General features: G+C 46.6%; 1 protein-coding gene across 1 annotated transcript; it reads right to left on the bottom strand.

The window, feature by feature from the left end:
- Positions 1 to 45,716: 45,716 nt before the first annotated feature.
- On the bottom strand, positions 45,717 to 137,104 carry LOC122540195 (protein cornichon homolog 3-like). Its single transcript, XM_087984699.1, has 6 exons — positions 136,556 to 137,104; positions 68,308 to 68,376; positions 67,112 to 67,159; positions 52,576 to 52,688; positions 48,032 to 48,175; positions 45,717 to 47,360 (listed from the first exon to the last, which is right to left on the bottom strand). Exons 1-6 carry the CDS (start codon positions 136,682 to 136,684, stop codon positions 47,333 to 47,335), a joined length of 531 nt encoding a protein of 176 aa, XP_087840825.1. The 5' UTR covers positions 136,685 to 137,104; the 3' UTR covers positions 45,717 to 47,332.
- Positions 137,105 to 144,179: the final 7,075 nt, after the last annotated feature.

Genomic DNA, 144,179 nt, shown 5'->3' with positions numbered 1-144,179 from the left:
GAGATTTCCCAACACCACACTGGCCCCCTCATTCCCAAAATCAGGGAGACTGTAGAGATCTCCCAACACCACACTGGCCCATTCATTCTTAACATCAGGGATACATGGAGATCTCCCAACACCACACTGGCCCACTCATTCCTCACATCAGGGAGACAGTGGAGATCTCCCAACACCACACTGGCCCACTCATTCGCAACATCAGGGAGACTGTGGGGATCTTCAAACACCACACTGGCCCACTCATTCCCAAAATCAGGGAGACTGTGGAGATCTCCCAACACCACACTGGCCCATTCATTCCTAACATCAGGGATACAGTGGAGATCTCCCAACACCACACTGGCCCACTCATTACTAACATCAGGGAGACTGTGGATATCTCCCAACACCACACTGGCCCACTCATTCCCAACATCAGGGAGACTGTGGAGATCTCCCAACACCACAGTGGCCCCCTCATTCCCAACATCAGGGAGACAGTGACGATCTCCCAACACCACACTGGCCCACTTATTTCTAACATCAGGGAGACTGTGGAGATCTCCAAACACTACACTGGCCCACTCATTCCTAACATCAGGGAGACTGTGGACATCTCCCAACACCACACTGGCCCATTCATTCCTAACATCAGGGAGACTGTGGAGATCTCCCAACACTACACTGGCCCACTCATTACTAACATCAGGGAGACTGTGGAGATCTCCGAACACCACACTGGAACACTCATTCCTAACATTAGGGAGACTGTGGAGATCTCCCAACACCACACTGGCACAATTATTTCTAACATCAGGGAACTGCGGAGATTTCCCAACACCACACTGGCCCCTCATTCGCAAAATCAGGGAGACAGTGGAGATCTCCCAATACCACACTGGCCCATTCATTCCTAACATCAGGGAGACTGTGGAGATCTCCTAACACCACACTGGCCCACTCATTTGCAACATCAGGGAGACAGTGGCAATCTCCCAAAACCACACTGGCCCACTCATTCGCAACATCAGGGAGACTGTGGAGATCTCCCAACACCACACTGGCCCACTCATTCCCAACATCAGGGAGACAGTGGCAATCTCCCAACAGCACACTGGCCCATTCATTCCTAACATCAGGGAGACTGTGGAGATCTCCCAACAGCACACTGGCCCACTCATTTCTGACATTAAGGAGACTGTGGAGATATCCCACCAGTACACTGGTCCACTCATTCCCAGCATCAGGGAGACTGTGGAGATCTCCCAACACCACACTGGCCCATTCATTCCTAACATCAGGGAGACTGTGGTGATCTCCCAACATTACACTTGCCCACTCATTCCCAACATCAGGGAGACTGTGGAGATCTCCCAACACCACACTGGCCCACTCATTCCTAACATCAGGGAGACTGTGGAGATCTCCCAACATCACACTGGCCCACTCATTCCCAACATCAGGGAGACTGTGGAGATCTCTCATCACCACAATGGCGCACTCATTCCCAACATCAGGGAGACTATGGAGATCTCCCAACACCACACTAGCCCATTGATTCCCAACATCAGGGAGACTGTGGAGATCTCCCAACACTACACTGGCGCACACATTCCTAACATCAGTGTGAATGTGAATATCTCCCAACACGACACTCGCCCTCTCATTCCTAACATTAAGGAGACTGTAGAGAATTCCCAACACTATACTGGCCCATTCATTCCTAACATCAAGGAGACTGTGGAAATCTCCCAATACGACACAGGCACACTCATTCCTGACATCAGGGAGACTGTGGAGATCTCCCAACACCACACTGGCCCATTCATTCCTAACATCAGGAAGACTGTGGAGATCTCCGAACACCACACTGGCCCACTCATTCCTAACATCAGGGAGACTGTGGAGATCTCCCAACACTACACTGGCGTGCTCATTCCTAACGTCAGGGAGACTGTGGAGAGCAGCCAACACCACACTGGCCCACTAATTCCTTACATCAGGGAGACTGTGGAGATTTCCCAGCACCACACTGGCCCACTCATGACTAACATCAGGATGACTGTGGAGATCTCCCAACACTACACTGGCCCACTCATTCCTAACATCAGGGAGACTGTGGAGATCTCGAACACCACACTGGACCACTCATTCCTAACATCAGGGAGACTGTGTAGATCTCCCAACACCACACTGGCCCAATTATTTCTAACATCAGGGAGACTGTGGAGATTTCCCAACACCACACTGGCCCCTGCATTCCCAAAATCAGGGAGACTGTGGAGATCTCCCAACACCACACTGGCCCATTCATTACTAACATCAGGGAGATAGTGGAGATCTCCCAACACCACATTGGCCCACTCATTCCCAACATCAGGGAGACAGTGGCAATCTCCCAACACCACACTGGCCCACTCATTTCGAACATCAGGGAGACTGTGGAGATCTCCCAACACCACACTGGCCCACTCATTCCCAATACCAGTGAGACTGTGGAGATCTCCCAACACCACACTGGCCCCCTCATTCCCAACATCAGGGAGACAGTGACGATGTCCCAACACCACACTGGCCCACTTATTTCTAACATCAGGGAGACTGTGGAGAACTCCCAACACCACACTGGCCCACTCATTCCTAACATCAGGGAGACAGTGACGATCTCCCAACACCACACTGGCCCACTTATTTCTAACATCAGGGAGACTGTGGAGATCTCCCAACACTACAAAGGCCCACTCATTACTAACATCAGGGTGACAATGGAGATATCCCAACACTGCACTGGCCCCTTCATTCCCAAAATCAGGGAGACTGTGGAGATCTCCTAACACCACACTGGCCCATTCATTACTAACATCAGGGAGACTGTGGAGATCTCCCAACACAACACTGGCCCACTCATTCCCAACATCAGGGAGACAGTGGCAATCTCCCAACACCACACTGGCCCATTCATTCGCAACATCAGGGAGACTGTGGAGATCTCCCAACACCACACTGGCCCACTCATTCCCAACATCAGGGAGACAGTGGCAATCTCCCAACACCACACTGGCCCATTCATTCCTAACATCAGGGAGACTGTGGAGATCTCCAACATTACACTTGCCCATTCATTCCTAACATCAGGGAGACTGTGGAGATCTCCGAACACCACACTGGACCACTCATTCCTAACATCACGGAGACTGTGGAGATCTCCCAGCACCACACTGGCCCACTCATTCCCAAAATCAGGGTGACTGTGGAGATCTCCCAACACCACACTGGTCCATTCTTTCCTAACATCAGGGAGACTGTGGAGATCTTCCAACACCACACTGGCCCACTCATTCCCAAAATCAGGGAGACAGTGGCAATCTCCCAACACCACACTGGCCCACTCATTCCTAACATCAGGGAGACTGTGGAGATCTCCCAACACCACACAGGCCCACTCATTCCCAACATCAGGAAGACTGGAGATCTCCCAACACTACACTGGCGCACTCATTCCTATCATCAGGGAGACTGTGGAGATCTCCCAACTTCACACTGGCCCATTCATTCCTAACATCAGGGAGACTGTGGAGATCTCCCAACACCACACTGGCCCAATTATTTCTAACATCAGGAAGACTGTGGAGATTTCCCAACACAACACTGGCCCCCTCATTCCCAAAATCAGGGAGACTGTGGAGATCTCCCAACACCACACTGGCCCATTCATTCTTAACATCAGGGATACAGTGGAGATCTCCCAACACCACACTGGCCCACTCATTCCTCACATCAGGGAGACAGTGGAGATCTCCCAACACCACACTGGCCCACTCATTCGCAACATCAGGGAGACTGTGGAGATCTTCAAACACCACACTGGCCCACTCATTCCCAAAATCAGGGAGACTGTGGAGATCTCCGAACACCACACTGGACCACTCATTCCTAACATCACGGAGACTGTGGAGATCTCCCAGCACCACACTGGCCCACTCATTCCCAAAATCAGGGTGACTGTGGAGATCTCCCAACACCACACTGGTCCATTCTTTCCTAACATCAGGGAGACTGTGGAGATCTTCCAACACCACACTGGCCCACTCATTCCCAAAATCAGGGAGACAGTGGCAATCTCCCAACACCACACTGGCCCACTCATTCCTATCATCAGGGAGACTGTGGAGATCTCCCAACACCACACAGGCCCACTCATTCCCAACATCAGGGAGACTGGAGATCTCCCAACACTACACTGGCGCACTCATTCCTATCATCAGGGAGACTGTGGAGATCTCCCAACTTCACACTGGCCCATTCATTCCTAACATCAGGGAGACTGTGGAGATCTCCCAACACCACACTGGCCCAATTATTTCTAACATCAGGAAGACTGTGGAGATTTCCCAACACCACACTGGCCCCTCATTCCCAAAATCAGGGAGACAGTGACGATCTCCCAACACCACACTGGCCCACTTATTTCTAACATCAGGGAGACTGTGGAGAACTCCCAACACCACACTGGCCCACTCATTCCTAACATCAGGGAGACAGTGACGATCTCCCAACACCACACTGGCCCACTTATTTCTAACATCAGGGAGACTGTGGAGATCTCCCAACACTACACAGGCCCACTCATTACTAACATCAGGGTGACTGTGGAGATATCCCAACACTGCACTGGCCCCTTCATTCCCAAAATCAGGGAGACTGTGGAGATCTCCCAACACCACACTGGCCCATTCATTACTAACATCAGGGAGACTGTGGAGATCTCCCAACACAACACTGGCCCACTCATTCCCAACATCAGGGAGACAGTGGCAATCTCCCAACACCACACTGGCCCATTCATTCGCAACATCAGGGAGACTGTGGAGATCTCCCAACACCACACTGGCCCACTCATTCCCAACATCAGGGAGACAGTGGCAATCTCCCAACACCACACTGGCCCATTCATTCCTAACATCAGGGAGACTGTGGAGATCTCCAACATTACACTTGCCCATTCATTCCTAACATCAGGGAGACTGTGGAGATCTCCGAACACCACACTGGACCACTCATTCCTAACATCACGGAGACTGTGGAGATCTCCCAGCACCACACTGGCCCACTCATTCCCAAAATCAGGGTGACTGTGGAGATCTCCCAACATCACACTGGTCCATTCTTTCCTAACATCAGGGAGACTGTGGAGATCTTCCAACACCACACTGGCCCACTCATTCCCAAAATCAGGGAGACAGTGGCAATCTCCCAACACCACACTGGCCCACTCATTCCTAACATCAGGGAGACTGTGGAGATCTCCCAACACCACACAGGCCCACTCATTCCCAACATCAGGGAGACTGGAGATCTCCCAACACTACACTGGCGCACTCATTCCTATCATCAGGGAGACTGTGGTGATCTCCCAACTTCACACTGGCCCATTCATTCCTAACATCAGGGAGACTGTGGAGATCTCCCAACACCACACTGGCCCAATTATTTCTAACATCAGGAAGACTGTGGAGATTTCCCAACACCACACTGGCCCCCTCATTCCCAAAATCAGGGAGACTGTAGAGATCTCCCAACACCACACTGGCCCATTCATTCTTAACATCAGGGATACATGGAGATCTCCCAACACCACACTGGCCCACTCATTCCTCACATCAGGGAGACAGTGGAGATCTCCCAACACCACACTGGCCCACTCATTCGCAACATCAGGGAGACTGTGGGGATCTTCAAACACCACACTGGCCCACTCATTCCCAAAATCAGGGAGACTGTGGAGATCTCCCAACATCACACTGGCCCATTCATTCCTAACATCAGGGATACAGTGGAGATCTCCCAACACCACACTGGCCCACTCATTACTAACATCAGGGAGACTGTGGATATCTCCCAACACCACACTGGCCCACTCATTCCCAACATCAGGGAGACTGTGGAGATCTCCCAACACCACAGTGGCCCCCTCATTCCCAACATCAGGGAGACAGTGACGATCTCCCAACACCACACTGGCCCAGTTATTTCAAACATCAGGGAGACTGTGGAGATCTCCAAACACTACACTGGCCCACTCATTACTAACATCAGGAAGACTGTGGAGATCTCCCAACACTACACTGGCGCACTCATTCCGAACATCAAGGAGACTGTGGAGATCTCCCAACACTACACTGGCCCATTCATTCCTAACATCAGGGAGACTGTAGAGATCAGCAAACACCACACTGGCCCATTCATTTCTATCATCAGGGAGACTGGAGATCTTTGAACACCACACTGGACCACTCATTCCTAACATCAAGGAGACTGTGGAGATCTCCCAACACCACACTGGCCCACTTATTTCTAACATCAGGGAGACTGTGGAGATCTCCCAACACCATACTGGCCCACTCATTCCTAACATCAGGGAGACTGTGGACATCTCCCAACACCACACTTGCCCATTCATTCCTAACATCAGGGAGACTGTGGAGATCTCCCAACACCACACTGGCCCATTCATTACTAACATCAGGGAGACTGTGGAGATCTCCCAACACCACACTGGCTCACTCATTACCAACATCAGGTAGACTGTGGAGATCTCCCAACACCACACTGGCCCCCTCATTCCTAACATCAGGGAGACGGTGGACATCTGCCAACACCACACTGGCCCACTCATTCCTAACATCAGGGAGACTGTGGAGATCTCCCACCACCACAATGGCCCACTCATTCCCAACATCAAGGAGACAGTGACGATCTCCCAACACCACACTGGCCCACTTATTTCAAACATCAGGGAGACTGTGGAGTGCTCCCAACACCACACTGGACCATTCATTCCTAACATCAGGGAGACTGTGGAGATTTCCCAACACCACACTGGCCCCTTCATTCCCAAAATCAGGGAGACTGTGGAGATCTCCCAACACCACACTGGCCCATTCATTACTAACATCAGGGAGATAGTTGAGATCTCCCAACACCACATTGGCCCACTCATTCCCAACATCAGGGAGACAGTGGCAATCTCCCAACACCACACTGGCCCACTCATTTCGAACATCAGGGAGACTGTGGAGATCTCCCAACACCACACTGGCCCACTCATTCCCAATACCAGTGAGACTGTGGAGATCTCCCAACACCACACTGGCCCCCTCATTCCCAACATCAGGGAGACAGTGACGATCTCCCAACACCACACTGGCCCACTTATTTCTAACATCAGGGAGACTGTGGAGAACTCCCAACACCACACTGGCCCACTCATTCCTAACATCAGGGAGACAGTGACGATCTCCCAACACCACACTGGCCCACTTATTTCTAACATCAGGGAGACTGTGGAGATCTCCCAACACTACACAGGTCCACTCATTACTAACATCAGGGTGACTGTGGAGATCTCCCAACACTGCACTGGCCCCTTCAATCCCAAAATCAGGGAGACTGTGGAGATCTCCCAACACCACACTGGCCCATTCATTACTAACATCAGGGAGACTGTGGAGATCTCCCAACACAACACTGGCCCACTCATTCCCAACATCAGGGAGACAGTGGCAATCTCCCAACACCACACTGGCCCATTCATTCGCAACAATAGGGAGACTGTGGAGATCTCCCAACACCACACTGGCCCACTCATTCCCAACATCAGGGAGACAGTGGCAATCTCCCAACATTACACTTGCCCATTCATTCCTAACATCAGGGAGACTGTGGATATCTCCCAACACCACACTGGCCCATTCATTACTAACATCAGGGAGACTGTGGAGATCTCCCAACACCACACTGGCTCACTCAATACCAACATCAGGGAGACTGTGGAGATCTCCCAACACCACACTGGCCCCCTCATTCCTAACATCAGGGAGACGGTGGAGATCTGCCAACACCACACTGGCCCACTCATTCCTAACATCAGGGAGACTGTGGAGATCTCCCACCACCACAATGGCCCACTCATTCCCAACATCAAGGAGACAGTGACGATCTCCCAACACCACACTGGCCCACTTATTTCAAACATCAGGGAGACTGTGGAGTGCTCCCAACACCACACTGGACCATTCATTCCTAACAACAGGGAGACTGTGGAGATCTCCCAACACCAGACTGGCCCACTCATTCCCGAAATCAGGGAGACTGTGGAGATCTCCTAACACCACACTGGTCCCCTCATGCCTTACATCAGGGAGACTGTGGAGTTCTCCCAACACCACACTGGCCCATTCATTCCTAACATCAGGGAGACTGTGGAGATCTCTCAACACCACACTGGCCAAATCATTTGCAACATCAGGGAGACAGTGGATATCTCCCAACACTACACTGGCCCACTCATTCCTAACATTAAGGAGACTGTGGAGATCTCCCAACACCACACTGGCCCCCTCATGCCTTACATCAGGGAGACTGTGGAGATCTCCCAACACCACACTGGCCCATTCATTCCTAACATCAGGGAGACTGTGGAGATCTCTCAATACCACACTGCCCCAATCATTTGCAACATCAGGGAGACAGTGGAGATCTCCCAACACTACACTGGCGCACTCATTCCCAACATCAGGGAGATTGTGAATATCTCCCAACACTACACTGGCCCACTCATTCCTAACATCAGGGAGTCTGTGGAGATCTCCCAACACCACACTGGCCCACTCATTCCTAACATTAAGGAGACTGTGGAGATATCCCAACAGTACACTGGCCCACTCATCCCCACACCAGGGAGACTGTGGCGATCTCTCAACTCTACACTGGTCCATTCATTCCTAACATCAGGGAGGCTGTGGAGATCTCCATTCATTACACTGGCCTACTATTCCTAACATCAGGAAGACTGTGGAGATCAGCCAACACCACACTGGCCCACTCATTCCCAACATCAGGGAGACTGTGGAGATCTCCCAACACCACACTGGCCCACTCATTCCTAACATCAGGTAGACTGTGGAGATCGCCCAACACCACACTGGCCCACTCATTACTAACATCAGGGCAACTGTAGATCTCCCAACACGACACTGGCGCACTCATTCCGAACATCAAGGAGACTGTGGAGATCTCCCAACACAACACTGGCCCATTCATTCCTAACATCAGGGAGACTGTGGAGATCTCCCAACACCACACTGGCCCACTCATTCCTAACATCAGGGAGACTGTGGAGATCTCCCAACACCACACTGGCCCACTCATTCCTCACATCAGGGAGACAGTGGAGATCTCCCAACTTCACACTGGCCCATTCATTCCTAACATCAGGGAGACTGTGGAGATCTCCCAACATTACATTGGCCACTCATTCCTAACATCAAGGAGACTGTGGATATCTCACAACACTACACTGGTGCACTCATTCCTAACATCAGGGTGACAGTGACGATCTCCCAACACCACACTGGCCCACTTATTTCAAACATCAGGGAGACTGTGGAGATCTCCCAACACTACACTGGCCCACTCATTACTAACATCAGGGAGACTGTGGAGATCTCCCAACACCACACTGGCCCATTCATTCCTAACATCAGGGAGACTGTGAAATTTTCCCAACACTCCATTGCCCCACTCATTCCCAACATCAGGGAGACTGGAGATCTCCGAACACCACACTGGACCACTCATTCCTAACATCACGGAGACTGTGGAGATCTCCCAACACCACACTGGCCCACTTATTTCTAACATCAGGGAGACTGTGGAGATCTCCCAACACCACACTGGCCCACTCAGTCCCAACATCAGGGAGACTGTGGAGATCTCCCAGCACCACACTGGCCCACTCATTCCTAACATCAGGGAGACTGTGGAGATCTCCGAACACCACACTGGACCACTCATTCCTAACATCAGGGAGACTGGAGATCTCCCAACACTACACTGGCCCACTCATTACTAACATCAGGGAGACTGTGGAGATCTCCCAACACTACACTGGCCCATTCATTCCTAACATCAGGGAGACTGTGAAATTTTCCCAACACTCCATTGCCCCACTCATTCCCAACATCAGGGAGACTGGAGATCTCCGAACACCACACTGGACCACTCATTCCTAACATCACGGAGACTGTGGAGATCTCCCAACACCACACTGGCCCACTTATTTCTAACATCAGGGAGACTGTGGAGATCTCCCAACACCACACTGTCCCACTCATTCCCAACATCAGGGAGACTGTGGAGATCTCCCAACACCACACTGGCCCACTTATTTCTAACATCAGGGAGACTGTGGAGATCTCCCAACACCACACTGTCCCACTCATTCCCAACATCAGGGAGACTGTGGAGACCTCCCAACACCACACTGGCCCACTCATTCCTAACCCCACTCATTCCTAACATCAGGGAGACTGTGGAGATCTCCGAACACCACACTGGACCACACATTCCTAACATCAGGGAGACTGGAGATCTCCGAACACCACACTGGACCACTCATTCCTAACATCACGGAGACTGTGGAGATCTCCCAACACCACGCTGGCCCACTTATTTCTAACATCAGGGAGATTGTGGAGATCTCCCAACACCATACTGCTCACTCATTCCCAACATCAGGGAGACTGTGGAGATCTCCCAACACCAGACTGGCCCCCTCATTCCTAACATCAGGGAGACTGTGGAGACCTCCCAACACCACACTGGCCCACTCATTCCCAACATCAGGGAGACTGTGGAGATCTCCGAACACCATACTGGACCACTCATTCCTAACATCAGGGAGACTGTGGAGATCTCCCAACACCACACTGGCCCCCTCATTCCTAACATCAGGGAGACTGTGGAGATCTCCCAACACCACACTGGCCCACTCATTCCCAACATCAGGGAGACTGTGGAGATCTCCGAACACCACACTGGCCCACTTATTTCTATCATCAGGGAGACTGTGGAGATTTCCCAACACCACACTGGCCCACTCATTCCCAAAATCAGGGAGACTGTGGAGATCTCCCAACACCACACTGGCCCATTCATTCCCAACATCAGGGAGACTGTGGAGATCTCCCAACACCACACTGGACCACTCATTCCTAACATCAGGGAGACTGTGGAGATCTCCCAACACCACACTGGCCCAATTATTTCTAACATCAGGGAGACTGTGGAGATTTCCCAACACCACACTGGCCCACTCATTCCCAAAATCAGGGAGACTGTGGAGATCTCCCAACACCACACTGGCCCATTCATTCCTAACATCAGGGAGACTGTGGAGATCTCCCAACACCACACTGGCCCACTCATTCCCAAAATCAGGGAGACTGTGGAGATCTCTCAAAGCCACACTGGCCCCATCATGCCTTACATCAGGGAGACTGTGGAGATCTCCCAACACCACACTGGCCCACTCATTCCTAACATCAGGGAGACTGTGGAAATATCACAACACTACACTGGCGCACTCATTCCCAACATCAAGGAGACTGTGTAGATCTCCCAACACTACACTGTCCCACTCATTCCTAACATCAGGGAGACTGTGGAGATCTCCCAACATTACACTGGCCCACTATTCCTTACATCAGGGAGACTGTGGAGATCTCCCAACACCACACTGGCCCACTCATTCCCAACATCAGGGAGACTGTGGAGATCTCCCAACACCACACTGGCCCTCTCATTCCTTACATCAGGGAGACTGTGACTATCTCCCAACACTACACTAACGCACTCATTCCTCATTTCAGGGAGACTGTGGAGGTCTCTCAACTCTACACTGGCCCACTCATTCCTAACATCAAGGAGACAGTGGAGATCTCCCAACACCATACTGGCCCATTCATTCCTAACATCAAGGACACTGTGGTGATCTCCCAACACCACACTGTCCCACTCATTCCCAACATCAGGGAGACTGTGGAGATCTCCCAACAGTACACTGGCCCACTCATGTCTCCGTTCAGGGAGACTGTGGAGATCTCCCAACACTACACTGGCCCATTCATTCCTTACATCAGGGAGACTGTGACTATCTCCCAACACTACACTAGCGCACTCATTCCTCATTTCAGGGAGACTGTGGAGGTCTCTCAACTCTACACTGGTCCATTCACTCCTAAAATTAGGGAGACTGTGGAGATCACCCAACACTACACTGGCCCACTCATTCCCAACATCCGGGAGACTGTGACGATCTCCTAACACCACACTGGCCCATTCATTCCTACCATCAGGGAGACATTAGGGCGGCATTGTGACTCAGTGATTAGCAATGCTCCCTCACAGTTTCCTCCAGGTGCTCCGGTTTCCTTCCAGCATCCAAAGATGGGCAGGTTAGGTGAATTGGCCAAATTGCCCATAGTTTTCAGGGATGTGTAGGTTTGGTGCATTAGTCAGGAGTAAATGAATGATAATCGGGCCGGGGAATCGGTCTGGGTTGGTTACTCTTCGGAGGGTCGGTGTGGACTTGTTGGGTCAAAGGGCCTGTTTCCATACTGTAGGGATTCTATGATTCCTTCTCCCAACACAACATTGGCTCACTCATTCCTAACATCAGGGAGACTGGAGATCTCGCAACATCACACTTCCCCTTTCATTTCTAACATTTGGCTACTGTTATTCAAGAAACACACTACTGTTCAGTCTTCACTGTCAAATAATCCACAGCAAGAATGTTCACGTTCTAATCTATTCGGTTATGAACTCAAGGGCATAGCTAATCAATAGTAAGATCCCAACCATTTTCCACCCTCCACGATATCCAACTTCACTTTCACCCACACCAGTCAATGTACCTAAGATGGGCAGAGAGGATATTTTTAATCAACCTGAGGGTTGCTGTTCTCTATAATGGTAACAGTGGAGTAGGCAGCATCTGGGCTCCTGTGCCCAGACTTGTCTCCTTCATCCTTTTTTTAATTTTTGTTTTTCCTTCTTCACCTTCTTTTTTCTCAAATGTTCCTGATAAAGAGAACGGTTCAGCAGGACACAGCTTCAGTAGGTTCCGGAGCGGCGGTGGGGTTTTCAGAGGCAGCGTGACTACATAGTCAGTTGTTCAGCCTGAGAAGCCTAGAGTGGGACTTTCACTTCCATGTGGAGTGGGCCACTGGCAATGGCATGGCATGGAATGGCCTCGTGTAGCCTGGAGCGGCACATGGCAGAGCCATGCATGGCCTGTGAACCCTAGTGGGGCCCTGGCAAAGTCATGGCGGAAGCTGGTGCAGACCTGAGTGGGGCCCTGGCAGCAGCATGATGTGGGCTGGTGTAACCCAGAGTGGGGCCCTGGCAGCAGCATGGTGTGGGCTGGTGTATCCCTAAATGGGGGCCCTGGCAGTGCCATGGTGTGGGCTGGTGTAACCCAGAGTGCGGACCCTGGCAGCAGCATGGTGTGTGCTGGTTTTACCCAGAGTGGGGGCCCTGGCAGTGCCATGGTGTGGGCTGGTTTTACCCAGAGTGGGGCCCTGGCAGCAGCATGGTGTGGGCTGGTGTAACCCAGAATGGGAACCCTGGCAGTGCCATGGTGTGGGCTGGTGTAATCCAGAGTGGGGGCCCTGGCAGTGCCATGGTGTGGGCTGCTGTAACCCGGAGTTGGGACCCTGGCAGTGTCATGGTGTGGGCTGGTGTAACCCAGAATGGGGGTCCTGGCAGTGCCACGGTGTGGGCTGGTGTAACCCAGAGTGGGGACCCTGGCAGTGCCATGGTGTGGGCTGGTTTTACCCAGAGTTCTGCCCTGGCAGTGCCATGGTGTGGGCTGCTGTAACCCAGAGTGGGGCCCTGGCAGTGCCATGGTGTGGGCTGGTGTAACCCAGAGTGGGGGCCCTGGCAGTGCCATGGTGTGGGCTGGTGTAACCCAGAATGGGGGTCCTGGCAGTTCCATGGTGTGGGCTGGTTTTACCCAGAGTGGGGCCCTGGCAGCAGCATGGTGTGGACTGGTGTAACCCAGAATGGGGGCCCTGGCAGTGCCATGGTGTGGGCTGGTGTAACCCAGAGTGGGGCCCTGGCAGTGCCATGGTGTGGGCTGGTGTAACCCAGAATGGGGGCCCTGGCAGTGTCATGGTGTGGGCTGGTGTAACCCAGAATGGCGGTCCTGGCAGTGCCATGGTGTGGGCTGGTGTAATCCAGAGTGGGAGCCCTGGCAGTGCCATGGTGTGGGCTGGTGTAATCCAGAGTGGGAGCCCTGGCAGTGCCATGGTGTGGGCTGGTGTAACCCAGAGTGGGGGCCCTGGCAGTGGAAAAGGAAAAGTTGAACTCTTAAGTTTTTCTTCAATTGATTAGATTAGATTAGATTAGATTAGATTAGATTAGATTAGATTACTTACAGTATGGAAACAGGCCCTTCGGCCCAACAAGTCCACACCGACCCGCCGAAGCGTAACCCACCCAGACCCCTTCTCCTACATTTACCCCTTCACCTAACACTACGGGCAATTTAGCATGGCCAATTCACTTAACCTATACTTTTTGTTTTGGATTGTGGGAGGAAACCGGAGCACCCGGAGGAAACCCACGCAGACACGGGGAGAATGTGCAAACTCCACACAGAGAGTTGCCTGAGGCGGGAATTGAACCCGGGTCTCAGGCGCTGTGAGGCAGCAGTGCTAACCACTGTGCCACCGTGCCGCCCAAAATTGTATTCAAAGTGAATGTGAACAGTGCCTATGTACAGCGACAGTACACACTTTTCACTGTATTTTATACTGAATACACATGACAATAAATTATTCAATTTAATTCAATCTGTTCAGACATGTTATGATGTACCTTTGGAGCATGTGGGACCTAAGCTCAGGTTTTCTAGCCCAGTGATCAGGACATTACGACCATACCACAACAGCCCTAAAACGCAGAGTATACCATCAGAAAAAAAAAACAAGGCCTATCAATTCTTACAAGAAAATCTGTTAAAATAATAACTGCTCTTTTCCAAGCAAAATGTCAGATGTAACCATAAATGTTTCAAAGCCAAGTACTAAAATTTTAAAAAGGGGCTTAGAATGTTGCAAAGAATAATAGCCAGTCTGAGCACGAGGATTAAAGGCACTCATTAGAACATAGAACATAACAGCACAGTACAGGCCCTTGATGTTGCGTCAACCTGTGAAACCAATCTGAAGCCCATCTAACCTACACTATTCCATTCTCATCCTTATGTTTATCCAAAGACCATTTAAACACCTTTAAAGTTGACGAGTCTACTATGTTGCAGACAATGCGTCCCACGCCCCTGCTACACGAAGTAAAGAAACATACCTCTGACATTTGTCCTATATCTATCACCCCTCAATTTTGTCCCCTTGTGTTAGCCATCTCCATCTGAGGAACAAGGCTCTCACTGTCCACTCTATCTAACCCTCTGATTATCTTGAATGTCTCAATTAAATCACCTCTCAACCATCTCCTAATGAAACAGCCTCAAGTCCCTCAGCCTTTCCTGATAAGACCAGGTAACATCCTAGTAAATCTCTGAACCCTTTCCAAAGCTTCCACATCCTTCCTATAATACAGGGACCAGAACTGTATGCAATACTCCAAGTGCAGCCACACCACAGTTTTGTACAGCTGCAGAGTGACCTCATGGCTCCATAACTCAATCCCTCTATCAACAAAAGCTGACACACCATATGCCTTCTTAACAACCCTATCAAACTGGGTGGCAACTTTCAGGGATCTATGTACTTGGACACTGAGATCTCTTTGCTTGTCCATACTACCAAGAATCTTACATTAGTCCAGTACTCTATATTCCTGTTGCTTTCTCCAAAGTGAATAACTTCACACTTTTCTGCATTAAACTCCATTTGCCATCTCTCAGCCCAGCTCTGCAGCTTACCTATGTCCCTCTGTAACCTACAACATCCTTCAGCACAATCCACAACTCCACTGACCTTTGTGTCATCCACGAATGTACTAACCCATCCTTCTCTGCCTTCATCCAGGTCATTTATAAAAATGACAACAGTAGTGGACCTAAAACAGATCTTTGCGGTACACCACTAATAACTGTACTCCAGGATGAATATTTCCCATCAACCACCACCCTCTGTCTTCTTTCAGCCAGCCGATTTCTGATCCAAACCGCTAAATCACCCTCAATCCCATGCCTCTGTATTTTGTGCAATAGCCTACCATGGGGAACCTTATCGAATCCTGACTGAAATCCATATGCACCACATCAACCACTTTACCCTCATCCACCTGTTTGGTCACCATCTCAAAGAAATAGAGTGGGACTTTTTCGGTGGAGCATAGCAGGCTAACAGAGATTTGTAAAAATCATGAGGGGCATAGATAAGGGGAATAGCAAAGGTTCTTTCTCCAGGTTAGGGGAGTCCAAAACTAGAGGGTACAGGTTTAAGGTGAGGGGGAAAGATTTAAAAGGGACCTGAGGGGCAACTTTTTCATACAGAAGATGGTGTATACATAGAACAAACTGCAGGATCATCTTGGATCCCCTACAGTATAGACAAAGGCCATTCAGTCCATCAAGTCCGCATTCCCTTCCGAAGAGCATCCCAAGTAATTACTGTAGTTCTGCATTCCCCATGGCCAATCCACCCAGCCTGCACATCACTGGACACCATGGGCAACCCACCATGGGAGGAAACCAGAGCACCCAGAAGAATTCTGAAGAAGTTCTGAAGATGCCATACTGGACTCAAAAGGTTAACTCTGTTTTTCTCTCCACAGATGTTGCCTGACCTGCTAAATTTCTACAGCACTTTTTGTATTTTCTTTTTAATAGGGTTAACGTTAAGTTTAGGATCATAAAAAGATCACCAAAGGTTGACACAAAGTGAAAAGAACAAAATCACAATAAAATAGCCAGGACTATAAAAATAGACTTAAACTCAGCTCCTGACCTCATGGTCATGGTTCAAACATGGACAAAAGAGTTGAACTCCAGAAGTGAGGTGACAGTGACTCTCCTTGACATCAAGGCTTCATTTGACTGAGTGCGGGCTCAAGGGGCTCAAGCAAAATTAAAGTCAATGGGAAGCAGGGAAAACTCTCTGTAGGTTGGAGCCATACTTGGCACAAAGCAAGATGGTCATGGTTGTTGGAGGTCAGTCACCTCAGCTTTGGACATCCTTGAAAGTGCAGTCACAGGTCGATAAGATAATGAAGAAGGATTTTGCTGTACTTTCCTTTATTTGTCGGAGTATTGAGTAAAGGAGTTGGGAGGTCATGTCGTGGCTGTACAGGACGTTGATTAGGCCACTTTAGGAATATTATGTTTAATTCTAGTCTCCTTCATATTGGAAGAATGTTGTGAAACTTGAATGGGTTCAGAAAACATTTACAAGGATGTTGCCAGGATGGGACGATTTGAGCTACAGGGAGAGGCTGAATAGGCCGGGGCTGTTTTCCCTGGAGCAGAGGCTGAGGGGGTCACCTTATAGAGATCTATAAAAGCATAAGGGGCATGGATAGGGTAAATAGACAAGGTCTTTTGCCTGGTTTAAGGTGAGAGGGGCAAAATGTAAAAAGGACCTAAGGGGCAACATTTTCACACAGCAAGTGAGACATGCATGGAATGAGGTGTCAGAGGAAGTGGTGGAGGCTGGTACAATTAAAACATTGCACAGGTCTCTCAGCAATGAGTCTACTTAATAACAGACTAAAATCTTAAGGCTGTAGTCGAGCTAAGCAGCCCATAGTTTCCCACTTTCTACCTCTCCCCCACCTTCTTAAACATTTGCAATTTTCCAGTCCCCTGGGACTCTCCCGTGTTCTTGAAAGATCAGCACCAATCACCAATGCTTCTAAAATCTCCTCCATACTCTCCTTCAGTGATAGCTCTCCCATAAATATGATCATGGGTGATCATCTATTTCACTGTTGTATCCCTGCTTTCTTCCCATAATCCTAACTGCCTTTAAAATCTTCACACCAAAGTGTACAACTTTACATTTCGCCACATTGTACCGCATCAGCCCACTCATTCAACTTGTTTAAATCACCTTGAAGCCTCCATGAACCAAAGTTGTAATGAAGTCAGGAGCTGAGTGGCCCTGGTGGAACCCAAACTGGGCGTCACTGAGCGGGTTATTGGTGAGCAGGTGCTACTTGATAGCGCTGTTGATGGCACCTTCCATCACTTTATTGATGATCGAGAGTAGACTGATTGGACAACAATTGGCTGGATTAGATTTGTCTTTTTTTTGTGTCGACAACATACCTGGTCAATCTTCCATATTATTACATAGTTGTCAGTGTTGTAACTGTAATTGGACAGCTCGGTCAAGAGTGCAGTAAGTTCTGGAGCGTGTGTATTCAGCACTAGTGCTAGAATCTTATTAAAGCCTATAGCCTTTGCAGTATCCAATCCCTCCAAATGTTTCTTGAAATCTCATGGATTGAATTGAATCAGCTGAAGACTGGTATCTGTGATGATGGGGAGCTCTGGAGGAGGTTGAGATGGATCTCCACTCGAAACATCTGGCTGAAGGATGTTGTGTAAGCTTCAGCCCTATCTTCTGCACTGATGTACTGGGCTCCTACATTACTGAGGATCATAGAATCCGAGAATCATCATAGAATCTCTACAGTGTGGAAACAGACCACTCGGGCCAACAAGTCCACACCAACTCTCCAAGGAACATCCATCCTAGACCCACCTCACTACCCTATCCCTGTAACCCTGCATTTCCCACAGCTAACCCATCTAACCTACACATTCCTGAACACTATGGGCAATTTAGAATGGCCAATTCACCTAAGCTGCACACCTTTGGACTGTCAGAGAAAACTAGAGCACCCAGAGGGAACCCACGCAGACACGAGGAGAATGTGCAAACTCCACATAGGCAGTCGGCCAAGGTTGGAATCGAACCCGGGTCCCAGGTATGTGAGGTAGCAGTGCTAACCACTAAGCTACCATGCCATCTCTGAGCCACCGTGAAGTAGTGAGAGAGCAGCCCTCTAGTTCATTAGGGGTGTGGCAACTTTACTTTTAGAGAATCCACCCCCACAACACTTTCTGCCTCTTAGTGTTTCTTATTTGCACCCATAGAGCCATACAGCACAGAAACAGACCCTTTGGTTCAGCTTGTCCAAGCCAATAAAGTTTCCCAAACTAAATAGTTCCACTTGTTTGAATGTGGCCCATTTCCCTCTAAACCCTTCCTCTTCTATATTATATTTGCACCTATCCAAATGTATTTTACATGTTGTAACTGTACCTGTATCTACTACTTGCTCTGGCAGTTCATTCCACATATGAACCACCCTTTGCAATGAAAATGTTGCTCCTCAGGTCCCTTTTAAATCTTTCTCCTCTTACCTTAAAAATATGCCCCCATAGTTTTGAACTCCTCTGCCAAGGGAAAAGACGTTTGCTATTCACCTTATCTATGCCCCTCATGACTTTATAAACTTCTCTAAGATCACCCCTCAACCTCCTACACGACAGTGAAAAAAAGTCCGGCCTGTCCTTATACCTCAAATCCTGCAGTCCCAGCAACATCCCGGTAACTCTTTTCTGAACCTTCTCCAAGTTAATAATATCTTTCCGATAGCAAGGTAACCAGAACTGCACGCAGTACTCCAAAAACAGCCTCACCAACGTCCTGTACAATCTAAACATGACATCTCAACTCCTATGGTCTGAGCAATGAAGGCAAGTGTGCTAAAATGTGGAGGTGCCAGTGTTGGACTGGGTTAGGCAAGGTCAAAAATCAACAAAACCAGGTTATAGTCCAACAGCATGCTAAAAACCACCTTAACCACCCTGTCTAGCTGTGATGCAACTTTCAAAGAAGTATGTACCTGAACCATGAGGTTTCTCTATTTGACAACACTACCCAGGGCCCGACAGTTTGTTTTACAAGTCCTGCCCTTGTTTGTTTTACCAAAGTACTGTACCTTATATTTACCCAAATTAAACTCCATTTGCCACTCTTCAGCCCATTGTCCCAATTGATCCCAGATTCATTTGTAATCTTAGATAACGTCCTTCACTGTTGACTACAGCACCAATTCTGGTGTCATCTGCAACTTTGCTAACCATGCTCCTAAATTGTCATCCAAATTATTTCTATAAATAAAAGTGGGCCCAGACTGATCCTTGTGGCACACCGCTGGTCACAGGCCCCCCCTGTCTGAAAAACAACCCTCCAACATCAGCCTCTGTCTCCTACCATCAAACCAATTTTGTATCCAATTAACAAGCTCACTCTGAAGCCCATGTGATCTAACTTTACTAATTAGTCCCATGCAGAACCTTATAAAAGGTTTCACTAAAGTCCACATAGACAACGTCTACCTCTCTGCCCTTATCTATCTTTTTGGTTGTGTCCTCAAAAAACTCAATCAAGTCTGTGAGACACGATTTCCCACGCACAAAGCCATTCTGACTATCCCTAATCAGTTCCTGTCTCTCCAGATGCGTGTAAATCCCACAGAATCCCCTCCAACAACTTTTCCACCACTGACATCAGATCACTGATCTACAGTTCCTAAACTTTTTCTTACAGCCTTTCTTAAATAAAGGCACAACATTAGCCGCCCTCCTAGACCTACCACACTACCGAATCATTGTAACCCTGCATTTCCCATGGCTAACCCACCTAAACTAGACATCCCTGGACACTATGGTTAATTTAGCATGGCTAATCCACTCTAACCTGCACATCTTTGGACTGTGGAAGAAAACCGGAGCACCCAGAGGAAACCCACGCAGACACAGGGAGAATATGCAAACTCCACACACACGCCTAAGGCTGGAACTGAACCCAGGTCCCTAGCACTGTGAGGCAGCAGTGCTAACCACCGAGCCACCATGCTGCCCTCATTGTTTCTGGTTGTTTCATTGTTCCTTGCTCTTACAAGACTTACCCCTCATTCTGACAGGAACATACTGCCTCTGACTCTTGTTATCTCACTTCTGTAGGCCTCCCACTTGCCAAATCGTCTCTTTACTTGCAAACAGTCCACTCCAAACAACTCAAAAGTTCCTGTCTCATACTGTCAAAAGTTGCCTTACTCCAATTAAGAACTTTAATTTTTACACAAGGCCTATCCTTTTCCGTAACTATTTTAAAGCAAATAGAATTATGATCACTGATCCCTAAGTACTCCACCACTAACACTTCAGTCTCTTGCCCTGCCTTATTTCCCAAGAGAAGGTCAAGTTTTGCTCCTTGTCTGGGAGGTACATCTAGGCGAAAATGAGGACTGCAGATGCTGGAGATCAGAGTCAAGATTAGAGTGGTGCTGGAAAAGCACAGCAGGTCAGGCAGCATCAGAGGAGCAAGAAAATCGACGTTTCAGGCAAAAGCCCTTCATCAGATACCCAGGCTGTTTCACTATGATAGTGACTGTAGAACCCTCTTCCCAGCCTGTTTCACTGTGATAGTGACTGTAGAACCCTCTTCCCAGGCTGTTTCACTGTGATAGTGACTGTAGGACACTCTTCCCAGCCTGTTTCGCTGTGATAGTGACTGTAGGACACTCTTCCCAGCCTGTTTCACTGTGATAGTGACTGTAGAACCCTCTTCCCAGCCTGTTTCACTGTGATAGCGACTGTAGGACCCAGTTCCCAGCCTGTTTCACTGTGATAGTGACTGTAGGACACTCTTCCCAGCCTGTTTCACTGTGATAGTGACTGTAGAACCCTGTTCCCAGGCTGTTACGCTGTGATAGTGACTGTAGGACACTTTTCCCAGCCTGTTTCACTGTGATAGTGACTGTAGGACCCAGTTCCCAGGCTGTTTCACTGTGATAGTGACTGAAGGACACTCTTCACAGCCTGTTTCACTGTAATAGTGACTGTAGAACCCTCTTCCCAGCCTGTTTCACTGTGATAGTGACTGTAGGACCCAGTCCTCAGGATGTTTCACTGTGATAGTGACTGTAGGACACTCTTCACAGCCTGTTTCACTATGATTGTGACTGTAGGACCCAGTTACCAGCCTGTTTCACTGTGATTGTGACTGTAGGACCCTGTTCCCAGGCTGTTTCACTGTGATAGTGACTGTAGGACACTTTTCCCAGCCTGTTTCACTGTGATAGTGACTGTAGGACACAGTTCCCAGGATGTTTCACTGCGATAGTGACTGTAGGACACTCTTCCCAGGCTATTTCACTGTGATAGTGACTGTCGGACTCTCTTCCCAGGATGTTTCACTGTGATAGTGACTGTAGGACCCTTTTCCCAGGCTGTTTCACTGTGATGGTGACTGTAGGACCCTTTTCCCAGCCTGTTTCACTGTGATAGTGACTGTACAACTCTCTTCCCAGGCTGTTTCACTGTGATAGTGACTGTAGAACACTCTTCCCAGGCTGTTTCACTGTGATAGTGACTGTACAACTCTCTTCCCAGCCTGTTTCACTGCGATTGTGACTGTAGAACCCTCTACCCAGGCTGTTTCACTGTGGTAGTGACTGTAGAACCCTCTTCACAGGCTGGTTCGCTGTGATAGTGACTGTAGGACACTCTTCCCAGCCTGTTTCACTGTGATAGTGACTGTAGGACCCAGTTCCCAGCCTATTTCACTGTGATTGTGACTGTAGGACCCTGTTCCCAGGCTGTTTCACTGTGATAGTGACAGTAGGACACTTTTCCCAGCCTCTTTCACTGTGATAGTGACTGTAGGACCCAGTTCCCAGGATGTTTCACTGTGATAGTGACTGTAGGACCCTCTTCCCAGCCTGTTTCACTGTGATAGTGACTGTCGAACCCTCTTCCCAGCCTGTTTCACTATGATGGTAACTGTAGGACACTCCTCCCAGGATGTTTCACTGTGATAGTGACTGTAGGACCCTCTTCCCAGGCTGTTTTACTGTGATGATGACTGTAGGATCCTCTTCCCAGGCTGTTTCACTGTGATGGTGACTGTAGGACCCTTTTCCCAGGCTGTTTCACTGTGATAGTGACTGTAGGACCCTTTTCCCAGACTGTTTCACTGTGATAGTGACTGTAGAACCCGCTTCCCAGGCTGTTTCACTGTGATAGTGACTGTACAACTCTCTTCCCAGCCTGTTTCACTGTGATTGTGACTGTAGAACCCTCTTCCCAGGCTGTTTCACTGTGGTAGTGACTGTAGAACCCCCTTCCCAGCCTGTTTCACTGTGATAGTGACTGTAGGACACTCTTCCCAGGCTGTTTCACTGTGATACTGACTGTAGGATCCTCTTCCCAGGATGTTTCACTGTGATAGTGACTGCAGGACACTCTTCCCAGGCTGTTTCACTGTGATAGTGACTGTACAACTCTCTTCCCAGGCTGTTTCACTGTGATAGTGACTGTAGAACACTCTTCCCAGGCTGTTTCACTGTGATAGTGACTGTACAACTCTCTTCCCAGCCTGTTTCACTGCGATTGTGACTGTAGAACCCTCTAACCAGGCTGTTTCACTGTGGTAGTGACTGTAGAACCCTCTTCACAGGCTGGTTCGCTGTGATAGTGACTGTAGGACACTCTTCCCAGCCTGTTTCACTGTGATAGTGACTGTAGGACCCAGTTCCCAGCCTATTTCACTGTGATTGTGACTGTAGGACCCTGTTCCCAGGCTGTTTCACTGTGATAGTGACAGTAGGACACTTTTCCCAGCCTCTTTCACTGTGATAGTGACTGTAGGACCCAGTTCCCAGGATGTTTCACTGTGATAGTGACTGTAGGACCCTCTTCCCAGCCTGTTTCACTGTGATAGTGACTGTAGAACCCTCTTCCCAGCCTGTTTCACTATGATGGTAACTGTAGGACACTCCTCCCAGGATGTTTCACTGTGATAGTGACTGTAGGACCCTCTTCCCAGGCTGTTTTACTGTGATGATGACTGTAGGATCCTCTTCCCAGGCTGTTTCACTGTGATGGTGACTGTAGGACCCTTTTCCCAGGCTGTTTCACTGTGATAGTGACTGTAGGACCCTTTTCCCAGACTGTTTCACTGTGATAGTGACTGTAGAACCCGCTTCCCAGGCTGTTTCACTGTGATAGTGACTGTACAACTCTCTTCCCAGCCTGTTTCACTGTGATTGTGACTGTAGAACCCTCTTCCCAGGCTGTTTCACTGTGGTAGTGACTGTAGAACCCTCTTCCCAGCCTGTTTCACTGTGATAGTGACTGTAGGACACTCTTCCCAGGCTGTTTCACTGTGATACTGACTGTAGGATCCTCTTCCCAGGATGTTTCACTGTGATAGTGACTGCAGGACACTCTTCCCAGGCTGTTTCACTGTGTTAGTGACTGTCGGACTCTCTTCCCAGGATGTTTCACTGTGATAGTGACTGTAGGACCCTGTTCCCGGGCTGTTTCACTGTGATGATGACTGTAGGATCCTCTTCCCAGGCTGGTTCACTGTGATAGTGACTGTAGGACCCTTTTCCCAAGCTGTTTCACTGTGATGGTGACTGCAGAACCCTCTTCCCAGGGTGTTTCACTGTGATAGTGACTGTAGGACCTCTTCCCAGCCTGTTTCACTGTGATGGTGATTGTAGGACACTCCTCCCAGGCTGTTTCACTGTGATAGTGACTGTAGAACCCTCTTCCCAGCCTGTTTCACTGTGATAGTGACTGTAGGACACTCTTCACAGCCTGTTTCACTGTGATAGTGACTGTAGGACACTCTTCCCAGCCTGTTTCACTGTGATAGTGACTGTAGAACCCTCTTCCCAACCTGTTTCGCTGTGATAGTGACTGTAGGACACTCTTCCCAGCCTGTTTCACTGTGATAGTGACTGTAGGACCCAGTTCTCAGGATGTTTCACTGTGATAGTGACTGTAGGACACTCTTCCCAGCCTGTTTCACTATGATTGTGACTGTAGGACCCAGTTCCCAGCCTATTTCACTGTGATTGTGACTGTAGGACCCTGTTCCCAGGCTGGTTCACTGTGATAGTGACTGTAGGACCCTTTTCCCAAGCTGTTTCACTGTGATGGTGACTGCAGAACCCTCTTCCCAGGGTGTTTCACTGTGATAGTGACTGTAGGACCTCTTCCCAGCCTGTTTCACTGTGATGGTGATTGTAGGACACTCCTCCCAGGCTGTTTCACTGTGATTGTGACTGTAGAACCCTCTTCCCAGGCTGTTTCACTGTGGTAGTGACTGTAGAACCCTCTTCCCAGCCTGTTTCACTGTGATAGTGACTGTAGGACACTCTTCCCAGGCTGTTTCACTGTGATACTGACTGTAGGATCCTCTTCCCAGGATGTTTCACTGTGATAGTGACTGCAGGACACTCTTCCCAGGCTGTTTCACTGTGTTAGTGACTGTCGGACTCTCTTCCCAGGATGTTTCACTGTGATAGTGACTGTAGGACCCTGTTCCCGGGCTGTTTCACTGTGATGATGACTGTAGGATCCTCTTCCCAGGCTGGTTCACTGTGATAGTGACTGTAGGACCCTTTTCCCAAGCTGTTTCACTGTGATGGTGACTGCAGAACCCTCTTCCCAGGGTGTTTCACTGTGATAGTGACTGTAGGACCTCTTCCCAGCCTGTTTCACTGTGATGGTGATTGTAGGACACTCCTCCCAGGCTGTTTCACTGTGATAGTGACTGTAGAACCCTCTTCCCAGCCTGTTTCACTGTGATAGTGACTGTAGGACACTCTTCACAGCCTGTTCCACTGTGATAGTGACTGTAGGACACTCTTCCCAGCCTGTTTCACTGTGATAGTGACTGTAGAACCCTCTTCCCAAGCTGTTTCGCTGTGATAGTGACTGTAGGACACTCTTCCCAGCCTGTTTCACTGTGATAGTGACTGTAGGACCCAGTTCTCAGGATGTTTCACTGTGATAGTGACTGTAGGACACTCTTCCCAGCCTGTTTCACTATGATTGTGACTGTAGGACCCAGTTCCCAGCCTATTTCACTGTGATTGTGACTGTAGGACCCTGTTCCCAGGCTGTTTCACTGTGATAGTGACTGTAGGACACTTTTCCCAGCCTGTTTCACTGTGATAATGACTGTAGGACCCTGTTCCCAGGCTGTTTCACTGTGATAGTGACTGTAGGACTCTCTTCCCAGCCTGTTTCACTGTGATAGTGACTGTAGGACCCTTTTCCCAGGCTGTTTCACTGTGATGGTGACTGTAGGACCCTTTTCCCAGGCTGTTTCACTGTGATAGGAACTGTAGGACCCTTTTCCCAGGCTGTTTCACTGTGATAGTGACTGTAGGACCCTTTTCTCAGGCTGTTTCACTGTGATGGTGACTGTAGGACCCTTTTCCCAGCCTGTTTCACTGTGATAGGAACTGTAGGACCCTTTTTCCAGACTGTTTCACTGTGATAGTGACTGTAGGACCCAGGTCCCAGGCTGTTTCACTGTGATAGTGACTGTAGGACACTCTTCCCAGCCTGTTTCACTGTGATAGTGACTGTAGGACCTCTTCCCAGCCTGTTTCACTGTGATGGTGACTGTAGGACACTCCTCCCAGGCTGTTTCACTGTGATAGTGACTGTAGAACCCTCTTCCCAGCCTGTTTCACTGTGATAGTGACTGTAGGACCCAGTCCTCAGGATGTTTCACTGTGATAGTGACTGTAGGACACTCTTCCCAGCCTGTTTAACTATGATTGTGACTGTAGGACCCAATTCCCAGCCTGTTTCACTGTGATTGTGACTGTAGGACCCTGTTCCCAGGCTGTTTCACTGTGATAGTGACTGTAGGACACTTTTCCCAGCCTGTTTCACTGTGATAGTGACTGTAGGACACAGTTCCCAGGATGTTTCACTGCGATAGTGACTGTAGGACACTCTTCCCAGGCTGTTTCACTGTGATAGTGACTGTCGGACTCTCTTCCCAGGATGTTTCACTGTGATAGTGACTGTAGGACCCTTTTCCCAGGCTGTTTCACTGTGATGGTGACTGTAGGACCCTTTTCCCAGCCTGTTTCACTGTGATAGTGACTGTACAACTCTCTTCCCAGGCTGTTTCACTGTGATAGTGACTGTAGAACACTCTTCCCAGGCTGTTTCACTGTGATAGTGACTGTACAACTCTCTTCCCAGCCTGTTTCACTGCGATTGTGACTGTAGAACCCTCTACCCAGGCTGTTTCACTGTGGTAGTGACTGTAGAACCCTCTTCACAGGCTGGTTCGCTGTGATAGTGACTGTAGGACACTCTTCCCAGCCTGTTTCACTGTGATAGTGACTGTAGGACCCAGTTCCCAGCCTATTTCACTGTGATTGTGACTGTAGGACCCTGTTCCCAGGCTGTTTCACTGTGATAGTGACAGTAGGACACTTTTCCCAGCCTCTTTCACTGTGATAGTGACTGTAGGACCCAGTTCCCAGGATGTTTCACTGTGATAGTGACTGTAGGACCCTCTTCCCAGCCTGTTTCACTGTGATAGTGACTGTAGAACCCTCTTCCCAGCCTGTTTCACTATGATGGTAACTGTAGGACACTCCTCCCAGGATGTTTCACTGTGATAGTGACTGTAGGACCCTCTTCCCAGGCTGTTTTACTGTGATGATGACTGTAGGATCCTCTTCCCAGGCTGTTTCACTGTGATGGTGACTGTAGGACCCTTTTCCCAGGCTGTTTCACTGTGATAGTGACTGTAGGACCCTTTTCCCAGACTGTTTCACTGTGATACTGACTGTAGAACCCGCTTCCCAGGCTGTTTCACTGTGATAGTGACTGTACAACTCTCTTCCCAGCCTGTTTCACTGTGATTGTGACTGTAGAACCCTCTTCCCAGGCTGTTTCACTGTGGTAGTGACTGTAGAACCCTCTTCCCAGCCTGTTTCACTGTGATAGTGACTGTAGGACACTCTTCCCAGGCTGTTTCACTGTGATACTGACTGTAGGATCCTCTTCCCAGGATGTTTCACTGTGATAGTGACTGCAGGACACTCTTCCCAGGCTGTTTCACTGTGATAGTGACTGTCGGACTCTCTTCCCAGGATGTTTCACTGTGATAGTGACTGTAGGACCCTGTTCCCGGGCTGTTTCACTGTGATGATGACTGTAGGATCCTCTTCCCAGGCTGGTTCACTGTGATAGTGACTGTAGGACCCTTTTCCCAAGCTGTTTCACTGTGATGGTGACTGCAGAACCCTCTTCCCAGGGTGTTTCACTGTGATAGTGACTGTAGGACCTCTTCCCAGCCTGTTTCACTGTGATGGTGATTGTAGGACACTCCTCCCAGGCTGTTTCACTGTGATAGTGACTGTAGAACCCTCTTCCCAGCCTGTTTCACTGTGATAGTGACTGTAGGACACTCTTCACAGCCTGTTTCACTGTGATAGTGACTGTAGGACACTCTTCCCAGCCTGTTTCACTGTGATAGTGACTGTAGAACCCTCTTCCCAACCTGTTTCGCTGTGATAGTGACTGTAGGACACTCTTCCCAGCCTGTTTCACTGTGATAGTGACTGTAGGACCCAGTTCTCAGGATGTTTCACCGTGATAGTGACTGTAGGACACTCTTCCCAGCCTGTTTCACTATGATTATGACTGTAGGACCCAGTTCCCAGCCTATTTCACTGTGATTGTGACTGTAGGACCCTGTTCCCAGGCTGTTTCACTGTGATAGTGACTGTAGGACACTTTTCCCAGCCTGTTTCACTGTGATAGTGACTGTAGGACCCAGTTCCCAGGATGTTTCACTGTGATAGTGACTGTAGGACCCTTTTCCCAGGCTGTTTCACTGTGATGGTGACTGTAGGACCCTTTTCCCAGGCTGTTTCACTGTGATAGGAACTGTAGGACCCTTTTCCCAGGCTGTTTCACTGTGATAGTGACTGTAGGACCCTTTTCTCAGGCTGTTTCACTGTGATGGTGACTGTAGGACCCTTTTCCCAGCCTGTTTCACTGTGATAGGAACTGTAGGACCCTTTTTCCAGACTGTTTCACTGTGATAGTGACTGTAGGACCCAGGTCCCAGGCTGTTTCACTGTGATAGTGACTGTAGGACACTCTTCCCAGCCTGTTTCACTGTGATAGTGACTGTAGGACCTCTTCCCAGCCTGTTTCACTGTGATGGTGACTGTAGGACACTCCTCCCAGCCTGTTTCACTGTGATAGTGACTGTAGGACCCAGTTCTCAGGATGTTTCACTGTGATAGTGACTGTAGGACCCTCTTCCCAGCCTGTTTCACTGTGATAGTGACTGTAGGACACTCTTCACAGCCTGTTTCACTGTGATAGTGACTGTAGGACACTCTTCCCAGCCTGTTTCACTGTGATAGTGACTGTAGAACCCTCTTCCCAAGCTGTTTCGCTGTGATTGTGACTGTAGGACACTCTTCCCAGCCTGTTTCACTGTGATAGTGACTGTAGGACCCAGTTCTCAGGATGTTTCACTGTGATAGTGACTGTAGAACCCTCTTCCCAGCCTGTTTCACTGTGATAGTGACTGTAGGACACTCTTCACAGCCTGTTTCACTGTGATAGTGACTGTAGGACACTCTTCCCAGCCTGTTTCACTGTGATAGTGACTGTAGAACCCTCTTCCCAAGCTGTTTCGCTGTGATAGTGACTGTAGGACACTCTTCCCAGCCTGTTTCACTGTGATAGTGACTGTAGGACCCAGTTCTCAGGATGTTTCACTGTGATAGTGACTGTAGGACCCAGTTCCCAGCCTATTTCACTGTGATTGTGACTGTAGGACCCTATTCCCAGGCTGTTTCACTGTGATAGTGACTGTAGGACACTTTTCCCAGCCTGTTTCACTGTGATAGTGACTGTAGGACCCAGTTCCCAGGATGTTTCACTGTGATAGTGACTGTAGGACTCTCTTCCCAGCCTGTTTCACTGTGATAGTGACTGTAGGACCCTTTTCCCAGGCTGTTTCACTGTGATGGTGACTGTAGGACCCTTTTCCCAGCCTGTTTCACTGTGATAGGAACTGTAGGACCCTTTTCCCAGGCTGTTTCACTGTGATAGTGACTGTAGAACTCTCTTCCCAGGCTGTTTCACTGTGATAGTGACTGTACAACTCTCTTCCCAGCCTGTTTCACTGCGATTGTGACTGTAGAACCCTCTTCCCAGGCTGTTTCACTGTGGTAGTGACTGTAGAACCCTCTTCCCAGCCTGTTTCATTGTGATAGTGACTGTAGGACACTCTTCCCAGCCTGTTTCACTGTGATAGTGACTGTAGGACACTCTTCCCAGCCTGTTTCACTGTGATAGTGACTGTAGAACCCTCTTCCCAGGCTGTTTCGCTGTGATAGTGACTGTAGGACACTCTTCCCAGCCTGTTTCACTGTGACAGTGACTGTAGGACCCAGTTCTCAGGATGTTTCACTGTGATAGTGACTGTAGGACACTCTTCCCAGCCTGTTTCACTATGATTGTGACTGTCGGACCCAGTTCCCAGCCTATTTCACTGTGATTGTGACTGTAGGACCCTGTTCCCAGGCTGTTTCACTGTGATAGTGACTATAGGACACTTTTCCCAGCCTGTTTCACTGTGATAGTGACTGTAGGACCCAGTTCCCAGGATGTTTCACTGTGATAGTGACTGTAGGACGCTCTTCCCAGCCTCTTTCACTGTGATAGTGACTGTAGAACCCTCTTCCCAGCCTGTTTCACTGTGATGGTAACTGTAGGACACTCCTCCCAGGATGTTTCACTGTGATAGTGACTGTAGGACCCTCTTCTCAGCCTGTTTCACTGTGATGATGACTGTAGGATCCTCTTCCCAGGCTGTTTCACTGTGATGGTGACTGTAGGACCCTTTTCCCAGGCTGTTTCACTGTGATAGTGACTGTAGGACCCTTTTCCCAGACTGTTTCACTGTGATAGTGACTGTAGAACCCTCTTCCCAGGCTGTTTCACTGTGATAGTGACTGTACAACTCTCTTCCCAGCCTGTTTCACTGTGATTGTGACTGTAGAACCCTCTTCCCAGGCTGTTTCACTGTGGTAGTGACTGTAGAACCCTCTTCCCAGCCTGTTTCACTGTGATAGTGACTGTACAACTCTCTTCCCAGCCTGTTTCACTGTGATACTGACTGTAGGATCCTCTTCCCAGGCTGTTTCACTGTGATAGTGACTGTCGGACTCTCATCCCAGGATGTTTCACTGTGATAGTGACTGTAGGACCCTGTTCCCGGGCTGTTTCACTGTGATGATGACTGTAGGATCCTCTTCCCAGGCTGTTTCACTGTGATAGTAACTGTAGGACCCTTTTCCCAAGCTGTTTCACTGTGATGGTGACTGCAGAACCCTCTTCCCAGGGTGTTTCACTGTGATAGTGACTGTAGGACCTCTTCCCAGCCTGTTTCACTGTGATGGTGACTGTAGGACACTCCTCCCAGGCTGTTTCACTGTGATAGTGACTGTAGAACACTCCTCCCAGGCTGTTTCACTGTGATAGTGACTGTTGGACCCTCTTCCCAGCCTGTTTCACTGTGATGGTGACTGTAGGACACTCTTCCCAGGCTGCTTCACTGTGATGGTGACTGTAGGACCCTCTTCCCAGCCTGTTTCACTGTGATAGTGACTGTTGGACCCTCTACCCAGGCTGTTTCACTGTGATAGTGACTGTAGGACCTCTTCCCAGCCTGTTTCACTGTGATGGTGACTGTAGGACCCTGTTCCCAGGCTGTTTCACTGTGATAGTGACTGTAGGACACTTTTCCCAGCCTGTTTCACTGTGATAGTGATTGTAGGACCCAGTTCCCAGGATGTTTCACTGTGATAGTGACTGTAGGACTCTCTTCCCAGCCTGTTTCACTGTGATAGTGACTGTAGGACCCTTTTCCCAGGCTGTTTCACTGTGATTGTGACTGTAGGACCCTTTTCCCAGCCTGTTTCACTGTGATAGGAACTGTAGGACCCTTTTCCCAAGCTGTTTCACTGTGATAGTGACTGTAGAACTCTCTTCCCAGGCTGTTTCACTGTGATAGTGACTGTACAACTCTCTTCCCAGCCTGTTTCACTGCGATTGTGACTGTAGAACCCTCTTCCCAGGCTGTTTCACTGTGGTAGTGACTGTAGAACCCTCTTCCCAGCCTGTTTCATTGTGATAGTGACTGTAGGACACTCTTCCCAGCCTGTTTCACTGTGATAGTGACTGTAGGACACTCTTCCCAGCCTGTTTCACTGTGATAGTGACTGTAGAACCCTCTTCCCAGGCTGTTTCGCTGTGATAGTGACTGTAGGACACTCTTCCCAGCCTGTTTCACTGTGATAGTGACTGTAGGGCCCAGTTCTCAGGATGTTTCACTGTGATAGTGACTGTAGGACACTCTTCCCAGCCTGTTTCACTATGATTGTGACTGTCGGACCCAGTTCCCAGCCTATTTCACTGTGATTGTGACTGTAGGACCCTGTTCCCAGGCTGTTTCACTGTGATAGTGACTATAGGACACTTTTCCCAGCCTGTTTCACTGTGATAGTGACTGTAGGACCCAGTTCCCAGGATGTTTCACTGTGATAGTGACTGTAGGACGCTCTTCCCAGCCTCTTTCACTGTGATAGTGACTGTAGAACCCTCTTCCCAGCCTGTTTCACTGTGATGGTAACTGTAGGACACTCCTCCCAGGATGTTTCACTGTGATAGTGACTGTAGGACCCTCTTCTCAGCCTGTTTCACTGTGATGATGACTGTAGGATCCTCTTCCCAGGCTGTTTCACTGTGATGGTGACTGTAGGACCCTTTTCCCAGGCTGTTTCACTGTGATAGTGACTGTAGGACCCTTTTCCCAGACTGTTTCACTGTGATAGTGACTGTAGAACCCGCTTCCCAGGCTGTTTCACTGTGATAGTGACTGTACAGCTCTCTTCCCAGCCTGTTTCACTGTGATTGTGACTGTAGAACCCTCTTCCCAGGCTGTTTCACTGTGGTAGTGACTGTAGAACCCTCTTCCCAGCCTGTTTCACTGTGATAGTGACTGTACAACTCTCTTCCCAGCCTGTTTCACTGTGATACTGACTGTAGGATCCTCTTCCCAGGATGTTTCACTGTGATAGTGACTGCAGGACACTCTTCCCAGGCTGTTTCACTGTGATAGTGACTGTCGGACTCTCTTCCCAGGATGTTTCACTGTGATAGTGACTGTAGGACCCTGTTCCCGGGCTGTTTCACTGTGATGATGACTGTAGGATCCTCTTCCCAGGCTGTTTCACTGTGATAGTAACTGTAGGACCCTTTTCCCAAGCTGTTTCACTGTGATGGTGACTGCAGAACCCTCTTCCCAGGGTGTTTCACTGTGATAGTGACTGTAGGACCTCTTCCCAGCCTGTTTCACTGTGATGGTGACTGTAGGACACTCCTCCCAGGCTGTTTCACTGTGATAGTGACTGTAGAACCCTCTTCCCAGCCTGTTTCACTGTGATAGTGACTGTAGGACCTCTTCCCAGCCTGTTTCACTGTGATAGTGACTGTAGAACACTCCTCCCAGGCTGTTTCACTGTGATAGTGACTGTTGGACCCTCTTCCCAGCCTGTTTCACTGTGATGGTGACTGTAGGACACTCTTCCCAGGCTGCTTCACTGTGATGGTGACTGTAGGACCCTCTTCCCAGCCTGTTTCACTGTGAGAGTGACTGTTGGACCCTCTACCCAGGCTGTTTCACTGTGATAGTGACTGTAGGACCTCTTCCCAGCCTGTTTCACTGTGATGGTGACTGTAGGACCCTGTTCCCAGGCTGTTTCACTGTGATAGTGACTGTAGGACACTTTTCCCAGCCTGTTTCACTGTGATGGTGACTGTAGGACACTCCTCCCAGGCTGTTTCACTGTGATAGTGACTGTAGAACCCTCTTCCCAGCCTGTTTCACTGTGATAGTGACTGTAGGACCTCTTTCCAGCCTGTTTCACTGTGATAGTGACTGTAGAACACTCCTCCCAGGCTGTTTCACTGTGATAGTGACTGTTGGACCCTCTACCCAGGCTGTTTCACTGTGATAGTGACTGTAGGACACTCTTCCCAGGCTGCTTCACTGTGATGGTGACTGTAGGACCCTCTTCTCAGGCTGTTTCACTGTGATAGTGACTGTTGGACCCTCTACCCAGGCTGTTTCACTGTGTTAGTGACTGTAGGACCTCTTCCCAGCCTGTTTCACTGTGATAGTGACTGTAGAACCCTCTTCCCAGCCTGTTTCACTGTGATAGTGACTGTAGAACCCTCTTCCCAGCCTGTTTCACTGTAATGGTGACTGTAGGACACTCTTCCTAGGCTGTTTCACTGTGATAGTGACTGTAGGACCCTCTTCCCAGGCTGTTTCACTGTGATAGTGACTGTAGAACCCTCTTCCCAGCCTGTTTCACTGTGATAGTGACTGTAGGACCCAGTTCCCAGCCTGTTTCACTGTGATAGTGACTGTAGAACCCTCCTCCCAGCCTGTTTCACTGTGATAGTGACTGTAGGACCCAGTTCCCACCCTGTTTCACTGTGATAGTGACTGTAGGATCCTCTTCCCAGGCTGTTTCACTGTGATAGTGACTGTAGAACCCTCTTCCCAGGCTGTTTCGCTGTGATAGTGACTGTAGGACACTCTTCCCAGGCTGTTTCACTGTGATAGTGACTGTAGGACCCAGTTCCCAGGCTGTTTCACTGTGATAGTGACTGTAGGACATTCTTCCCAGCCTGTTTCACTGTAATAGTGACTGTAGAACCCTCTTCCCAGCCTGTTTCACTGTGATAGTGACTGTAGGACCCAGTTCTCAGGATGTTTCACTGTGATAGTGACTGTAGGACACTCTTCACAGCCTGTTTCACTATGATTGTGACTGTAGGACCCAGTTCCCAGCCTGTTTCACTGTGATAGTGACTGTAGGACCATGTTCCCAGGCTGCTTCACTGTGATAGTGACTGTAGGACACTTTTCCCAGCCTGTTTTACTGTGATAGTGACTGTAGGACCCAGTTCCCAGGATGTTTCACTGTGATAGTGACTGTAGGACACTCTTCCCAGGCTATTTCACTGTGATAGTGACTGTCGGACTCTCTTCCCAGGATGTTTCACTGTGATACTGACTGTAGGACCCTCTTCCCAGGCTGTTTCACTGTGATGATGACTGTAGGACCCTTTTCCCAGGCTGTTTCACTGTGATGGTGACTGTTGGAACCTCTTCCCAGGCTGTTTCACTGTGATAGTGACTGCAGAACCCTGTTACTGTGTGCTGCAGTGTGACACACACCACAGGACACTACATCCAGGACATATAGAAATGAGAAGAAATTGCTTTACTCAAAGGGTTGTGAATCATTGGAGTCTCTATCCAAGAGCTCTGTGGCGCCTTCCTTGTTGAAATCATTTAAGGATGATGGGATAGACTGATTTATGATCTTTCTGGGAGTCATGGAATCTGGGGAATCAGTGGTAAAATGGAGATCAGCCACGATCATCTTGAATGGTGGAAAAGTTGTGACAGGCTGAATCATCTACTCCTGCTCTTTTTTTCTTGTGTGTTCCCTGAGGCTGGGGATCTCGTGGGTCAAATGGAGGTTTCAAGACTGAGATGGGTCTTTGTCAGGTTAGTGTATTGAGGGCTATGGAGTAAAGGTGGTCCCTGGTGTTGAGGTGAAGATCCGTAATGATCTCATTATTTAGAAGTGGCCAGACTGGCCTTCTCCTGAACACCACAGGAGATCTGAGCTATTGTGAAATTGAGTTTTAGGAACGCAGTAGAATGACCACTTAAGAAAGCTTCAAAAACGAACCTGTCATATCTGACAAAATATCTGAATGACAGATTGCCACCAGGCAAAATACAATTCCTGTACAAACTGTCACAGTTGAACTAAAACAGCCAAGGCACAAATCATTCAGAAGAAACAATGTCAACCAAGTCGCGACTGAAACAAAATGTAATGTAATTAGGTCATCACCTTCAGAAGTGCTGTCACGCACATTTTAACAGAAATTCTCGACACTGAAACATACAATTAGACGACTAAATTCCTATTTCAAGTCTGAACATCACAACAGAAGAAGCTATAAGAAGTTTTTTTTAAATATAATGGTCAGTTGATCCTTTTGGTTAGTAGTGGCTATGTTTACATGCAATAGTCAAGAGACAGATTAATAATCTAGCAAACATGCTAAACCTCATGTGGCAGTTTTGAGATTTTTAAATTCTGTTCTGTTCATATAAAAATTAGGTCAGTAGATACCTGTCCATAGTTGCAACTGAGAAGATGGTGGTGAGCTGCCTTTTGAACCGTTACAGTCTGTGTGCTGGAGGTAGACCCATAGTGCCCTTTAGGAGGGAATTCCAGGAGTTTGACCCAGTGACAGTGAAGGAACAGCAATATATTTCCAAGTTAGGATGGTAAGTGGCTTGGAGGGGAATTTGTAGGTGTGGTGTTCCCATGTATCTGCTGACCACACCCTTCCAGATGGAAGTGATCGTGAGTTTGGAAGGTGCGGTCTGAGGATCTTTGCTGAATTTCTGCAGTGTATCACGTAGGTAGTACACACTGCTGCTACTGATTGGTAGTGGTGGAGGGAGTGGATGCTTGTGGATGCAGTGTCAATGAAGCAGCTGCTTTGTCCTGGAGATGTTGAACTTCTTGGTGTTGTTGGAGCTGCCCCCATCCATGCAAGTGGGGAGTATTCCATCACACTCCTGACCTGTGCCTTGTAGATGATGCTTTGGGGAGTCAGGAGGTGAGTTACTCACTGCAGTTATCCTCACTTCTGACCTGCTCTTGTAGACATTGTGTTTATCTAGCGAGTCCAGTTGAATTTCTGGTCAATGGTAACCCCCAGGATGTTGACATTGAGGGTTCAGTGATGGTAATACCGTTGAATGTCAAGGCTGGTGGTTAGATTGTCTCTTATTGGAGATGGCCATTATCTGGTGCTTGTGTGGTGCGAATGCTCCTTACCACTTGACAGTCCAAGCCTGGATATTGTCCAGATCTTCTTGTATTTGAACATGGACTGCTTCAGTGTCTGAGGAGTTGTGAATGGTGCTGAACATTGTTTAAGCATTGGTGAACAACCTCACTTCTGACCTTATGATGGAGGGAAGGTTATTGATGAAGCAGCTGAAGATGGTTGGGCCTCAGACACTACCCTGAGGAACTTCTGTAGAGATGTCCTGGAGCTGAGATGACTGACCTCCAGCAATCACAGCCATCTTACTCTGCCCCAGGTATGACTCTAACCAGCGGAGAGTTTGGCCCCTGATAGCCATTGATTCCAGTTTTGCCTGGGCTCCTTGATGCCACACTCAGTTGAATGTAGCCTTGATGTCAAGCGCTGTCCCTCTCCCCTCACCTCTGGAATTCAGCTCTTTAGTCCATGTTTGAACCAAGGCTGTAATGAGGTCAGGAACTGGGTGGCTCTGGCAGAACCCAAATTGGGTTATTGTTGAGCAGGTGCTGCTTGATAGCATTGCTGGTAACATCTTCCATTAATTTACTGAAGATCAAGAATAGCGATAAGGCAGTAACTGGCCGGGTTGGATTAGGTTTTTGTGTACAAGACAAACCTGGGCAATGTTCCACACTGTCATATAGATACAAGTGTTATGACTGTACTGGAAGAGCTTGGCTAGGGGAATAACAAGTTCTGGAGCATAATTCTTCAGTACTATTGCCAGAATGTTGTCAGGGCATACAGCCTTTGTGGTTTCCAGTGTCTCCAACAGTCTCTTGTTATGACGTGGAGTGAATCAAATTGACTGAAGACTGGTGGGTACAGCTGGAGGAGGCCGAGATGGATCATCCACTCGGCACTTTTGGCTAAAGATTGCTGCGAATGATTCAGCCTAATATGTTGGGCTCTTCTATCATTGAGGATGGGGATATTTATGGAGTCTCCTCCTCCAGTGAATTATTTAATTATCTACCACCACAACTGATCCATTGAGGAATCACTTAGCTCTATCACCTGCTGCTTATGCTGTTTGGTACACAAGTAATCCTGTTTGGTAGCCTCACCAGGTTGACACCTCATTTTCAGGTCTGCCTGGTGCTGCTCCTGGCATGCCCTCTTGCACTCTCCATTGAACCAGGGTTGATCCCCTGGCTTGATGGTAATGGTTGAGTGGGGCATATGGCCAGGCCATGAGGTTACAGATTGTGCTGGAGTACAATTCTGCTGCTGTTGATGGCCCACAGTGTGTCATGGATGCCCAGTCTTGAGTGTTTGAAATCTGTCCCATTTAGCACAGAAATAATGCTACACAACATGATGGCGGTACTCTCAATGTGAAGGTGGTACTTTGTCTCCACAAGGACCGTGTGGTAGTCACTCTTTCTGATCCTGTCATGGATAGACACATCCACAGCTGGCAGATTGGTAAGGATGAGGTCAGGTATGCTTTTCTCTCTTGTTGGTTCCCTCACCACCTGCTCTACACCCAATCTAGCAGCTATGTCCTTGAGGACCTGACCAGCTCAATCAGTAGCGCTGCTGCTGAGCCAGTCATGGTGGTGGGACACTGAAATCCCACACCCAGAGTACATTTTACACCCTCAGCACCAAGAGTTGTTCAACATGGAGGAGGTCTGATACATCAACTGAAGATGTGACTGGTGTCAATGTTGAGGACTCCCACAGCAACTCCATCCACTGTTTAATACAGGTTTATAATCCCGGTTTCTCAGCACCACCGCCCCACCGCCCCCGGGTGAAGGGGGGGTATTTAATCCCGGTTACACCCGCCGGGTGAAGGGGGTATTTAATCCCCGGTTACACCCCCGGGTGAAGGGGGTATTTAATCCTGGTTACCCCCCCCCCGGGTGAAGGGGGTATTTAATCCCCGGTTACCCCCCTGGGTGAAGGGGGTATTTAATCCTGGTTACCCCCGGGTGAAGGGGGTATTTAATCCCGGTTACCCCCCAGGTGAAGGGGGTATTTAATCCCCGATTATCCCCCCGGGTGAAAGGGGTATTTAATCCTGGTTTCTCCCCCCCGTGTTAAGGGGGTATTTATTCCCGGTTACCCTCCCCGGGTGAATGGGGTATTTAATCCCGGTTACCCCCTGGGTGAAGGGGGTATATAATCCCCGGTTTCTCCCCCCCCCCCCGTGTTAAGGGGGTATTTAATCTTGGTTACCCCCCACCCCCCAGGTGAATGGGATATTTAACCCCGGTTATCCGCCCGGGTGAAGGGGATATTTAATCCCCGGTTACCCCCACCCTCCCGCCCCCCCGGGTGAAGGGGGTATTTAATCTCGGTTCCCCCTCCCCCGGGAGAAGGGGGTATTTAATCCCCGGTTACCCCCCTGGGTGAAGGGGGTATTTAATCCTGGTTACCCCCGGGTGAAGGGGGTATTTAATCCCGGTTACCCCCACCCCCCATCCCACCCGGTGAAGGGGGTATTTAATCCCCGGTTAACCCCCCGGGTGAAGGGGGTATTTAATCCCCGGTTACCCCCTGGGAGAAGGGGGTATTTAATCCCCGGTTACCCCCCCCCAGGTGAAGGGGGTATTTAATCCCCGGGTGAAGGGGGTATTTAATCCCGGTAACCCACACCCCCCCTGGTGAAAGGGGTATTTAATCCCTGGTTACCCCCCCGGTGAAGGGGGTATTTAATCCCCGGTTACCCCCCCCAGGTGAAGGGGGTATTTAATCCTGGTTCCCCCCGGGTGAAGGGGGTATTTAATCCCAGTTACCCCCTGGGTGAAGGGGTATTTAATCCCGGTTCCTCCCCCCCGGGTGAAGGAGGTGTTTAATCCCGGTTACCCCCCCCCCCGGGTGAAGGGGGTATTTAATCCCGGTTTCCCCCCCCCCGGGTGAAGGGGGTATTTATTCCCCGGTTACCCCCCCGCGTGAAGGGGGTATTTAATCCCGATTACCCCCCCCGGGTGTAGGGGGTATTTAATCCCCGGTTACGCCCCCCCTGGGTGAAGGGGGTATTTAATCCCCGGTTACCCCCCCCCGGGTGAAGGGGGTATTTAATCCCGGTTCCCCCCCGGGTGAGGGGGGTATTTAATCCCCGGTAACCCCCCCCCCGGGGGGTATTTAATCCCCGGTTCCCTCCCCCTGGGTGAAGGGGGTATTTAATCCCGGTTACCCCCCTGGGTGAAGGGGTATTTAATCCCGGTTACCCCCCCCCCCGGGTGAAGGGGGTATTTAATCCCCGGTTACCCCCCCCCGGGTGAAGGGGGTATTTAATCCCCGGTTACGCCCCCCCCGGGTGAAGGGGGTATTTAATCCCGGTTACCCCCCCCGGGTGAAGGGGGTATTTAATCCCCGGTTACCCCCCCGGGTGAAGGGGGTATTTAATCCCGGTTACCCCCCCCCCCCGGGTGAAGGGGGTATTTAATCCCCGGTTACCCCCCCGGGTGAAGGGGGTATTTAATCCCCGGTTACCCCCCCGGGTGAAGGGGGTACTTAATCCCCGGTTACCCCCCCCGTGTGAAGGGGGTATTTAATCCCCGGTTACCCCCCCCCCGGGTGAAGGGGGTATTTAATCCCCGGTTACCCCCCCCCCCGGGTGAAAGGGGTATTTAATCCCGGTTACCCCCCCGGGTGAAGGGGGTATTTAATCCCCGGTTACCCCCCCCCGGGTGAAGGGGGTATTTAATCCCCGGTTACCCCCGGGTGAAGGGGATATTTAATCCCGGTTACCCCCCCCCCCCGGGTGAAGGGGTATTTAATCCCCGGTTACCCCCCCCCCCGGGTGAAGGGGGTATTTAATCCCCGGTTACCCCCCCGGGTGAAGGGGGTATTTAATCCCCGGTTACCCCCCCACCCCGGGTGAAGGGGGTATTTAATCCCCGGTTACCCCCCCCGGGTGAAGGGGGTATTTAATCCCCGGTTACCCCCCCCGGGTGAAGGGGGTATTTAATCCCCGGTTACCCCCCCCCCCGGGTGAAGGGGGTATTTAATCCCCGGTTACCCCCCGGGTGAAGGGGTATTTAATCCCCGGTTACCCCCCCCACCCCGGGTGAAGGGGGTATTTAATCCCCGGTTACCCCCCCCCGGGTGAAGTGGGTATTTAATCCCCGGTTACCCCCCGGGTGAAGGGGGTATTTAATCCCCGGTTACCCCCCCCCCCCCCGGGTGAAGGGGGTATTTAATCCCCGGTTACCCCCCCCCGGGTGAAGTGGGTATTTAATCCCCGGTTACCCCCCCCACCCCGGGTGAAGGGGGTATTTAATCCCCGGTTACCCCCCCGGGTGAAGGGGGTATTTAATCCCCGGTTACCCCCCCCCCCGGGTGAAGGGGGTATTTAATCCCCGGTTACCCCCCCGGGTGAAGGGGGTATTTAATCCCCGGTTACCCCCCCCCCCCCGGGTGAAGGGGGTATTTAATCCCCGGTTACCCCCCCCCCCGGGTGAAGGGGGTATTTAATCCCCGGTTACCCCCCCGGGTGAAGGGGGTATTTAATCCCCGGTTACCCCCCCCCCCCCGGGTGAAGGGGGTATTTAATCCCCGGTTACCCCCCCGGGTGAAGGGGGTATTTAATCCCCGGTTACCCCCCCCCCCCGGGTGAAGGGGGTATTTAATCCCCGGTTACCCCCCCACCCCGGGTGAAGGGGGTATTTAATCCCCGGTTACCCCCCCGGTGAAGGGGGTATTTAATCCCCGGTTACCCCCCCCGGGGGGGTATTTAACACTCACCATGTCCGGTCTGGTCCGGGTCCTGAGGTAAACCCGCCGCCCGCTCCCGAAATGTCGGTTAGAGCCCGAGCGGCGTCCCGTCTCCATGGCGACGGAGCGCGTCCCCGGGAAGGAGGCAGGAGCGCGACCCCGCGGGGAAGGAAGGCGAAGCGCGGCCCCGCGGGGAAGGAGGGAGAAGCGCGACCCCGCGGGGAAGGAGGGAGGAGTGCGTCCCCGCCGCAGGAAGAGGGAAAATGAGAATGAGAGTGATGGGGGTGGGGGGAAGGGAGGAGGAATGAAGGGAGTAGAGGAAGAGGGGAGGGGAGTGGGGAGGGAGAGAGGGCGTGGTGGGGAAGTGGGGAGGGGGAGTGGGAGGGGGTGTGGGAGTGGGGAGGGGGAGTGGTAGTGGGAGTTGGGAGGGGAGTGGGAGGGGGAGTGGAGTTGGGAGGGGAGTGGGAGGGGGAGTGGAGTGGGAGGGGAGTGGGTGTGGGGAGTGGAGGGGGAGGGGGAGTGGGGAGTTGAGGGGAGGGGGAGGGTAGGGGGAGTGGGGAGTGGAGGGGGAGTGGTGAGGGAGGTGGGATGGGGAGTGGGAAGGGGGAGTGGGGAGGGGGAATGGGATGGGGAGTGACGAGGATGAGTGGGGAGGGAGAGGAGGAGTGCGGGGGAGTGGGGAGGGGTGTGGGAAGGGCGAGTGGAGGGAGAGTGGGGAGGGGAAGTGGGAGTGGGGAGTGCAGGGGGAGTGGGGAGGTAGAGGGGGAGTGGAGGGGTGGGGAGGGAGAGTGGGGAGTAGAAGGGTGTGGGGAGGGAGAGTGGGGAGTGCAGGGGAAGTGTGAGAGAGAGAGTGGGGAGGGAGTGGGGAGGTGGAGCGGGTAGTTGAGGGGGAGTGGGATGGGGAGTGGGGAGTGGAGGGGAAGTGGGGAGGGGGAGTGGGGAGGGGAGTGGAGGGGGAGTGGGGAGTACAGGGGGAGGGGGAGTGGGGAGGTAGTGGGAGGGGGAGTGGAGGGTGAGTGGAAGGGGAGTGGGGAGTGCAGGGGGAGTGGGGAGGTAATGGGAAGGGGGAGCGGAGGATGAGTGGGAGGGGGAGTGGGGAGTGGAGGGGGAGTGGAGGGGGAGTGAGGTGTAGAGGGTAGTGGAGTATAGAGGGAGAGTGGGGGTGGGGAGTGGGAGGAGAGTGGGGAGTGGAGGGAGAGTGGGGAGTGCAGGGGGAGTGGGGAGTAGAGGGAGAGTGGGAGTGGGAGGGAGAGTGGGGAGTGCAGGGGGAGTGGGGAGTAGAGAGACAGTGGGGAAAGGGAGGGAGAGTGGGTAGTCGAAGGGAAGTGGGGAGTGGGAGGGAGAGTGGGGAGTGGAGGGGGAATGGGGGAGTGAGGAGGGAGAATGTGGAGTGGGAGGGAGAGTGGGGAGTGCAGGGAGAGTGTGGGAAGTAGGAGGGAGAGTGGGGAGTGGTGGGGGGAATGGGGAGTAGAGAGACAGTGGGGAAAGGGAGGGTGAGTGGGAGTGGAGGGGGAGTGGGAGGGAGAGTGGGGGAGTGGGAGGAAGAGTGGGGAGTGGAGGGAGAGTGGGATTGGCGGGGGGTGGGGAGTGGGAGGGAGAGTCGGGAGTGGAGGGAGAATGGGGTGGGGAGTGGGAGGGAGAGTGGGGAGTGGAGGGAGAGTGAGAGGGGGAGTGGGGAATGGAGGGAGAGTGGGGAGTGGGAGGGAGAGTGGGGAGTGGAGGGAGAGTGGGGCGGGGAGGGGGAGTGGGAAGTGGGAGGGAGAGTGGGGAGTGGAGGGAGAGTGGGGAGGGGGGTGGGGAGTGGAGGGAGAGTGGGAGGGAGACTGGGGAGTGGAGGGGGAGTGGGGAAAAGGAGGGGGAGGGAGGACTAAGATTTGAGTCAGGGATACGGGAGGGTGTGGAGGCCGCACAAATACCCAGGGGACCCTGTTAAGATAATGGGGAGGGGTGTGATTGTATCTATGCCCACTCTCTGTGTGTTGAGGCTATTGTGTGCCAATGTATCTGTCTGCAACTGCACATCTGTGTAGACACGTCTGTCCGTGTGAGTGTCTGTATATGTTGCTGTCCATCTACACTTGTCTGTCTGAATGACTATCTCTTCATGTGTGTTCATCTATCCATGTGCACATCTGTGTGGGTGTGTCTGTCCATCTGCACATATGTGTAGGTATGTCTGCCTCTGTGAATATCTGTACATGAGAGCATGTGTCCTTGTATGTGAGACTGTCTAATTGTACATGTTAATGGGTGCCTCTGTCCACATGTACATCTATCATGTGGCTGTATGCATGTGTGTTTCTAAACAACCATGTGCATGACTATGTGCCTCTCCATCTGAGCATTGGAATGTGTATTTGTACATGTGCCACTGTGTTTGTGTGTGTCTGTCAGCATGTGTATTGATCATGGGCAATGTTTGACCTTTGTATGAGCATGAAAGCTCTCATATGTTAATAATTTATTCTCTAAAATGCTGACAGGGCATGGTACATGTTGCTGGATTTTTCCCATTTTGGTGCTTAAATGTGTCACCATCAGCACACTCCATGATCAGCAACCAACCCCAAACTACAATCTTCCACTTCCCTGTTGCCCAGGCCTTCCAGATCCCTCCCTCCTATTTTTCAAATTACCTCACATCATTCCCTGCTACCTTCAATGATTTGTGCGCCTATGCACTCAAATCCCTCTGCCACACTGCCTTTAGAATTATAAAAGCAAGTTACCTGCGGATGCCTGGAATTCTGAAACCAAAAGAGAAATTGCTGGAAAATCTCAGCAGGTCTGGCAGCATCTGTAGGGAGAGAAAAGAGCTGACGTTTCGAGTCTAATGTCAGCTCTTTTCTCTCCTTACAGATGCATGCCAGACCTGCTGAGATTTTCCAGCAATTTTCCCTTCTGCCTTTAGAATTGTATGATTTATTTTAAATTGTCTCTCATCGTTCTTCACACTTCTCTCCCTAACTTTAATCTGTCACTTGTCTACCCATTCCACAAGTCCTTTGACAAATGGTCAGTTAGACTCGAAATGTCAGCTCTCTTCTCTCCTTACAGATGCTGCAAGACTTGCTGAGATTTTCCAGCATTTTCTCTTTTTTGGTTCCACAAGTCCTTTTCTGGTTCTCTGTCCCCACAGCATTTTCAGTGTATATCTCTGTCTGAGAAGGTTATACTTCTACGTGTCAGGAATAAACTCTTAAGGTTTTTTTTGGAATGTGTGGACAGTTTATTTAAACACGCTATTTCAAATACTTTGTCATCTATATACATGTGATAACTTTAAGGCGCCAACTCGTGTGCAGCTCGTGGAGAACTCAGAATGCTGTGCAGACATGTCATTTAGGCAGGGCATTGTTCAGGAGGTGAGCTATTCACTGCAACATTCCCAGCCTCTGACCTTCTTTGTATTCACAGGACCTTTATGGCTCATTCAGTTCATTTTTGGTCAATAGTGACCCCCAGAATATTGATGATGAGGATTTTAGCAACTGTAATCCCATCAACTGTCACAGGGAAATGGTTAAGTTCTTTCTTGTTGGACATTCTACAATGAGACCATAGGATATAGGAGCAGAATTAAGCCATTCTCTGTCTTAAATGCAGTCAATAAACATGCCCTACAGCCTAAGTTCCACAGATTCACCACCCTCTGGCTGAAGAAATTCCTCCTCATCTCATTTCTAAACTTTGAGGCCCTTCACTTTGTAGCTGTGCCCTCAGGTCCTAGTCTCTCCTACTAGTGGAAACATCTTCTCCACATCCACTCAATCCAAGCGCCTCAGTATTCTGCGAGTTTCAGTCAGATCCCCGTTATCCATCTAAAGTCCATCGAGTACAGACTCAGAGTTCTCATCTGTTCCTCATATGACAAGCCTTTCATCCCCATGGTTATTCTTTTAGGTTAGTGAACAGTCCCACTTCTGACCTTAGGAGGAAGGGGAAGCCATTGAAAATCAAACGATTCAAAGAGCTGCCAGTTTCTTAACACCCATGCTGTGCTTTGGAACCAATCAATACGAGTTATTTTAGTTTTGCAGTATGTGCATGTTTTTGGTTTCCATTCCTAATTGCGCCTTGAGAGCATTTAGTAATCACCGTATGGCTGGAGGTCTGGAGTCACGTATAGACCAGACTGAGAAAGGATGGCAGATTCCCTTCCTGAAGCAGATTTTGTTTCTCTAAACAATTGTTGATGGTTTCATGGTCACAATCACTACAACTGGGACTAAATTTGAGTTAATTAATTGAATTTAACATTCCCTAGCTGCTGTGGTGGAATTTGAACCCACGTTTTCCAAAGCATTAGCCTGGGCCTCAGGATTTATCAGTCCAGTGACATTACCATTATACCACCACTCCCTGTAGTCACATATAGGTTTATCTGTCTGCAAACTTTATTGTCAGGATATATTACAAGGCTCCCGTACAAGAATGAATACACAATTTGTGAGTGGACTCGTTAAGACAGAACCATCACAGGTGAATCTGTCCCTTAAAGGTATCAAGATGATGTACATCAGCGACACTCCCAAAGAGCATCACAATGTTATTAAGATTGTCTTATTGGTGTGAACCTGAATGAACCACTAGTATTGAAAACAGTATCAAAAAAAGGTCTGGTTTTCAGTGGGCTGTAAAGTGTTGAGCATAAATTTCATTGTTCTTTCACCAACTTCAGAAAGGAGGCACTGGAAGCTTTGCATGTACTGTTTTGATAGATCTGAGTGTTTTGAGAATGGGAAAGGACTGGAGGATCCACTTCAATGGAGGCTTCCACTATAAATTCTTGTTCTCAGCTTCAAATCAACTTGCCTGGAGCCACATAATGGGTTTCTCCTGATGGGGGTGGAGGCTAGCATGAGATGTTTCTGCAGTTTTCAACCTCTTATAGCCTTGAATCCCACTAGTCATCACTGGGCCGATATTACTGTGGACAACACTACTGTGATAGTTCTGTATTGTGGTTGGGAGTAAATATCTCATTTAAGCTCAGTGCAGAAACCTTATATCACTAGTTAAAGGGAGCATACCCACTTCCTGCAAGTATTAAGTGTCACCAATGGATATCTTCCCATTTCAATCCAGTTGAATGGCCAAACTTAAAGCAGAAGTCATTCTGATGGACCCTTCTGATAGTTGGGCTCCATTTCATCTCTATGCACCTTATAACAACCTATTCTGTTTGGATTACAATGATGTCGTCAATCAAATTCTTTCAAACAGAAATATACATCAAACATTTTCCAATTGATTGGAGCTGTGAACTCCATCATGTAAGGGATAATTCTCACTGAGAAATTATCCCTTACATGAGAAATCCCCAATGCCTGGAGGGGGTTATGATAGAAAGATTACCCCACCCCCACCCTGCCATAAGGAGAGATTTCCCTCACTGTAAAGGGTCCAATGAAGATACCTCATTCAACTGATCCTGAACAAAGATCTCCCTGACAGTAATAGGTTGCTGTGGATACATCAGCATCACTGTAAGGTTCACGGAGAAATCTCCTTTATTCTAAGAGAACCTGATGGAGGGATATTGCTTACTTTAGGGGCTTCTGAAGGAGGAGGATCCTATATAAAGGGATCTTGATGGGGAGATCTCCTTCACTGTAAATGGTCCAGCTGGAGAGATCTCCTTTACTTAGAAGGGGACTGATGGAGACACCTCTGTACACAACTAGATAAATAAAACAATTATACAGACATCACAGCTGGTTTCAGAGTTGTAAACTTTAAGACTGTACATCCATGAACAAGGCAGACATGTTGAGTGAGGCAGGAATCAACTCCCTTCCATACTTTCCCTTCATCCTCCATAGCTGTTGAGATCGTAAAGGACTGACTCTTCCCTGCTGCTTCATTGTTTCAAGGGGAATGTAGTAAAGGATGGTTCAAGGTTAGAATTCAATAACTCGGATGCAGCAGTCTCTCTCTGCCTCTGCTTTTTGCTGGATTTGATGTGCACTCTGCCTCTGAGTCCTCTGATTAGATGCTGACCAATGTATCGATCATACTGTAGAAGGAAACAGAAATTCCACAGGCTGAAACTTAGTTTAATGGCCAGATTTACATTGAATTACATATAATTTTACAGACCAGAGAAAGAAATTACACATGACTAGACTGCTGTTTATAACCGAGCCTTCTATAACAGTCTATTCCTTTCTCCCTCGTGTACCTTTCTAACTTCACCTTGAGTGCCATTACAAGTCACACAATTCCCAATCTCAATGAATAGCATTTGACTCCTGACCTCATTGCAGTTTTGGTTCAAACATTGACAAAAGAGCTGAATTCCAGAAGTGAAGTGAGAGTCACAGCCCGTGATATCAAGGCTGTACTTGACTGAGTGTCACATCCTAGTCAATAGGAATCATATGAAAAACTCATTGCCAGCTGGAGACTATTCTAACACACAGGAAGATGGTTGTGGCTGTTAGAGGTCAGTCATTTCAGTTTCAGGACATCTCTGTAGGGATTCCTGAGTTCTAGGCCCAACCATCTTCAGCTGTGTTATCAATGACCTTCCGAAAATCCAAAATTTATTGGAAACTTGTGGCATAATTTCTAATCTCCTCTCATCCATAACTAGCTCATTCCGGGAACCTGGGCCTCACCCCGTTTAGTAGTCCCAAAGTTTAGCTCCTTTCAGTCAATGTGTGGTTCACTGAAATGCTTCCTTACCAATATAGGTAGTAGAAAAATGACATCAGGTAGAAGGACATCTTGCACCAAGCTTCCTTCTGGCAGTAGTTCAGTGTCTCATCATTCATCACTGTCACAGGATCGTACATTAACTCATTACTGTCTGTGGGGTTGTGAAAATATCTGCAATACACAAAGGGCACAGCCACCTGCTGGGATTTATCTCCTTGCAATTCCCACTCCATACCCTTCCCTGTCTCCAACCTCTTTCCTCCCTAACACCCAATTCTTTGGTCACTCCCACACTTCCTTTCTTTGGCTCAGCAGTCAATTGAAATGGTACTGAGTCTGTAATAAGGGAAATGGGAGGAGATTAAATGAATAGGATGAAATTCCTGGTGATGGGGATGAAAAGCTGGAATTCCCAGAATCCCTCTTCCCACAGCCATGACCCCCAGGAAACCTAACCCTGGGATCGCCCTCCCCTATTTCTCTTCTGACAATCTCCCTGTCTCCCTGCAATTTTTCTCCTGGTGGTTTCCCCTCTCCTTGCAGTCTCTCTCTCTCACTGTCACTGTCACTGTCACTGTCACTGTCACTGTCACTGTCACTGTCACTGTCACTGTCACTGTCACTGTCACTGTCACCCTGCATGATTTGGAGGTGCCGGTGTTGGTCTGGGGTATACAAAGTTAAAAATCACACAACACCCGGTTATAATCCAACGGGTTTATTTGGAGTACTAGCTTTCAGAGCCCTGCTTCTTTGTCAGATGGTTGTGAAATATAAAATTGTAGGACACAGAATTTACAGCAAAAGTTTACAGTGTGATGTAACTGAAATTATATATGGAAAAGATCTGGATTGTTTGTTAAGTCTCTCATCTTTTCAAATGAACAAGTTGGTTTCAGTTCTTTCATATGTAAATTCCAGAACTTTCTTAAAGTTACATTCTCAAGTGATCTTTAACAATAGACAATAGGTGCAGGAGTAGGCCATTCTGCTCTTCGAGCCTGCACCACCATTCAATATGATCATGGCTGATCATCCTTAATCAGTATCCTGTTCCTGCCTTATCTCCATAACCCTTGATTCCACAGTCCTTGAGAGCTCTATCCAACTCTTTCTTAAATGAATCGAGAGACTAGGCCTCCACTGCCCTCTGGGGCAGAGCATTCCACACAGCCATCACTCTCTGGGTGAAGAAGTTTCTCCTCATCTCTGTCCTAAATGGTCTACCCCGTATTTTTAAGCTGGGTCCTCTGGTTCGGCACTCACCCATCAGCGGAAACGTTTCCTGCCTCCAAAGTGTCCAATCCTTTAATAAGCTTATATGTCTCAATCAGATCCCCTCTCAGTCTTCTAAACTCAAGGGCATACAAGCCCAGTCGCTCCAGTCTTTCAGTGTAAGGTAATCCCACCATTCCAGGAATTGACCTCGTGAACCTACGCTGCACTCCCTCAATAGCCAGAATGTCTTTCCTCAAAATTGGAGACCAGAACTGCACACAGTACTCCAGGTGTGGTCTCACCAGGGCCCTGTACAGCTGCAGAAGAACCTCTTTGCTTCAAAATAGGTGCTATGTTGGCCCAGATAATGCATTGAAGATGTGAGGTGTCCTGTGTGAGACTGTGTCTCAATGCTCAGGCTGATTCTAAAAAAGGGGTTTACAGAATCTTACATAGATTTATCAGTTTTTGAGCAAAATAAAATAATGTAATTCTGCAAGTACAAATTCACCCCACAACCATATATGTGTTTATGTGCATGTGGGTGTGTGTGCGGGGGGGTATGAGTGTCTGTGAGAGAGTGTGTGTATATGTATGAGTGTAAGTGTAAAGGGATATATGTCTGTGAGTGGGTGCTTGTGAGAGTGTTGGAGTATATGTGTGACCGTATGAGAGACATCTTGTGTATGAGAGAGGGTCTTCGTAAGTGTATGGGTCTGTAGGAGTGTTTGTGTGTGTGTCTGCCTGTGAGTGTCTGTCTGTCTGATGACTCTGTATGTGTGCAATGCAGTGTAGTGGGGTCACCTGTAGTGTGACATGAACCCAAGGTCCCGGTTGAGGCCATCCCCACGGGTACCAAACTTGGCTATCATCCTCTGCTTGGCCACTTTGCGTTATTGAGGAGAAATTGCGTTATTGCCTGTCCCAATGTCCGCCTAGGAGGATGGTCACCGGAAGGTCCGAGGTCGAAAGTCCCGGACGGCTAAAGTATTCTCCAACTGGGAGGGAACACTCCTGTCTGTTGATTGTTGTGTGGGCCCATTCATCTGTTGTCATAGCCTCTGCTTGGTCTCACCAATGTACCATGCCTCAGGGCATCCTTGCCTGCAGCGTATGAGATAGACAACATTAGCCAAGTCACAGGAGTACCTGCCACGTACATGATGGTTGGTGTCCCCACGTGTAGTGGTGGTATCCTTGTCCACACTCTGCAGCGTCTACCATGACACAGTTATATGAAGTTGTCCTGAAAGCCAAGTAGTTTGCTGCAAATGATGATCTGTTTGAGGTTTGGTTGTTTAAAAGTGAGAAGTGGAGGCGTGGGGAAGGTCTTGGCGAGGTGCTTATCCTCATTGATCTGCGAAGAACATGGCGTAATTTTTCAGCTCCTGGGAAGTACTGGACAACGAAGTGTACCTTGTCAGTTGCGTGCCTGTCTCCTGAGGAGGTCATTACAGTTCCTTGCTGTGGCACATCAGAACTGGCGGTCAATGAGTTGAGAATTGTACCCTGAACAGTGGGGCACAGACAGCCTCACACAGGACACCTCACACCTTCAATGGATTATCTGGACCAATGTGGCACCTATTGTTAAAGTTCACTTGAGAATGTAGCTTTAAGAAAGTTCTGGAATTTACAAATGAGAGAACTGAAACCAACATGACCATTGTAAAAGATGAGAGACTTAACAAACAATCCAGGTCTTTTTCAATATATAGTTTCAATTACATTCCATTGTAAACTTCTGCTATAAAATCTGTGCCTACAATCTTATACTCCACAACCACCTGATGAAGGAGCAGCGCTCCGAAAGCTAGTGCTTCCACATAAACCTGTTGGACTATAACCTGGTGTGGTGGGATTTTTAACTTTGTCTCTCCCTGCAGTCTCTGTCCTGATGGCTTCTCCCTCTCTCTCCCCCTCTCCCTGCAGTGTCTCTCAGTGATCTCTCTCCCTGCAGTGTCTCTCTGATGATCACTCTCTCTCTCTTTCTCTGTTTGCAATCTCTCTTGAGATCTCTAACTTATTTACAGTACAAATGAGGATCCTTACAACAACCCCTGGGGACTCTCGTACAAACCTTCCTCCAGCTTGGTATTTCATTAATCATTAATCTCTGCTTCCTATCACTCAACCAAATTCATATCTATGTTGCTACTTGTCCATTTTATTCCATGACAGATCACTTTCTTCACAGTCAGTTAGGTCATCATTAATCCATGCCAGGACAGTATTCCACGTGCTTTAATCTTTCTAACCAGCCTCCTGTGGGGGTTCTTTATAAAAAGCCTTCTGAAAATCCAAGTATGCTGTGTCACTGACTCTCCTTTATCAATCTTGTTATGACAGCTTCAAAAAACCCCATCAAGTTCATCAAACACAATTTCCATTCACAAATTTCTCTCTCGCCCCAAGATTTCTCTTTTTCCCCAAGATCTCGCTCTCCCCCAACGATCTCTCTCCCCAAGAACTCTCCCTATGATCTCTCTGCCTGTATGGTCTCTCTCTCTCTCTCTCTCTCTCTCCCACACTCCCCGGTGATCTCAATTCTCTCTCCCTGGTTCTTGCTGTCTCTGCCTGTGATATTTCTGTCACTCTGTCTCTCCCTGTTGATCTTGCTCTTTCTCTCTCTCTCCCTCCCCCAGGTAATCTCTCCCCAGTAATTTCTCTCCTATGATTCAACCTGGTTGGCTGACAATTGGGCAATGGAGTTCTCCTGTTGACTGTGTTTTAGGAAATAAATAAGTTCTTTCAAAGAGAAACAGTGTCTGTGAGAAGGACAGCATTTGTTGCACATCCTGAATTACTCTTGAGAAGCCGATGACAAGCTAACCTTCTAACCACATAATAAAGATCCCTGCTATGTTGGTGAATCAATCAAGAGTACTTTTTCATTCATTCATTGGATGAGGGTGTCACTGGCTAGACCACCATTTATTGCCCATCTCTAATTACCCCAGAGGGCAATTAAGAGTCAACCACATTGCTGTGGGTCTGGAATCACATTTAGGCTTGACCAGGTAAGTAGATCAGATGAAGGACTTTTGCCCGAAATGTTAATTCTTCTGTTCCTCAGATGTTGCATGACCAGCGACCTGCTATGCTTTCCCACCACCACACTCTTGACTCTGATCTCCAGCATCTGCAGTCCCCGGGGACTCATTGGTCTTTAGTTTCCTTCCCTAAAGACCAATGAGTTTTCTTTCCTGACAAATCAATTGCTTCATGATCATCATTAAATCTTTAAATCCAAATTTTTATTGAATTCAAAATCTATGGCAGGACTTAAACCCAGATCATTAGCTGTGTCTCTGGATTAACAATCTAGGCCATCACCTTCCCTTCTGACTCACCTCCAAAGGTTATAGAAGAGCAGAGGGATATTGAGACCAAGTGTCAGCCATTCTTGTGCACACAGGAACATGATACAGAACAATCCATGGATGGAATATTCTGGAAGCACCAACTACATCAGGATGGAAAAGGAATGTTAACACAAAATGTGACAACAATGTGACAAACCAACTAAAATCAACACATTCAAACATTAACCAGCAGGAAAGAGATAATTAGAATAAAAGATAAATTCACTTTTAATAGTAAATACAATAAAGAGATGCCTCACATAGAAATGTTTGTATCACTTCCCACACAAATGTGGCATCATATGTTCTGTTATGAATTGGAGGTTCTGAGACTAGATGTAATTCAATCTCTTTACTTACTTTTTTCTTTTCAGGTCACATGGGCAATTGTTAGAACTAAAGTTTTGTCAAGAAATCCAATGACACCATTTCAGAATATTGTCTGACTAATATACAAATGCAGTAATTGACCATCCTGTGCCTTCAGCCTGCTCCATCATTGAATACTATCATGGCTGATTGGATTACTCTACAGTCCTGCATTTCACTGAAAATCTTTTACCCACTTCTTCATCAAGAATCTTTCCACCTCTACCTTAAAAGTATTCAAAGACTCAGCTTTCATTGCATTTTGAGGAAGAGTGGTCCAAAAGCTCACAATGTTTTAAATGGGCAACATTTTTTTAACTGAACCCTAGTTCTAGATTCTCCCACAAGAGTAAGTATTCTTTCCACCTACCTTCTCAAGACCCCTCCAGATCTTATATGTTTGAATCCAATCGGCGGGTCGGTGTGGACTTGAGGGGCTAAAGGGCTTGTTTCCACACTGGAAGTAATCTAATCTAATCTAATAGATTTCTCACCTTTCTGAACTCCGAGTGAATACAAATCTAATCTGCCCAACCTTTCCTCACAAACAACCAGCACTTTCTGAATATTCATCAAGAAAACCTTTTACGAACTGCTTCCAATGCTTTTTACATTTTGTGTAAAAAAGGTAACCAATCCTGTGCACGGTACTCCAAGTGTGGTCTCACCAATGTCCTAAATAACTGGAGCAGATTTTCCTGACTAACATGCTACTCACAATCAAAGACAACATTCCAATAGATTTATTTGCTGCACGTGCATTCTAACCTTTTCCGTTGCATGTAGGAGGCTGCCCAGATCCTTCTGCATCTCAGAGCTCTGCAATCTCTCACCATTTAAATAAAATGCTTCTTTATTATCATTCCTGCCAAAATGGACAATTTCACATTTTCCAAGTTATACTGTTTGCCTCATTGCCCAAGCACCTGGCTTCAACAGCCATGCTCCCCAGACTCACTGACCACGCCTCCCAGACTTGGGAGACACTGACATTTTTTACAAACCCACCGACACCAACAGCTACCTGGATTACACCTCTTCCCACCCGACCTCCTGCACAAATGCCATCCCGTATTCCCAATTCCTCCGCCTCCGCCATATCTGCTTCCAGGAGGACCAGTTCCACCACAGAACACACCAGATGGCCTCCTTCTTTAGAGATCGCAATTTCTCTTCTCACGTGGTCCAACGCATCTCATCCACATCCCGTACCTCTGCCCTCAAACCCCACCCATCCAACTGTAACAAGGACAGAATCCCCCTGGTGCTCACCTTCCACCCTACCAACCTTCACATTGACCATATCACCCGCCGATATTTCCGCCACTTCCAAACAGACCCCACCACCAGGGACATATTTCCCTCCTCACCCCGTTCTGCTTTCCGCAAAGACCGTTCCCTCCGTGACTACCTGGTCAGGTCCATGCCCCACAACAACCCACCCTCCCCTCCTGGCACCTTCCCCTGTCACCGCAGGAATTGCAAAACCTGCACCCACACCTCCTCCCTCACCTCCATCCAAGGCCCCAAAGGAGCCTTCCACATCCATCAAAGTTTCACCTTCACATCCACCAATGTCATTTATTGTAACCGTTGCTCCCGATGCAGTCTCCTCTACATTGGGGAGACTGGATGCTTCCTCGCATAGCGCTTCAGGGAACATCTCTGGGATACCCGCAACAATCAACCACACCACCCCGTGGCCCAACATTACAACTCCCCCTCCCACTCTGCCGAGGGCATGGAGGTCCTGGGCCTCCTTCACCGCTGCTCCCTCACCACCCGATGCCTGGAGGAAGAACGCCTCATCTTCCACCTCGGGACACTTCAACCCCAGGGCATCAATGTGGAATTCACCAGTTTCCTCATTTTCCCTCCCCCACCTTACCGCAGTTCCAAACTTCCAGCTCATCACTGCCCTCATGACCTGTCCTACCTGCCTATCTCCCTTCCCACCTATCCACTCCACACCACCCTCCCCTCTGACCTATCACCTCCATCCCCATCCCCATTCACCTATTGTACTCTTTGCTACCTTCCCCACCCTCCTCTGTGACCTGTCACCTCCATCCCCATCCCCATTCACCTATTGTACTCTTTGCTACCTTCCCCACCCTCCTCTCTGACCTATCACCTCCATCCCCACCCCATTCACCTATTGTATTCTTTGCTACCTTCTCCCCAGCCCCACCCCACTCCATTTATCTTTCTACCCTGGAAGCTTCCTGCCTCTATTCCTGATGAAGGGCTTTTGCCCGAAACATCGATTTTCCTGCTCCACGGATGCTGCCTGACCTGCTCTGCTTTTACAGCACTACTCTGATCTAAACTGTGATCCAAAATAATCCTTTTAATAACTTATCTCAATGCTGATCCAAGCTTCTACCTCCAGCATGTTAAAGCTAGCAGCTTGGAGATTTACTGAAACAAGAAAGAAGTAAAGGTAAAGTCTCTACATTATTGGACTGTGAGAGAGAACCAGAGCTCCTAGCAGAAACCCATGCAAACACGATAAGAATGAGTAAACTCCACGCTTACACTCACCCAGGTCCCTGGCACTGTGAGGCAGCACTGTTAATCACTGAGGCATTTGCAAATGCAATTATTAATTTTCTTTTGCATATGTTATTAACTTCATTACTAGTTCATATAATCTTGTTAAAAGCATCCTAAATATTGACCAAATACGAACCAAACAGCTTTCTTCTTCCTTATAGTACAGTAAGTACCAATTCTAATTGGGTCAAACTGTTAGAAAAAGCAAATAAACATCTCTTCCCCGCAGTCTGTTGCTCAGCCAATTCTCAGCCCTCCTGTTGAAAGTCACACTCAATGCTAAGTCACAACACAATGCATCAATTTATATGCTCTGAAATTTAAAAAAAGTTCGCTCAGTCCCAGTTAGAGATAAAAGATGTTCATCTGGTTTCCTTTATGACCTAACCTCAGCTGCTATCAAACAGACAGCAATCTCGCAGCAGTCCCGTCAAAATCTGAAGAAGCCACTGAGTTAAAGGCTGTTAGGGGTGGGAAACAAATACTGCTCTTGCAAGGAACACTCACAACTTATCAAAGAATTTTTTAAAACCAGGCATTTGGAGAGTGAACCCCAGGTGACAAATACCCCTTTACTTCCAGATGGACCCCGAATCTCGTGACCATAGATCAATTCAAATGGACTAATTTCAGGAGATTCATTTGAGGAATAATAAGAAATGTAATACTTTGTCTCAATCTTGATATTCATGACAAGGCCTGAATTATAATTCTGACAGTCTGAGAGTATCTCTCTAAAGCTCCCTGTGTTTGTAGATTATATGCAGTTGACTTCAACTGTTTTCTATGCAAACTGATAATAGAACACAGAACACAGAACATTACATCGCAGTACAGGCCCTTTGGCCCTCGATGTTGTGCCGACCTGTGAAACCAATCTGAAGCCCAACTAATCTACACTATTCCATTTTCATCTATATGTTTATCCAATGACCATATAAATGCCCTTAAAGTTGGCGAGTTTACTACTGTTGCAGTCAGTGCATCCTACACCCCCAACTACCTCTGACTAAAGAAATTACCTCTGACATCTGTCCTATATCTATCACCCCTCAATTTAAAGCTATGTCCCCTTGTGCTAGCCATCACCATCCGAGGGAAAAGGCTCTCACTGTTTACCCTATCTAACCCCGATTATCTTAAATGTCTCAATGAAGTCACCTCTCAACCTTTTCTCTAACAAAAACAGCCTGAAGTCCCTCAGCCTTTCCTGATAAGACCTTCCCTCCATTCCAGGCAACATTCTAGTAAATCTCCTCTGAACTCTTTCCAAAGCTTCCACATCCTTCCTATAATGTGGTGACCAGAACTGTACGCAATACTCCAAATGCGGCCGTACCAGAATTTTGTACTGCAGCATGACCTCGTGGCTCCAAAGCTCAATCCCTCTACCAATAAAAGCTAACACACTGTATGCCTTCTTAACAACCCTATCAAACTGGGTGGCAACTTTTAGGCATCAACGTACATGGACACTGAGATCTCTCTGCTCATCTACACTACCAAGAACCTTACCATTAGCCCGGTACTCTTATTCCTGTTGCTCCTTCCAAATTGAATCACTTCACATTTTTCTGCATTAATCTTCATTTGCCACCTCTCAGCCCAGCTCTGCAGTTTATCTATGTCCCTCTGTAACTTCCAATATCCATCAACACTATCCATAACTCCACCGACCTTAGTGAATCCACAAATTTACCAACACATCCTTCTCTGCCCTCATCCAGGTCATTTATAAAAATGACAAACAGCAGTGACCCCAAAACAGATCCTTGCGGTACACCACTAGTAACTGAACTCCAGGATGAACATTTCCCATCAACCACCACCTTCTGTCTTCTTTCAGCTAGCCAATTTCTGATCCAAACCACTAAATCACCCTCAATCCTATGCCTCTGTATTTTGTACAATAGCCTACCATGAGGAATCTTATCAAATGCCTTACTGAAATCCATATACACCACATCAACCACTTTACCCTCATCCACCTGTTTGGTCACCTTCTCAAAGAACTCAATAAGGTTTGTGAGGCACGACTTACCCTTCAGAGCTGAAAATGTGTTGCTGGAAAAGCGCAGCAGGTCAGGCAGCATCCAAGGAACAGGAGAATCGACGTTTCGGGCATAAGCCCTTCTTCAGGAGGGCTTACCCTTCACAAAACCATGTTGACTATTCCCAATCGATTTATTCCTTTCTGAATGATTATAAATCCTATCTCTTATAACTTTTCCAACACTCTAGCCACAACTGAAATAAGGCTCACTGGTCTATAATTACCAGAGTTGTCTCTACTCCCCTTCCTGAGTAAGGGAACAACATTTGTTATCCTCCAGTGTTCGGGCACTATTCCTGTAGACAATGACAACATAAAGATCAAAGCCAAAGGTTCAGCAATCTCCTCTCTGGCTTCACAGAGAATCTGAGATTAAATCCCATCCAGCCCAGGGGACTTAGCTATTTTCACACTTTCCAGAATTGCTAACACCTCCTCCTTGTGAACCTCAATCCCGTCTAGTCTAGTAGCCTGTATCTCAGTATTTTCCTCAACATTCTCCTTTGACTTTGATAATGATCTTGTGGAAACCTTTGGACATAAAGTTGAGGCCTGATCAGATTATATCCCAAATAGAAGTCTATAATGAGTAAATAAAACAGAGCGAACATTTCCTCTACTACTTTAGGTGCACTGTCCTCAAAAGAATAGCTTCTGGGAATCGAGTTCTTTTCCACAATTGTTTGGATTTATTGATGTCCTACTTACATTTTTCCAATAGTCCTACACAGTGTACAAATGCTCAATGGAATAATTCTTCAAAAGTTGATATGGAAATCAAAGGTTTTGGTCTGATTACATGTCTAACTACACTACATCTTTATGAAGTCTTGACCATGTATATACTTGTTTATCAATGCTTGCGTGTTCTGTATTCCTATATGTTCTACCATAGGAATTTCATGTCTTATTTGTAATAGATACCCCCATACATATGTGAGCCGTACCACTATTTGATGAACATATGCCTGTCTACTGTGTATTACAAACCAGCCATCCAAACCCCTGAGCCCAAATTCAGTTCTTGTACTTCAATTATGTCTGCCGATGTAGCATTCGCAAGCAATTATCCCCTAATTTAATGGTTAACATAATTAACATGACATTTGGAAGTTCTCTAAAGACTGTCAGAGACAATTCTGCCATCAGTAGGAAATCATTTGCAATTTCCAGGACCATTTCATATTTGCAGTACCGAACCTGGTGCTTTCTCAGTTAGTAATGCCACACCCAAATCCTCGTTGTCTCTATTTCAAAATAATCCCAACCAAGGGTCCGCAATCTCCTATCACAAACACTTGGAAAGTGCACTGATGCTCCTATTCCTGGAATCATCACAAAAGTTAATGATTTAATCAAAGTATGTAAAGTCGCCGATCTACTTGTCTGATAGTCTCAGGTTAACTGAAATCACTGACAGTCTTTCGGTGCATCCATGACCTTCTGTCCTCCAATCTCCTTCTTTCCAGATTCTCAGTGCTTTGCCAGGGATCCAGGGCATATACGCATTAAAACATTTAATTTTACAATCACTGGTCAATGACAACAGCATCCAGCAAATGGTGGAGGAAAATTACTGGCTGTCTCCAGACCAAGTTATTTGCTGTAAGGATAGAAACAGAACCTCCTTCTTCTTGTCTGGAAAATATCTGCTACTGTATTGTTCAAACAAACAAGCTGCCCAGGACGCAATCAAAGAGTTATTGCCAGACTGATGATCTCTCACATCCACAATTGGTCACAACTGCATAAAGCAATCAGCAATCTGTTACTGGCCAAAACTCACGGAACACACACTCAGTATCTTGCACCTTGTCTCTCCTCCGCAATGACTTGCAAAGCAAGACTGCAATGAAATCTCAAAAACTTCCAGTATGATGCTTTTAAAATTGCAACAATTCCAACCCCGATCTTAGATTTAAAACAATTCTTCCCTCATTTTAGACCATAATCAAAAACAACAAAAAATTTAAAAAGTCACAGTCTTTAAACCCTCCACACTGAACCCATCAAACGTTCCCAGGACATGTACATTACAGTGTTAGATAGAGAGTAAAGTTCCTTCCACTCTCTAAAATGGAAAGGTAGGCTTTTACTACACTAAGGAGAAAGTGAGGACTGCAGATGCTGGAGATCAAAGTCGAGAGTGTAGCGCTGGAAAAGCACAGCCAGTCAGGCAGCATCCGAGGAACAGGAGAATCGACATTTCGGGCTTAAGCCCTTCATTAGGAATGAGGCTTGTGGGCCAGGGGGCTGAAAGATAAATGGGACAGGGTGGGGCTGGGGGGAAGGTAGTTGGGAATGCGATAAGTAGGTGAAGGTGGGGGAAAAGGTGATAGGTTGGAGAAGGAGCCAGAGCTGATAGGTGGGAAAGACAATGGTCAGGGAGAAAGTGAGGTCTGCAGACGCTGGAGATCAAAGCTGAAACTTTATTGCTGGAACAGCACAGCAGGTCAGGCAGCATCTAGGGAACAGAAGATTCGACGTTTCGGGCACATGCCCTTCTTCAGGAAGGGCACATTCCTGAAGAAGGGCATGTGCCCGAAACGTCGAATCTTCTGTTCCCAAGACAATGGTCAGGTCAAGGGGATGGTGCCAAGTTGGAGGCTTGGAACTGGGATATGGTGTGGGGAGGGGAAATGAGGAAGCTGGTGAAATCCACATTAATTCCCTTTGGTTACAGGGTCCCAGGGCGGAAGATGAGGCGTTCTTCCTCCAGGCATTGGATGGTAAGGGTTTGTCGATGCAGGAGGCCCAGGACCTGCATGTCCTTGGCGGAGTGGGAGGAGGAATTGAAGTGTTCAGCCACAGGGTGGTGGGGTTGGTGGGTGTGGGTGTTCCAGAGATGTTCTCTGAAATGATCCACAAGTAGGTGTCCTGTCTCCCCGATGTAGAGGAGACCACATCGGGTGCAACAGATACAGCAGATGACATTTGTGGAGATGCAGGTAAATTTCTGTCAGATGTGGAAGGGTCCTTTGGGGCCTTGGGTGGAGGTGAGGGGAGTGGTGTGACTGCAGGTTTGCACTTACTGCGGTGGCAAGGGAAGGTGCCAAGAGTGGGGTGAGGGTTGGTGGGGGTGCCTGGATCTGACAAAGGAGTCTCAGAGGGAATGGTCTCTCCAGAACACAGATAGGGGTGGGGAGGGAAATATATCCCTAGTAGTGTGGTCTGTTTGTAGGTGGAAGAAGTGGCAGAGGATAATGCGATTTATGCAGAGGTTGGTGGGGTGGAGGTGAGGACGGGGGGTTCTGACCTTGTTGCGATTGGAGAGGTGGGGTTCAAAGGCAGAGGAGCCGGAAGTGGAGGAGGTGCACTGGAGGACATCATTGACCACATGGAAAGGGAAATTGCAGCCTTTGAAAAAGGAGGCCATCTGGGATTTTCTATGGTGGAATTGGTCACCCTGGGAACAGAGACGGTGGAGGTGGAGAAATTGGGAATAAGGGATGGCATTTTTACAGGAGGCAGAGTAGAAGGAGGTGTAGTCCAGGTAGCTGTGGGAGTCAGTGGGCTTGTAGTCAGACGTCTGTGGTTAATCGGTCACCAGAAATGGAGATGGAGAGGTCCAGGAAGAGGAGGGAGGTAGCCGAGATGGTCCAGGTGAATTTGAGGTCAGGGTGAAAGGTGTTAGTGAAGTTGATGAACTGTTCAACCTCCTCGTGGGAGCACATGCTGGCCCGATACTGTCATCGATGTAGCGGAGGAAAAGGTGAGATGGTACCGGTATAGCTGCGGGAGATGGACTGTTCCACATACCGGAGAAAGAAGCAGGCATCAAACACTCTACGGTGTGGCATGGCATTAGTTACAGAGTAAAGCTCCATCTAGTCTTTTTTTTAAACTGAAAGTAAATCTGCCTTTACACTATCCCCATGAAACACCTCCAGAAAAGGTAAACACAGGGTTAGTTACAGAGTAAAGCTCCCTCTACTTTTTGTTAAAATTGAAGATAATGTTCCCTCTGCACTATCCCCATCAAACACTCCAAGGACTGGTTCAGCAAGGGGTCAGCTATAGAGTCACCTTCGGGAAAGAGTCAGTTCTGAACCTGGGAGGAACAGCTTCTCTTCAAACAGCGCAGAGTGATGAAACAGGAAAGCAGTAAGCTGATTGGTTGGTGAGTAATTTACATTAGGGGCAATGTTTAAATGGCTGAAGCTAAAACAAACATTATTTATTGGAATAAATATTATTTATTACCTGTATCTAGATTTGTTTTAGTCTAAGGCATTAATTGTAAATTTAAGACCCGTCAGGAGAGTATATCCGAGCAGAACATACTGCTTGTCACATGTGAGGACACCTGGATGCTGCCAGTCTCCTGGTTATCTACGTGTGCAGGAAGTGCTCCCAGCTGCAGAAGCTGGAACTCTGGGTCTCGGAGAGTGAGCAATAGCTGGAGACATTATGGCACATCCATGAGACTGACAGTTATGTGGATAGCACATTTCAAGAGGTGGTCACATTGCAGCCCAAGGGACTAGAGGAAAGAAGGGAATGGGTGACTGTTATGAAGTTGCAGACGGGTACTGTACCTTTAAGGGAGCTGAAACTTCTGGCTGGTACAGAGTGTGCTAAGCAATTTGAAAAGGAAACATTTGGTTGTAAGACAAGTAGCTACAGCTGCGTTGCCATGGTACACAACAAATTCAAATTCAACCAATCAGTTTAAATTATGCCCCAGATACCAAAATCCAATCGAATTTGAATTTTCCATTTTGCATGACATCAAACCAATGAGCCGGTCCGAAGTTTTGGGGTGTATAAAGTCGGGAATTTTGAACAGCTGGGGAGAACAGCAAAGAGCAGCCAAGCACCAACAGACAACCAGCAGATAGCTCTCTGAAAGGCACCTGTCCATGAGAAAGTTGTGCAGCAGAAGACCCAAGACGATCTCGCGGAATCTACAGAGGATGTTCGATATCGAAACATGACAACCGGTTTTGAAAATTGATCTGCTGTAAATTTAAGAGGGAATTTATCGGACCAGTATCGTAGAGTGGGAGGTAAAAATATGTTTAAGAGAAAGGAGTTGTAAACACCTGTTGTTTAATGTTCTTTTTTGGACTTAAACAATAAAATTGTTAAAATGTTTTCTTTAAATAGTGATATTTGGGATAGTTCTTTGTCATTTATACTTTAACAGATTATGAGGCGAGGTGAGCTTCTCTGTCTGGTTTAAATTAGCAGAAGGGTTTCCCTGATGTTGTATCAGTGACCACCAGGCAGTTAGTGCAGGAGTTCCCTGAGATCCCTCTCACTAACTTTTGGAAGCTGATAAGGGTGTTAGTACATCGGAAAAGCGCAGAGAGAGCCACAAGCAGCTTGCACAGTGGGGATTCTTTAGTCAGGGGAGCCAACAGGATACTAGGGATAGTATTTGGTGACTAGTTGGTGTTTGTGTATCCTGGTGACTATTTTCTGCCTCTGTGTCCGATGTAGTGTTTGTTATGTAACTCGACACCAAAAGACATGATCCACGATCATTGGTATCCTTACATACAGATGAAGAAGGACACCACTTTGATTGGGACAATACATCCATCCCAGGACAGGCTAAACAGAGACACGCATAGGAATTCCTAGAGGCCTGGCATTCAAACCGGAACTCCATCAATAAGCACATCTATTTGGACCCATTTACCAACCTCTTAAAAAAAGAACTGCAAATGATGTCACCCACCTTAACAGACCAAGACACATCAATAGAAAGTGGTACAGAACACCAGCGCTTCACTGGGGGCTCACTGATGTTACCAAGCATTGTGACGAAACACCTGAGAACAACCCTGCCAGCTCAGCGAGCAAACTTACAACCTACAACACAACAGTGTGTTCGCTCCTTTGTGTTTTCTATCCATATGATTTGACGTTCCTTTCAAGATATCATCCCCAATCACTGCAATAATTGATTGCTTGATCAATATTGCAAACCTCACTGTCCTCATCTCCATTTCACACTATCTCATCTGAATACCCTATAACGAGGATTGTTGAGCTGCTAATCCTGCCAAACTTTTAGGCAAGTCTCTGTCATAGCTTTGATATCATCTTTCCACTTGCCTATCTGTGCCTTCAGTACATGTGATTTATTCCTGGCTCCGTGTATTAAGATATATTCCATTTAGCTTCTTTTTTTTATCTATCCTATGTTTTGTTTGCCTTCCAGACTCACTTACTTGCATTTTAACTTTTAATCCACATCAGCTTCTGTTCCCACTGAATGACCTTACAGAATTCCCCTACCAATCTAGTTTAAATCCACCCCAAAAGCATTCACAATCTACTTCATCTGGATACTGATCCCACTCACAGTACCATAGAGTTATACAGACCATTTAGTCCAACTCATCCACACCAACTAGAGATCCCAATCTGACTCAATCCCATTTGTCAGCATTTGGCCCATATCCCTCTAAACCCTTGCTATTCACATACCCATCCAGATGCCTTTTAAATGTTGTAAATGTATGCACCTTCACCACATCTCTAGCAGCTCATTCCATACATGTACCACCCTTTGAATGAAAAGGTTAGCCCTAGGTCCCTTTTAAACCTTTCCCCTCTTATGTTAAACCTGTGGTCTCTAGTTTTGGGCTCCCCTACCCTGGGAAAAAGACCTTGGCTATTCACCCTTTCCGTGACCCTCATGATTTTATAAACCGTTATAAGGTCACACCTCAGTCTCTGATGGTCCAGGGAAAAAAGTCCCAGCCTATTCAGACTCTCCCTATAGCTCAAACCTTCCAGTCCTGGCAACATTCATGTAAATCTTTTCTGCACCCTCTAAAGTTTCACAACATCCTTCGTGTAGAGGTGTGGGAAAATATCTGCCACCCTGCCTAACCATAGTAGGCCCACACAGAACATAGAAGAGCAAACTTGGCCAAACTATACCAGAAACACCCAGAATGCCTCAGCAGTGACCAAGCAGGCTGACAAGTGAAACCAGACCGCATGCAGACAAGGGAATACACTTCCCAAAACACACTAACAATACCAGATCAACACAGCTGTCCCAAAGCCCCGAGGGCAGTCTCATAACACAGCAATACCAAAGCCACACAAAGGACAGGTCAAATGGAGAGACACCACCAAGGACCTCACTCCCAGGACTGGAACAATGGAAGCTCCTTACTGTTTCAAAAGAGACATTCTCACCTACCTGCAAAGTGAGCTGGAATCTCCTGATCCCATTGATACTGTCAGGATGTTACAATCCTGTTGACAATCAGGACATTCTTCCAATAACTGTTTTTCAATTATCATCATTGTAACTGGATTACTCAATTCCAAGTGCATTGTATCTTTCCCTATTTTAATTAACCTCATTGTACAAAATTCCTATAAAACCTGGCTTCGTCCTCAACTTGAGGAAGAGAATTCTCGGCTATCTGGACAGACTGTCTGTGCTGTTTCAGCTTAGTCAATTTCTCTTGCACGATATTGCGTACTAATAAACTGTTTGTCAATTTCACTTCGAACTATGTTTTGTGATCTCTAATTTATTGGGCTAATTTCTTCAACAAGAAGGGTGACCACAATTGTATGTAATATTCTAAAAGTGGCCTCATCAATATCCTAGTCTGCTGGAACATGGCGTCACTTCTATACTCAGTGCTCTGACCAATGAAGCCAAGCATGCCAAATGCCTTCCTCACCATCCTGTCTACTTATGACTCCACTTTCACTCCTGTTCAGATGTAATACATTCAACTAGTACAGGTCCCATAACATCCCCTCCCCAGAAACAGTTCCAATGCCCCAGGAATCTAAAGACCACCCACATGCACCAACTCTCCAGCTACACATTCACCTGCTCTATCCTTCTGTGTGGCACTGGGAGTAATCTGGAGATTACTACCTTTAAAGTTCTGCTTTTCAATTTCTGACTGAACTCCATAAAATCTGCTTGCGGGACCTCATTTCTATTTCTTCCTGTGTCATTTGTCCCAATATGTTCTATAACCTCTGGCTTTTACCTTCAGAACACCCCACAGCCACTCTGTGATATCCTTGAGTCTGACACCTGGGTGGCATTGCACCATTCTGAAATAACAACTATGGCTGCAGAAATGTACATGCCTACTCTTCCCACTAACACATCCCCTCCCACTACAGTCCTGCCATTCTTCTTCCTCCCTCACTGAGCAGTTGGCCCTTGGTTCTGACTGGCCTCCAAAGAGCAACCATCACTCTTTGACTGTTTTCTAAGGGCAAAAAATGGCAGGTATGATGCAGGTTATGGAGATTCCCTCGCTACCTACTGGGTCCCCTTCTCCAGCCACGAGATCACACATTCCCTCTCTGTCTGGATATCCTTAATGTATGGGTGACCACGTTCTGAAACATCCCGTCCACAAGCCTCTTGGCATTATGAGTTTCCCCAGTTGCTGATCAAGCTCCAAAGCTCAGAACTTGAATTGTTCTGTGGATATCCAGGGACGCCTGGGATCTCCCACATAGTGCAGGACCTGCAAATCACAGGCCTAAACTCTCCTGAGATGTTGCACTTTGGTTTTGTTGAAGCGGTTCCACTGCTGGTCTCTCTACACTGCCTGTCCGCACTCTTGCGCATTTCTCCTTTGAAATGCTCCTGAGTCCCTCACAGGGTAGGTGTGGAGAGGATGGTTCCCTTTATGAGAGATTCCCAAAATAAGGGTTGCTATTTAAAAATCAGGGGTCTGCCATTTAAAACATGATTTTGTTTTTAACTGACAGAAGGTTGTGAGTCTTTGGAACGCTCTTCCTGAAAAGGCAGTGGAAACAGAGTCACTGAATATTTTTAAGGCAGCGGTGGATCGATTCTGGGTAAGAAGTGAAAGGTTATCAGGGATAAGCATTAAATGGCAGAGCAGGGCCCAGGGGCTGAATCGTCTGTTTCTACTCCATCTTCATGTGTTCTTTTGTTTGACGAGTTAGTTATGTTTCTCTCTCCACGGAGACTACTAGATCTGCTGAGTACATGCAACATTTTCTGTTTTTGTTATAACATTGGTACTCTGATGTGGAAACAGTTTGATGCACCTGTGCCTGCACTGTAAGCCCTTTGCATTGTTAAAGGAAAGAATGAATGAAATATTTGCATTTATATAGTGCCATTCATGATCTCTGAGATCATGAATAAAGCACTTTACAGCCAATGTTTTACCTTTTGAAGTGCAGTCACTTCTGTAAGAATAAAAATATTACCACATTGCTCATGATTTCTGCATTCTTTGTTGGCCCGTCAGGTCACAATCAAGTCAATAAGTGTGGCGCTGAAAAAGCACAGTAGGTCAGGCAGCATCCGAGGAGTAGGAGGTTTGATGTTTCACTCCTGAAGAAGGGCTTATGCCCAAAACGTGACTCTCCTGCTCCTTGGATGCTGCCTGACCTACTGTGCTTTTCCACCACCACACTTATCGATTCTGATCCACAACATCTGCAGTCCTCATTTTCTCCCATCAGGTCACATTGTTCGGTCACAAATCAAAGATCTTTTACTGACCTACATTGAGCAGGGAACCCATAAATATCACATTCTTTCACTGATTTACTTACCCTCCGCAGCAAGTAGCAGATCCGTTCAATGTTCCTCAGCCTCTCTCGCTAGGTAAGGAATAAAGAATAAAATTGAGGCAAAATCACTGACAAACAAGGTAGTCAATATTAAGGACAGACTAGGGACTGAAAGGTCAGTGACTGAGGGACCCCAGAAACTGAGAGGATATCTGAAACTGAGCAACACTAAGAGACTGAGAGAGCAGGGTTCTAGGGGATCTCCAGGAACTGAAGATCATTAGGAACTGAAAGGACTATAAAGACTGAGACAATATGGGCTGAGAGACAAGGACTGAGAGGATTGAGACCTGCGATAGAGAGGTAGAGGCCTAGAGACTCCAGGAGCTAAAGGAACTGGCTGAGGGAAACTAGGATCTGAAAGGATGTTGGAGACTGTGGAAACAGGGAGTTTCTTGGGCTAAGGCACAGGACCTGAGGGAAAGGAATTAAGGACAAAAGAATGACCAATAAGAATAAAGCAACACCAGGGAATTATGGTGGAGGAGCAGAGATTATGAGACATCAAGGACTGGGGCTGAGACACAGGTTCTGACGGACAGGGATTGAGGAACAGAGACGAAGCAAAACTGGAGACAGAGGGACAGGGACTGCATGTAAGGTTCAGGGATTCAGTCTCAGGTACAGAAAAAGTGGAACACCTGACAAGGAAATGGACTATAGAGCAGAGACTGGCAGACAGGGATTGAGGGACTGGGACTGAGGAATAGGGATTTAGAGACAAGGACTAATGGAGAAAGACTGAGGGACACTGATTGACTGACTCAGGGACATGTACAAAAGACCCTGAGTGAGGAAATGAAGGGCACCAGGGAAGAAGGACATTTGAATGAGGGACTGAGAAACAGGAACGAAGGACACTGAGTGAGTGTCTGAGGGACACCAGGGTCTGAGGATTAGGGATGAAGGACACTGAGTGAGTGTCTGAGGGACAAACACAAATGGTGTTTTATAAGTGACTGAGGAACAGAGATGAAGGACACTATGTGAGGAAAGAGTGAAACCAGGGACTGAATAACAAGGAATAGAGAGACAGAGAGTTGGATAGAGTAGAGATTACAGATGGCAACCTATTCAGAGCTAACACTTGGTACCATCGCCCCATTCCTCAGGCAATGAATATGATATAGAACACTTTACCATCCTCTTGTGGTGTAAGGAGTCTTCGATGTACTTACTGCATGGAGAGGGTTGCATTGATCAATGGGGCTCCTAAGATCTTTACGTAATTCATCAAATGCAATTATCTGTAACACAATCAACAGAAACAGCTATTAACCTCATATATTCACATTACTGATTTTTAAATGTTCAAATATGGGGTATGTGCACCCCATAGCATCACCAATTAGGACAGCATTTTGCCCTGGAGAAGGTGATGCCTTGCTTAACGACTGCAGTCCTTGAGGTGGAAGGACACTAACAGTGCTTATAGAAAACAATTCCAGAATTTTGATCCAGCATCAGTGAAGGAACAGCAAATATTTCTAAGTTAAACAGTAAGTTGGTTGGAGGGAAGCTTACAGGCATGATCTGTTAAGGTTTACAACTAACTTTAAACCTTAACAGTTTCAAATAACCCTTCTGGTCCAAAACATTTGGCTTGATTTGATTTGATTTATAACTGTCACATGTACCGAGGTACAGTGAAAGGTGTATTTTACAGGCTTTACAGACAGATCATACTATACAAATGCATCAGGGTAACAGAACAGAGTGCAGGATGCAGTATTACAGCTACTGAGAAGGTGCAGAGAGAGAGATCAACGTTAACAGTTAAACAGGTCTAAACTCCTTTGCTAAACTCCTTATACAGAAGTAACCTGCTTTGAATTATTCTAAAGTGTTTTCTCTTTTTAGAATCATCGAGTCATACAGCGTGTAAACAGAAACATCGGTCCAACTTGACCATGCTGACCATAATCTCAAACTAAACTAGTTCCACCTACCTGCGTTTGGCCCCTATCCCTCCAAATATTTCTTATTTATCCAAATGTTTTTTAACATTAAAACTGTACCGCATCCATCACTTCCTCTGGAAGTTCATTCCATACATGAACCATTCTCTGTTGAAAAAAATTGCCCTTCATGTCACTGTAAAATTTTTCTTCGCTCACCTTAAAAATATGCCCCTTATCTTGAAATCCCCCAGCCTAAGGAAAAGACACCTGCCATTCATATTATCTATATTCCTCATGATTTTATAAACCTCTATAAGGTCATCCCTCAACCTCCTATGCTCTAGTGAAAAAACTATCCAGCCTCCCCTAATAACTGAAACCCTCCATTCCAGATAACATCCTGGTAACTATTTCCTGTACCTTCTCCAGCTTAATAATATCCTTCCTGTAACAGGGCGACGAGAACTGGACACAATACTCCAGAAGAAGCCTCACCAATGTCCTTTACAATGCCCCAACTCCTATACTCAAAGGTCTGAGCAATAAAAACAAGCATGCTAAGTGCCATCTTAACCACCCTGTCTACATCTGACACAAACTTTAAAAAGCGCCTGAATTCCTCAGTCTCTCTGTTCTACAACACGACACAAGGTCCTACTTTTAATTGTATAAGTCCTATCTTTGTTTTACTAAAATGCAATACCTCGCATTTATCCAAATTAAACTCCATTTGCCACTCCTCAGCCCATTCGTCCAATTGATCGAGATTCCTTTTGTAATCTTCTTCACTGTCCTCTATACCTCCAATCTTTGATGCCATCTGCAAACTTACTAACCATGACTTTTATATTCTCATCTAATTCATTGATATAAATGACCAACTAAAGTGGATCCAGCACTGATCCCTGTGGAAAACTGCTAGTAACACGCCACCACACTCTCTGTCTCCTGCCCTTAAGCCAGTTTTGTATCCAATTGGAAAGTTCACCCTGAATCCCATGTGATCTAACTTTATTAATTAGTCTACTGTGCGGAAACTTGTCAACAGCTTCTCAGGAGCAGCTGCTTTACAAATCCAACTTCAGCCAAGAAACTTGCAGAACTGTCTTTGCTAAAACTGAAAACAAAATCTTTTCTTTCCCAAGCTAGGTGGTTCCACTATTCAAAAAGTGAACAAAAAAAACAATCTCTGACTTTCAAAACCAGAGCTTAATGTACAACTGTTCTTCACTCAAGTTCTTCTAATGTAAATAAAAAGTATTAGTCTCTAGGAAGTATATTTCTCTCATACTGTGTTTTAAAAGAAATGACCATGGTTACAGAAATACTTGTACGTTCATCATTGATCAGACGTAGAAAACCCATATGCCACTAGTTCAAATTCAGAACCCCAACCCAAACATAAATGATGTTAAACTATCTACAAATCACACACTTCAAATCACAAAAGCACACTTTCAGATTGATGTACATACACACAGATATGTATGATAATAAACACTCAGACAAGTGTATCCACATATATTTATTTATTATATAGATAAGTACATACACATTGCATTTGGATAATCCCATTAACAGAAAAAAAAATAAGGGTGTTTTAAGTAAGACCTTGTTAGAAAAGCGAATGGTGAGGGCCCATGGTGTTCGAGGTGAGCTGCTGGGATGGATTGAGGATTGGCTGTCTAACAGAAGGCAGAGAGTTGGGATAAAAGGTTCTTTTTCAGAATGGCAGCCGGTGACGAGCGGTGTCCCGCAGGGTTCGGTGCTGGGGCCACAGCTGTTCGCATTATATATTAATGATCTGGATGAGGGAACCGGGGGCATTCTAGCGAAGTTTGCCGATGATACGAAGTTAGGTGGACAGGCAGGTAGTACTGAGGAAATGGGGAGGCTACAGAAGGATCTAGACAGGTTGGGAGAGTGGTCCAGGAAATGGCTGATGGAATTTAACGTGAGCAAGTGCGAGGTCTTGCACTTTGGCAAAAAGAATAAGAGCATAGACTACTTTCTAAATGGTGAGAAAATTAATAAAGCCAAAGCACAAAGGGATCTGGGAGTGCTAGTCGAGGATTCTCTAAATGCAGGTTGAGTCCGTGATTAAGAAAGCGAATGCAATGTTGTCTCTTATCTCAAGAGGGTTGGAATATAAAAGCAGAGATGTACTACTAAGACTTTATAAAGCTCTGGTTAGGCCCCATTTGGAGTACTGTGTCCAGTTTTGGTCCCCACACCTCAGGAAGGACATACTGGCACTGGAGCGTGTCCAGCGGAGAATCACACGGATGATCCCTGGAATCTAACATATGAGGAACGGCTGAGGATACTGGGATTGTATTCGTTGGAGTTTAGAAGATTAAGGGGAGACTTAATAGAGACGTACAAAATAATACATGGCTTGGAAAAGGTGGATGCTAGGAAATTGTTTCAGTTAAACGAGGAGACTAGGACCCGTGGACACAGCCTTAGAATTAGAGGGGGTCATTTCAGAACAGAAATGTGGAGACATTTCTTCAGCCAGAGAGTGGTGGGCCTGTGGAATTCATTGCCACGGAGTGCAGTGGAAGCCGGGACGCTAAATGTCTTCAAGGCCGAGATTGATAAATGTTTGTTGTCTAGAGGAATTAAGGGCTACGGGGAGAACGCTGGTAAGTGGAGCTGAAATGCGCATCAGCCATGATTGAATGGCGGAGTGGACTCGATGGGCCGAATGGCCTTACTTCCACTCCTATGTCTTATGGTCTTATGGTCTTATGGTCTTATGGAATGCCTGTCCAAGAAGGAGATATTAGCACAAAACACAGATTCAAGAAAATAAACACATACAAACTATCTACTCCTTCATTAAATCCACAACTTCACATTCACACAAGTATTTTTTTCATGGATAGCTTCACCTGAGCTGATGCCAGTTTTCTATTACTTCCAGATTTTAAAAATTGAAAGCAAATTCACAAGCTGCTCTGGTTGGTCTTGAACTCTCCTCCTCTAGATTATTAGCTGACTAACATACCCATCATACTACCATTTACATGATAACTTGACTCCTGTTGTCTGTGTTTCATCTAGAAGTAACCAGCTCGGCTGTTGAAGTAGGAATATTGGAAACCATGCCACAGGGTTGAACTGTTACTGGCTCATACATGCTTTGACACATCTCTGTAGCAGCTGAGACTTGAACCCAAAACTTCTGGTAGGGGACATGAACACTGAGTTTAGATCAGGGTGGTGCTGGAAAAGCACAGCAGGTCAGGCAGCATCCAAGGAGCAGAAAAATCGACGTTTCATATCGTTCCAGGGTGGAGGCTCCCTGCCTCCATTCCTGATGAAGGGCTTTTGCCTGAAACGTCGATTTTCCTGCTCCTCAGATATTGCCTGACCTGCTGTGCTTTTCCAGCACCACTCTGATCTAAACTCTGGTTTCCAGCATCTGCAGTCCTCACTTTTGCCTTGCCAAATTGAACACTGAGCCAAAAGACCCCCTTCTGTTATTGGTATTCTCTGTCAGATTTAAAACACAAATTATCTACGTTTCTCTCATCCTAAATATATAAATCCCCCCTCAGTATGGTATTTAGAGACACACACATTCTCCCTCTTTAATTACATGCCAATCAGTTCTGAGGAACACAGAGAAGCAAGAGTACTTCTACATTGTATATGTCACATAGTTTACCATATAAATAAAATCTTATGTGGACAACTTCACTCACTCTACTGATGCTTCAATACATTACAATCTTGATTAAAACATGGACAAAAGTACACCCTCTGGCTCACATGAGAACTCACTGGAAGGTTAAAAACGGTGATGTGCACACATACACATATTACAACCATGCTTTCTACTACATTCTAACACATTGGGTGAGGTGATGGTATTATTGACGATTATTAATCCAGAGACCCAGGAATGTTCTGGGGACCAGGATTTGAATTTTGCCACTACAGATGGTGGAATTTGAGATATTAAAAATCTGGAATTAAGAAACTAATGATGACCACTGTTAATTGGTACAAAAATTGTCAGAAACCCTTTGGTTAACTAACATCCTGAAGGGAAAGCAAGTTGCCATCCTCACCTAGTCTGGGCCTAAGCATGACTCCAGACTCACAGGAAGGTGGTTGAAACTTAACTGACCTCTGAGCAATTAGGGATGGGTAATAAATATTGGTCTAGCCAGCAATATCCATATCTCCTGAACAATTAAAATCAAATAGGAACAGAAGGAGGCCATTCCCATTCAGAACAATCCAGCAAAAGATGCTGTTCAAGATAGAAATTAGAAAGCAAACTAAATGTAAAGTAAAATTCTGGGAGTTGGATTAGAGCTCTGATTGGTGCAGGACATTAGGCAAGTGCCTTCCACTTCTGTGCTGTGAACTGTCCATTTAAAAGGCATCTGGATGGGCCTATGAATAGGAAGGGTTAAGAGGGAAAAAATCAACGAGGTAAAAACAATGACTGCAGATGCTGGAAACCAGATTCTGGATTAGTGGTGCTGGAAGAGCACAGCAGTTCAGGCAGCATCCAAGGAGCTTCGAAATCGACGTTTCGGGCAAAGGCCCTTCATCAGGAATAAAGGCAGTGAGCCTGAAGCGTGGAGAGATAAGCTAGAGGAGGGTGGGGGTGGGGACAAAGTAGCATAGAGTACAATGGGTGAGTGGGGGAGGGGATGAAGGTGATAGGTCAGGGAGGAGAGGGTGGAGTGGATAGGTGGAAAAGGAGATAGGCAGGTAGGACAAGTCCGGACAAGTCATGGGGACAGTGCTGAGCTGGAAGTTTAGAACTAGGGTGAGGTGGGGGAAGAGGAAATGAAGAAACTGGTGAAGTCCACATTGATGCCCTGGGGTTGAAGTGTTCCGAGGTGGAAGATGAGGCGTTCTTCCTCCAGGCGTCTGGTGCTGAGGGAGCGGCGGTGAAGGAGGCCCAGGACCTCCATGTCCTCGGCAGAGTGGGAGGGGGAGTTGAAATGTTGGGCCAAGGGGCGGTGTGGTTGATTGTGCGGGTGTCCCGGAGATGTTCCCTAAAGCGCTCTGCTAGGAGGCGCCCAGTCTCCTCAATGTAGAGGAGACCGCATCGGGAGCAACGGATACAATAAATGATATTAGTGGATGTGCAGGTAAAACTTTGATGGATGTGGAAGGCTCCTTTAGGGCCTTGGATAGAGGTGAGGGAGGAGGTGTGGGCGCAGGTTTTACAGTTCCTGCGGTGGCAGGGGAAAGTGCCAGGATGAGAGGGTGGGTTGTAGGGGGGCGTGGACCTGACCAGGTAGTCACGGAGGGAACGGTCTTTGCAGAAGGTGGAAAGGGGTGGGGAGGGAAATATATCCCTGGTGGTGGGGTCTGTTTGGAGGTGGCGGAAATGTCGGTGGATGATTTGGTTTATGCGAAGGTTGGTAGGGTGGAAGGTGAGCACCAGGGGCGTTCTGTCCTTGTTACAGTTGGAGGGGTGGGGTCTGAGGGCGGAGATGCGGGATGTAGACGAGATGCATTGGAGGGCATCTTTAACCACGTGGGAGGGGGAATTGTGGTCTCTAAAGAAGGAGGCCATCTGGTGTGTTCTGTGGTGGAACTGGTCCTCCTGGGAACAGATACGGCGGAGGCGGAGGAATTGGGAATACGGGATGGCATTTTTGCAAGAGGTAGGGTGGGTAGAGGTGTAATCCAGGTAGCTGTGGGAGTCGGTGGGCTTGTAAAAAATGTCAGTGTCAAGTCGGTCGTCATTAATGGAGATGGAGAGGTCCAGGAAGGGGAGGGAGGTGTCAGAGATGGTCCAGGTAAATTTAAGGTCAGGGTGGAATGTGTTGGTGAAGTTGATGAATTGCTCAACCTCCTCGCGGGAGCACGAGGTGGCGCCAATGCAGTCATCAATGTAGCGGAGGAAGAGGTGGGGAGTGGTGCCGGTGTAATTACGGAAGATCAACTGCTCTACATAGCCAACAAAGAGACAGGCATAGCTGGGGCCCATACGTGTGCCCATGGCTACACCTTTGGTCTGGAGGAAGTGGGAGGATTCAAAGGAGAAATTGTTAAGGGTGAGGACCAGTTCGGCCAAACGAATGAGAGTGTCGGTGGAGGGGTACTGTTGGGAACGTCTAGAGAGGAAAAAACGGAGGGCTTGGAAGCCATGGTCATGGCGGATGGAGGTGTAGAGGGATTGGGTATCCATGGTGAAGATGAGGCGTTGGGGGCCGGGGAAACGGAAGTCTTGGAGGAGGTGGAGGGCGTGGGTGGTGTCTCGAACGTATGTGGGGAGTTCCTGGACTCAGGGGGATAGGACAGTGTCGAGGTAGGTAGAGATGAGTTCAGTGGGGCAGGAGCATGCTGAGACAATGGGTCAGCCTGGGTGGTCAGGCTTGTGGATCTTGGGAAGGAGGTAGAACCGGGCAGTGTGGGGTTCCCGGACTATGAGGTTGGAAGCTGTGGGTGGGAGATCTCCTGAGGTGATGAGGTTTTGTATGGTCTGGGAGATGATGGTTTGGTGATGGGGGGTGGGGCCATATTCGAGGGGGCAGTAGGAAGAGGTGTCCTCGAGTTGACGTTTGGCTTCAGCAGTGTAGAGGTCAGTGCGGCAGACTACCACTGCGCCCCCTTTATCCGCTGGCTTGATGGTGAGGTTGGGATTGGAGCAGAGGGATTGGAGGGCTGCGCGTTGTGAGGGTGAGAGGTTGGAGTGGGGGAGGGAGGTAGACAGGTTGAGGTGGTTAATGTCCCGGCAGCAGTTGGAAATGAAGAGGTCGAGGGCAGGTAATAGGCCAGCGCGGGGTGTCCAGGTGGATGCAGTGTGTTTAGAGGGATATGGGTCAAGATTAGAGTGGTGCTGGAAAAGCACAGCAGGTCAGGCAGCATCCGAAGAGCAAGAAGGCCCTTTGCCCAAAACGTCAATGTTCCTGCTCCTCGGATGCTGCCTGACCTGCTGTGCTTTTCCAGCACCACACTCTCAACTCTGATCTCCAGCATCTGCGGTACTCACTTTTGCCTGAGAGGGATATGGACCAAGTGCTGGTAAATGGGACTAGATTATTTTAGGATATCTAGTCAGCATGGGTGAGTTGGACCGAAGGGTCTGTGTCCATGTTAGACAGTTCAATGACTCTATAACCCTCTGTGAGCTGGGATTCCATGTGAAAGATCCATTTGAGAAAAGTGCTGGTCAAATTAAACTGTCTCCCAGTGAGAAATCAGGCTTTCAGCAAAGGAATGATGAACAGAAATTCTTTAAAACTAGTACAACAAACTGCCTCATCCACATAAATGAATTAATTATGAAGTGTGAATAAACTGACTGACTTGCACACAGGAAGATCTCACAAGTCCCTTGTGAGTGTATTACTCCCTTAATACTGGCCACTTCCTCAGTGCTGCTGTTGGTCCAGGATGCCAACTTGCGGAATGCTTCAGAAAACATCTCCGGGACACATGCAGGAAGCAACCCCACTGCCCTGTGGCCAAACACTTTAACTCCCCCTCCCACTCCACCAACGATATGCAGGTCCTGGGCCTCCTCCACCACCAAACCCTTACCACCTGACACCTGGAAGAAGAACGCCTTATGTGGGACCCTCCAACCACATGGGATTAATGTGGATTTCACCAGGTTCCTCATTTCCCCTCCACCCACCTTATCCCAGTTCCAACCTTCCAATTCAGCACCACCCTCTTGACCTGTCCTACCTGTCCATCTTCTTTCCCACCTATTTGCTCCACCTTCCTCTCCGACCTATCATCTTCACACCCAACTTCATCTACCGATCATATTCCCAGCTACCGTTCCCTGGCCTCACAACCCTCCCATTTAACTCTCAGCCCCTTTAGGCCAACCCCTCAATTCCTGATGAAGGTCTTATGCTCGAAACGTTGATTCTCCTGCTCCTCGGGTGCTGTCTGACTGGCTGTATGTATTCAGCACCATACTGTTCGACTCTAACCTCCAGTGCTCACTTTCTCCCATTACAAATGTTAAGGACATGCAGAGGGACTAGGCATGGGAAGGGGAGGATCCAGTTCTTGTGGTCCATGTGGATACCAATGACATTGGTAGGACAAAGGAAGAGAGTCTACTGAGGAAAAAGGCAGGCAAATTGGGGAACTTTTCATTCTTATATAAAACAACTTTTGTGATGACCTCGGGAATAGCAAGGCTTAACTTCTAGCGTCCTACCCCAGTGAGGTGTAACAAGGGTATTATATTAACATGGGTAGAGGATTGGCTAACTACATGGAAATTAAGAGTCAGGATAAAGGGGTTGTTTTCAGGTTGCCAAACTAACTGGTGAAGCACCACAAGGGGCAGTGCCTCAACTTTTTGTGATCTATAGGGATAGCCCATATTGAAGTCAAATGTGCTAATGATATAAATATAAGTAGGAAAACAAGCATTAGGAGGATGCAAACTGCTGGCAAAGTGATAGATATAGATAAGTGAATTGCAAAACTTTGGCAGTTGGAGTATAATGTTGGATCATGTGAACTTATCCATTTGGCTGGAAGAATAGAAAAGCACCATATTATTTACATGGAAATTAAAACCTTGATTTAAACATGGACAAAAGAGCTGAACTGCAGAAGAGGGCTGGGGTTCCATTGATATCAAGACTGCATGTGGCTGAGTGTGACATCAAGGAACCATAACAAAACTGAAGGCAGTGGGAATCAGGGAAAACTCTCTGCTGTTTGGTGACATACCTGGCATGAAGGAAGATGATTATGGTTTGAAGTCTCTGTTCCAGTACATCTCTGCAAGAGTTACACAGCCTAACCAGCTTCAATTAATTCACTGATGATCTTCATAAAATATCTACTGCACAGAAGAGGATATTTGGCCCATTGCACCTATACTGACACTTTGAAGAGCGTTCACCCCACTATATCCCCATAACCTCGTATTTCCAATGGCTAATTCACCTAGCCTACACATCCCTGAATGCTACAGGGCAATTTAGCATTGCCAAAACACTCTAACCTGCATATCTTTGGATTATGGGAGGAAACCGGAGCACCCGGAGGAAACCCACACAGGACACAGGGAGAATGTGCAAACTCCATGTAGACACGGGAAAAACCTGACAGTCACCCAAGAATGGGATCAAACCCAGGCCCCTGGTGCTGTGAGGTGACAGTGCTAATCATCAGTCTATCAAGAGGCCTGAAGTGGGGATGATCACCAATGTTTAGCACCATTCATGACCTGTCAGATGCTGACATTGTCCAAGTTCAAATGCAACAAGATTTCTGGTTAATATCTATGTTTGAGCTGACAAGTAGCAACAGTAAAAGGGCAACTAGGATGAAAATAGAGCCCCTTAAAAATCAACGAAGTTGTCTATGTGTGGAATGACAGGAGATGAGAGAGATACCAAATGAACATTTCGCATCAGTTTTTACTGTAGACAAAGACATGTAGGCTAGAGAACTTGGGGAAATAAATATCGATGTCTTGAAGAGGAAGTGCTGGAGGTCTTAAAAAATGTAAACGTGGTTAAATCTTTGGCACCTGATTAAGTGTATCCCAGGATGTTGTGGGAAGTTAGGGGAGAAATTGTGGAACCTCTAGCAGAGATATTTCTATCATCTACTGCCACAGGTGAAGTTCCGGAGGACTGGAGTTGTGTCTTTATTGAAGAAAGGCTGTAAGGAGTAAGCTGGGGACGATGAACCGATGAGTCTGACATCAGTGGTGGGTAAATTGTTGGAGGGGATTCTGAAAGATAAGATTTGCATGTTTTTGGAGAGGTGAGGAATGATTAGGGATAGTCAACTTGTCTTTGTGCATGGCAAATCATGTCTCAGAAACTTGATTGAATTTTTTGAGGGCATAGCAAAAATGTTTGATGAGGCAGAGTAGTAGACATAATCTACATGGATTTAAGTAAATTTTTCGACAAGGTTCCACATGGTAGACTGGTTAGTAAAATTAGATCACATGGGATTCAGGCAGAGTTTGCCATTGGATACAAAATTGGTTTGATGGTGGGAGACAGAGGTTGGTGGTGGAGGGTTGGTTTTTGGACCGGAGGCCTGTGACCAATAGTGTTCCGCAGGGATCATTGGGTCTAGTGTTGTTTGTTACTTATGTAAATGATTTGCATCAGAATTTAGGAGTATGGTTTGTAACTTTGCAGATGACATCAAAATTGGTGATATAGTCAACAGAGAAGAAGGTTATCTAAGATTACAAAGGGATCTTGATCAACTGGGCTAATGGGCTAAGAAATGGCAGATGGAGTTTAATTTGGATAAATATGAGGTATTTCATTTTGGTAAGATGAACAAGGACATGACTTATACGATCAATGGTAGGGTCCTGGGTGGTACTGTAGAACAGAGACATCTAGGGTTCTAGTCAATACATTCTTAGCGATTTATATCACAGGTAGATAGGGTGGTTAAGAAGTAATTTAGCATATTTGCCTTCATTGCTCAGACCTTTGAGTATAGGATTTGGGACATCATGTTGAGGTTGTACAGGCAGGTGGGACTAATTTAGTTTGGGAACATGGTCAGCATGGACTGGTTGGACTGAAAGGTCTGTTTCTGTGCTCTATGACTCTAAAACTCTAATAATCATGGGGGACTTCAATATGCAAAGTGGAATGGAAAATTCAGATCAGTAGCAAATCTTAAGAAAAACAATTTGTGGAATGTCTACAAGACAACATTTTTTTGGAGCAGCTTATGGGCCCACTAGACAACAGCCACTTCTGGATTTAGTGATGTGTAATGAAGCAGACTTGATGACAGAGCTGAGGTGAAGGAACCCCTTGGGAGCTGTGACCATAACATGATAAAATTCATCCTGCAGTTCGAGAGGGAGAAGATTTAATCAGATGTAATGGAATAGAATTGATAGAATTGAGTAAAAGAAACCTCAAAGACATGAGGGAGGAACTGGCCAGAATTAGAAGGGAACACTGGCAGGGATGAGAGTGGAGCAGCAAGTGTGGCAGGAGTTTCAGGAGGTAATTTGGGAGGCATGACATAAATTCATCGCAAGGAGAAAGAAATATGTATTAAGGGGAAGATGAGGCAACCATGACTGATGAGGGAAGTCAGGGACAGCATAAAAGCAAAAGGAAAAAGCATACAATGTGGGAAGCCTTTAAAAACCAGCAGAGGATAACCAAAAAGCAATAAGGGAGGGACAATGAAATATGAGAGTAAGCTAGCTAGAAATAGAAAATATTTCAATAATTTTTTTTAAATAAAAGGTAAGAGAGAGGTAAACATGGACATTGAACTGCTTGAAAATGACACTGGAGAAGTATTAACAGTAAAGAAATGGCAAAGGAACTGAATAGGTACTTTGCATTAATTTTCACAGTGGAAGACACCAGCAATATACCAGACTTCAAGAAAGTCGGGGGCAGAGGTGAGTGCAGTGGCATCACTAAGGAGAAGGTACTGGGGAAGCTGAAAAGTTTGAGAGCAAATAAATCACCTGGACCAGATGAACTACACTTGAGATAGCTCAGGAGATTGCAGAGGCATTGGTGATGATCTCTCAAGAAGCATTGGAGTCAGGGAGGGTCCCAGAGGATTGGAAAATGACTAATGTAACACCCTGTTTAAGAAGCAAGGGAGGCAGAAGACAGGAAATGATAGGCCGGTTAGCCTGACCTCTGTCATCAGTGAGAATTTAGAGTCCATTATTAAGGATGAGATTGCGGAGTACTTGGAAGGGCATGGTAAAGTAGGGCAGAGTCAGCAAAAAAAAGGCCATGATGGGAGTTGTGTACAAGCTGCCTAGGAGTAGTCACAATACAGGGAAGAAAATAAATCAGGAGTAGCAGATGGAGTTTAATTTGGTTCAATGTGAGGTATTGCATTTTGGTAAGATGAACAAGGGCGGAACTTATAACAGTTAACTGTAGGGCCCTGGGTAGTGTTGTTAAACAGAGGGACCTTGTGGTTCAAGTACATAGTTCTTCAAAAGTTGCATCACAGGTGGACAAGGTAGTTCAGAAGGCAGTTAGCACACTGGCCTTCATTACTCAGACCATTGAGTATGGGAGTTAGGATATCGTGTTGAGGTCATATAGGACCTTGATGAGGCCACTTTTGAAGTGCTGTGCATATTTTTGGTCACCCTGCTATAGGACTGATATTATTAAATTGGGAGAGGGTACAAAAAAGATTTACAAGGATATTGCCAGGACTGGACGTTTTGAGTTATAAAAATAGGCTGAATAGGCTGGGACTTTTGTCACTGGAGGGTAGGAGGTTGAGGGGTGACCGGGGCATTGATAAAGATGGGGGAGTTCAAAAACTAGAGGACATATTTTTAAGGTGAGAGGAGATAGATTTAAAAGGGATCTGGGAGACAACTTTTTCTCACAGAGGGTTGTTCATTTGTGGAATGAACTGCCAGTGGAAATGGTAGATGCAGGTACAATACAACATTTCAAAGGCATTAGGATAGGTACATGAATAGGAAAGGTTAAGAGGTGGTTTGTTGCCCGTGCCACGTGCTAGTGAGGCAAGGAATAGGGAGAGAGAGGAGTTGAACACGTGGCTACAGGGATGGTGCAGGAGGGAGGGTTTTGGATTCTTGGATAATTGGGGGTCTTTCTGGGATAGGTGGGACCTCTATAAGCAGGATGGTCTTCATCTGAACCAGAGGGGTACCATTATCCTGGGGGGGGGAAATTCGCGAAGGCTATTGGGGTGGGTTTGAACTAATCCAGCAGGGGGATGGGAACCAAAATTGTAGTTCAAGTATAGAAAAGGTTGAGAGTAGGGAGGTCCAAAATCAAGTTTCAGGGACGCAAGATGTCACCGGCAAGCAAGAAGTTGGTTTGAAGTGTGTCTACTTCAACGCCAGGAGCATCCGGAATAAGGTGGGTGAACTTGCAGCATGGGTTGGTACCTGGGACTTCGATGTTGTGGCCTTTTGGAGACATGGTTAGAGCAGGTTCAGGAATGGTTGTTGCAGGTTCCAGGATTTAGATGTTTCAGTAAGAAAAGAGAAGATGGTAAAAAAGTGGGAGGTGTGGCACTGTTGGTCAAGGACAGTATTACAGTTGCAGAGGTGAGATTCATCAACTGAGGTAGTATGGGCAGGAAAAGGTCACCCTGATGGGAGTTTTCTATAGGCCTCCGAATAGTTCCAGAGATGTAGAGGAAAGGATAGCAAAGATGATTTTCGATAGGAGTGAGAGAGACAGGGTAGTTGTCATGGGTGACTTCAACTTTCCAAATATTGACTGGGATCACGACAGTACAAGTACTATAGATGGGTCAGTTTTTGTCCAGTGTGTGCAGGAGGGCTTCCTGACACGGTATGTAAACAGGCCAACAAGGGGCGAAGCCACATTAGATTTGGTACTGGGTAATGAGCCCGGCCAGGTGTTAGACTTGGAAGTAGGTGAGAACTTTGGTGATAGCGATCATAATTTTGTTATGTTTACTTTAGTGATAGAAAGGGATAGGTGTATAGCACTGGCAAGAGTTACAGCTGGGGGAAAGGCAATTACGATGTAATTAGGCATGATTTCGGAAGCATAGGATGGGGAAGGAAACTGCAGGGGATAGACACATTAGAAATGTGGAGCTTATTCAAGGGAAAGCTACTGTGTGTCCTAGATAAGTATGTACCTGTCGGGCAGGGAGGAAGCTGTAGAGCGCGGGAGCCGTGGTTTACGAAGGAAGTGGAATCTCTGGTCAAGAGGAAGAAGAAGGTTTATGTTTGGATGAGATGTGAAGGCTCGGGGTGCTTGAGGGTTACAAGGTAGCCAGAAAAGACCTAAAGATAGAGCTCAGTCAGAAGAGCCAGGAGGAGACATGAGAAGTTGTTGGCGGATAGGATCAGGGTAAACCCTAAGGCTTTCTATCGGTATTTAAGGAATAAAAGAATGACGAGTAAGATTCGGGCCAATCAAGGATAGTAGTGGGAAGTTGTGTGTGGAGTCAGAGGAGATAGGGGAAGCACTAAATGAATATTTTTCGACAGTATTCATTCTAGAAAACGACAATGTTGTCGAGGAGATTACTGAGATACAGGCTACTAGACTAGGTGTGATTGAGGTTCACACGGAAGAGGTATTAGAAATCCTGCAGAGTGTGAAAATAGATAAGTCCCCTGGGCCGGATGGGATTTATCCTCGGATCCCCTGGGAAGCCAGGGAGGAGATTGCTGAGCCTTTGGCTTTGTTCTTTAAATCGTCATTGTCTACAGGAATAGTGCCAGAAGACTGGATGATAGCAAATGTGGTTCCCCTGTTCAAGAAGGGAAGTAGCGACAATCCTGTTAATTATAGGCCAGTGAGTCTTTCTTCAGTTGTTGGTAAAGTGTTGGAAAAGGTTATAAGAGATAGGATTTATAATTATCTAGAAAAGAATAATTTGATTAGGGATAGTCAGCACGGTTTTGTGAAGGGTAGGTCGTGCCTCACAAACCTTTATTAAGTTCTTTGAGAAGGTGAGCAAACAGGTAGATGAGAGTAAACCAGTTGATGTGGTATATTTGGATTTCAGCAAGGCGTTTGATAAGGTTCCACACAGTAGGCTATTGTACAAAATGCGGAGGAATGGGATTGTGGGAGATATAGCAGTTTGGATCAGTAATTGGATTGCTGAAAGAAGACAGAGGGTGGTGGTTGATGGGAAATGTTTATCCTGGAGTCCAATTACCAGTGGTGTACCGCAAGGGTCGGTCGGTGTTGGGTCAACTGATGTTCGTCATTTTTATAAATGACCTGGATGAGGGCGTAGAAGGGTGGGTTAGTAAATTTGCAGACGACACTAAAGTCGGTAGAGTTGTGGATAGTGACGAAGGATGTTGTAGGTTACAGAGAGACATTGATAAGCTGCAGAGCTGGGCTGAGAGGTGGCAAATGGAGTTTAATGCGGACAAGTGTGAGGTGATTCACTTTGGTCGGAGTAACCGGAATGCAAAGTACTGGGCTAATGGTAAGATTCTTGGTAGTGTAGATGAGCAGAGAGATGTCAGTGTCCAGGTACACAGATCTTTGAAAGTTGCCACCCAGGTTGACAGGGTTGTTAAAAGCTAAAACACTGTATGCCTTCTTATTAATCGAGGGATCGAGTTCTGGAACCATGAGGTTATGCTACAGCTGTACAAAACTCTGGTGCGGCCGCACTTGGAGTATTGTGTACAGCTCTGGTCACTGCATTATAAGAAGGATGTGGAATCTTTGGAAAGGATGCAGAGGAGATTTACTAGGATGTTGCCTGGTATGGAGGGAAGGTCTTATGAGGAAAGGCTGAGGGACTTGAGGCTGTTTTCATTAGAGAGAAGAGGGTTGAGAGGTGACTTAATAGAGACATATAAAATAATCAGAGAGTTAGATAGGGTGGATAGGGAGAGCCTTTTTCCAAGAATGGTGATGGCGAGCACGAGGGGGCATAGCTTTAAAGTGATGGGTGATAGATATAGTACAGATGTCAGAGGTAGATTCTTTACTCAGAGTAGTAAGGGTATGGAATGCTTTGCCTGCAAAGTACATTTAAGCCGTTATTGGACAAGCATTTGGACGTACATGGAATAGTGTAGGTTAGATGGGCTTCAGATTGGTATGACAGATCAGCGCAACATCGAGGGCCGAAGGGCCTGTACTGCGCTGTAATGTTCTACGTTGTATGTTCTATGAATATGGGCCAAACAAAGGCAAGTGGGATTAGTTAGTTTGGGAAATTTAGTTGGCATGGACTGGTTGGACCAAAGGGTCTGTTTCCATGCTGTATGACTCTATGATTCTACAACACTTGCCTCTTCAGATTCAATGCAATTTCCATGTCTGAATCCCCTACTCTACATGTCAGATTACTATCGACCAGAAGCTGAATTGGAATAACTCAGTGGCTACAAGAACAGGTCAGAGGCCAGGAATACTGTCATGAATAGCTCACATTCTAACTCCCCAAAGCCTCCACTTTCTACAAGGCACAAGTCAGTAGGTGATGGAATACTCCCCATTTGTGTGGATAAGTGTAGCTCCAACAACACTCAAGAAGCTTGACACTTCTCAAGACCAAGTAGCTGCCTGATTAGCACCATTTCCACAAACATGCACTCTTTTCACCACTGATACAATGTGACAACAAATGTGTACCATCCACAAGATGCATTACAGAATTCCAACAAGGCTCCTTAGACAGCACTTTCCAAAGCCATGAACATGACAATCTAGAAGGACAAGAGCAGCCAGTGCATGAGGACACCATGGACTGTAATCTCCCTTCCAAGCCATTCACCATCCCGACTTGGAAATATATTGCCATTCCTTCAGTGTCAGTGGGTCAAAGTGACAACATGACACAGGTAAAGTTAAGATCTGAATAAAAACCAAAAGGACTGCAGGTGCTGTAAATCAGAAACAACAACAGAAATTTCTGGAAAAGCTCAGCAGGTCTGGCAGCAACTGTAGAGAGAAATCAGAGTTAATTTTTTGTATCACGTGACCCTTCCTTAGAACAGGTTAGGACCTTGTGCCAAGAGCTAAGGTAAGGTTCCTGGTATATATTCAATACTCTTTAAATTAAATGAAGTAAACAAAATGAGGGTAATACAAAGGTAAGTTGTGAGAAGGCAGCTCTTCCTGGTGGAGTGCTCCTCCTGCATTGTGTGGAAAGCCTGTGACATTATTCAGGATACGATGGGATAGGATCATGGCTGATCCGACAATCCTCATGGCTACTTTCTTGCCCTTTCCCCATAACCCTTGATTCACTCACTCTTCAAGAATATATTTATCTCAGCCTTAAGTATATACAAGGACTCTGCCCGTATAATTTCTCTGTGGCAATGAGTTCCAAAGACTCACCAAACTCAGAGAGAAGAAATTCCTCCTCATCTCAGTCTTAAATTGGCACCCTTTATTCTGAGTCAAACGCATGGTACTGGAAAAGCACAGCAGGTGCAAAGCCTTCGGGCATAAGCCCTCAATTCTCCTGCTCCTCAGATGCTGCCTGACCTGCTGTGCTTTTCCAGCACCATACTCTCGACTCTGATCTCCATCATCTGCGGTCCTCACTTTCTCCTAGCTGATTTCAACCCTTTATTCTGAGACTGTGCTCTCTGGTTCTAGACTCTCCCATGGGCAAAATATCTTCTGAGCATTTGTCCTGTTAAGCCTTTTAAGAATTCTATATGTTTCAATGAGATCACCTCTCATTTTTTTTTGAAATTCCAGTGAGTAGAGTCTCAACCTGTTTAACTTTTGTTCATAAGATAAATCCTCCATATGGGACCAGTCAAATGAACCTTCTCTGAACTGCCTCCAATGAAATGATATCTTTCCTTAAATGAGGAAACCAAAACTGCCAACAGTGCTCGATAAGTGGTCTCCCCAGCACCCTATACAGTTGCAGTAAGACTTCCCTACTGTCATACTCCAACCCTCTTGAAACAAGGCCCAACATTCCATTAGCCTTCCTGATTACTTGCTGTGCCTGTGTGCTAGTTTTCTGTGTTCCATGTGCAAGTTTGTCCAAGTTCCTTTGTATTAGAGAAAAGAGAGGAAAAGCAGAATGAGGATAATCTTATAAAAAATCATGAAATGTAATCTGTAAGAGTTTCCAAACAGTATTTAAAAAAATAGTAAGTCAGTTTGAAATCAGAGATTTTATAATGAGAAAGAAGGAAATAACAGAGCAATTAGATTAAATTCACTACAGTGTGGAAACAGGCCCTTCAGCCCAACAAGTCCACACCGACCCTCTGAAGAGCAACCCACCCAGACCCATTCCCCTACATTCACCCCTGACTAATGCACCTAACACTATGGGTAATTTAGCATGGCCAATTCACCTAACCTGCACATGTTTGGACTGTGGGAGGAAACTGGAGCCCCCGGAGGAAACCCACGCAGACACGGGGAGAATGTGCAAACTCCACGCAGACAGTTGCCCGAGGCAGGAATTGAACCCAGGCCCCTGGCACTGTAAGGCAGCAGTGCTAACCATTGAGCCACTGCGCCACCCCAAATTGTTAAGTATATTTAAAGTTGAGACAGTCATATTTTTAATCAGTAAGTGAATTTTAAGGGATAAGACAGGAAAATGGAGTTGAGGATGGTCTGATTGGTCCACTTCTGCTCCTATGTTTTATGGAAAACCCGAGGCTGTTGATTAATCATCAATTATAAAGCCTGCCTGATTACCCGTTCACGGGAAAGTGAGAAAATGGGAACAGAAAAAGGCCAATTAGCCCTTCAAGCCTATTTCATCATTCAATGATACCGCGACTGATCTCTGACTTAACTCTATGTACCCGCTTTAACACTCTAAGTTGCAGATCTCTCTTAATCTCAGGTTGAAAATTAATAGTCGATCTAGCATCAACTGCCAATTGCGTAACACAATTTAAAACTCTACCTTTTCAGAAAGTTTCTCTACTTCAGGTCTGAGCCCTGGTTCTAGTTTTCAAAGCAACTATTTTTAAGAAATAAAAAACTTCCCAGATATGCAAGGGAAGCAAAGGTCTTTTGGGAAGGAGAAATTATAGGAAATTAATATCAGTAAAAAAAAACTGAAGCTAGAAAAATTAATAGGAATGAAAGCAGATAAATCCCGAGTCTAACAATCTATATCCCAGCGTACTAAAGGAAGCCACCATAAAAATAGTGGATGTTTTGCTTGCCATTTTCCAAAATGCTGTAGACTCCAGAACATCCCTTGTAAATTGGATGGTGGCAAAGACAATCCCACTGTTTAAAACAGGGAAATGAAAACTGGGAATTGCAGCTGGGAAGGAGCAAGACTCCAAAAGCTAGTGCTTCCAAATGAACCTGTTGGACTATAACCTGGTGTTGTGTGATTTCTAAGTTTGTCCAGCCCAGTCCAACACCGGCTCCTCCACATCATATTAACAGCAGTTGTCATCATTGTTTTGTTAAGTCAACAACGAACTGGACATTAAGAGAAGTAATCCATCACAAGGATGTAATTGTCCATGTACAATGTGAATAGTCTGTTGCAATTTTTATCAAGAGCTGGATGGAATACATGCGAGTATAGAAGCTCCCTCTGCTGCTGGGCTTACACGTTTGGCATGTCATTGAATAACCTGCTTCATTCTCAGCCAGTAGAGAAACCTCGATTATCCAAACGACACGGGCAGGGAGTATTTTGTCAGATAATTGACTGTTTGGATAATCAAATGCTGGATAACACAGTTTAGCCAAGCATCGGGACCTTGCGATCTTGCTGGATAATCCGAAATTCAGATAATTGAATGCCGGGTAATCGAGGTTCCTATGTACACAGAACTCATGAGCTAACTGACCTGTGTATTCGGTATCACTATATTCCTAGTGTAACATGAAAATGATACCTTTGTGCAATGCTTTTTGCTTTAATAGGTAATTGTCCGTGAAAATAATGTTTCATGATATATTGATCCACCTGTGTTCAGCCTGAACGAATAAATCTTCTCAAGCACTTCTTTAATGTATCAGGCCATCCGTGGATAATGACCTTTTGTAACTTTTTGTAGCTGTTTTTTAGCAGATGCTCATGGCAACTATTCACACTGGCTCTGGCCAAAGTGTTACAGATCAACCTTCAGAACATCTAAATTGTGTAGTCCAGAGCGACAATGTGCAGATCAAGAGGAATAACATGGTTTGATAATCAGTTCAGCATGTCGGATGTCATCATCGTTGTACCTGGCTTATATCTCATGTAAACTCACCTCACGCATCTATGCACCTTATCAAGTAAATGCTACAAACGTGCTGGTGCACATACTAGTAGTTTGTGAAATATCATTTCTAATGGCTTATTATCTGTTTCAGCTGTGAGTTTCTTGCCAATTAAGTTTATGTGAAGCTATGTGGTGCCAATGAACTAATTTCTCATACACTACGTTTGAATCATTGGCTCTCACGAATGACAGGCTTTTTAAACCAAGGGCTACTGGTTTATCATCTTGCAAGAAACACAAACCTAGGCATTTTTACAATATATTGCCACCAAGAATCGCAACATTCCTGGAGTCGTAGTAGTGTGGTACGCAAGATTTTGACAGAACCTACCTAACAGAATCAGAGATGTATTAGGGGTCATTTGGCAACATGTAGCAGACGTCATTCTTGAGAAAATCTCTGAGAGGAGGTAGTTCTTCTGCAATGTTGGGAATATTTAGTAAGAGGAAACCTGAAAATCCAAGGCAATGTCCTGGATCCGTTTTTTCCTGTGGGGCCAGCATTTATTTAATACCTTTGATCATTCCTAGATCAGGACAGACTTCATGGACAGAGTAAACTGACCCAAAGATTATTTATGCAGCGAATGCTGACCTGGCTCTTTATGCTGTTAAGTAACAATGCTTGTCATCACATGTTAAAATTAAGCATTCGGTCTGAGAGTGAGAAAATTGGGTTGGAAAGAACAGTGATAAACTTAAATAAGGTTAATTGTATAGGGATGAGTATTGGCTGGAATACAATGGGAAAGGAGTTAGCAGAAAGGGTGGTTAAGAAATAATGACAGACCACAAGCTATAGAAATGATACAGAACAGACACAAACATTTGGCCCATCTTGTCCATGCTGACCCTAAGACACCCAGGGAAAATAATACTGGGGGACCAGGCAATGGCAGAATGTTAAACAAATACTTTGCATCAGACCACATGGTCGAGGATACTAAAAATACAAATAATCAAGGAGCCTAATAGGGTTGGGAGTGGAGAATATATATATATATATAATATATATATATATAAAAAGCTATAAATAGAGAAAAAAAACGATAGAATTCGATACGATAGAGTGAAGAAAGAGGGCATTTGGCCCATTAAGTTTCTACCAACCCTCCAAAGAGCATTCCACCAGATCCAGCCTTACTCCACATTTACCATGGCAAATCCACATAATTATCACATCCCTGGACACTACAGGGTAACTTAATATGGCCAATCCACCTGACCTGCACAGCTTTGAACTATGGGAGGAAACCAGAGCACCCAGAGGAAACCCACACAGACAGGGAGAGAAAGTGCAATCTCTACATAGTCACCCAAGACTAGAATCAAAGCCAAGTCCATGGTGTTGTGAGGCATGTATTATGTCACCAAGCCGTACCAGGGAAACTAACGAGGCTAGAGGCTGATAACTGCTTCTGGATTTGACAGGTTGCATCATAGGGTATTAAAGGAAGTAGCTGCAGGGATAGTGGATGCACTGATGATAATCTTCCAGGAATCTTTAAATTCTGGAAAAGTCCAAGAAGACTGGAAACTGTCAACATCCTTCTTCAAAAAGGGAGGGAAACAAAACCTGTAACTATGGGCCAGTTAGCTTGACATTTGTCAATGGAAAAATGTTAGAGTCTGTTATAAAGGATGTCATAACAGAGCTTTTAAAAACATGCAGAGTCAGCATGGCATCTTGAGAGGAAACCATGCTTGACAAATTGATTAGAATTCTTTGAAGAGGTAACAAGTAGGCTGGTTAAAGAGGAATCAGCAGTTGGAGTATATTTGGATTTCCAAAACGCTTTTGATAAGAGACCTCACATAATGTTACTTGATAAGATAAGAGCACTATTGTGTTTGGGAGTAGTAAGGGTAGAGAATTAGCGAACTAACAGAAAACAGAGAGTTAGAATAAAAGGGGCTTTTTCAGGATTTACTGAAGTTCAGCACAGTTGTTTCCAAACCACTTTGCTCACTCTCAAACTGAAAGCTAAATTCTACCATGTTAAAGTGACTGTTCCCGAGGGGATCACTTATTCTGAGATCATTTATTAATCCTGCATCATTACACATTACCAGATCCAAAATAGCCTGATCACTGATTGGATCCACAACATAATGTTCAAGGAACTGATCCTGAATATAATCTCTGAATTCTTCCTTGTTTTTCACCTCTGCTGATTTAAGTTTCCGAATTGACATGAAAATTAATCTCACTCGTTATCAATTCATGAACATCTGATTTACAAATGCTTCAAACTTATAAATGAGATCTTATACAAGGGTGTAACTTTATATATCCAACATACAAACATTTCTTGTACTTACAAACAAGTCCTTTATATTGTCCTGCATCGCATTCAGACCTGTGTCAAATATCGACTTTCAAACAGAACCTGTTCACAACCTGGAGACTTCCTGTATTGCCTTTTCTTTAATTGCCTTCATTATCTCCTGATTCATTCTCTGACCTACAGAACACCAATACGGAGCCTACATACTACTTCTACCAGAGTCTTCTGCCCCTTGTTGCTTTTTTTAATTTTCACCCTTATGGATTCTACATCATCTGATCCAAGATTATTTCTTGTTAACAAACTAATGCCGTTTTGAATGAACAAACCCACCTCATCACCTTCGCTTTCTGCTTCTTTAGTTCCCAGCTTTGATTCCCTGATAACCATGACTCCATAATCAATCACAGAACTACAGACATCTTACAGTTGGAGACCAGTCGGTGCATCATATCTGTCCTAGTTCACTAAGCAAGCATCATTATTTAGTAGCAATTTTCTACATTTTCCCCATACCCTTGCACATTATTTTTATCCAATTAATCATCAATGTTCCCTCTAATGCCTCGATTGAACCTGCCTCCACCATATTTCCTGGCAGTGGATTCCATACCTGAAGTACTCACTTTTCCTCATTTCACCTTTGTTTCTTTTGCAGATTACTTAAAAATCATGCCCTCTTGTTCTTGTTCATACCTCTAGTCATTAACCTCTATTTGATCCATTAATTCATTTATTTTGCACCTAATACTATTGTTACAAAGTCGAAAACATGTCTGGTCACTTTAAGACAGGAAGTGTTTTTCTGAATTTAAAGTTCAGACATAGCTGCCAGCTAAGGTTCAGGCTGTTCCAAATGTAACAATTGGCTGTTAAATGGATACCTGAGTTTTGATTGTTGTTTTGACAACAATTTGAATTTAACCAATTAGTTTACATTATGCCCAGGATACCAGAAGCCAATGGAATTGAATTTTATTGTTTTGACACTTGGAAACCTATGAAATTGTAAGAACTGAATGTGTTACGAGGTGTTTATAAATCCAGTATTTTGAAAATTAGAGGTAGAACAACTTCCATTGAATAACAGAGCAAATGTTCTACAGCCAGAGAGCTAGTTGCCCACCTAGCATCTTGCTCTCAAAGAAATGAGAAAACACTCTCTATCAAAGGTACTTTTACAAGTAAAACCTACTCGCAGGATGTTGCTAGAGCTGCTTGGGAGGATTTATACGAGTAAGGTGGGTGGTGGGACCCAGGGAGACAGTGAGGAAAGAGATCAATCTGAGACTGGTACAGTTGCGAAAAGGAGCAAGTCAAACAGTCAGGACAGGCAGCGACAAAGAAGAGAACAAGGTAGGACTGATAAATTAAATTGCATTTGTTTCAATGCAAGAGGCCTAACAGGGAAGGCAGATGAACTCAGGGCATGGTTAGGAACATAGTACTGGGATATCATAGCAATTACAGAAACATGGCTCAGGGATGGACAGGACTGGCAGCTTAATGTTCCAGGATACAAATGCTATAGAAAGGATAGAAAGGGGAGGGGGGGTGGTGGGGGCAAGAGAGGAGGGAGAGGGGGAGTGGTGTTTTTGATTAGGGATAGCATTATGGCTGTACGTAGGGAGGATATTCCTGGGAATACATCCAGGGAGGTTATTTGGGTGGAACTGAAAAATAAGAAAGGGATGATCACCTTATTGGGATTGTATTATTGACCCCCCAGTAGTCAGTGGGAAATAGAGAAACAAATTAGGAAGGCGATATTAGTTAACTATAAGAATAATAGGGTGGTTATGGTAGGCCATTTTAACTTTCCAAACATAGACTCGGACTGCCATAGTGTTAAGGTTTAGATGGAGAGGAATTTAAGTGTGTATAAAAAGTTTTACTGATTCAGTATGCACCTACTAGAGAAGGTGCAAAACTTGACCTACTCTTGGGAAATAAGGCAGGGCAGGTGACTGAGGTGTCAGTGGGGGAGCACTTTGGGACCAGTGACCATAATTCTATTAGATTTAAAATAGTGATGGAAAAGGATAGATCAGATCTAAAAGTTAAAGTTCTAAATTGGAAGAAGGCCAATTTTGACGGTATTAGGCAAGACGGTATTGAGGCGGCACGGTGGCACAGTGGTTAGCACTGCTGCCTCACAGCACAATTCCTGCCTCAGGCAACTGAGTGTGTGGAGTTTGCACATTCTCCCCGTGTCTGCGTGAGTTTCCTCCGGGTGCTCCGGTTTCCTCCCACAGTCCAAAAATGTGCAGGTTGGGTGAATTGGCCATGCTAAATTGCCTGTAGTGTTAGGGGCAGGGGTAAATGTAGGGGAATGGGTCTGGGTGGGTTGCGCTTCGGCGGGTCGGTGTGGACTTGTTGGGCCGAAGGGCCTGTTTCCACACTGTAAGTAATCTAATCTAATCTAATCTAAGTAATCTAATCTAAAAAAAAACTTTCAAATGTTGATTGGGGGCAGATGTTCTCAGGTAAAGGGACGGCTGGGAAATGGGAAGCCTTCAGAAATGAGATAACGAGAGTCCAGAGACAGAATATTAGCTTGTCCTAGGATGGATGTGTTGTCCAGTCGAAGTGGTGTCCTTCCTCATCCGTATGTAAGGATACTAATGAGTGAGGGTCCTGTTGTTTTGTGGCTAGTTTGTGTTCATGTAACATGTATACATGAACACCAAAAGGAACAGGAAGTGACTTCACCACAGGAAATAACTTCACCACAGGAAATGACATCACCAACTCAAAGAAACCCAAACATATAAATAGAAAGCAGGAATTTTCAGCAGTGCTTCACCTGAGGCCCACTGAAGATGTTACTTAGTAGGGTGATGAAACATCTAGAAATGAACCTTCAAGCTCAGTGAGCAAACCTACATCCACACTCCTAAGTGACTCAATCCTCATATGTCAATCCTGCCATTCCAGGAATCAATTTAGTAAACCTTCACTGCACATCTTCTTTCGCAAGAACATCCTTTCTCAGATGAGGAGACTAAAGCTGCACACACAATGCTAGATATAGCATCACCATGCCCTGTGTAATTGTAGCCAATGACATCCTTGTTACTGTACTCGAATCATCTCACTATAAAGGTATAAGAACTAGGAACAGGAGTATGTAATTCAGCCCCTCTCATCTGCTTCACCATTCAGTTCACCAGAAAACCATCCCATGTACAGTCTAGGAACTTCTTCTCTACAGTTTTGTAACTAATTTGATTTGCCAAATCTACATACAGATTAAAATCACCCATAATTACAGATGTTCCTTTATCACATGCATCACTGATTTCCTGTTTGATGTCATTCCTGACATCATCAGTGCAGTTGGTGGTCTATATAGTACTAATGCTTTTTAACACTTGGTACTTTTCAATTCTATTCACATATCTCCGCATTGTCTGAGCTAATATCGTTCCTCAATATTATGTTTATATCCTCTTTAACCAGTAATACAGCTCCACTGCCTTTTCCTTTTTGCCTGTCTTTCTCAAATACTGACTATTCCTGGATGTTCAGTTCCCATGCCTGGTCATCCACAGCCATGTCTCCACAATCCCAACTATATCATACCTGTTTACAATTATTTACCTGATTAGTTCATCCACTTTATTTCAAATGCTCCATGCAAACAGGCAATAAGCCTTAAGGTTTATCTTTTTATTGTTCCATGTCCATTCTCAGTATTTTTACTTTATTTATGCTGTGCCAATTTGTATATAGTTCAAGTAGTAATCTTGAGATTATCACCTTGGAGGTTTCTTTTCACCCACTCAAGGGACATGGTCCAGCATTTATTACCCATTCCTAGTTGCCTGTGAGAAGAAGCTGTCTTCTTGAAGCACTGCAGTCAGTTTGCTGTAGGTAGATGTACAGTGCTGTCAGGAAGGAATTCCAGGATGTTGGCCCACTGACATTGAAAGAACAGCAATACATTTCCAATTCAGAGGAGAGTGGCTTGGAGTGAAACTTGAAGATGGTGGTGTCATCATGTGCCTGTTGTCCCTCCCTTCTAGATGGTAGTGGTCATAGGTTTAGAAGGTGTTGTCTAAGGAGTCTTGGTGAATTTCAACAGTGCATCAGTGTGTGTATACAGTACACAGTCCTGTTGTTATGCATCAGTGGAGTGACGGGACAGACGGAGGGAGGGAGTGCTTGTGAATTAGTGCCAGTCAAGCTGTCTGCTTTGTCTTGGATGGTGTCAAGTTTCTTGAGTGTCGTTGAATCTGCACTCATCCAGGGGAGTATTCCATCATACTCATGATTTGTGCTTTGTAGATGGTAGACAGGCTTTGAGAAGTCAGGAGGTCAGTTATTCATTATAAGATACCTAGCCTCTGATCTGCTGTTGTAACTACAGTACTTATGTGACTAGTCCAGTTCAATTTCTGTTCAATGGTAACCCTAAGATGTTGATCGCATGGGATTCAGTGATGGTGATGTCATTAAGTGTCAAGTGTTGGTGGTCAGATTGTCAAGATCTGCCCCTAGGCTACCCATATCTGCCTGTTCTAAAATCATGGGCTCCTGTCCTTGATTACAGAACAAGTCTGAAATACTTAAATGAGGGTGTGACTGCATCCTAGAGCAAAGTTCCCAAATACTTCCCCCTCTTTATAATATTGCATGATGTCTGCAGCTCAAACTACAGTTCCTCAACTCAGATCCAAAGTTTCTCAAGTTGCAAGCACTTGCTGCAGATATGTTCACTGTAAATCATCTTGGCATTCAGCAGTACCCCTTGCTAACTTTGCAACACGTCATCAGATCTGCTATCTCTATTGTATTTAATTGGGTTATTCATTAAAATCACTTTAATGTCCCTACTTTTTTTATTTGATTCTATAATTTCTATTTTAACACATTTAGCACAGTGGAATTTGGAGGTCCTCATGCATGAATCACAAAAATCTACCATTCAAGTCCAGTAGGGAGATAGGGAAAGCAAATGAACTGTTGGCCTTTATTTCAAAGGGAATGGAGTATGAAAACAGGGGTAAAAACTGATAAAATTATACAAGAAACTGGTCATATTTCACATGAAATATTGTGAACAGTTGTGGTCCCCTTATCTAAAGGATGGCATTATAGGCGGTGCAGAGAAGATGCACAAAGTTAATCCTGAAGGGATTTTCTTATGAGGTCAGGTTGAGTAGATTGGACTTGTACTCAGTGGAATATACAAGAATGAAAGACTCCCTATTTGAAACATCTTGGATCCTTAAGGAGCTTGGAAGAATAGATGCAGAGAGGTTGTTCCCTTTGTTGAGGCCCTAGGATCACAGGGTATTATCTCAGAATAATTTAAGACAGATGTGAGGAGGAAGTTCTACTCCCAGTTTGAACATATTCATGGTGGAAGTGGAAGCTGAAACATTGATGACATATTTTGATTTTTGGAAACATTATTTAAAAATGTGGTAATTAATTATAGTGGAGACATGTAACTACGGTGCATAAATATAGATCAATTGTTTGAAATAGGTATCGCTCAAATTGATATTAAAGAGCTATTGTTGAACAAGTCTTAACTACATAATGGGATTTATAACAATCATATGAAAGTGAAAGAGGGGAGAAGATGGTGTCCTCATGTATTATGGCCCAAACAAGCCACTCAGATCAAGGGCCAATTTGGAAAGAGCTCTAAATACTACCCCAGACAGTAACACCCAAGTTCCACAAATGGATACAAATAAACTTGCTGTCCTTGTTCTTCTTGGTGGTAGAGTTTGTGTATTTGGGAAATGTTGTTGAAGAAGCTGAATGGTACTGCCCAAGATCCTTCCAGAATTCATTGCAGTAACTAATAGTTTATATTTGAGATAAGGATTAGCAGATTCCTGAATAGAGATGAGGAGAAAAATGCATTATAGGCCAGTTACAGCACAAGGGGGTTTGTCAAGGTTAGATTATTTTAATAAAAAAAGCCAAAGGAACTGCAATGCCGGAAGTCAGAAACAAGAGCAGAAATTGCTGTGGGGGCTCAGCAGGTCTGATGGCATCTGTAGAGAGAAATGAGAGTTGACATCCCTTCTTCAGAACTGGTTTATTTTAATGCAAGGAGCCTCACTGAACAAGGCAGATAGGTTGAGGGCACATGGATATTATTATGTCATTGCTGTTACTGAGGCATGGTTAACAGAGGGGCAGGCCCGACAACTCAATATTCCAGGGACAGAGGTGAGGAAGACAAGATAAAAGAGGAGATGGTGTTGTAATCAGAGAATCTATTACAGCAGTGAGGAGAGATGACATCTTAGATGGCTCTTCAAATGAAACCATAGCAATAGAATTTTAAAATGCAAAAAGAAGCAATCACATTGCTCAGAGTGTGGTATCGACTCTAACTAAGTTTGTACCACTGGGATTGTGGGATCGGATCTAACTAAGACTGTACCACTGGGATGTGGTATCAACTCTAACTAAGTTTGTACCACTGGGAGTGTGGTATCGGCTCTAACTAAGACTGTACCACTGGGAGTATGCTATCAGCTCGAACTAAGTTGGTATCACTGGGAGTGTGGCATCGACTCTATCTAAGATTGTACCACTAGGAATGTGGTATCGGCTCTAACTAAGATTGTACCACTGGGAGTATGGCATCGACTCTAAATAAGATTGTACTACTTTGTGTGTGCTGTTGGCTCTAACTAAGATTGTACCACTGGGAGAGTGAAATCAACTCTAAGATTGTACCACTGGGAGTGTGGTAACGACTATGACTAAGACTGTACCACTGCGAGTGTGGCATCGATTCTAACTAAGATTGTACCACTGGAAGTGTGGTATCAGGCACTAACTAAGATTGTTCCATTGGGAGTGTGGTATCGGCTCTACATTTGTACCACTGGGAGTGTGGCATCAACTCTAACTAAGATTGTACCACTGGGAGTGATGTGTCAGTTCTAACTAAGATTGTACCACTGGGAGTGTGACATTGACTCTAACTAAGACTGTACCACTGGGAGTGTGGCATCGACTCTAATTAAGATTGTACCACTGGGAGTGTGGCATCGGCTCTGACTAAGGTTGCACCACAGGGAGTGTTGTATCAGCTCTAACTAAGATTGTACCACTGGGAGTGTTGTATCAGCTCTAACTAAGATTGTACCACTGGGAGTGTGGCATTGACTCTAACTAAGATAGTACCACTGGGAGTGTTGTATCAGCTCTAACTAAGATTGTACCACTGGGAGTGTGACATTGACTCTAACTAAGACTGTACCACTGGGAGTGCGGCATCGACTCTAACTAAGATTGTACCACTGGGAGTGTTGTATCAGCTCTAACTAAGATTGTACCACTGGGAGTGTGGCATTGACTTTAACTAAGACTGTACCACTGGGAGTGTGGTATCAGCTTTAAGTTTGTACCACTGGGAGAGTGGCATCAACTCTAACTAAGATTGTACCACTGGGAGTGTGGTAACGGCGCTGACTAAGACTGTACCACTGGGAGTGTGGCATTGACTCTAACTAAGACTGTACCACTGGGAGTGTGGTATCGGCTTTAAGTTTGTACCACTGGGAGTAAGGCATTGACTCTAACTAAGATTGTACCACTGGGCGCGTGGCACCAACTCTAACTAAGACTGTACCACTGGGAGTGTGGTAACGGCTCTGACTAAGATTGTACCACTGGGAGTGTGACATTGACTCTAACTAAGACTGTACCACTGGGAGTGTGGCATTGACTCTAACTAAGATTGTACCACTGGGAGTGTGGTAACGGCTCTGACTAAGACTGTACCACTGGGATGTGGTATCAACTCTAACTAAGTTTGTACCACTGGGAGTGTGGTATCGGCTCTAACTAAGACTGTACCACTGGGAGTATGCAATCAGCTCGAACTAAGTTTGTATCACTGGGAGTGTGGCATCGACACTAACTAAGATTGTACCACTAGGAATGTGGTATCGGCTCTAACTAAGATTGTACCACTGGGAGTGTGGCATCGACTCTAAATAAGATTGTACTACTGGGTGTGTGCTATCGGCTCTAACTAAGATTGAACCACTGTGAGAGTGGAATCAACTCTAAGATTGTACCACTGGGAGTGTGGTAACGGCTCTGACAAAGACTGTACCACTGGGAGTGTGGCATCGATTCTAACTAAGATTGTAGCACTGGAAGTGTGGTATCGGGCTCTAACTAAGATTGTTCCATTGGGAGTGTGGTATTGGCTCTACATTTGTACCACTGGGAGTGTGGCATCAACTCTAACTAAGATTGTACCACTGGGAGTGTGGCATTGACTCTAAGATTGTACCACTGGGAGTGTTGTATCCGCTCTAACTAAGATTGGACCACTGGGAGTGTGACATTGACTCTAACTAAGACTGTACCAATGGGAGTGTGGCATCGGCTCTGACTAAGATTGTACCACTGGGAGTGTTGTATCAGCTCTAACTAAGATTGTACCACTGGGAGTGAGCCATCGACTCTAACTAAGACTGCACCACTAGGAGTGTGGCATCGACTCTAACTAAGATTGTACCACTGGGAGTGTGGCATTGACTCTAAGATTGTACCACTGGGAGTGTTGTATCCGCTCTAACTAAGATTGGACCACTGGGAGTGTGACATTGACTCTAACTAAGACTGTACCACTGGGAGTGTGGCATCGGCTCTGACTAAGATTGTACCACTGGGAGTGTTGTATCAGCTCTAACTAAGATTGTACCACTGGGAGTGAGCCATCGACTCTAACTAAGACTGCACCCCTAGGAGTGTGGCATCGACTCTAACTAAGATTGTACCACTGGGAGTGTGGCATCGACTCTAACTAAGACTGTATCACTGGGAGTGTGGTATCGGCACTAACTAAGTTTGTACCACTGGGAATGTGGTATCTGCTCTAACTAAGATTGTATCACTGGGTGTGTGCCATCAGCTCTAACTAAGATTGTACCACTGGGAGTGTGGTATCGACTCTAACTAAGACTGTACCACTGGGAGTGTGGCATCGACTCTAACTAAGATTGTACCACTGGGAGTGTGGTATCGGCTCTAACTAAGATTGTACCACTGGGAGTGTGGCATTGACTCTAACTAAGCATGTACCACCTGGAGTGTGGTATCGGCTTTACGTTTGTACCACTGGGAGTGTGGCATTGACTCTAACTAAGACTGTACCACTGGGAGTGTGGCATTGACTCTAACTAAGATTGTACGACTGGGAGAGTGGCATCAACTCTAACTAAGATTGTACCACTGGGAGTGTGGTAACGGCGCTGACTAAGACTGTACCACTGGGAGTGTGGTATCGACTCTAACTAAGACTGTACCACTGGGAGTGTGGTATCGACTCTAACTAAGATAGTATCACTGGGAGGGTGGTATTGACTCGAACTAAGATTGTACCACTGGGAGTGTGGTATCGGCTCTGACTAAGATAATATCACTTGGAGTGTGGAATTGACGCTAACTAAGATTGTACCCCTGGGAGTGTGGCAACGACTCTAACTACGATTGTGCCACTGGGAGTGCGGTATCGGCTCTAACTAAGATTGTACCACTGGGAGTGTGGCATCGACTCTAACTAAGACGGTACCACTGGGAGTGTTGTATTGGCTTTAAGTTTGTACCACTGGGAGTGTGGCATTGACTCTAACTAAGATTGTACCACTGGGAGTGTGGCATCGACTTTAACTAAGACTGTACCACTTGGAGTGTGGTATCGGCTCCAACTAAGTTTGTATCACTGGGGGTGTGGTATCGGCTCTGACTAAGATTGTACCACTGGGAGTGAGCCATCGACTCTAACTAAGACTGCACCACTAGGAGTGTGGCATCGACTCTAACTAAGATTGTACCACTGGGAGTGTGGCATTGACTCTAAGATTGTACCACTGGGAGTGTTGTATCCGCTCTAACTAAGATTGGACCACTGGGAGTGTGACATTGACTCTAACTAAGACTGTACCACTGGGAGTGTGGCATCGGCTCTGACTAAGATTGTACCACTGGGAGTGTTGTATCAGCTCTAACTAAGATTGTACCACTGGGAGTGAGCCATCGACTCTAACTAAGACTGCACCCCTAGGAGTGTGGCATCGACTCTAACTAAGATTGTACCACTGGGAGTGTGGCATCGACTCTAACTAAGACTGTATCACTGGGAGTGTGGTATCGGCACTAACTAAGTTTGTACCACTGGGAATGTGGTATCTGCTCTAACTAAGATTGTATCACTGGGTGTGTGCCATCAGCTCTAACTAAGATTGTACCACTGGGAGTGTGGTATCGACTCTAACTAAGACTGTACCACTGGGAGTGTGGCATCGACTCTAACTAAGATTGTACCACTGGGAGTGTGGTATCGGCTCTAACTAAGATTGTACCACTGGGAGTGTGGCATTGACTCTAACTAAGCATGTACCACCTGGAGTGTGGTATCGGCTTTACGTTTGTACCACTGGGAGTGTGGCATTGACTCTAACTAAGACTGTACCACTGGGAGTGTGGCATTGACTCTAACTAAGATTGTACGACTGGGAGAGTGGCATCAACTCTAACTAAGATTGTACCACTGGGAGTGTGGTAACGGCGCTGACTAAGACTGTACCACTGGGAGTGTGGTATCGACTCTAACTAAGACTGTACCACTGGGAGTGTGGTATCGACTCTAACTAAGATAGTATCACTGGGAGGGTGGTATTGACTCGAACTAAGATTGTACCACTGGGAGTGTGGTATCGGCTCTGACTAAGATAATATCACTTGGAGTGTGGAATTGACGCTAACTAAGATTGTACCCCTGGGAGTGTGGCAACGACTCTAACTACGATTGTGCCACTGGGAGTGCGGTATCGGCTCTAACTAAGATTGTACCACTGGGAGTGTGGCATCGACTCTAACTAAGACGGTACCACTGGGAGTGTTGTATTGGCTTTAAGTTTGTACCATTGGGAGTGTGGCATTGACTCTAACTAAGATTGTACCACTGGGAGTGTGGCATCGACTTTAACTAAGACTGTACCACTTGGAGTGTGGTATCGGCTCCAACTAAGTTTGTATCACTGGGGGTGTGGTATCGGCTCTGACTAAGATTGTGCCACTGGGAGTGCGACATCGACTCTAAATAAGATTATACCACTGGGAGTATGGTATCGGCTCTAACTAAGATTATCCCACTGGGAGTGTGGCATTGACTCTGACTATGATTGTACCACTGGGAGTGTGGCATCGACTCTAACTCAGATTGTATCACTGGGAGCGTGGCATCGACTCTAACTAAGATTGTACCAATTGGAGTATAGCATCGACTCTAAGTTTGTACCACTGGGTGTGTGGTATCAGCTCTGACTAAGATTGTACCACATGGGAGTGAGCCATCGACTCTAACTATGACTGCACCACTAGGAGTGTGGCATTGACTCCAACTAAGACCGTACCACCAGGAGTGTGGTATCAGCTCTAACTAAGATTGCACCACATGGGAGTGAGCCATCGACTCTAACTAAGATTGTACCACTGGGAGTGTGGCATTGACTCTCACTAAGACTGTACCACTGGGAGTGTGGCATCGACTCTATCTAAGATTGTACCACCAGGAGTGTGGTATCAGCTCTAACTAAGATTGCACCACATGGGAGTGAGCCACCGACTCTAACTAAGATTGTACCACTGGGAGTGTGGCATTGACTCTAACTAAGACTGTACCACTGGGAGTGTGGCATCGACTCTAACTACAATTGTGCCACTGGGAGTGCGGTAGCGGCTCTAACTAAGATTGTACCACTGGGAGTGTGACATTGACTCTAACTCAGGCTGTACCACTGGGAGTGTGGTATCGGCTTTAAGTTTGTACCACTGGAAGTGTGGCATTGACTCTAACTAAGGTTGTACCACTGGGAGTGTGGTATCGACTCTAACTAAGACTGTACCACTGGGAGTGTGGCATCGACTCTAACTAAGATTGTACCACTGGGAGTGTGGTATCGGCTCTAACTAAGATTGTACCACTGGGAGTGTGGCATTGACTCTAACTAAGCATGTACCACCTGGAGTGTGGTATCGGCTTTACGTTTGTACCACTGGGAGTGTGGCATTGACTCTAACTAAGACTGTACCACTGGGAGTGTGGCATTGACTCTAACTAAGATTGTACGACTGGGAGAGTGGCATCAACTCTAACTAAGATTGTACCACTGGGAGTGTGGTAACGGCGCTGACTAAGACTGTACCACTGGGAGTGTGGTATCGACTCTAACTAAGACTGTACCACTGGGAGTGTGGTATCGACTCTAACTAAGATAGTATCACTGGGAGGGTGGTATTGACTTGAACTAAGATTGTACCACTGGGAGTGTGGTATCGGCTCTGACTAAGATAATATCACTTGGAGTGTGGAATTGACGCTAACTAAGATTGTACCCCTGGGAGTGTGGCAACGACTCTAACTAAGATTGTACCACTGGGAGTGTGGTATCGGCTCTAACTAAGATTGTACCACTGGGAGTGTGGCATTGACTCTAACTAAGCATGTACCACCTGGAGTGTGGTATCGGCTTTACGTTTGTACCACTGGGAGTGTGGCATTGACTCTAACTAAGACTGTACCACTGGGAGTGTGGCATTGACTCTAACTAAGATTGTACGACTGGGAGAGTGGCATCAACTCTAACTAAGATTGTACCACTGGGAGTGTGGCACCAACTCTAACTAAGACTGTACCACTGGGAGTGTGGTAACGGCTCTGACTAAGATTGTACCACTGGGAGTGTGACATTGACTCTAACTAAGACTGTACCACTGGGAGTGTGGCATTGACTCTAACTAAGATTGTACCACTGGGAGTGTGGTAACGGCTCTGACTAAGACTGTACCACTGGGATGTAGTATCAACTCTAACTAAGTTTGTACCACTGGGAGTGTGGTATCGGCTCTAACTAAGACTGTACCACTGGGAGTATGCAATCAGCTCGAACTAAGTTTGTATCACTGGGAGTGTGGCATCGACACTAACTAAGATTGTACCACTGGGAGTGTGGCATCGACTTTAACTAAGACTGTACCACTTGGAGTGTGGTATCGGCTCCAACTAAGTTTGTATCACTGGGGGTGTGGTATCGGCTCTGACTAAGATTGTGCCACTGGGAGTGCGACATCGACTCTAAATAAGATTATACCACTGGGAGTATGGTATCGGCTCTAACTAAGATTATCCCACTGGGAGTGTGGCATTGACTCTGACTATGATTGTACCACTGGGAGTGTGGCATCGACTCTAACTCAGATTGTATCACTGGGAGCGTGGCATCGACTCTAACTAAGATTGTACCAATTGGAGTATAGCATCGACTCTAAGTTTGTACCACTGGGTGTGTGGTATCTGCTCTGACTAAGATTGTACCACATGGGAGTGAGCCATCGACTCTAACTATGACTGCACCACTAGGAGTGTGGCATTGACTCTAACTAAGACTGTACCACCAGGAGTGTGGTATCAGCTCTAACTAAGATTGCACCACATGGGAGTGAGCCATCGACTCTAACTAAGATTGTACCACTGGGAGTGTGGCATTGACTCTAACTAAGACTGTACCACTGGGAGTGTGGCATCGACTCTATCTAAGATTGTACCACCAGGAGTGTGGTATCAGCTCTAACTAAGATTGCACCACATGGGAGTGAGCCACCGACTCTAACTAAGATTGTACCACTGGGAGTGTGGCATTGACTCTAACTAAGACTGTACCACTGGGAGTGTGGCATCGACTCTAACTACAATTGTGCCACTGGGAGTGCGGTAGCGGCTCTAACTAAGATTGTACCACTGGGAGTGTGACATTGACTCTAACTCAGGCTGTACCACTGGGAGTGTGGTATCGGCTTTAAGTTTGTACCACTGGGAGTGTGGCATTGACTCTAACTAAGGTTGTACCACTGGGAGTCTGGCATTGACTCTAAATAAGACTGTACCACTTGGAGTGTGGCATCAACTCTAACTAAGACTGTACCACTGGGAGTGTGGTATCGACTCTAACTAAGATTGTACCACTGGAAGTGTGGTATCGGCTCTGACTAAGATTGTACCACTGGGAGTGTGATATCGACTCTAACTAAGATTGTGCCACTGGGACTGCGACATCGACTCTAAATAAGATTGTACCACTGGGAGTGTGGTATCGGCTCTAACTAAGGTTGTACCACTGGGAGTCTGGCATTGACTCTAACTAAGACTGTACCACTTGGAGTGTGGCATCAACTCTAACTAAGACTGTACCACTGGGAGTGTGGTAACGGCGCTGACTAAGATTGTACCACTGGGAGTGTGGTATCGGCTCTAACTAAGATTGTACCACTGGGAGTATGGCATCGACTCGAACTAAGACTGTACCACTTGGAGTGTGGTATCGGCTCCGACTAAGTTTGTATCACTGGGGGTGTGGTATCGGCTCTAACTAAGATTGTACCATTGGGAGTGTGGCATTGACTCTCACTAAGATGGTACCACTGGGAGTGTGGTATCGGCTCTGATTAAGATTGTACCACTGGGAGTGTGGCATCGGCTCTAAATAAGATTGTATCACTGGGTGTGTGCCATCAGCTCCAACTAAGATTGTACCACTGGGAGTGTGGCATTGACTCTCACTAAGATGGTACCACTGGATGTGTGGTATCGGCTCTAACTAAGATTGTACCACTGGGAGTGTGGCATTGACTTTAACAAAGACTACCACTGGGAGTGTGTTATCGGCTTTAGGTTTGTACCACTGGGAGTGTGGCTTTGACTCTAACTAAGACTGTAACCACTTGGAGTTTGGCATCAGCTCTAACTACGTTTGTATCACTGGGAGTGTGGTATCGGCTCTGACTAAGATTGTACCACTGGGAGTGTGGCATCGGCTCCATCTAAGATTGTACCACTGGGAATGCGGTATCGGCTCTAACTAAGATTGCACCACCTGGGAGTATGGCATCGACTCTAACTAAGATTGTACCACTGGGAGTGTGGTATTGGCTCTACCTAAGATTGTACCACTGGAAGTGTGTCATCGACTCTACGTTTGTACCAATGGGAGTGTGGCATCGGCTCTAAATAAGATTAGATTAGATTACATTGCAGTGTGGAAACAGGCCCTTCGGCCCAACAAGTCCACACCGACCCGCCGAAGCGCAACCCACCCATACCTCTACATTTACCCCTTACCTAACACTACGGGCAATTTAGCATGGCCAATTCACCTGACCTGCACATTTTTGGACTGTGGGAGGAAACCGGAGCACCCGGAGGAAACCCACGCAGACACAAGGAGAACGTGAAAACTCCACACAGTCAGTCGCCTGAGGCGGGAATTGAACCCGGGTCTCAGGCGCTGTGAGGCAGCAGTGCTAACCACTGTGCCACCGTGCCGCCCACTAAGATTGTACCAATGGGTGTATGCTATCGGCTCTAACGAAGATTGTACCACTGGGAGCGTGGTATCAACTCTAACTAAGATTGTACCACTGGGAGAGTGGCATCAACTCTAACTAAGATTGTACCACTGGGAGTGTGGTAACGGCGCTGACTAAGACTGTACCACTGGGAGTGTGGCATCGACTCTAATTAAGCATGTACCATTGGGAGTGTGGTATCGGCTTTAAGTTTGTACTACTGGGAGTGTGGCATTGACTCTAACTAAGATTGTACCACTGGGCGCGTGGTACCAACTCTAACTAAGATTGTACCACTGGGAGAGTGGCATCAACTCTAACTAAGATTGTACCACTGGGAGTGTGGTATCGACACTAACTAAGATTGTACCACTGGGAGTGTGGCATTGACTTTAACTAAGACTGTACCACTGGGAGTGTGGTATCGGCTTTAAGTTTGTACCACTGGGAGAGTGGCATCAACTCTAACTAAGATTGTACCATTGGGAGTGTGGTATCGACACTAACTAAGATTGTACCACTGGGAGTGTGGCATTGACTTTAACTAAGACTGTACCACTGGGAGTGTGGTATCGGCTTTAAGTTTGTACCACTGGGAGTAAGGCATTGACTCTAACTAAGATTGTACCACTGGGCGCGTGGCACCAACTCTAACTAAGATTGTACCACTGGGAGAGTGGTATCGACACTAACTAAGATTGTACCACTGGGAGAGTGGCATCAACTCTAACTAAGATTGTACCACTGGGAGTGTGGTATCGACACTAACTAAGATTGTACCACTGGGAGTGTGGCATTGACTTTAACTAAGACTGTACCACTGGGAGTGTGGTATCGGCTTTAAGTTTGTACCACTGGGAGAGTGGCATCAACTCTAACTAAGATTGTACCATTGGGAGTGTGGTATCGACACTAACTAAGATTGTACCACTGGGAGTGTGGCATCGACTCGAACTAAGATTGTACCAATCGGAGTATAGTATCGACTCTAAGTTTGTACCACTGGGTGTGTGGTATCAGCTCTGACTAAGATTGTACCACATGGGAGTGAGCCATCGACTCTAACTAAGATTGTACCACTGGGAGTGTGGCATTGACTCTAACTAAGACTGTACCACTGGGAGTGTGGCATCGACTCTATCTAAGATTGTACCACCAGGAGTGTGGTATCAGCTCTAACTAAGATTGCACCACATGGGAGTGAGCCATCGACTCTAACTAAGATTGTACCACTGGGAGTGTGGCATTGACTCTAACTAAGACTGTACCACTGGGAGTGTGGCATCGACTCTAACTACAATTGTGCCACTGGGAGTGCGGTAGCGGCTCTAACTAAGATTGTACCACTGGGAGTGTGACATTGACTCTAACTCAGGCTGTACCACTGGGAGTCTGGCATTGACTCTAACTAAGACTGTACCACTTGGAGTGTGGCATCAACTCTAACTAAGATTGTACCACTGGGAGTGTGGTAACGGCGCTGACTAAGACTGTACCACTGGGAGTGTGGTATCGACTCTAACTAAGACTGTACCACTGGGAGTGTGATATCGACTCTAACTAAGATTGTACCACTGGGAGTGTGGCATCGACTCTAACTAAGACTGTACCACTGGGAGTGTGGTATCGACTCTAACTAAGATTGTACCACTGGAAGTGTGGTATCGGCTCTGACTAAGATTGTACCACTGGGAGTGTGGTATCGACTCTAACTAAGATTGTACCACTGGGACTGCGACATCGACTCTAAATAAGATTGTACCACTGGGAGTGTGGTATCGGCTCTAACTAAGGTTGTACCACTGGGAGTCTGGCATTGACTCTAACTAAGACTGTACCACTTGGAGTGTGGCATCAACTCTAACTAAGATTGTACCACTGGGAGTGTGGTAATGGCGCTGACTAAGATTGTACCACTGGGAGTGTGGTATCGACTCTAACTAAGATTGTACCACTGGGAGTGTGGCATTGACTCTCACTAAGATGGTACCACTGGGTGTGTGCCTTCAGCTCCAACTAAGATTGTACCACTGGGAGTGTGGTATCGGCTCTAACTAAGATTGTACCACTGGGAGTGTGGCATTGACTCTCACTAAGATTGTACCACCAGGAGTGTGGTATCAGCTCTAACTAAGATTGCACCACATGGGAGTGAGCCACCGACTCTAACTAAGATTGTACCACTGGGAGTGTGGCATTGACTCTAACTAAGACTGTACCACTGGGAGTGTGGCATCGACTCTAACTACAATTGTGCCACTGGGAGTGCGGTAGCGGCTCTAACTAAGATTGTACCACTGGGAGTGTGACATTGACTCTAACTCAGGCTGTACCACTGGGAGTCTGGCATTGACTCTAACTAAGACTGTACCACTTGGAGTGTGGCATCAACTCTAACTAAGATTGTACCACTGGGAGTGTGGTAACGGCGCTGACTAAGACTGTACCACTGGGAGTGTGGTATCGACTCTAACTAAGACTGTACCACTGGGAGTGTGGTATCGACTCTAACTAAGATAGTATCACTGGGAGGGTGGTATTGACTCGAACTAAGATTGTACCACTGGGAGTGTGGTATCGGCTCTGACTAAGATAATATCACTTGGAGTGTGGAATTGACGCTAACTAAGATTGTACCCCTGGGAGTGTGGCATCGACTCTAACTACAATTGTGCCACTGGGAGTGCGGTAGCGGCTCTAACTAAGATTGTACCACTGGGAGTCTGGCATTGACTCTAACTAAGACTGTACCACTTGGAGTGTGGCATCAACTCTAACTAAGATTGTACCACTGGGAGTGTGGCATTGACTCTCACTAAGATGGTACCACTGGGAGTGTGGTATCGGCTCTGATTAAGATTGTACCACTGGGAGTGTGGCATCGGCTCTAAATAAGATTGTATCACTGGGTGTGTGCCTTCAGCTCCAACTAAGATTGTACCACTGGGAGTGTGGTATCGGCTCTAACTAAGATTGTACCACTGGGAGTGTGGCATTGACTCTCACTAAGATGGTACCACTGGGTGTGTGGTATTGACTCTAACTAAGATTGCACCACATGGGAGTATGGCATCGACTCTAACTAATATTGTTCCACTGGGAGTGTGGCATTGACTTTAACAAAGACTACCACTGGGAGTGTGGTATCGGCTTTAGGTTTGTACCACTGGGAGTGTGGCTTTGACTCTAACTAAGACTGTAACCACTTGGAGTTTGGCATCGGCTCTAACTACGTTTGTATCACTGGGAGTGTGGTATCGGCTCTGACTAAGATTGTACCACTGGGAGTGTGGCATCGGCTCCATCTAAGATTGTACCACTGGGAATGTGGTATCGGCTCTAACTAAGATTGCACCACCTGGGAGTATGGCATCGACTCTAACTAAGATTGTACCACTGGGAGTGTGGTATTGGCTCTACCTAAGATTGTACCACTGGAAGTGTGTCATCGACTCTACGTTTGTACCAATGGGAGTGTGGCATCGGCTCTAAATAAGATTAGATTAGATTACATTGCAGTGTGGAAACAGGCCCTTCGGCCCAACAAGTCCACACCGACCCGCCGAAGCGCAACCCACCCATACCTCTACATTTACCCCTTACCTAACACTACGGGCAATTTAGCATGGCCAATTCACCTGACCTGCACATCTTTGGACTGTGGGAGGAAACCGGAGCACCCGGAGGAAACCCACGCAGACACAAGGAGAACGTGAAAACTCCACACAGTCAGTCGCCTGAGGCGGGAATTGAACCCGGGTCTCAGGCGCTGTGAGGCAGCAGTGCTAACCACTGTGCCACCCTGCCGCCCACTAAGATTGTACCAATGGGTGTATGCTATCGGCTCTAACGAAGATTGTACCACTGGGAGCGTGGTATCAACTCTAACTAAGATTGTACCACTGGGAGAGTGGCATCAACTCTAACTAAGATTGTACCACTGGGAGTGTGGTAACGGCGCTGACTAAGACTGTACCACTGGGAGTGTGGCATCGACTCTAATTAAGCATGTACCATTGGGAGTGTGGTATCGGCTTTAAGTTTGTACTACTGGGAGTGTGGCATTGACTCTAACTAAGATTGTACCACTGGGCGCGTGGTACCAACTCTAACTAAGATTGTACCACTGGGAGAGTGGCATCAACTCTAACTAAGATTGTACCACTGGGAGTGTGGTATCGACACTAACTAAGATTGTACCACTGGGAGTGTGGCATTGACTTTAACTAAGACTGTACCACTGGGAGTGTGGTATCGGCTTTAAGTTTGTACCACTGGGAGAGTGGCATCAACTCTAACTAAGATTGTACCACTGGGAGTGTGGTATCGACACTAACTAAGATTGTACCACTGGGAGTGTGGCATTGACTTTAACTAAGACTGTACCACTGGGAGTGTGGTATCGGCTTTAAGTTTGTACCACTGGGAGTAAGGCATTGACTCGAACTAAGATTGTACCACTGGGCGCGTGGCACCAACTCTAACTAAGATTGTACCACTGGGAGAGTGGTATCGACACTAACTAAGATTGTACCACTGGGAGTGTGGCATTCACTTTAACTAAGACTGTACCACTGGGAGTGTGGCATCGACTCTAACTCAGATTGTATCACTGGGAGTGTGGCATCGACTCTAACTAAGATTGTACCAATCGGAGGAGAGCATCGACTCTAAGTTTGTACCACTGGGTGTGTGGTATCAGCTCTGACTAAGATTGTACCACATGGGTGTGAGCCATCGACTCTAACTAAGACTGCACCACTAGGAGTGTGGCATCGACTCTATCTAAGATTGTACCACCAGGAGTGTGGTATCAGCTCTAACTAAGATTGCACCACATGGGAGTGAGCCATCGACTCTAACTAAGATTGTACCACTGGGAGTGTGGCATTGACTCTAACTAAGACTGTACCACTGGGAGTGTGGCATCGACTCTAACTACAATTGTGCCACTGGGAGTGCGGTAGCGGCTCTAACTAAGATTGTACCACTGGGAGTGTGACATTGACTCTAACTCAGGCTGTACCACTGGGAGTGTGGTATCGGCTTTAAGTTTGTACCACTGGAAGTGTGGCATTGACTCTAACTAAGGTTGGACCACTGGGAGTCTGGCATTGACTCTAACTAAGACTGTACCACTTGGAGTGTGGCATCAACTCTAACTAAGATTGTACCACTGGGAGTGTGGTAACGGCGCTGACTAAGACTGTACCACTGGGAGTGTGGTATCGACTCTAACTAAGACTGTACCACTGGGAGTGTGGTATCGACTCTAACTAAGATTGTACCACTGGGAGTGTGGCATCGACTCTAACTAAGACTGTACCACTGGGAGTGTGGTATCGACTCTAACTAAGATTGTACCACTGGAAGTGTGGTATCGGCTCTGACTAAGATTGTACCACTGGGAGTGTGGTATCGACTCTAACTAAGATTGTGCCACTGGGACTGCGACATCGACTCTAACTAAGATTGTACCACTGGGAGTGTGGTATCGGCTCTAACTAAGGTTGTACCACTGGGAGTCTGGCATTGACTCTAACTAAGACTGTACCACTTGGAGTGTGGCATCAACTCTAACTAAGATTGTACCACTGGGAGTGTGGTAACGGCGCTGACTAAGATTGTACCACTGGGAGTGTGGTATCGGCTCTAACTAAGATTATACCACTGGGAGTGTGGCATTGACTCTCACTAAGATGGTACCACTGGGAGTGTGGTATCGGCTCTGATTAAGATTGTACCACTGGGAGTGTGGCATCGGCTCTAAATAAGATTTTATCACTGGGTGTGTGCCATCAGCTCCAACTAAGATTGTACCACTGGGAGTGTGGTATCGGCTCTAACTAAGATTGTACCACTGGGAGTGTGGTATCGACTCTAACTAAGATTGCACCACATGGGAGTATGGCATCGACTCTAACTAATATTGTTCCACTGGGAGTGTGGCATTGACTTTAACAAAGACTACCACTGGGAGTGTGGTATCGGCTTTAGGATTGTACCACTGGGAGTGTGGCTTTGACTCTAACTAAGACTGTAACCACTTGGAGTTTGGCATCGGCTCTAACTACGTTTGTATCACTGGGAGTGTGGTATCGGCTCTGACTAAGATTGTACCACAGGGAGTGTGGCATCGGCTCCATCTAAGATTGTACCACTGGGAATGTGGTATCGGCTCGAACTAAGATTGCACCACCTGGGAGTATGGCATCGACTCTAACTAAGATTGTACCACTGGGAGTGTGGTATTGGCTCTACCTAAGATTGTACCACTGGAAGTGTGTCATCGACTCTACGTTTGTACCAATGGGAGTGTGGCATCGGCTCTAAATAAGATTAGATTAGATTACATTGCAGTGGGGAAACAGGCCCTTCGGCCCAACAAGTCCACACCGACCCGCCGAAGCGCAACCCACCCATACCTCTACATTTACCCCTTACCTAACACTACGGGCAATTTAGCATGGCCAATTCACCTGACCTGCACATCTTTGGACTGTGGGAGGAAACCGGAGCACCCGGAGGAAACCCACGCAGACACAAGGAGAACGTGAAAACTCCACACAGTCAGTCGCCTGAGGCGGGAATTGAACCCGGGTCTCAGGCGCTGTGAGGCAGCAGTGCTAACCACAGTGCCACCCTGCCGCCCACTAAGATTGTACCAATGGGTGTATGCTATCGGCTCTAACGAAGATTGTACCACTGGGAGCGTGGTATCAACTCTAACTAAGATTGTACCACTGGGAGAGTGGCATCAACTCTAAATAAGATTGTACCACTGGGAGTGTGGTAACGGCGCTGACTAAGACTGTACCACTGGGAGTGTGGCATCGACTCTAATTAAGCATGTACCATTGGGAGTGTGGTATCGGCTTTAAGTTTGTACTACTGGGAGTGTGGCATTGACTCTAACTAAGATTGTACCACTGGGAGAGTGGCATCAACTCTAACTAAGATTGTACCACTGGGAGTGTGGTATCGACACTAACTAAGATTGTACCACTGGGAGTGTGGCATTGACTTTAACTAAGACTGTACCACTGGGAGTGTGGTATCGGCTTTAAGTTTGTACCACTGGGAGAGTGGCATCAACTCTAACTAAGATTGTACCACTGGGAGTGTGGTATCGACACTAACTAAGATTGTACCACTGGGAGTGTGGCATTGACTTTAACTAAGACTGTACCACTGGGAGTGTGGTATCGGCTTTAAGTTTGTACCACTGGGAGTAAGGCATTGACTCTAACTAAGATTGTACCACTGGGCGCGTGGCACCAACTCTAACTAAGATTGTACCACTGGGAGAGTGGTATCGACACGAACTAAGATTGTACCACTGGGAGTGTGGCATTGACTTTAACTAAGACTGTACCACTGGGAGTGTGGCACCGACTCTAACTCAGATTGTATCACTGGGAGTGTGGCATCGACTCTAACTAAGATTGTACCAATCGGAGTATAGCATCGACTCTAAGTTTGTACCACTGGGTGTGTGGTATCAGCTCTGACTAAGATTGTACCACATGGGAGTGAGCCATCGACTCTAACTAAGATTGTACCACTGGGAGTGTGGCATTGACTCTAACTAAGACTGTACCACTGGGAGTGTGGCATTGACTCTAACCACAATTGTGCCACTGGGAGTGCGGTAGCGGCTCTAACTAAGATTGTACCACTGGGAGTGTGACATTGACTCTAACTTAGGCTGTACCACTGGGAGTGTGGTATCGGCTTTAAGTTTGTACCACTGGAAGTGTGGCATTGACTCTAACTAAGATTGTACCACTGGGAGTGTGGCATTGACTCTAACTAAGACTGTACCACTGGGAGTGTGGCATCGACTCTATCTAAGATTGTACCACCAGGAGTGTGGTATCAGCTCTAACTAAGATTGCACCACATGGGAGTGAGCCATCGACTCTAACTAAGATTGTACCACTGGGAGTGTGGCATTGACTCTAACTAAGACTGTACCACTGGGAGTGTGGCATTGACTCTAACCACAATTGTGCCACTGGGAGTGCGGTAGCGGCTCTAACTAAGATTGTACCACTGGGAGTGTGACATTGACTCTAACTTAGGCTGTACCACTGGGAGTGTGGTATCGGCTTTAAGTTTGTACCACTGGAAGTGTGGCATTGACTCTAACTAAGGTTGGACCACTGGGAGTCTGGCATTGACTCTAACTAAGACTGTACCACTTGGAGTGTGGCATCAACTCTAACTAAGATTGTACCACTGGGAGTGTGGTAACGGCGCTGACTAAGACTGTACCACTGGGAGTGTGGTATCGACTCTAACTAAGACTGTACCACTGGGAGTGTGGTATCGACTCTAACTAAGATTGTACCACTGGGAGTGTGGCATCGACTCTAACTAAGACTGTACCACTGGGAGTGTGGTATCGACTCTAACTAAGATTGTACCACTGGAAGTGTGGTATCGGCTCAGACTAAGATTGTACCACTGGGAGTGTGGTATCGACTCTAACTAAGATTGTGCCACTGGGACTGCGACATCGACTCTAACTAAGATTGTACCACTGGGAGTGTGGTATCGACTCTAACTAAGATTGCATCACATGGGAGTATGGCATCGACTCTAACTAATATTGTTCCACTGGGAGTGTGGCATTGACTTTAACAAAGACTACCACTGGGAGTGTGGTATCGGCTTTAGGTTTGTACCACTGGGAGTGTGGCTTTGACTCTAACTAAGACTGTAACCACTTGGAGTTTGGCATCGGCTCTAACTACGTTTGTATCACTGGGAGTGTGGTATCGGCTCTGACTAAGATTGTACCACAGGGAGTGTGGCATCGGCTCCATCTAAGATTGTACCACTGGGAATGTGGTATCGGCTCGAACTAAGATTGCACCACCTGGGAGTATGGCATCGACTCTAACTAAGATTGTACCACTGGGAGTGTGGTATTGGCTCTACCTAAGATTGTACCACTGGAAGTGTGTCATCGACTCTACGTTTGTACCAATGGGAGTGTGGCATCGGCTCTAAATAAGATTAGATTAGATTACATTGCAGTGGGGAAACAGGCCCTTCGGCCCAACAAGTCCACACCGACCCGCCGAAGCGCAGCCCACCCATACCTCTACATTTACCCCTTACCTAACACTACGGGCAATTTAGCATGGCCAATTCACCTGACCTGCACATCTTTGGACTGTGGGAGGAAACCGGAGCACCCGGAGGAAACCCACGCAGACACAAGGAGAACGTGAAAACTCCACACAGTCAGTCGCCTGAGGCGGGAATTGAACCCGGGTCTCAGGCGCTGTGAGGCAGCAGTGCTAACCACAGTGCCACCCTGCCGCCCACTAAGATTGTACCAATGGGTGTATGCTATCGGCTCTAACGAAGATTGTACCACTGGGAGCGTGGTATCAACTCTAACTAAGATTGTACCACTGGGAGAGTGGCATCAACTCTAACTAAGATTGTACCACTGGGAGTGTGGTAACGGCGCTGACTAAGACTGTACCACTGGGAGTGTGGCATCGACTCTAATTAAGCATGTACCATTGGGAGTGTGGTATCGGCTTTAAGTTTGTACTACTGGGAGTGTGGCATTGACTCTAACTAAGATTGTACCACTGGGCGCGTGGTACCAACTCTAACTAAGATTGTACCACTGGGAGAGTGGCATCAACTCTAACTAAGATTGAACCACTGGGAGTGTGACATTGACTCTAACTCAGGCTGTATCACTGGGAGTGTGGTATCGGCTTTAAGTTTGTACCACTGGAAGTGTGGCATTGACTCTAACTAAGGTTGTACCACTGGGAGTCTGGCATTGACTCTAACTAAGACTGTACCACTTGGAGTGTGGCATCAACTCTAACTAAGATTGTACCACTGGGAGTGTGGTAACGGCGCTGACTAAGACTGTACCACTGGGAGTGTGGTATCGACTCTAACTAAGACTGTACCACTGGGAGTGTGGTATCGACTCTGATTAAGATTGTACCACTGGGAGTGTGGCATCGACTCTAACTAAGACTGTACCACTGGGAGTGTGGTATCGACTCTAACTAAGATTGTACCACTGGAAGTGTGGTATCGGCTCTGACTAAGATTGTACCACTGGGAGTGTGGTATCGACTCTAACTAAGATTGTGCCACTGGGACTGCGACATCGACTCTAACTAAGATTGTACCACTGGGAGTGTGGTATCGGCTCTAACTAAGGTTGTACCACTGGGAGTCTGGCATTGACTCTAACTAAGAGTGTACCACTTGGAGTGTGGCATCAACTCTAACTAAGATTGTACCACTGGGAGTGTGGTAACGGCGCTGACTAAGATTGTACCACTGGGAGTGTGGTATCGGATCTAACTAAGATTATACCACTGGGAGTGTGGTATCGACTCTAACTAAGATTGTACCACTGGGAGTGTGCCATTGACTCTCACTAAGATGGTACCACTGGGAGTGTGGCATTGACTCTAACTAAGATTGTACCACTGGGAGTGTGGCATTGACTCTCACTAAGATGGTACCACTGGGAGTGTGGTATCGGCTCTAACTAAGATTGTACCACTGGGAGTGTGGTATCGGCTCTAACTAAGATTATACCACTTGGAGTGTGGCATTGACTCTCACTAAGATGGTACCACTGGGAGTGTGGTATCGGCTCTGATTAAGATTGTACCACTGGGAGTGTGGCATCGGCTCTAACTAAGATTGTACCACTGGGAGTGTGGTATCGACTCTAACTAAGATTGCACCACATGGGAGTATGGCATCGACTCTAACTAATATTGTTCCACTGGGAGTGTGGCATTGACTTTAACAAAGACTACCACTGGGAGTGTGGTATCGGCTTTAGGTTTGTACCACTGGGAGTATGGCTTTGACTCTAACTAAGACTGTAACCACTTGGAGTTTGGCATCGGCTCTAACTACGTTTGTATCACTGGGAGTGTGGTATCGGCTCTGACTAAGATTGCACTACCTGGGAGTACGGCATCGACTCTAACTAAGATTGTACCACTGGGAGTGTGGTATTGGCTCTACCTAAGATTGTACCACTGGAAGTGTGTCATCGACTCTACGTTTGTACCAATGGGAGTGTGGCATCGGCTCTAAATAAGATTAGATTAGATTACATTGCAGTGGGGAAACAGGCCCTTCGGCCCAACAAGTCCACACCGACCCGCCGAAGCGCAACCCACCCATACCTCTACATTTACCCCTTACCTAACACTACGGGCAATTTAGCATGGCCAATTCACCTGACCTGCACATCTTTGGACTGTGGGAGGAAACCGGAGCACCCGGAGGAAACCCACGCAGACACAAGGAGAACGTGCAAACTCCACACAGTCAGTCGCCTGAGGCGGGAATTGAACCCGGGTCTCAGGCGCTGTGAGGCAGCAGTGCTAACCACAGTGCCACCCTGCCGCCCACTAAGATTGTACCAATGGGTTTATGCTATCGGCACTAACGAAGATTGTACCACTGGGAGCGTGGTATCAACTCTAACTAAGATTGTACCACTGGGAGAGTGGCATCAACTCTAAGATTGTACTACTGGGAGTGTGGTAACGGCGCTGACTAAGACTGTACCACTGGGAGTGTGGCATCGACTCTAATTAAGCATGTACCATTGGGAGTGTGGTATCGGCTTTAAGTTTGTACTACTGGGAGTGTGGCATTGACTCTAACTAAGATTGTACCACTGGGCGCGTGGTACCAACTCTAACTAAGATTGTACCACTGGGAGAGTGGCATCAACTCTAACTAAGATTGTACCACTGGGAGTGTGGTATCGACACTAACTAAGATTGTACCACTGGGAGTGTGGCATTGACTTTAACTAAGACTGTACCACTGGGAGTGTGGTATCGGCTTTAAGTTTGTACCACTGGGAGTAAGGCATTGACTCTAACTAAGATTGTACCACTGGGCGCGTGGCACCAACTCTAACTAAGATTGTACCACTGGGAGAGTGGTATCGACACTAACTAAGATTGTACCACTGGGAGTGTGGCATTGACTTTAACTAAGACTGTACCACTGGGAGTGTGATATCGGCTTTAAGTTTGTACCACTGGGAGTGTGGCATTGACTCTAACTAAGACTGTGACCACTTGGAGTGTGGCATCGGCTCTAACTACGTTTGTATCACTGGGAGTGTGGTATCGGCTCTGACTAATCTTGTACCACTGGGAGTGTGGCATCGACTCTATCTAAGATTGTACCACTCGGAATGTGGTATCGGCTGTAACTAAGATTGTACCACTGGGAGTGTGGCATCGACTCTAACTCAGATTATACCACTGGGAGTGTGGCATCAACTCTAACTAAGATTGTACCACTGGGAGTATGGCATCGACTCTAAGTTTGTACCACTGGTTGTGTGGTATCAGCTCCAACTAAGATTGTACCACTGGGAGTGTGGTATCGGCTCTAACTAAGATGGTACCACTGGGAGTGTGGTATCGGCTCTGATTAAGATTGTACCACTGGGAGTGTGGCATCGACTCTAACTAAGACTGTAACCACTTGGAAGTGTGGCATCGGCTCTAACTACGTTTGTATCACTGGGAGTGTGGTATCGACTCTAACTAAGATTGTGCCACTGGGACTGCGACATCGACTCTAACTAAGATTGTACCACTGGGAGTGTGGTATCGGCTCTAACTAAGGTTGTACCACTGGGAGTCTGGCATTGACTCTAACTAAGAGTGTACCACTTGGAGTGTGGCATCAACTCTAACTAAGATTGTACCACTGGGAGTGTGGTAACGGCGCTGACTAAGATTGTACCACTGGGAGTGTGGTATCGGATCTAACTAAGATTATACCACTGGGAGTGTGGTATCGACTCTAACTAAGATTGTACCACTGGGAGTGTGCCATTGACTCTCACTAAGATGGTACCACTGGGAGTGTGGCATTGACTCTAACTAAGATTGTACCACTGGGAGTGTGGCATTGACTCTCACTAAGATGGTACCACTGGGAGTGTGGTATCGGCTCTAACTAAGATTGTACCACTGGGAGTGTGGTATCGGCTCTAACTAAGATTATACCACTTGGAGTGTGGCATTGACTCTCACTAAGATGGTACCACTGGGAGTGTGGTATCGGCTCTAAATAAGATTGTATCACTGGGTGTGTGCCATCAGCTCCAACTAAGATTGTACCACTGGGAGTGTGGTATCGGCTCTAAATAAGATTGTATCACTGGGTGTGTGCCATCAGCTCCAACTAAGATTGTACCACTGGGAGTGTGGTATCGGCTCTAACTAAGATTGTACCACTGGGAGTGTGGTATCGACTCTAACTAAGATTGCACCACATGGGAGTATGGCATCGACTCTAACTAATATTGTTCCACTGGGAGTGTGGCATTGACTTTAACAAAGACTACCACTGGGAGTGTGGTATCGGCTTTAGGTTTGTACCACTGGGAGTATGGCTTTGACTCTAACTAAGACTGTAACCACTTGGAGTTTGGCATCGGCTCTAACTACGTTTGTATCACTGGGAGTGTGGTATCGGCTCTGACTAAGATTGTACCACTGGGAGTGTGGCATCGGCTCCATCTAAGATTGTACCACTGGGAATGTGGTATCGGCTCGAACTAAGATTGCACTACCTGGGAGAATGGCATCGACTCTAACTAAGATTGTACCACTGGGAGTGTGGTATTGGCTCTACCTAAGATTGTACCACTGGAAGTGTGTCATCGACTCTACGTTTGTACCAATGGGAGTGTGGCATCGGCTCTAAATAAGATTAGATTAGATTACATTGCAGTGGGGAAACAGGCCCTTCGGCCCAACAAGTCCACACCGACCCGCCGAAGCGCAACCCACCCATACCTCTACATTTACCCCTTACCTAACACTACGGGCAATTTAGCATGGCCAATTCACCTGACCTGCACATCTTTGGACTGTGGGAGGAAACCGGAGCACCCGGAGGAAACCCACGCAGACACAAGGAGAACGTGCAAACTCCACACAGTCAGTCGCCTGAGGCGGGAATTGAACCCGGGTCTCAGGCGCTGTGAGGCAGCAGTGCTAACCACAGTGCCATCCTGCCGCCCACTAAGATTGTACCAATGGGTTTATGCTATCGGCACTAACGAAGATTGTACCACTGGGAGCGTGGTATCAACTCTAACTAAGATTGTACCACTGGGAGAGTGGCATCAACTCTAAGATTGTACTACTGGGAGTGTGGTAACGGCGCTGACTAAGACTGTACCACTGGGAGTGTGGCATCGACTCTAATTAAGCATGTACCATTGGGAGTGTGGTATCGGCTTTAAGTTTGTACTACTGGGAGTGTGGCATTGACTCTAACTAAGATTGTACCACTGGGCGCGTGGTACCAACTCTAACTAAGATTGTACCACTGGGAGAGTGGCATCAACTCTAACTAAGATTGTACCACTGGGAGTGTGGTATCGACACTAACTAAGATTGTACCACTGGGAGTGTGGCATTGACTTTAACTAAGACTGTACCACTGGGAGTGTGGTATCGGCTTTAAGTTTGTACCACTGGGAGTAAGGCATTGACTCTAACTAAGATTGTACCACTGGGCGCGTGGCACCAACTCTAACTAAGATTGTACCACTGGGAGAGTGGTATCGACACTAACTAAGATTGTACCACTGGGAGTGTGGCATTGACTTTAACTAAGACTGTACCACTGGGAGTGTGATATCGGCTTTAAGTTTGTACCACTGGGAGTGTGGCATTGACTCTAACTAAGACTGTGACCACTTGGAGTGTGGCATCGGCTCTAACTACGTTTGTATCACTGGGAGTGTGGTATCGGCTCTGACTAATCTTGTACCACTGGGAGTGTGGCATCGACTCTATCTAAGATTGTACCACTCGGAATGTGGTATCGGCTGTAACTAAGATTGTACCACTGGGAGTGTGGCATCGACTCTAACTCAGATTATACCACTGGGAGTGTGGCATCAACTCTAACTAAGATTGTACCACTGGGAGTATGGCATCGACTCTAAGTTTGTACCACTGGTTGTGTGGTATCAGCTCCAACTAAGATTGTACCACTGGGAGTGTGGTATCGGCTCTAACTAAGATGGTACCACTGGGAGTGTGGTATCGGCTCTGATTAAGATTGTACCACTGGGAGTGTGGTATCGGCTCTAAATAAGATTGTATCACTGGGTGTGTGCCATCAGCTCCAACTAAGATTGTACCACTGGGAGTGTGGTATCGGCTCTAACTAAGATTGTACCACTGGGAGTGTGGTATCGGCTCTAACTAAGATTGTACCACTGGGAGTGTGGCATTGACTCTCACTAAGATGGTACCACTGGTTGTGTGGTATCAGCTCTAACTAAGATTGTGCCACTGGGAGTGTGGTATCGGCTCCAACTAAGTTTGTATCACTGGGGGTGTGGTATCGGCTCTGACTAAGATTGTGCCACTGGGAGTGTGACATCGACTCTAAATAAGATTATACCACTGGGAGTATGGTATCGGCTCTAACTAAGATTATACCACTGGGAGTGTGGCATTGACTCTGACTATGATTGTACCACTGGGAGCGTGGCATCGACTCTAACGAAGATTGTACCAATCGGAGTATAGCATCGACTCTAAGTTTGTACCACTGGGTGTGTGGTATCAGCTCTGATTAAGATTGTACCACATGGGAGTGAGCCATCGACTCTAACTAAGACTGCACCACTAGGAGTGTGGCATTGACTCTAACTAAGACTGTACCACTGGGAGTGTGGCATCGAGTCTATCTAAGATTGTACCACCAGGAGTGTGGTATCAGCTCTAACTAAGATTGCACCACATGGGAGTGAGCCATCGACTCTAACTAAGATTGTACCACTGGGAGTGTGGCATTGACTCTAACTAAGACTGTACCACTGGGAGTGTGGCATCGACTCTAACTACAATTGTGCCACTGGGAGTGCGGTAGCGGCTCTAACTAAGATTGTACCACTGGGAGTGTGACATTGACTCTAACTCAGGCTGTACCACTGGGAGTGTGGCATTGACTCTAACTAAGGTTGAACCACTGGGAGTCTGGCATTGACTCTAACTAAGACTGTACCACTTGGAGTGTGGCATCAACTCTAACTAAGATTGTACCACTGGGAGTGTGGTATCGACTCTAACTAAGACTGTACCACTGGGAGTGTGGTATCGACTCTAACTAAGACTGTACCACTGGGAGTGTGGTATCGACTCCAACTAAGATTGTACCACTGGAAGTGTAGTATCGGCTCTGACTAAGATTGTACCACTGGGAGTGTGGTATCGACTTTAACTAAGATTGTGCCACTGGGACTGCGACATCGACTCTAAATAAGATTGTACCACTGGGAGTGTGGTATCGGCTCTAACTAAGATTGTACCACTGGGAGTGTGGCATTGACTCTAACTAAGACTGTACCACTTGGAGTGTGGCATCGGCTCCAACTAAGTTTGAATCACTGGAAGTGTGGTATCGGCTCTGATTAAGATTGTACCACTGGGAGTGTGGTATCGGCTCTAAATAAGATTGTATCACTGGGAGTGTGCCATCAGCTCCAACTAAGATTGTACCACTGGGAGTGTGGTATCGGCTCTAACTAAGATGGTACCACTGGGAGTGTGGTATCGGCTCTGATTAAGATTGTACCACTGGGAGTGTGGCAGCGGCTCTAAATAAGATTGTATCACTGGGTGTGTGCCATCAGCTCTAACTAAGATTGTACCACTGGGAGTGTGGTATCGACACTAACTAAGATTGTACCACTGGGAGTGTGGTAACGGCGCTGACTTAGACTGTACCACTGGGAGTGTGGCATCGACTCTAATTAAGCATGTACCATTGGGAGTGTGGTATCGGCTTTAAGTTTGTACTACTGGGAGTGTGGCATTGACTCTAACTAAGATTGTACCACTGGGCGCGTGGTACCAACTCTAACTAAGATTGTACCACTGGGAGAGTGGCATCAACTCTAACTAAGATTGTACCACTGGGAGTGTGGTATCGACACTAACTAAGATTGTACCACTGGGAGTGTGGCATTGACTTTAACTAAGACTGTACCACTGGGAGTGTGGTATCGGCTTTAAGTTTGTACCACTGGGAGAGTGGCATCAACTCTAACTAAGATTGTACCACTGGGAGTGTGGTATCGACACTAACTAAGATTGTACCACTGGGAGTGTGGCATTGACTTTAACTAAGACTGTACCACTGGGAGTGTGGTATCGGCTTTAAGTTTGTACCACTGGGAGTAAGGCATTGACTCTAACTAAGATTGTACCACTGGGCGCGTGGCACCAACTCTAACTAAGATTGTACCACTGGGAGAGTGGTATCGACACTAACTAAGATTGTACCACTGGGAGTGTGGCATTGACTTTAACTAAGACTGTACCACTGGGAGTGTGGTATCAGCTTTAAGTTTGTACCACTGGGAGTGTGACATTGACTCTAACTAAGACTGTAACCACTTGGAGTGTGGCATCGGCTCTAACTACGTTTGTATCACTGGGAGTGTGGTATCGGCTCTGACTAATCTTGTACCACTGGGAGTGTGGCATCAACTCTAACTAAGATTGTACCACTGGGAGTGTGGTATCGACTCTAACTAAGACTGTACCACTGGGAGTGTGGTATCGACTCTAACTAAGACTGTACCACTGGGAGTGTGGTATCGACTCTAACTAAGATTGTACCACTGGAAGTGTGGTATCGGCTCTGACTAAGATTGTACCACTGGGAGTGTGGTATCGACTTTAACTAAGATTGTGCCACTGGGACTGCGACATCGACTCTAAATAAGATTGTACCACTGGGAGTGTGGTATCGGCTCTAACTAAGATTGTACCACTGGGAGTGTGGCATTGACTCTAACTAAGACTGTACCACTTGGAGTGTGGCATCGGCTCCAACTAAGTTTGAATCACTGGGAGTGTGGTATCGGCTCTGATTAAGATTGTACCACTGGGAGTGTGGTATCGGCTCTAAATAAGATTGTATCACTGGGAGTGTGCCATCAGCTCCAACTAAGATTGTACCACTGGGAGTGTGGTATCGGCTCTAACTAAGATGGTACCACTGGGAGTGTGGTATCGGCTCTAACTAATATTGTACCACTGGGAGTGTGGTAACGGCGCTGACTAAGACTGTACCACTGGGAGAGTGGCATCAACTCTAACTAAGATTGTACCACTGGGAGAGTGGCATCAACTCTAACTAAGATTGTACCACTGGGAGTGTGGTATCGACACTAACTAAGATTGTACCACTGGGAGTGTGGTAACGGCGCTGACTAAGACTGTACCACTGGGAGTGTGGCATCGACTCTAATTAAGCATGTACCATTGGGAGTGTGGTATCGGCTTTAAGTTTGTACTACTGGGAGTGTGGCATTGACTCTAACTAAGATTGTACCACTGGGCGCGTGGTACCAACTCTAACTAAGATTGTACCACTGGGAGAGTGGCATCAACTCTAACTAAGATTGTACCACTGGGAGTGTGGTATCGACACTAACTAAGATTGTACCACTGGGAGTGTGGCATTGACTTTAACTAAGACTGTACCACTGGGAGTGTGGTATCGGCTTTAAGTTTGTACCACTGGGAGAGTGGCATCAACTCTAACTAAGATTGTACCACTGGGAGTGTGGTATCGACACTAACTAAGATTGTACCACTGGGAGTGTGGCATTGACTTTAACTAAGACTGTACCACTGGGAGTGTGGTATCGGCTTTAAGTTTGTACCACTGGGAGTAAGGCATTGACTCTAACTAAGATTGTACCACTGGGCGCGTGGCACCAACTCTAACTAAGATTGTACCACTGGGAGAGTGGTATCGACACGAACTAAGATTGTACCACTGGGAGTGTGGCATTGACTTTAACTAAGACTGTACCACTGGGAGTGTGGTATCGGCTTTAAGTTTGTACCACTGGGAGTGTGACATTGACTCTAACTAAGACTGTAACCACTTGGAGTGTGGCATCGGCTCTAACTACGTTAGTATCACTGGGAGTGTGGTATCGGCTCTGACTAATCTTGTACCACTGGGAGTGTGGCATCGACTCTATCTAAGATTGTACCACTCGGAATGTGGTATCGGCTGTAACTAAGATTGTACCACTGGGAGTGTGGCATCGACTCTAACTCAGATTATACCACTGGGAGTGTGGCATCAACTCTAACTAAGATTGTACCACTGGGAGTATGGCATCGACTCTAAGTTTGTACCACTGGTTGTGTGGTATCAGCTCTAACTAAGATTGTGCCACTGGGAGTGTGGCATCGGCTCCAACTAAGTTTGTATCACTGGGAGTGTGGTATCGGCTCTGACTAAGATTGTACCATTGGGAGTATGGTATCGACTCTAACTAAGATTGTGCCACTGGGAGTGCGACATCGACTTTAAATAAGATTGTACCACTGGGAGTGTGGTATCGGCTCTGACTAAGATTGTACCATTGGGAGTATGGTATCGACTCTAACTAAGATTGTGCCACTGGGAGTGCGACATTGACTTTAAATAAGATTGTACCACTGGGAGTGTGGCATCGACTCTAACTAAGATTGTACCACTGGGAGTGTGGTATCGACTCTAACTAAGATTGTTCCTCTGGGAGTGTGGCATTGACTCTAACTCAGATTGTACCACTGGGAGTGTGGCGTTGACTCTAATTAAGCTTGTACCACTGGGAGTGTAGGCTTTAAATAAGATTGCACCACTGGGTATGTGATATCTGCTCTAACTAAGATTATACCACTGAGAATGTGGTATCTGCTCTAACTAAGATTGTACCACTGGAAGTGTGGCATCGACTCTAAATAAGATTGTACCATTGGGAGTATGGCATCGACTCTAAATTTGTACCACTGGGAGTGTGGTATTGGCTCTACCTAAGATCGTACCACTGGGAATATGGTATCTGCTCTAACTAAGATTGTACCACTGGAAGTGTGGAATCGACTCTAAGATTGTTCAACTGGGAGTGTGGCATTGACTTTAACTAAGACTGTACCACTGGGAGTGTGGTATCGGCTTTACGTTTGTACCACTGGGAGTGTGGCATTGACTCTAACTACGTTTGTATCACTGGGAGTGTGGTATCGGCTCTGACTAAGATTGTACCACTGGGAGTGTGGTATCAGCTCTAACTAAGATTGTACCACTGGGAGTGTGGCATTGACTTTAACTAAGACTGTACCACTGGGAGTGTGGTATCAGCTTTAAGTTTGTACTACTGGGAGTGTGGCATTGACTCTAATTAAGATTGTACCACTGGGAGTGTAGGCTTTAACTAAGATTGCACCACTGGGAATGTGATATCTGCTCTAACTAAGATTGTACCACTGGGAATGTGGTATCTGCTCTAACTAAGATTGTACCACTGGAAGTTTGGCATCGACTCTAACTAAGATTGTACCATTGGGAGTATGGCATCGACTCTAAATTTGTACCACTGGGAGTGTGGTATTGGCTCTACCTAAGATCGTACCACTGGGATATGGTATCTGCTCTAACTAAGATTGTACCACTGGAAGTGTGGAATCGACTCTAAGTTTGTACCACTGGGAGTGTGGCATTGACTTTAACTAAGACTATACCACTGGGAGTGTGGTATCGGCTTTACGTTTGTACCACTGGGAGTGTGGCATTGACTCTAACTACGTTTATATCACTGGGAGTGTGGTATCGGCTCTGACTAAGATTGTACCACTGGGAGTGTGGTATCAGCTCTAACTAAGATTGTACCACTGGGAGTGTGGTAGCAACACTAACTAAGATTGTACCACTGGGAGTGTGGTATCGGCTTTAAGTTTGTACTACTGGGAGTGTGGCATTGACTCTAACTAAGATTGTACCACTGGGCGCATGGTACCAACTCTAACTAAGATTGTACCACTGGGAGAGTGGCATCAACTCTAACTAAGATTGTACCACTGGGAGTGTTGTATCAGCTCTAACTAAGATTGTACCACTGGGAGTGTGGCATTGACTCTAACTAAGATTGTACCATTGGGAGTGTGGCATCGACTCTAACTAAGATTGTACCACTGGGAGTGTTGTATCAGCTCTAACTAAGATTGTACCACTGGGAGTGTGGCATTGACTCTAACTAAGATTGTACCACTGGGAGTGTGGCATTGACTCTAACTAAGACTGTACCACTGGGAGTGTGGCATCGACTCTAACTAAGATTGTACCACTGGGAGTGTTGTATCAGCTCTAACTGAGATTGTACCACTGGGAGTGTGGCATCGACTCTAACTAAGACTGTAACCACTTGGAGTGTGGCATCGGCTCTAACTAAGTTTGTATCACTGGGAGTGTGGTATCGGCTCTAACTAAGATTGTACCACTAGGAATGTGGTATCGGCTTTAACTAAGATTGTACCACTGGGAGTGTGGTATCAACTCCACCTAAGATTGTGCCACTGGGAGTGTGGCATCGACTCTAACTAAGATTGTACCACCGGGAGTGTGGGATCGGGTTTAACTAAGATTGTACCACTGGGAATGTGGTATCTGCTCTAAATAAGTTTGTACCACTGGGAGTGTGGCATTGACTCTAACTAAGATTGTGCCACTTGGAGTGTGGCATCGGCTCCAAGTAAGTTTGTATCACTGGGAGTGTGGTATCGGCTCTAAGATTGTACCACTGGGAATGTGGTATCTGCTCTTACTAAGATTGTGCCACTGGGAGTGTGGCATCGACTCTACGTTTGTACCACTGGGAGTGTGGTATCGGCTCTAACTAAGATTGTACCACTGGGAGTGTGGCATTGACTCTAACTAAGATTGTACACTGGGAGTGTGGTATCGATTCTAACTAAGATTGTACCACTGGGAGTGTGGTATCAGCTCTAATTAAGATTGTACCACTGGGAATGTGGTATCTGCTCTAACTAAGATTGTACCACTGGAAGTGTGGCATCGACTCTAACTAAGATTGTACCACTGGGAGTGTGGCATCGGCTCTGTAACAGCCTGGGAGAAAGAGAAGTACGTACGTGTAAGCTAGACAGACTGGTACAGGAGGCATTTGGCACACTTCCCTTCATTTCTCTGACTATTGAGTTTATGAGGCGAAAGTGAGGACTGCAAATGCTGGAGATCAGATTCAAGGTTCGAGTGGTGCTGGAAAAGCACAGCAGGGCATTTGCCCAAAGCATCTATTTTCCTGCTCCTCAGATGCTGCCTGGCCTGCTGTGCTTTTGCAGCACCACTCTAATCTTGAGTTTAGGAATTGAGATGTCACGTTGCAGTTGAATAGGACATTAATGCGGCCTCCTCTAGAGTGTTGGGTACAGTTCTGGTCGCCCTGCTATAGGAAGAATATTATTAAATTGGAGACAGTGCAAAAAAGATGTGCAAGGATGTTACCAGGACTGGGGATTTTGAGTTAAAAGGAGAGGCTGGATAAGCTGGGCCTTTTTTTCACAGAAGCGTAGGAGGTTGAAGGGTGATATTATAGAGTTTATAAAACCATGAGGGGCATAGCTCAGGTGAATAACAAAGGTCTTTTTCCTCGGGTGGGGGAGTTCAAAATTAGGAAGTGTATTTTCATATGTGAGGGGAAAGATTTAAAAGGTAACTGAGGGGCAACTTTTTCACACAGACATTGGTTCATATGTGGAAAGAACTGCCAAAGGAAATGGTAGATGCAGAAAAACATTTAAAAGACATTTGGACAGGAAGATGAATGGGAAAGGTTCAGAAGGGTATGGGCCAAATGCAGACAAATGGACTGAGTTAAATTTGGGAAACTTGGTTGACAAGTTGGACCGAACAGTCTGTTTCCATGCTGTGTGACTCTGTAACTGTCCTGCATAACTCATCAATTTGTCCAGCTGATTCTATGACCTGAGTCTGCACTGAACCTGATAGGGTTCATTTTCTGTGGATGTTCATTCAGAGGGTGATTAATACCTATGGCAGTTGGTTGGTGAAAGCCTGTCAAATTCAAGCCTATATGTGCATTGGAATTTCCTCCAGTGACTCATCTGGTAAAGTCAGCATAGCACTAAACCATTGCAGATTGGGATAGTCTTAGGTTGAACTTCTGTATTAAATTGTGGTAAATAATCTCAGGGATCTAGGATTGGAGTAATGAAACAAAAATAGTCCAGGTTCCCCATTCCTGATTGCTACATCAGGGCTCCTGTGCACATGTTATACTCAATACATACCCAGTAGAATAATCTGTCTCAGCATAGTTATAGTCTCTTGGGCATTGAATATCGTATATGTGGACTTTACCATAACAACAGTAAATGTCTCGTGAATGAGAGGATATTGAGCAAACCATGGATCCCGTTGTAGAAGTTTGGTTTCCTATCACAAAGTTTGGCAAAGCTATTTTCCTCACAGAAGGAGGAGCGTGGGCATTACGTTAGTCACATGCAATTTATGCAATGATGCATTTCTGTGAAACTTAAGTCTTCACTTGATGAACCCACCAAGCTGTTCCTGTGAAGACTAACCCCTTCTGTTTTCACACTCCTAGAAGTCAGCAGAAAATGTTTCAGATAAATTTCATCTAAGACTATTGTAGAACGACTGAAACTTTGCTTCCTTGGTTTTGTGATACACGATGCTTAGAATTCAGCTCCAGAATTTAGGTGGCATGACATTTTCTGTACAATTCTCGTATGGTCCATGTTGGATGTTACTTTGACAAAGGTTTAGACATGATCCTTATCCAAGTCAGGGAGATTGAGTTTAAGAGTCGTGAGATCTTGTTGCAGCTCTATAAAACTTTGGTTAGACCACAATAGTACTGTCCAGTTCTGGTCACCCTATTATAGGAAAGATGTGGATGCTTTGGAGAGGATTCAGAGGAGGTTTACCAGGATGCTGCCTGGACTGGAGGGCTTAACTTATGAAGAGAGGTTGACTGAGCTCGGACTTTTTTTATTGGAGAAAAGGAGGAGGAGAGGGGACCTAATTGAGGTATACAAGATAATGAGAGGCATAGATAGAGTCGATAGCCAGAGACTATTTCCCAGGGCAGAAATGACTAACAAGAGGGGTCATAGTTTTAAGCTGGTTGGAGGAAAGTATAGAGGGTATGTCAGAGGCGGGTTGTTTACACAGAGAGTTGTGAAGCATGGAATGCATTGCCAGCAGCAGTTGTGGAAGCAAGGTCATTGGGGACATTTAAGAGACTGCTGGACATGCATATGGTCACAGAAATTTGAGGGTGCATACAGGAGGATCAATGGTCGGCAGAACATTGTGGGCTGAAGGGCCTGTTCTGTGCTGTACTGTTCTATGTTCTATGTTCTAAGTCGCAAAGAAATGTTGTGACTGTGTCCCCAAAGATAATACTGAAGGTCCCCACATTGTCTCCCCCTTCTGAAGCACATACAGTCCCCCTGCAGACTATGCAATCTTCTTCCAACCTCCAACAACCTGTTTTGATCACAGCCAATCCCCAAACAATACTGCAAACCCATGGAAAACTTTTCCATACTTCAAGGATTGCTCTGTCTCCAGTCACCTAGATCACACACAAGGCAAAACCAACAATACTTCAGCCTCATTATTATACCTGAAGATTGGCAAATTAACTTTTGCATCTCCTATATAATTGACTAGGCTCTGTGGATGTAGTTTTGTGCTACTGGATCTGATGCGAATCTGTCTGATTTAGCAGTGAGAGTGCAACACAGCAAGATGAGGGTATCCAACTCAGAAGACAGCAATTAGATTAGATTAGATTCCCTATAGTGTGGAAACAGGCCCTTCAGCCCAACAAGTCCACACTGACCCTCTGAACAGTAACCACCCAGACCCATTTCTCTTTGACTAATGTACCTAATACTATAGGCAATTTAGAATGGCCAATTCACCTAAGTTGCACATCTTTGGACTGTGCAAGGAAACCGGAGCACCCAGAGGAAACCCACGCAGACACGGGGAGCATGTGTAAATTACGCAGAGACAGTCACCCGAGGGAGGAATCGAACCCGGGTCCCTGGCAATGTGAGGCAGCAGTGCTAACCACCGAGCCACCATGCGGCCCCATGTCTTCCTGAAGCTATCACAGACAGATGTATCTGCAACAAATAAATTGGTCAGGACAATGTCCTTGATCTTGTTGGTTCCCTCACCAGCTACTGCAGGTCCTGTAAGGAAAATATGTCCTTCAACTTGGTCAGTAATGGTGCCACTGGCCAACTTTGGCTGATGGACATTGAAGTCACCCGCCCAGAATTTGTGCTCTTTCGACTCAAGTCATGTTCAAAATGGAGGAATGATGAATTACCACCTCCTCAAAGAGAGTGATATTGAAAATCAGCAGGAGTTTTTCTTGCCCATGTGTGATCTGATGCTATGAGTTTTCATGGGGTCCGGAGTCAATGTTAAGGGTCATTCTTCCCCAGCTGTATGCTACTATGCCACCATCTCTGGTAAAGCAGGACATATCTGGTGATGGTGCTGGTCATGTCGTTTAGCTGTATAGTATGATTTAGGTAGGACTTAGATTGTGAGGGCAAGAAAGAAAAAGCTTTACATTGCACCTAAAGCTATTACCTGACAATCAAGAGTGCTTCCCTGTGCTGTCTCACCCACACTCCATTCCCCCCATAGAAAAATAAACTGTGAGGTCAGACGTGATAGGATTTTAATCCTGCTCTCACCTTATGCTCTGATTTCCACATGCAATAAATACACTGAACAACTTATCAAAACAGGCACAGCAAGGAAAGAGATGATCTGATATGTCAGATAGTTTGTTTCAGGAGACTGTGATATGAAGCAGCAAAGAATGAATGTCACTGACTGCTTCTTAATCCCAAACCTCATCATTATACAATGTGACAGGCTAATCAACCGTACTGGAATTCTTAGTTTTGCATTTCTCAGGAACAACATATTTCAAAGTAAAAGTTAATCATGCATGTGTGCGTATGTTATATATGCACGTTTATACACTGTTAAAAATGAAAACATAAATATCATGAATTAGACTGTATAAAAATACAAAATTTATACTGTGAAATTATTCTATATGTTAAATATATTCTGCATAATTATTTTAGAACTAAAATCTATTCTCTGGAATTATTCTAGATATAAAATGTATGTTGTGAAATTATTCGAGAGAGGCTGATACCTTGGAGCCTCACATTGCTTGATTGGGATTTACAGACACAAGAAACTGACCTCACCTTCTCATTACAAATCCACACATTAACACACACTAACACTATCGAGCTGGGGATTGTAACCTGTATGATCTATCTCCTTCTTTCCATTTCTCTCCAAATTACATAATATTCCTTAACTTGCTTTTCTTTCGACTCCTTTTTTTTCTCTTTCACTTGGCATTAATTCCTTCTTGTTCTGTCAGTATTTCTCAGCTACTCTCCTATTTTTTCCTCTTTGCTCTATTTCCTTGACTCTCTCTGTCTCAAACTCATTCACCCCACAGGTTTGCTCTCGTTCTTTAGATTTCCACTCCACTTGGTTCTTTCTTGCTTCCCATTTTCTCTCCAAATAAATCTCTCTTCTGACTTTTCACGCTTGCTCTTCCTTTCTTCCTCTTTCCCAAATTCTCCAATCGGCTTCTCTCTCTTTCTATCTCCATTCAGTGTCTCTGTGCTCCCACGGCCTTCCTAACTCCAGTTTACTTGTTATCTGTCTCTTGCTTCCATCTCTCCCCTCAATGATTATCTCTGCACAGTCTCTCTCCTCAAGCCTCCTTCTTTCGCTCACTAGTTAAATCACTTCTTTCTCCACACTATATCTCTTTCCCATTTCCCTGAATCTCTCCCTTTATGCTGTGGCCTATTCTCACTCTAATGCATACAGTTGGCCCGATCACCCCCAACACCAGCACCCTTCCTCTCAATTTCCCCTCGCTGATTTCTCTCTCTTTTGTTTTCCCTCTCTGGCAACATTTTCCCTCACTCCTTCAGTTCCTCCCACTCCCTAGGCTGCACTCCCACCACCAAGTCTTCACCACCCCCCCATCCTGTCTCTCGATTCCTTTACCCCTAGCCTTGGTTTTTTCTCTGTGTCTCTCTCTTTTTCCAGACTCTATTCCCAGCTTCATTCCCATTCTCCCTCTCGCTTTCCTCAATCTCGCTCTGTCTGTCTCTGTCTCTCTCTCTCTAATTGCAGTCTTGCTGTATTGTTCTCCAGTTTCTATTTGCCAGTGTTTCTCTTCTCCACGTTTCCAGGTATTCCCACTATCTCTCTCTCTGTCCTTCAGGGTTTCTCCTCCAGGTCCCTTTCCCTGCCCCATATCTCTGTTAAGAATATTTCCCTCCCAGTCTTTCTCTTACAGTCTTCCCAGACTCTGTCAACTGTATCTATCTTCTCATTCTCCTCTCTGTCTCTCTCCCCGACTAACTCCTGAAATGTTACTTTCCCTGGCCTCTCTTTACACAGATTTCTCCCCTGTTTTTCTCTCCCCAGTTTCTCCCTCCCCAGATATTCTCCCCTTGACACTCCACCCCAGTCTTTCTCACATCCAGTACATTTTGCCTCACTCCAACAGCCCACACCCGACCCACAGACCCTTCCTGTCTCTCATTCTTACACTTTGTCCCTCTCTCATCTTTCACTCCAGTGACTCCCTCCTCCTGTCTCTCTCCCTAGTCTCTCTCATCCCTCCTCCTGTCCCTCTCCCCAATCTCTCTCATGCTCCTCCTCTCTCTCTCCTCCTGTCCCTCTCCCTAGTCTCTCTCACCTTCCTCCTGCCCCTCTCACCAATCTCTCTCACTCACCTCCTGTCTCTCTCACCCTCTTCCTGCCTCTCTCCCCAGTCTCACTCACTCACCTCCTGACCCTCTCCCTCGTCTCTGTCTCTCTCTGTCCTCCAGTCCCTCTCCCCAGTCTCTCTTACTCTCCTCCTGTCTCTCTCACTCACCTCCTGTCCCTCTCCTCAGTCTCTCTCTCTGTCCTCCAATCCCTCTCCCCAGTCTCTTTCAAGCAATCTGTCCAAACCCTTTCTATTTATGTACCTATTCAGATGCCTTTTAAAAGTTGCAATTATACTAGCCTCCACCACCTCCTCTAGCAGCTCATTCCCTGTGTTGCCCCTTAAGTCTCTTTTATACTTTCCCCTCTTACATAAACCTATGCGCTCTAGCTCTGAACTCTTCCATCCCAGGGAAAAGACTTGGTCTATTTATCCTATCCATGCCCCCCATGATTTTATAAATCACCTCAGTCTCTCTCTCTCACTCACCTCCTGTCTCTCTCGCCAGTATCTCTCCCCAGTCTCTCTCACTCCCCTCCTGTCTCTCTCCCCAGTCTCTCTCTCTAACTCTCCTCCTGTCCCTCTCCCCAGTCACTCTCTCTCACTCTCCTCCTGTCCCTCTCCCCAATCTCTCTCTCTCTCTCTCTCTCACACTCTCCTCCTGTCTCTCTCCCCAGTCACTCTCTCTCACTCTCCTCCTGTCTCTCTCCTCAGTCTCTCTCTCTCTCACTCTCCTCTTGTCCCTCTCCCCAGTCTCTCTCTCTCTCTCTCTCATATTTTCCTCCTGTCTCTCTCCCCAGTCTCTCTCTCTCTCTCTCCTGCTGTCCCTCTCCCCAGTCTCTCTCTCTCTCTCAGCCTCCTCCTGTCCCTCTCCCCAGTCACTCTCTCTCCCACTCTCCACCTGTCTCTCTCCCCAGTCTCTCTCTCTCTCTCTCACTCTCCTCCTGTCTCTCTCTCCAGTCTCTCTCTCTCCCTCACTCTCCTCCTGCCTCTCCCCAGTCTCTCCCTCACTCTCCACCTGTCTCTCTCCTCAGTCTCTCTCTCTCTCACTCTCCTCCTGTCCCTCTCCCCAGTCTCTCTCTCTCACTCACTCACTCTCCTCCTGTCTCTCTCTCACTCTCCTCCTGTCCCTCTCCCCAGTCTCTCTCTCTCCTCCTGTCTCTCTCCCCGTGTCTCTCTCTCTCTCCCTCACTCTCCTCCTGTCCCTCTCCCCAGTCTCTCTCTCTCTCCTCCTGTCTCTCTCCCCGTCTCTCTCTCTCTCACTCACTCACTCTCCTCCTGGCTCTCTCCCCTCTCTCTCTCCCTCACTCTCCTCCTGTCTCCTCCCTCACTCTCCTCCTGTCCCTCTCCCCAGTCTCTCTCTCTCTCCCTCCTCCTGTCTCTCTCCTCGTCTCTCTCTCTCTCACTCACTCACTCACTCTCCTCCTGTCTCTCTCCCCTCTCTCTCTCCCTCACTCTCCTCCTGTCTCTCCCCAGTCTCTCTCTCTCTCTCCTCCTGTCTCTCCCCAGTCTCTCTCTCACTCTCCTCCTGCCTCTCCCCAGTCTCTCCCTCACTCTCCACCTGTCTCTCTCCTCAGTCTCTCTCTCTCTCACTCTCCTCTTGTCCCTCTCCCCAGTCTCTCACTCTCCTCCTGTCTCTCCCCAGTCTCTCTCTCTCTCTCCTCCTGCCTCTCTCGCCAGTCTCTCTCACTCTCCTGTATCTCTCTCCAGTCTCTCTCTCTCTCTCTCACTCTCCTCCTGTCCCTCTTCCCAGTCTCTCCTTCTCTCTCTCTCACTGTCCTGTGTCTCCATCCCCAGTCTCTCTCTCTCTCTCTCACTGTCCTCTGTCTCCATCCCCAGTCTCTCTCACTCTCCTGTCTCTCTCTCCAGTCTCTCTCTCTCACTCACTGTCCTCTGTCTCCATCCCCTGTCTCTCTCTCTCTCTCTCACTCACTGTCCTCTGTCTCCATCCCCAGTCTCTCTCACTCTCCTGTCTCTCTCTCCAGTCTCTCTCTCTCTCTCACTGTCCTCTGTCTCCATCCCCAGTCTCTCTCACTCTCCTGTCTCTCTCTCCAGTCTCTCTCTCTCTCTCACTGTCCTCTGTCTCCATCCCCAGTCTCTCTCACTCTCCTGTCTCTCTCTCCAGTCTCTCTCTCTCTCTCACTGTCCTCTGTCTCCATCCCCTGTCTCTCTCTCTCTCTCTCACTCACTGTCCTCTGTCTCCATCCCCAGTCTCTCTCACTCTCCTGTCTCTCTCTCCAGTCTCTCTCTCTCTCTCACTCTCCTCCTGTCCCTCTTCCCAGTCTCTCCTTCTCTCTCTCTCACTGTCCTCTGTCTCCATCCCCAGTCTCTCTCACTCTCCTGTCTCTCTCTCCAGTCTCTCTCTCTCTCTCACTGTCCTCTGTCTCCATCCCCTGTCTCTCTCTCTCTCTCTCTAGTTCTCCCACCAGGCACTCCCACACTTACGTTCCAGATAGCGAAGAAGATGAGGGAAGAGCAGAGGACTAAGGAAAGCATGTAACAGAAGGCAGCGAATGTAAACGCCATAGTTTTCCTCAGTGCTGGCGTTTGCTTCCAAATGTCCGCAAATCCCATCGGATCGGAGTCCCACTCCGACAGCCAACAACAAATCCAGTGAAAACACTGTCAGCTCAAAACTGCTCCAGGGATCAGAACCAACACCGTCCGGACCGGACAAACATCGCGGCTTGTTCCCACTCCGAAGTTCCCTGAATCCCCTCCGTAATCTTCGCGCCCTACTGCCACCCTGCAACCCCGAATCTCTGATATAGTTTCCAAAACATTCACTTGTCAGTTCCCCCAGTTCATCTTCCGACTCTGAGCGCGGCAAAAAAAATCCTTCTCCACCAAATAATTTGGGGCTGAGTCAATCCCGACTGTTCCTGGGAACCAGCCCTTTTCCAGATAAATGGTTCAATCCCTAAACTCGGAGAACTCAGTCCTTTCTGTTCAGGAGAGTGGAGCCAGGCAAAGAACCTGAGAACTGACGAACCAGTTCCATTCTCCTCCTGAGCTGCTCCCTCCTCTCTGTCACATCCCTATCCCTGCCCGCCTCTTGTCAACAATTCCCAACGGATTGGCTGTCAGCGCCAGGATACACACAGCGCTGAACAACACAGCAACAAGGAATTGCTACCATACAGAGACATGCCAAACGACGACAGAGAGAGAACTCGCTTCAAGTGGACCATTGCTGCATCCCAAAGTGAACTACAGCCACCATGGTGACTGTTAAATCACTCACTGTACCAACAGCACCCATATCTACCACAGTGACAAACACCAACATTAACCCACCCTCTGCTCTTTAGCCTCATGTCTTTCGGTTGATATGATGTCTTCCCATTCCTTCTGCCAAACTGTATCACCTCACACTTTGCAATGTGAGAAAGTGTGAGGTTGTGCACTTTGGAAGGAAGAATAGAGGCATAGAGTATTTTTAACTTGGGGAAAGGCTTCAGAAAATCAGAAGCATAAAGGCACTTGGAAATCTTAGTTAAAGATTCTCTTAAGATTTAACATGTAAATTCAGTTGGCAGTTAGGAAGGCAAATGCAATCTTAACCTTCATTTCAAGGTGGCCAGAATACAAGAGCAAGGATGCACAGCTGAGTCAGTCCACATTTGGAATAGTGTGAGCAGTTTTGGGCCCCATATTTAAGGAGGAACATGCTAGCCTTGTGGTTTGCCGGGTGGGGGTGGGGGGGGGGGGGGGGGTGGTGGCGGGGCGGGGCGGGGCGGGAAGGAAGGTTCCAGAGGACGTTTACAAGAATGATCCTGGGGATGAAGGGCTTGTCACATGAGGAGCGGTTGAGGACTCTGGGTCTGTACTCAATAACATTAAGAAGGATGAGGGGTGATTTAGTTGAAACTAACAGAATACTGAGAGGCCTGGATAGAGTGGACGCGGAGAAAATGTTTCCTCTAGTAGAAGAGAATAGGACCCAAGAGGTGAGGAGGAATTTCTTCAGCCGGGGTGGGGAGGGGGGGTAAATCTGGGGAACTCCTTGCTGCACAAGGCTGTGGAGGTCAAGAAATTGAGTGTATTTCAAACAGAGGTAGAGAGGTTCCTCATTGGGAAGGTGATCAAAGGTTACAGGGAGAAGGCAGGAGAAGGGGGTGAGTAACATATCAGCTGTGATCAAATGATGGAGTAGAGTCAATGGGCCAAAGGGCCTAATTCTTCTATATTTTATGATCTTCTGGCCTTAATCTTAAAGGTATACATTTAGGGCCTAATCAAATGGAATGTTTTGTCCTGGATATTGCCAAGTGTCTTGAGTGTTGTTGGAGCTGCACTCATCCAGGCAAGTTACTCAGCACACAACTCCCAGTCACTGACCTCTCTTGTAGCCAAAGTATTTATAAGGTTGGACCGATTCAGATTCTGGTCAAAGGTAACCATAGATAGAGGAGAAAGTGAGGGCTGCAGATGCTGGAGATCAGAGCTGAAAATGTGTTGCTGGAAAAGCGCAGCAGGTCAGGCAGCATCCAAGGAACAGAATCGACGTTTCGGGCATAAGCCCTTCTTCAGGAATGAGGAAATGTGTGCTTTTCCAGCAACACATTTTCAGCTCTAACCATAGATAGAGTCATAGAATCACAGAGCACAGCATGGAAACAGACCCTTCGGTCCAACTCGTCCATACCGACCAGACATTCTAACCCAATCTAGTCCCACCTGCCAGCACCCAGCTCATATCCCTCCAAACCCTTCCTATTCATATACCCATCCAAATGCCTCTTAAATGTTTCAATTGTACCAGCCTCCACCACTTCTTCTGGCAGCTCATTCCATACACATACCACCCTCTGCGTGAAAAAGTTGCCCCTTAGGTCTCTTTTATATCTTTCCCCTCTCACCCCCTAAACCTATGCCCTCTAGTTCTGGACTCCCCCACCCCAGGGAAAAGACTTTGTCTATTTATCCTATCCATGCCCCTCATGATTTTATAAACCTCTATAAGTTCACCCCTCAGCCTCCGACACTCCAGGGAAAACAGCCCCAGCCTATTCAACATCTCCCTGTAGCTCAAATCCTCCACCCCTGGAAACATCCTTGTAAATCTTTTCTGAATCCTTTCAAGTTTCACAACATCTTTCCAATAGGAAGGAGACCAGAATTACACGCAATATTCCAACAGTGGCCCAATCAATGTCCTGTACAGCCGCAACATGACCTCCCAACTCCTGTACTCAATACTCTGACCAATAAAGGAAAGCATACCAAACGCCTTCTTCACTATCCTATCTACCTGCGACTTCACTTTCAAGGAGCTATGAACCTGCACTCCAAGGTCTCTTTGTTCAGCAACACTTCCTAGGACCTTACCATTAAGTGTATAAGTCCTGCTAAGATTTGCCTTCCCAAAATGCAGTAGGGAGATGATTAGATTCTTTCAGGTTGTATATGGACATTGCCTGGCACTCGTGTGGCACAATTTTATTTGCCTCTTGTCTGCCCAAGCCTGGATATTGTCCAGGTCTTGCAGCATTTCAAAATGGACTGCTTTAGTTTCTGAGGAGCCAAATGGTGCTGAACATTGCACAATCATTCGTGATGAAAGGCTTATGCCCAAAACATTGATTCTCCTGCTCCTTGGATGCTGCCTGACCTGCTGTGCTTCTCACCACACTCTCAATCTTCCATATGCAGTTTCAAACATGAAGAACAAAATTTAATCCCGATGATTTTGACCTTTTGAAAAGATGAGCAGAATGTTGGAGGTAGAATGAAAATGAAATCTTACTCGAGCTCGTTTCTCTAACAAAAGGCTAAAAGGGACTGTAAATTATTTGGTAAATTTGTGTGGTTTGTTAATTAAATAAACAACTAGCTTCTTACTGTCTGCATCAAACTTGTGGCAAGCACCATTTTTCCTTGGTATTTAAAAGGCATCTGCATGGGTATATGAATAGGAAGGGTTTAGGAGCATATGGGCAAAGTGCTGGCAAATGGGACTAGATTAATTTAGGATATGTGGTCAGCATGGACGAGTTGGACTGAAGGTGGGTTTCTGTGCTGTACACCTCTATGACTCTGTGAGTGTGTGAGTTGTACAGTGGCAGCAGAATACCATCTACAAGATGCATGGCAGTAACATATCAAGGGTCCTTTGAAAGTACCTTCCAGGTCTGTTCATTTTTACATTCAGCTGATTCTCTAGTATTTCCCATAGCCTAGCAAGTCCTCTACAATCTGGCCTGATAGGGCATTAATGCCCTTCCAATTCATTCCAGGATATTTAGTCGTCATCTTCCTGTTTCTTCCTATCTTTCTCAAATATAATCAATGTGTGGTAGCATATTCGTTGTCATCAATTTATAACAGCAAGGTAATGGGCAGAATCTTTCAGGAGTCTGAGCAAGGTGGACTATGGTGAGATTGGTGGCAGAATCAGATGATAGGTCTGGTGAAATCAATGAAAGGCTTTTCTGATTTTTAGTAAGCAGCACGGTGAACTTCTTGCTAGGCAGCAGTGAGTTGCTCATTAAGGGAATTTGTTACTTTTTTTTATGTTCAATCATGGTATATGGGTGCAACTGAAAATGTGTTGCTGGAAAAGCGCAGCAGGTCAGGCAGCATCCAAGGAACAGGAGAATCGACGTTTCGGGCATAAGCCCTTCTTCAGGAAGAAGGACTTATGCCCGAAACGCCGATTCTCCTGTTCCTTGGATGCTGCCTGACCTGCTGCGCTTTTCCAGCAACACATTTTAAGCTCTGATCTCCAGCATCTGCAGACCTCACTTTCTCCATATGGGTGTAACTGGCTATTCAGCATTTACTTCCTGTTTGTTGTTGCCTTTGACAAGGTGGTGGTGATCTGCTTTCTTGAACTACTGCAGTCCATGTGCTGTAGGTAGACTCACAATGTTGTTTGGGAGGGAATTCCAGGAAGTTGTCCCAGTGACACTGAAGGAACAGCAAAATACATGAATGGATTGGAGGGGAATTTGCAGATGGTAATGATTCCATGTATCTGTTGCCTTTGTCCTTCTGGATGGACGTGGTTGTGGGTTTCAAAGGTGTTTTCTAAGGATCTTTGGTGAATTTCTGCAGTGTATCTTGTAGATGATACACATTTCTGCTAATGAGGTTCAGTAGTTGAGAGAGTGGGTGCTTGTGAATGTGGTGCCAATCAAGTGGGATGCTTCGTCCTGGATGTTGTCAAGGTTCGTGAGTGTTGTTGGAGCCGAACCCATCCAGGCAAGTGGGGAGTATTCCATTTCACTCCTCACTTGTGCCTTATAGACAGTGGACAGGCTTTGGGGAGTCAGGAGGTGAGTTACTCGACTCAGTATTCCTAGTATTTGGATCTGATCTTGTAGCCACTGCATTTATATGGCCAGTTCAGTTCAGCTTCTGGTCCATGGTAATTACCAGGATGTTGATAGTTGGGGATTCAGTGATGGTAAAACCAGCAAATGTCTAAGGACAGTGGTTAGTTTGTCTATTATTAGAATGGTCATTGCCTGGTGGCATGAATGTTTCTTGCCACTTGTCAGTCTAAACCTAGATATTGTCCAGACATTGTTGCATTTGGCAAGAACTGCTTCAGTGTCAGAGGAGTTGTGAATTATGCTGAACATTGTGCAGTCATTGGCAAAAAGCCTAACTCTGACCATATGATGGAGGGAAGATCATTGATGTAACAGCTGAAGATGTTTGGGCCTAGAACACTCCCCTGAAGAACATCTGTAAATGTCCTAATGCTGAGGTGACTGACCTCTAAAAACCACAGCCATTTTTCAATGGAGAGTTTTTCCCTGATTCCCATCAACTCTACAAGAAGCAAGGGCTCCTTGATGCCACACTCAGTTGAATGCAGTCTTGATGTGAATGGCTGTCCCTCTCCCCTCCCCTCTGGAATTCAGTTATTTTGTCCATGTTTGAACCAAGGCTGGAATGAAGTCAGGAGCTGAGTGGCCCTGGTGGAACCCATCTGGGTGTCACTGAGCAGGTCATTGCTGAGCAGGTGCTGCGTGATAGCACTGTGGACAACACTTTCCATCACTTACTGATGACCAAGAGTAGACTGATAGGTGGATAATTGTCTGGTTGGATTTGTCCTGCTTTTTATGTACAGGGCACACCTGGGCAATTTTTAACATTGTTGGGTAGGTACCAGAGTTGTAGCTGTATTGGAACAGTTTGGCTAGGGGTTTGGCAAGTTCTGGAGCACAAGTCTTCAGTACGATTGCTAAAATGCTGTCAGCCCCATAGCCTTTGCACTATCAAATGACCACCAAGATATAGAGGAATCTAATTTGCTGAAGATTGGCATCTGTGATACTGGGAACCTTTGGAGAAGACTTAGATGTATTAAAAAGGAGGTTAAATGCTTTGTTGCCTGCTCATCTCAACTCATTAATATTCAGCTTTCTATCTTACTACATGGGTCAGTGAAAACACTGAGCACACTCAATCTGGAAACTTAATTTGAAGGGCTCCATGTTGCACAATAGGCACCAACATTCAGGGTACACTTCATGGACATGCATATCGTGTTCACTGAGCATAGAACGTGGCATCCAATTTGTGCCATTCTCTCAGAACACTCATAGAACATCTCCAATCCATTTACAGAACACCTTTGCACTTCACTGTTGCATTGGCAACTCTCATTGTAATAGAACACAGAAAATAGTACATAGAACAGTACAGCACAGTACAGGCCCTTCAGCCCTTTTATCCTATTCTAAGATAAGACTAACCTACATACCCTTCATTGTATTATCTTCCATGTACCTATCCAAGAGTCTCTTAAATGTTCCTAATATATCTGACTCTACTCCCACTGCTGGCAGTGCATTCCACACACCCACCACTCTCTGTGGAAAGAATGTATCTCTGACATCTCCCCTAAACCTTCCTCCAATCACCTTAAAATTATACCCTCTCATGATAACCATTTCTTGCCTGTCAAAACATCTCTGGCCATCCACTCTATCTATGCCCCTCAACATCTTATACACCTCTAGCAGGACATGTCTCATCCTTCTTCGCCCTCAGCCTTCTTCATAAGACATGCCCTCCAATCCAGGCAGTATCCTGGTAAATCTCCTCTAAAGCTTCCACATTCGTCCTATAATGTGGCGACCAGAATTGAACACAATATTCCAAGTGTGGTCTAATCAGGTCTCACGGCTCTTAAACTCAATCCCCCTGCTAATGAAAGCCAACACACCAAAAGCCTTCTTAACAACCCTATCAATCTGGGTGGCAACTTTGAGTGATCAATGGACAAGGAACCCAAGATCCCTCTGTTCCCCCACACAGCCAAGAATCCTGCCTTTAACTCTGTATTCTGCATTCAAATTCAACCTTCCAAAGTGAATGATTTCACACTTTTCCAGAAGAGAAAATGCTGGAAAATCTCAGCAGATCTGGCAGCATCTGTGAGGAGAGAAAAGAGCTGACATTTCGAGTCTAACTGACAAAGCTTTGACAAAGGGTCAGTTAGACTCGAAACGTCAGCTCTTTTCTCTCCTTACAGATGCTGCTAGACCTGCTGAGATTTTCCGGCATTTTCTCTTTTGGTTTCAGATTCCAGCATCCACAGTAATTTGCTTTTATCACATTTTTCCAGGTTAAGCTCCATCTGTCACTTATCAACTCAGTTCTGCATCCTGTCAATATCTCGTTACAACCTATAACAGTCCTCCACATTATCCACAACTCCACCAACCTTCATGACATCAGCAAACTTACTAACCTACCCTTCCACTTCCTCATCCAAGTCATTTAAAAAAGTCGCAAAAAGCAGAGGTCCCAGAATAGATACCTGCAGAACACCATTGGTCACCGAGCTCCAGGCTCAATACTTTCCATTAATCACCACCCTCTGTCTTCTATCGACTAGCCAATCTGTATCCAGACAGCCAGATTTCCTTGTATCCTATGCCTCCTTATTTCTGAATGACCCTACCATGGGGAACCTTATCAAACAGCTTGCTAAAAACATGTACCCCACATCTACTGTTCGACCTTCATCAATGCGTTTTATCATATCCTCAAAGAATTCAATAAGGTTTGTGTGGCATGACTTGCTATCTCTAATCAAACTATG

This window comes from Chiloscyllium plagiosum, unplaced genomic scaffold (genome assembly GCF_037043375.1).
Source record: "Chiloscyllium plagiosum isolate Xiang-an unplaced genomic scaffold, Cpla_swu_hap1 HiC_scaffold_3, whole genome shotgun sequence".
NCBI classification, from domain to species: Eukaryota; Metazoa; Chordata; class Chondrichthyes; order Orectolobiformes; family Hemiscylliidae; genus Chiloscyllium; species Chiloscyllium plagiosum.
Note: the sequence above shows the minus strand (reverse complement) of the source record. Positions and strands in the feature narration are given on the sequence as shown.

What these genes read in the sequence shown, in the direction of transcription:
- LOC122540195 (XM_087984699.1), bottom strand. Translation starts at nt 136,684, where the DNA reads ATGGGATTTGCGGACATTTGGAAGCAAACGCCAGCACTGAGGAAAACT. An exon ending in TCTTCTTCGCTATCTGGAAC is followed by an intron (nt 68,377 to 136,555) that starts GTAAGTGTGGGA and finishes ATTGTGTTACAG; the next exon opens with ATAATTGCATTTGATGAATT. An exon ending in TTTTTCTACTACCTATATTG is followed by an intron (nt 47,361 to 48,031) that starts GTAAGGAAGCAT and finishes TTCCTTCTACAG; the next exon opens with TATGATCGATACATTGGTCA.